General features: G+C 40.4%; 1 protein-coding gene across 7 annotated transcripts; it reads right to left on the reverse strand.

Moving 5' to 3' along the window:
• Window positions 1-53,092: 53,092 nt before the first annotated feature.
• Window positions 53,093-107,735, reverse strand: LOC132406257 (ELAV-like protein 1). Of its 7 annotated transcripts, none has more exons than XR_009516119.1 (7): window positions 107,542-107,735; window positions 97,370-97,596; window positions 82,042-82,145; window positions 73,694-73,847; window positions 72,685-72,910; window positions 57,130-70,256; window positions 53,093-53,404 (listed from the first exon to the last, which is right to left on the reverse strand). XR_009516119.1 is itself a non-coding variant. In XM_059991648.1 (6 exons), exons 2-6 carry the CDS (start codon window positions 97,578-97,580, stop codon window positions 69,929-69,931), a joined length of 1,023 nt encoding a protein of 340 aa, XP_059847631.1. In that variant the 5' UTR covers window positions 97,581-97,596; window positions 107,542-107,735; the 3' UTR covers window positions 53,093-69,928. The 7 variants fall into 7 exon arrangements, 1 of the variants encoding a protein (XP_059847631.1); XR_009516117.1 differs by having other exon boundaries at window positions 53,093-55,195; XR_009516118.1 differs by having other exon boundaries at window positions 56,723-70,256.
• Window positions 107,736-144,179: the final 36,444 nt, after the last annotated feature.

The following is a 144,179-nucleotide window of genomic DNA, read 5'->3' on the forward strand; positions in this document are numbered from 1 at the left end:
TAGAAACTACGTTACTTTTGACTGTGAGCTTCTTAGTCTCGTGTCTGGCTGTCCGCAATTTTCATTTCCTTCCAAAGGGTTCGCAGAGTTCATTGACCACAAACTCCTCGTGCACGTGATGGCCAAAATATCAGACCCTTGGTCTGCACGGCAGCAACATCACCCAGCCTACATATCAGAGTTCACAACTGATATACGACATATCAAGGGGAAAAATAATTCCGTGATTGATTGCCTCTCATGGCCAGCCGTTGAAGCCATACATATAGGAGTTGACTGCCAGCATGGCAGCCAATCAAGCTACTAACCCAAAGGTCCAGGCTAAACAGCCAGCAGTCACGGGCCTCGGGTTATTTGACATTAATTCAGGGAAGCTGGGATTTCTCTCCTGCGCAATGTCTCAACCAGTCGCCCTCACCCCAAAGTGCCCACAATCTGGAGGCGGCCGTTTTTTAACTCCATAGGTGGCCTCTTGCATCCGAGCCAGAAGGACACAAAAATAAGTGTGGCAAGTCCTCAGAAAGGATGTACATGATTGGAGTTCAGCCTGTGTGGAGTGCCAGTGGGCAAAAATTAAATGTAATAAAGAGGTACCATTGTTACCTTTTGAGAGCCATGTCAATGTGGACCTTGTTGGCCCTCTTCCTCCCATCACCCCACCCCTCCCCACTGCGGTTTCACACACATCCTTACCATGGTAGACATTACCACCAGGTAGCCAGAGGTCACCACCTAGCATCGATGATGGCTACAGATGTGGTCTGGGCGTTGATCAGCACCTGGTTTGCTTAATTTGGCATCCTATCTGATAATTCCTCTGACCGCTGTCCCCAATCCATATCACACCTCTGGACTGCAATGGGTACATCATACCACGGCGTATCAATGGCTGATGTGAGTGGTTTCACCGGTTAAAGGCTGCTCTGAAGGCTTCCTGACTGCTGGGTGTTGGCATGACCGTCTCCCATGGGTCCAGCTGAGGCTCAGAAGAGCTCCAAAGAGGACTTACAGTCGTCTGTGGCTAAGCTGATATGTGGGAAGCCGTTACGAGTGCCAAGTGATTTCATTCCTGATGCCACAACAGCCTGGTCAACTTCTCAACAGCCATCCACCCTCCTCAGAAAATTCAATTCCTCTTCACCCTACCTCCCATCAGCTGGCTAGGGTTCCTGTTGACCTTCATTTGTCCTCGTTTGTTTTCATGACCAGGATGCATATCAGCAGCCCCTTAAGCTCCCTTACTAAGGCCTGTTCCGACATTTGGAATGGGGAGAAAGATTCATATCATAGAGAAGAGGGGCAAAGCTGAATGTATTTTCAAACCTCACTTTAAACTAGCCCACCAAGATTTGGAAGATACCGCATATTTGGCATCACACCATGACTATGAGCGTGTCACCACACCCCTGGACAAGCCAGACGCACCTGCTGTTCCTCCACCCATGGAGCATAGGACCTGAGCCAGGCTACTGATCCGAGCTCCGGATGAGCTCACAATGTCAGTTTCAATGAACTCTTGGGAAGCCTAAGTAGGGTAACCTAATTAGTGCTAATGTGCATAATTTTCATAACCACTGACGTTCAGTTTTGGTTTCACTTTAAGAGGCTGGTCTGATGTGATGATGTAATTACATTAAGGACTATTAGTATGCTTTGTGTTCTGTTTTTGGTGTTGAATAAATGAGTTGCTATGTTTTTCTCTTAAGCATAAGACATCCCACTGTTTTATTTGTGAAAAACTACAATAGTATTGACTGAAATCAGATCTTCCACAAAGGAAGATACATGGTTGTTGTGTATAGATCATTTAGTCTCAGGGTGACATTGCAAGTGTCCATCTCAGCAGGGCATGTTCAGCTGCTTCATCAAAGACCTTTTCCATTGTAAGGTCTTGAACCACAGCTGAGGTCACAGAGCACTGGCTAGGAGCTAATGTTACTCCACTGTTCAAGAAATGAAATGGGGATAATCCTGGAAATCTATGTGTTTATTTATCTAGTGATGCAGTAGGCCTTTTCGGTCCTTTGTGTCACACCACCCCAGCAACACCCCGACAACCCGACTTAATCCTAACCTAATCACGGGACAACTTACAATGACAAGGTAACCTACCCGGTACATCTTTGGACAGTGGGAGGAAACCAACGCATTTGGGAAAACCCACTTATTTCATGGGGAGGACATACCGTTTCCATACAGATAGAAATACAGAAACATAGAAACTCTACAGCACAATATGGGCCCTTCAGCCCTCAAAGTTGTGCCGAACATGTCCTTACCTTAGAAATTACCAAGGGTTACCCATAGCCCTCTATTTTTCTGAGCTCCATGTACCCATCCAGGAGTCTCTTAAAAGACCCTACTGTATCTGCCTCCACCACCAACGCCAGCAGCCCATTCCACGCACTCAGCACTCTGCATAAAAAAACTTACCCCAGACATCTCCTCTGTACCTATTTCCAAGCACTTTAAAATGGTACCCTCTCATGTCAGCCATTTCAGCCCTGGGAAAAAGCCTCCGACTATCCACACAATCAATGCCTCTCATCATCTTATACACCTCTATCATGTCACCTCTCATCCTCCATCACTTCAAGGAGAAAAGGCCGAGTACACTCAACCCATTCTCCTAAGGGATGCTCCCAAATCCAGGCAATAGCCTTGTAAGTCTCCTCTGCACCCTTTCTATAGTTTCCACATCCTTCCCATAGCGAGGCAACCAGAACTGAGCACAGTACTCCAAGTGGAGTCTAACCAGGTTCCTATATATCTGTAACATTACCTATCAGCTCTTAAACTCTATCCCAAGGCCAATACACCGTATGCCTTCTGAAACAGAGAGTCAACCTGCGCAACGGCTTTGAGGTCCTATGGACTCAGACTCCAAGATCCCTCTGATCCTTCACACTGCCAAGTGTCTTACCATTCAGTGCGTGGAATGGGTGGCCGGCAATAGTGGTGGAGGCAGACACTATAGGATCTTTTAAGAGACTTCTGGATAGATACATGGAGCTTAGAAAAATAGAGGGCTATGGGTAACCGTAGGTAATGTCTAAAGTAAGTACATGTTTGGCACAGCATTGTGAGCCGAAGGGCCTCTATTGTGATGTAGGTTTTCTATGATGTAGAAGAGGTTTACTATCTCTGTTGACTTGTTTAGGGGGCATGTCCTATAAGGAGAGATTGGATAAACTTCAGTTGTTTTCACAAGAGCACGGAGGTTGAAGGGAGACCTAATCATTTATAAGATTATAAGAGGAATAGAGAGAGTAGGCAGTTGTTATATGTTTCCCAAGATCAAAATATCCTATACTGGAGGGCATATATTTAGGTGAAGGGGATAAGTTTAAAGGGGATGTATGGGGCAAGTATTTTACACAGAGAGTGATGGGTGCCTGAAATGAGTGGTTACCTATACGGAAAATAAGATAGAAACAAGTAAGAGGCTCTTAAGGAGCAAAGAATATAAATGAGGCATCAATGTGCAACGAATGGAGGGATATAGACATACACAATCTTGTCTTGGAAATATATTGATGTAACTTCATTTTCACTGGTTCTGATTCCTGGATCTCTACATCCAATAGCACTGTCGGAATATCTTCACCAGAAGTCCTACAGAAGTTCAAGCGGGCAGGTCATCATCACTTTCTCAAGGTCAATTGGGACAACTAAGCTTTGACACAGAAATAAATACTCAACTAAAAGTGAGTACAGTAATTACGGTGTGTGGATTTACAGGAGAAGCTAGGTTTGTTCTCTTCAGGGTAGAGCAGGTTTCAAGGAGATCTGATAGTATTTTTTTCATTACCAGGAGAGAAGAAAGGGAGAGAGATTGGACATGATTCAAGAATCAGGAAACCTGATATGAAAGGGAATGGCAAAAGTCACATAAAAAAACTTCCATAATCAATAAGTAGTGTTAAATTAGAATGCACTGCCAGAGTTATAAGCACAGGAAGATTTAAGGATATGTACCTGAATCTGCAAGGTTCTGAAGAGAGGCTAAGGGGATGGGACTTGCTGTTTTTATGACGTCAATGAGCTGAATATCATCCTTCCCCAAGGTAACCATTCACTCTATGTGATGTTGTGTTAGTTAGCTTCTCAAGTTGATCTATGATTCCGAGATGGTGACTTCCCGCAACAGCAGTTAATAAGAATGATTATTGTCTGATATTTTCCACTGCCCCAATTGTTTCTGTTCTGTCTGCTCACTGAGATTAAATGTCAGCTCCCAGCTCCAATAAGCAAGTCCACTAGATTCAGTACTATTTCTTTTTGACTGTCAAGTTTCGGTAGTATCTTTCTTAAACCTGAAAACATTGGATTCCACCTACTGTCTATGAAGTGACACACATTTTGTGTGACTGCAATTAATTCTTCCTTTTCCCCAGTTTAAACTTTGACTTATTAACTTTTATTTATCGGATCTTAGAGGGGAATAGTTGTTATTATGTCACAATCCTTAAGAAGTGGAAAGCAGCTTCCTGAATCCAGCAATGGAAACGGGAATACTTTGAAGGAAAAATCAGAAGATATGCCTGTCTGGGCTGAGCGTTTAGAACATTCACTGATGGTTCTCAACAGGAAAATAGATAACAACACGGTAAAACTTGATCCTACCTCTCCTGATATGAAGTCGTCATAGGAGAGTTTTCAATTTGTGCAGGAAAATATTATTTCCCTGAATTCTGAACTTAAAGAGATGAAGCGTCAGATAGCGGATATTTCAGCTCACTTGGAAAAGTCTCGACATAAGATTATCAATTTGGAAGCAAGATCTCGTCAGAATAATATTTGAATTGTTGGACTGAAGGAAGGATCTGAGAGTGGGGATTTATTGGACTATTTTGTTAAACTTTTCAATCTCTGTTTCCAGATATTTTACCTCAACCTCCCGATATCGAATGAGCGCATAGAATTTTCTCTTCAAAATCTCAAGATCCGAATAAGCCAAGGTCAGTTTAGGTCTGCTTTCTTCGTTTCAAAGTTAAGGACCAAATCATGAAATATGCAAGGAAATACAGAGATATTAAATTAATGTGTTCTGATATTTGAATGAGGTTTGAATGGGTTTAGGTCTGCTGAATATTTGTTATTTCAGAAAGAAAAGAAGCTTTGAAGATTTCTGATTTGCTGAAGATGTCCTTTGATCGATGGACCAGTTAAAGAAGATGTGAACTTCTTGATGTACCTGATGAAAGACTTTTCTGAAATCTGTTTGGTCTATTGAGCGAACTAACACAGCAGACAGATTGTTAACCAGTTTGATTATTTGTTTCTACCCTCCTTTTTTCATTAATTAAGTAATAGTTTTCATAGTTCATAAGAACTTTTTCTTATATATACATAGTTGGGAGGGCTTAATAGATAAATACATAGTTTTTTTTGTGAAACCTGATTTTCATTGGGCATGTAATTTAAATGGAAAATGGCACTGATGTTTCTGCATCAGAGATTACATAGTGTTACATACCCGTGGGTATCTTGTACCTGTCACATGACCATGATGTAGTTGAGGCTCTGTTGGGCAGGATGTAATGGTCTTGTGATGGTGGAATGACATAATTTTCCTGCCCGTGAGAGGTCATGTGATAGTTTTTTCAACAGGGTATAAAACGAGAAGCCCTCCCTGCGACGCAGGGTCAGTTCGTGGTTGAATTTGTCAGTGACTCCGTTCTGCTGCGTATTTGATGTTATGATGCAGTTTCATTTTAAAAGTGGATTTTTAACTTCTACTGTGAGAATCGTTGTGCCAGCAGTTCTGAAATGCACAACCAGTTAAATTCCACTCAATGAGTGAAGAATTATCAAAGGTCAGGAAGCTGAAGGATCAAGGAAAGTTGACATTGCATTGGTAAAACAGGTTCGAACTTATTTAATTTTCGTACAAGGAGGTAGTAACCTGTGTCCAAGATAGCTCCTGTTTTGCTAAAGGAGCAGAAAGAGTTGGATGCTGCGTTTCGGCAAGGGAAGGTCAGTGCCTTTAAGCCATTTTATTTCCTATATCCTAAATCCTTTGGGGCAAGGCATACTTCAGCTGGGATCAGCAGTAACATCACGAAAGGGGATTTATTACTTCAAGGAAAGTCTCTCCTAACTGACTGTGTAAATCATTTTGGACTTTTTGCAATACTACTTTAAAGAACTGAGTTCACATTTCACGCTTTAAGAACTGTTCGAGCTGCCATATAGCAGTCCACTTCCAGTTAAGTTAGTCGTTTTTTCACTTTCGGGTTTTTTTGCAGTGTTTAATAAATGTTTTATTTGTTATAAAAAAAACCTGTCTCAATTATATATCATTGTTGATGGATCATAACAATAGGCATTCTTTTCTTTGTTTAATTTTATTGTGTTGTCGTTTTTGGAGATTGTTTCTGAATTCCCCAGCTTATTTTAAGGATTAAGTATAAACATTTTTTCCTCTGCATGGCTTTCCTATTTTTTTGTAACTGGGGGGAGGAATTAAGGAAAGCTTTTAAAATTACCATTATAAAATGGGCAGCTCCCGGAGCTTTTCAGTTTATCTTACTTCTATGGGACGCATTTCAGCTTTTTCACCAAATTTCGGATCTTTAGGTGTGGTCGGAGAACTGGGGTTAGCTCTGAGTTAAGAAATTCACTGTAGAATTAATTTTAGTTTTCTTTTTTGTAGTTTTTCCCATTATGGAGTTCCGGAGCATACATGCTTTGTATATGGCTATATTTATCACCGCCAGTTTTGATTAGCCCATGCTGGTATGAGTGTATTCATGTGTTAAATAAAATAACAAACTTTTATGGTAACTAAACAGATAAATGTTATACATTGGAACGTACGTGGTTGGAATCATCCTATTAAGTGAAAGAAGACTTTTAAAATCATTAATCGATTCCAACCCAATAAAATTTTTGCTCAAGAAACATATATCAGAACGGGCGATCAAAATACATTTTTTAAAATGTGGAAGAGCCTTCAAGTTCACGCTACTTTTCCAAATTTAAACAAAGGGAGTATCTATTTTAGTTAATCTAATATTTTATTCATTCAAGAAGACTTTGTGTCAGATATTAATAGTAGACTTTTAATTGTTAAAGGAACAATTTGTAATAGAAAAATTGTCCTGGTTAATCTATGTGGACCTAATATACATGATCCTTCCTTTTTTTAAATGTATTTGCTTTATTGCCAGATTTAAATGAATATATGTTGTTAATGGGTGGTGGTTTCAACTGTTGTTTAAATCCTTTGATTGACAAGAGTTCAACCAATCAGCGCCTTCTGAGTAGTTATGCATCACTTTTTTAATTGATTTTAGCCTGGTTGAAATTTGAAGGCATTTACATCCTAATGATAGAGATTATTCTTTTTTTCACATGTTCAGAAAAAATATTCAAGAGTCGATTATTTTATAGCTGGTCCCCGATTTTTGTCTAAAGTCCAGAAATGTGAATATGATGCTCTCGTTCTCTTGGATCATGTGCCTTTGAGCTTAGCTTTTGAATTGAATGATATTATTGCTGCAAATTTGCGTCAGCGTTTTCCAGAAAATTTATTACAAAGCTCGGACTTTGTCAAATTTATTGATACTCAGATAAAAGACTTTTTTCTGTTTAATAATACAGGAGAGGAGTCGAAATTGATTATATGGGATACATTTAAAGCATTTTTGCGCGGTCAGATAATCTGCTATTAGCTAAGCTTAAGAAACAGAAAACAACAGAGTTAGATAAGATTTGCAAACAAATTAAAGACTTAGATAATATTTATGCAATCTCTCCTAACATTGACTTATTCAAACAAAGAGTTGAACTCCAATCACAATGTAATTTATTATTAACTTATCCCATTGAAAAAAATTGCTTAAATTTAAAAGTCAATTATGTGTTTGGGGATAAAAATAATAAGCTATTAACATCTCAATTGAAAGCAGCTAAAGCTAAAAGACAAATTTTAAAAATTCGTAAGGGAGACGGTAGTTTAGCATGTAATTATGAAGATATTAATAAAAAATTTTAAGACTTTTACATTGAACTTTGTAAATCTCAGTTTCCAGTTGATTCTTCTAAAATTAATGCCTTTTTACAAAAGATCAATTTTCCTCGAATTGCTGTTAAAGATCAACAACTCTTGATGCTCCAATTACTGAAAACGAAATTCAGAAAGCTATTTCTTCAATGCAATCTGGTAAAGCTCCTGGACTGGATGGTTATTCTGTAAGATTTTATAAAAGATTTAAAAAATTGCTTTTTCTATATATGTTGGAAATGCTTAAAGTTCCTTTTTTGATAGGAGAGTTACCTCCCACGTTCTACGAAGCTTCTATTCCTTTAATTCTAAAGAAAGATAAAGACCCTACTTACAACACACACAAAATGCTAGTGGAACACAGCAGACCAGGCAGCATCTATGGGAGAAGTACTGTCGACGTTTTGGGCCGAGATTTCCGTTAATGGCTCCCTCCCCTTCTTACCCCATCCCTGACATATTTAGTTGTCTCCCTGTTCTCCATCTCCCTTTGGTGCTTCCCCCCCCCCCCATTTTAGGCCTCCCGTCCCATGATCCTTTCCCTTCTCCAGCTCTGTATCACTTTCGCCAATCACCTTTCCAGCTCTTGGCTTCATCCCATCCTATCCGGTCTTCTCCTATCATTTTGCATTTGCCCCTCCCCCGACTACTTTCAAATCTCTTACTATCTTTCCTTTCAGTTAGTCCTGACAAAGGGTCTTGGCCCGAAATGTCGACAGTACTTCTCCTATAGCTGCTGCCTGGCCTGCTGTGTTTCACTAGCATTTTGTGTGTGTTGTTGTTTGAATTTCCAGCATCTGCAGATTTCATCGTGTTTGCTCTTTAAATACCCTATTAATTGTGCTTCATATAGACCTATTTCATAATTAATTGTGGTTGCTAAAATTATTTCAAAAATAATGGCTAAGTTGCTGGAGAATTTGCTAGCTAAAATTATCTCTCAAGACCAAACAGGTTTTGTAAAGGGCCATTATTTTTCTGTAATGTCAGGAGACTGTTAACTGCAATACATTCATCCTTTTCTAGGACTCCCCAAGGTGTTGCCTCTCTCGATGCTGAAAAGGCATTTGACAGAGTTGAATGCAAATACGTATTCAATGTTTCAGAGAAATTTGGCTTCGGTATTAATTTTATTAAGTGGATCAGAATGATATATAAAAGCCCTGTTGCTACTGTTATTACTAATAATTGCAGATTTCCTTTTTTCAGATTTTGCAGGGTACAAGACAAGGATGTCCATTAAGTCCCTTGTTATTTAATTTGATGTTGGAACCTTGGCTATTACACTTCGTGAAGCTAAAGATATTCAAGGAATTTTCACAAATGGGACTATTCATAATTTCTCCCTTTATGCTGACGATCACTTAGTTTATATTTCAAATCCTGAAGATCCATTCCCAGTTTATTGAAACTATTAAACAAATTTGGAAAGTTTTCAGGATATAAACTAAACCTTCATAAAAGTGAATTATTTCCCCTAAATGATTCTGGTTCTATGTAGGATGACATTCCTTTTAGAGTTACAGACTCATTTAAATATCTAGGTATTATTATTACTAAAAATCATAAAAACCTTTATAAAGCTAATTTGGTTCCTTTAGTGGATTTGATGAAGCAATTATTTTGTAGATTGAATCCACTTACATTTACATTAGCCAGCCGAATTCATGCAGTTAAAATGATGATTTTACCAAAAAGTTATATGTATTTCAAAATATCCCTATTTTTTTAACTAAGAAGTTTTTTGATCAGGTTGACTCTATTATTTCATCTTTTGTTTGAAATAATAAAAGACCAAGAATTGGTAAATATCATTTACAAAAGTTAAAAAAGGATGGTGGTCTTGCTTTGCCTATTTTAAGAATGTAATATTGGGCTGTTAATATATGTTAGATGTGTTTTTGGTTATTTTGGGCTGATAAGAATGAACGACCACCTTGGGCTGATTTGGAATTGAATGCTGTGAAACAGTGTCACTTAACCTCATTATTAGGAGCTTCTCTACTTGTACAACAGGCCAAAGTTACTAATATAAATTTATACCCTGTGATTAAGCAGTATTTACGAATTTGGTACCAGTTTTGTAATTTTGTAAATCTTAAAAAATTTAAACTACTTAGTTTAATTTATCAAAATGTTTTATTTAAACCTTCATTAAGTGATCCTACCTTTCTTCGTTGAAGGAATAAAGGAGTTCATTCCTTCATGGATCTGTTCTAAGATGGTAGATTGATGTCTTTTGAGAAATTAGTAACTAAATACTCTCTCTTGTATTTACAATTCTTGCAATATCTTCAGGTCAGACACTTCTTACAAGAATATTTAAGTAACTTTCCATATATACAGGATTCTGACCTGTTAGATATTATTTTAAAAATGAACCCTTTAGTGAAAGGTTTTATTGGGAAAATATGTATTGTTACAACAGCACAATTACCCTTCACTTAAGATTAAGCAAGATTGGGAGAGAGAGAGCTTAACATGACCTTGATAACAGAGGATTGACTGCTGAATTTGAAGTTGGTTAACTCTTCTTCGATCTGTGCTAGTCACTCTGTAATTCAATTTAAAATTGTACATCGTTACTATTTGACAAAGGAGAGATTGTCTATAATGTTTCCTAATGTTGATAGTCAGTGTGATAGATGCAAAACCGAGACAGCCACATTGACACATATGTTTTGGTCGTGTTTTGTATTAAAACATTTTCGGAAATCTATTTTCTCTACAATTTCTAAAGTTTTAAAAATTAATTTGCAACCTAATAAATTGACAGTTTTGTTTGGCATAATCCCTCAATATAGTCATGGTATTTCTCTATCAGACCAACATGTAATTACAGCAACACACACAAAATGCTGGTGGAACGCAGCAGGCCAGGCAGCATCTATAGGGAGAAGCACTGTCGACGTTTTGGTACCTGTTGCTACTTTGACTATCGATTTACTGTTTAAAGGGACATTATCGCTGGTCCTTTCCTTGAATAGAGACAGTCAGAAAACTAATTGCTTCAGAAATAATGTCATGTTGGTTATCTACAAAACTTACTCCCATAGTTTTACTCACTGAATTCCAAGGAAGGAAACTCTAATTAGTCTAATGGTTTAAATGAATTCATCCCCATTACATTACCAAAGCCTGGTTCCCTTTTGATTGAAATCAAAGAAATAGAGAAACAAAGCAAGATGTAGAATGGGGCTGAAGTTCAATGTCACCAATTTACATCAACCTAAGTTTAACCTAATGTTAGATTTACCCTTTATTTAGTTTTATTCTCATGAACTTGCTTTAATTCTATTTTTTTTGGTCAAATCTTCCCATGGTTTCTGAAACCTGTAGATCAGCATAGTCAGTGCAGCAGTAGTATCAGTCCCACTGGCATAATGACCAGTCTTCTATAATGAAGCATCTGCCCTCCTCAAACATCCAGCCATCAGTCACTGATGGTGAGCAAGAGTGTGGGATTCCGGGCTGAATTTCGGAAAAAGATCTCATTTAATTTCCCAAGAATAGGAATAAGCCTGTCAACCTTCTTAGAGAGCACAAATGAAGATTTATATCCCTAACATATTCAGTAACAGCTTCATTTTTCATGGTACTTCAAGCTCAATGACAATCTACATTTAAATAGTACGTTTAAACATAATCATATCAAGACAATATTCTGGATTTTGATCCTAAGCTAAAACAGCTTCCCCAACAGTCAAATTCACAGAAACTAACCATATAACAACTACAGCATGAAAACAGGCCATCTTGGCCCTTCTAGTCCGTGCAGAATGATTACTCCCACCTAGTCCCACTGGCCTGCACTCAGCCCATACCCCTCCATTCCTTTCCTGTCCTTATACCTATCCAATTTTACTTTAAATGACAATACCGAACATTGCCCCTACCACTTCTACTAGAAGCTCGTTCCACACAGCTATCACTCTCCGAGTAAAGAAATTCCCCCTCGTGTTACCCTTAAACTTTTGCCCTCGAGCTCTCAACTCATGTCCTCTTGTTTCAATCTCCCCTACCCTCAATGGAAAAAGCCTATCCACGTCAACTCTATCTATCCCCCTCATAATTTTAAATACCTCTATCAAGTCCCCCCTCAAGCTTCTACGCTCCAAAGAATAAAGACCTGACTTGTTCAACCTTTGCCTGTAACTTAGGTGTTGAAGGCCAGGTAATTTTGTACTTTTACTTGGGACCTACCATAAGGATATTACCTGGCTTTGGGATAGCCAAAGGGGCGGGTGTGTGAACTGAAGGAGGCAGCAGTAAAGAGCTGCTGGCAAAGGGAATATCCAATTTGGAGTCTCCATAAGCACAGTCCAGTTGTCACTTCTACCAGTGCGATTATTGACATATGCATCTGCCATAAGTGGATTAGTGAGGTTGAAGGCAAATATGTTTCTTCTTGCTGTTGTTCACTCAGTACCTGCTGCAGGCTCAGTCCGGCAGTTCTGTCCTCATGACTTGACCAACCCAGTCTGTGATGGTGCAACCAAACCACCCTTGGTGACAGCCATTGAAGACCCAGAGAACATTCTGTGTCCTTGCACCTCTCAGTTGTTTCTCCAAGTTGATCAACTTGGAAATCTACTGATCCATCATTGGAGGGATGCTAGGAGGCAGTAATCAGGAGGGGATCTCCTGGTCTATGTTTGAGCTGATGATATTAGACTTTGCTGTGTCTGGATTCAAAGCTTAAGAAATGAAGAGTTGTGCCCTCTTGTATGTACACAACTGTGCCCCCAACTCTAGAGAGGCTGTCCTTCTTTTGGGACAGGACATACACAGAATGGTGAAGGAGGAGTTTGGAACAATGTCTGTATGGTATAATTCTGTGAGTATTGTCATGTCAGATTGATACTGAACTAGTTTCTTGTTCATTTTCTCAATTTAGACAACAGTCCTAGATGTGTAAGAGAAGAATTTTGCATTATCAACTGGACGAGGAGCATTGACTGAGCATGAGCCTGGGAGTGACTGCCTTTGATATCAAAGCCACATTGGACTGTGTGTGGCATCAAAGAACAGTAGTGAAAGTGATGCCATTGGGCATCCAAATGAAACGGACAGTAGTTAGTTCCATACTTTGCAGAAAGGGAGTTCAAGCATTCCAGAACCAGGACAACACTGCAAGAGTGCCTCAGGGCAGTATCCTCAGCCCAAACATCTTTGGCTGCTTCATCAATGATTTTTCTCCCATTAAAATCAGAAGTGGGATGTTCACTGATCATCGAAACGTTCAATTCCAATTATAATTCCGCAGTTAATGGTGCACCACATACCTGTGTGTCATCCAGACGTCAACAACATTCAGCAATGAGCTAATAAGCGACAAGTGATTTTTGCACCACCATCGTGTCAGACAATGACCATCTCCAAGATCAGGGAATTTAACTGTCTACCCTTGGTCAGGAAATGTAGCGGACGGTTGATCCAAATACAGAGCAATGGAGACAATTTAACGTTGAGTCATCACTTTAATAATAACCTGCAAAATAACAAGCATTGAGGGATTACAAAACAAGGGAGAACAGATACTAAACACCACAGGCAACAAAGTAACTGAAAGATAGGAGCAACTGGTTGAGGCTGGTTGGTTCCGATGGCTGAACGAAGAGTGTGAGTGAGGTCTGGGTTTAAGTAGGCTGCAGATGATGAGTTGGAAATGAGTGACAACACCTGTCAGCTGGGTGGAGACTGGGAGGTGCCTGCCTCTGCAGGACTAACAGGACACCCCCTTCCCAACAGCCTGCAGCAGATGGCCGACAACAGTCCGGATGGGTCTGGTGAAACTCCTAGATGAACGACGGATGCAAGATGAAACTGCTCGGCGCTAAAGACCTCGTCTCTGGGCAGTACCCTTCCCAGTTATCCAGAATACTGCACAGCCAGTCCAAAAGGGCATAAATCCATCAGTCTTTTTCACAATGCTAATGGGAAGCTACATAGTTTTAAGAGAATCGAGTAGACATCCAGAGGATTTTTCCTAGAGCAGATGATTAAGATGAGTAGAGGAAAATATAAAGGAATATCAGCAGCATTGCACGTTCAAGACAGAGATTTTCTGTTGGAATTCCCATGTTTAAAGTCTGTTTTGCCATCCTCTATATGGGATTCTGTCTTCCTTCCACAATTGGGTTCGGTCATTACCAGCGCACACCACGACACCCAAGTTGAAGATGATGCTCCACGGGATTATGCAAAAAGAATGTGCCATAAGACGCCCCCAACCGTGCCAAATTCTGGGGTTTAGACACTCTAACTTTCCGGAATAGGGATAGTTCGTGTGGCCCCTTTAAGTATTCAGAACCATCTCCCGAATTAGCTGCCATGTTTTGGCGCCGGGATTCAATATTTAAGGAGCACCTGAACGGAGGTTCAGGGCCTGGGAGTAGCGCGCAGTGTGCTCCAGCAATTGTAGTCATGATCGGCGAGAGTTAGGAAGGCTGGCGGTTTTCACAACCTGTAACGTGATTAAATGATGTGCCAATAGTGGGAAACTAAGATGAGGGGTTAAGTTATAGTCTGTATTGGATTCTGTCAAGAAATAAAAGAAAAGTGGGTCGGGGAACGAGTTCAGAAGAGGAGAATCTCCCGTTGATGGGCATTAGGACTGGGGTAGAAGATGCTGTCGATTTCAAAATAATATTCCTTTCATATCCGGCTGTGACAAAAGTCTTCATCTGTTTAGAATGACAAAGGCTATTCAGAAGGCAAACCAGCAATCTGTCTCGGCAAAGGTAAAATGCTGATTACATGTGCTGATTTAAAACCACAGTAGAAAATGCTGAAAATGAGGACTCGGGACGGGAGAAAAGGTCTTCGTATATTGGAAGGGGAAAAAGAAGGTTCGGGGTGTTATTTCAGGTGTGTCTGTGGATACCAATTAGGGACAACCTGAGAGGAGGCAAAGTTGTTTTGACTAAGAGATTGCTGACTTGGAGAGAATGGGCAAATATAACATTTGTACTGATTTTCTGATGAAGTGCTGCCGTCAAAAGTCTATTTAGGCTGCAATAGTTATTCAGTCAATGTATGACACTCCACCCTTGCCGTGTTTTAAATGCCAACGAGTGGAGCGTGTTGCTGCTTCCAACCCGGAGAAATTGCGATGTGCAAAATGTGGAGGTGAAGATGAATATGGGCATTATGCAGATGGTGCTGAGGCAAGATGTTCTGGGGATGCTCATAGTTCTGCGTATTTAGGTTGCCCTGTTTTACAAAAGGCTCGGGAAATTCAGGTGAAGTTGTGCTGAAGCACAACTCTAAACCTGTTGGGGTCGGACTAAATTAGACACTTGCAGGGATTCGGATAAAAGAAGATCATGGAGTGAGGGGGAGTGGGGGAGGTGAACCATCTAGTGAGGTATTGATTCTTAAATTAGATATTCCTGCTTTTCTAGGTGCTGTGGTTAATGGAACAGTACAGGTGAGGGGGAGATCTGATAGACTCGGAATATCAGCAACAAGATATTTAGATTTCGAGGGAATTACTGAAGAACAAGTACACGAAGTATTTCAGAGAAGATTTGGGGAATGATAGTACAAGGAATGGGCTAGTGGTGGAGATTGATTATGCACAGGGTGCTACGGATTGATCTCCGATCAGTTTATAGTTCTTCATTGGAATGGCTGTCAGATTTCTCTCAATGGACAGGAATTTAAAGCACGTTTTGGTGTACCCATGAGTGTTATTTGTGTACAAGAAACTTGGTTGTGATCATATCTATCGTTTTAGATTCCGGGGTTGTGAGATATGATACACGTACATCTATGGCGGGGGGGGGGGTGGTGGGGGTGGAACGAGACTGTACAGTAAACCCTCCTTCACAAAGGTGGCACAATGTGGGCGACCCTGTCCTTCGCGTGCTCAAAACTTCTTCTCCACTTCCCCATTTCTTTGTACTTATCCTCTGGTGCTGCTTAGCATCGAATTATTCCTACCCCCGATATGGTTAATACCGCTACTTCCCTCATGTTACTCCTTTATCGAGTATTTTGTTAATAATCACAGCCACTAAATACATACAACATAAGATAGAAGTTAGATTAGATCTTTTTCAGTCTCTTTATAACTCTTGGTTCTTGGCTCTTTGCGCCGTTCCTTTTTCTCGGCCAAGATGCCATTTTTTCGGCGTTTATTACTACTTCGTCGTGGTGCAACTTGCACCAGGTGGCAAGTAGCCAATCAGGCTTCCAGTTCACTTTAAGAGTTGAACAGGTGGTCAGCAACTCTAGGTACGGTCCTTCCCACCTGGGAGAGAGAAAAATACTTTCTTCATTGATCGCTCATATATTCTATCTCCCGGCTTAAACGGATGCGTGTTGCCTTCACGTAAAGGTGCCTGGGCTTGCCGGACCCTCTCGTAGAAATTTCCTGTCTCCTGACACAACGCTTGTGCATATTGCAGTGTCTTCTCATTATTCCATATTAGCGCTACCTTTTCTTGGGTCATGGGAGGCTTGGTTCCGACTGCCATAGGTCGCCCATCAAAATTTCAGGAGCGGTAAGTCCTGTATTTCTATTCTGATTTCGCAGAGTGTATATTACTAAGGGCAGAGTCTCTGGGCATCTGAGGCCGTTTTATCAAAGCTGCTTTTGTTTCCCCGTTTTCTCAGGCGAACAGGGGATAGGCAATTTCCACTGGAACCCCAATGCTTTCCTTAATCCCTGCACTAAGTTATTTGTAAAATGAGTTCCCCTGTCGCTCTTTATACCTTGGGGAATTCCAAACCTGGCTATAATTTCTTTCATCTGTGTGTTCACCACAGTTCGTACACTTTCCCTCCGAATTGGATAAGTCTCCACCCATCTGGAAAGTGTGTCTACTATTATCAATGTATATCTAAATCCCCTTCCAGCAGGCACATGTACAAAGTCAGCTTGCAAGTTTTCAAAAGCCATTTCCGGTTGGGGCAGGTGGTCAAATCTAGAGGGCGTTTTTCCTCTATTGTGTTGCTGGCAAACGAAACAAATCCATGCTACCTTCTCGATAGTTACTGTTATTCCTGGGGCATGAGTGATGGTATGCTGCATCCCTTCTTTGCCCATGTGAGCTTGGCGATGTGCCAGGCGAGCCAGAGGCAAAATAAACTATGCGGGCACACTACTCGGCCGTCTGGATGACACCACAACCTGGAATCCTGATCGCATGCAAATTTGCTCCAGATACATTTCTCATGCTGTGAAGCAAGAATTTGGACTTCCTGCAACTGCTGGACATCATATTAGTCACAAAGTTAAACCAATCAACACAACATATACCATGAACGGAAAGATTCTTGAACCAGTCACCCACCACCCATATCTTGGTGTTGAAATTAGCGAGGATCTTAACTGGGCATGCTACATCAATCAGATTACAGCCAAAGCAAACAAAGTGCTGGGTATCCTGCGAAGAAACCTCGACTCATGTAGTAAATCCGTCAAGGTCATGGCATACAACACTCTTCCATCCAAAGCTTGAATATTGCGCGGCCATATGGGATCCCCATCTAGTTAACAATATGAACGCCATCGAAAAAAAATACAACGCCATGCTACTCGCTTTGTGTTAAACGATTACAGCAGGAAAACCAGTGTCACCAATATGCTCTCTAACCTTCAGCGGGAACCACTTGAAAACCGACGTGCAAACTACGGTTAATCTCCATTTTCAAATAAATTCACAACATCACTCCATCAAACATCCAAATTCGTCACAGGGTCAGTTCAACTCGACAGCAAACTGGACCTTGCATAATGAAAACCCATTCATTCTATAAGATTTGGTACCAGTACTCCCTCAACCCAAGATCAACAAGAGAGTGGAATCTACTGCCGCCAGACCTGCGCAGTATTTCTGACATTACTATTTTTAAAATAGACTCAATCAAATCAATTTAGGGAATCTAGTCAAGAAAAGTTCGCTTTACAATTTAACTCTCACTCCGTTCACTACGCGTTGGAACAGCCGTCCGGCAGTGCTTGCGCAGTACCAAGCAGATTAAGAAGAATTCACACAGGGAGCTTCTTCCCTCCCGATTCAGCCCGAGGGGCTTGTGATACAGGTCATTGCTGAAAAACCATCCGTTTTGCTACTATGTCTGCAAACCGATTTCCCTTGGAGACCTCATCCTCGGCTGAGGTCTGTGCCTCCTGCTGAATTATTGCTGAAGCCTGTGTCTCCTTAGTGGCTTCTAAAAGGTTAAGTATTAGGGAAACGTGTTTAATTGCTTTTCCTGGCGAGGTGATAAATCCTTATTTTTTCCACAATTGTCCAAAGTACGCATAACACGAGTCAGTATAGATATTGACAGATTTTCCTTCAGCCAAAATGCAAGCATGGGTAACTGTATAAAGTTCTGTTGCTTGCGCTGGTGTTCATATTGTCAATTCATAGTCTTCCATTACTTTGTGGTGGGGGGGGGGGGCTTACTATAGCATATCCTGCCAGCAACAGATCATCTCTTGATCTCTTGGGCTGTGCGAAGAGCCGTCCGTTAAAAAAAAAAATCATGGTTATCAATAGGTTCGTTTCTCAGATCTGGTCGGGGAGTCGTACTGGCTTCCACTACGAGCAACATTCATGGCCATCGTCATCCTGCTGTGCAGATGGTAATGGAGCAAAAGTAGCTGGATTAGTAGCCGGAGATCTCCTGTACGTATAGTTGGATCGGGAGAGAAGAATCACCTCGTAGCCTGCTCTTCTGGCCGTGGTAAAATGCTGAGTAGTAGCTGAATTCAACAACAGCATTACGGCATGGGGTTCTGTCACAGTACACGGGTGATCCGATACAATAGCAGCAGAATTTTCTACCATTGCAGCGGTGGCGGATACGGCACGCAAAAAGGCTGGCATTCCCGTAACAACAACAACCGGTAATGCCACGGATTAATAAGCTACTGCTCTTTCCACCCCCAAGTTGGCATAGCAACCAGCCGTGACTTATTTACATATATTAAAGGCTTGCTCTCGCGAGATAATCCTAGCGTGAGAGTCGTGACTAAAGCCTGCTTATGGATGTGGAAGGCATTCTTCCTTTCGGATCTCCATTCCACGATTGGTGCGGGGGGGGAGGGGGGGTTGCTCCGTTTTCGACGTTCAGAACGCAATACTGCATCCCTCTCCCGGTATTCGGGAATCCACTGTCGACAATACCCTACCATGTCCAGAAAAGAAAGGATGTCCCTTTTCGTTTGGGGACTAGTACTTGCTTTATTGTTTTTATTCGATGCCCTCCCAAACCGCCAACATTTACTGAGCTGGAATCCAAGTTACTGGACAGTCTCTTGGCAAAGCTGCATTTTCTCCAAAGGCACACTGTGCCCTCTTCTTGCCAAATCTTCAAGGAGTTTTAGAGAATCTGTCAGGCAATGTGGCCCTGTAGCAGAAGCTATCAGGATGCCATCTGCATACTGAACCAGTGGAATATTCGGATAGCTGTCATCAGTCCAAATCATTTTTTAACTGCTGTAGAATAAACTGCGGAGCTTTCAGTATAGCCCTGGGGCAGACGTGTCCACGTATATGTTGCTGATTCTGATAAGTAAAGACAAACGAATACTGGCTATCCTTGTGCAAAAGTGTAGGGAAAAATGCTGAGCACAGATCGATTACAGTAAGGGTACTCGCAGGTATAGAAGTAAGTGTAATTTTGGTGTCCAGCACCAGCGGAGCGATAGAGATGACTATCTATTAATGGTACTTGGGTCCTGCGCAAAATGCCACTCATTTTTGGCCCGCTTTTGGGATACGTAATATAAGGGTGTTACACGGGCTTTGACTTCACCAGCACCCCTTGCTGTAATAATAAGTCAATTACTAGAGCGAAACCTTCATCAGCTTCAGTAGCTGTACAGTACTGTTTAATACAGGGCAGTGGCACATTCTTTTTTTAGTGTAACTTTATGCTCCGGAGCTGTTTGGATCTCACCCGCATAATTTTTATGCTGGGTCGATATGTTCTCTGGTACCCGCGCTAATGCTCTCAGGGGAGGTAGAGGGTCTTTTGCCGGCGGCTGTTGCCTTTCAAAGGTTGTTTCCCAGATTTAGGACTTTAACGTAATCCTCCCCTCCCTTTCATTTTAAGAATTCTATTAGCATTTCGCCTCCCAATACGAGCAGAGTTATGTACAAACAGCCTTGGTTTCTTTTAGCAATCGCTTTATCGTCATCCCGATATATTTAGGTTTCGCTGGTGGTTTTTACAGCCAGAGTCAAGTGGGGCCTTGAGGAGTCCCCCACTCGGAATCTTTCTTCCTAATCTTGTACTAAGTCTCTCAGGTCCCCCAGTTCCTCGGGACCAAAATACGCATACGGTGTTGCCATTAGTTTTTCTGTATCCTTCAAACAAGGGGGTACAGCTTGATCATAGTGCCAGTCAGTCTGCAAAGGTAACAGACGTGCAATGGAGATCTTTCTTTAATCGGCTGGCATTAATCAGACATTGCAGATATTATAGTAGAGATTGGTTCGTCCTATCAACGTGTCATACGTCTCTGGACTTGCCAAACATAGGGATTGCTATCCTGCTGCCAACAGTAAAGAACGAGCTCTGTTCCTTCCTTTTCTGTCCCGTTCATTAATGTTAATATTTGTGGGACCCTAACTTGAGGAAGCTCCTTGTATGTGCCTTCCGTCGTACAGTGCAATATTGCCCCTAATTTACACTATTCGCCACTCTTTGGAAAAAGCAATTCCTCCTGTTCTTCATCCTAAATTTATTCCCCCAAATCAGTGAGTATATCCCCTAGTTCTAGTCTCACCGACCAGCGTAAAAAACTTTCCTGCCTCTATTTTATCTATCCCTTTCATACTTTTAAATGTTTCTATAAGATCTCCTCTCATCCTTCTGAATTCCCCGGTGAAATGGTGAAACCGAAATCAATCAGACGATCCAAATAACTATTTCGTATTTACAGTGGTCATAGGTTCTTTCATATTTATGGACAATCTGATTACCGTCGCCTGTACCGTTTCTACTCCGCAGGACACCTTGTCTGGGGGGTTAGGGCAGCTGAAAGAAAATGGTGCTGTCCCGTAGCTGGAGCTGGGGACTCTCTGGCTGTCGGGGCCTTCTCTGAAAGTAAGTTTCCCCGTTGGCCCCATTTCCCACAATTCCTGCACTGATCTTGGGACCTATCCCGGGTTGAGAACTGTCCTTTGTCTCTTCCTCTTCCACGGCCGGCTCCACCCCTTTGGGAGAACCCCCGCCCCCGCCTTTCTAGAAGAACTGCCCTGCCAGTTTTTGGTTTAACTTCCCCTGGGAGGTGAATAATCCTCCTCTATCCATATTCATTAAAACGGCGACCACTTCTCCGCAGTTCTGAGTTTGCCAATTAAAATTCACCATTTTGTATGCTTGCGCTTGCTGGGACAACATACAGTTCAGTAAAGTGTGACCAGATAGCGACCCATTCTCAGCCAGGCGTATTCCAGCATGCTCCTCCCACTTCTGTAACGATCTATACAATCTGGGATAGGCTCCCCTCACTTTGGCAGGCAGCGGGTTACTTCCCCTTTATCACCGTGTTTTGCGCACCTTTCATTCTAGCTTCCTTCCGCTATATTTCAGCCTGTGGTCCAGAGGCTCATTTCCATCCCCTGCTTGTTCTCCAATTCCCGTTTTCGCGGGGGGGGGGGGGTACGGCAAATCCCTCCTTCAGGGAGGGCCTCGAGGTTCCATATGCACATTTCAATAGCACTTGCACAACACTGGGCAAGGGCGGTGAATACACATCTGCATGAGCTAATTACGGAACGCTTTGGCTTTCTTTAACGGGTTCGAGGGCTCCCCTACCATATGTTTTGCCTCTGCGGTGTCCATGGTTTCAGAACGGGAACGTCACCTATCATTATGCGTGGAGCCTACAATACATCCACTCCCAGTTCCTCTTCTCCTTCTTCTATTCTCTTACTCCTTTTTTATGTCTGCCTTTTCTGGTGTATTCTCGAGTGGTCCCTAGTACTGTTAACGCTCCCTCAGCTTCAAATCGTCTTTTCTGAGACACTTCTCTTGTTACAGTTATGTCTGCTGCCCTAGAGGTGTCAGGTGCCTGAATTTCTGGCATAGGTGGGGGGAGTTGTATGGCAGGGCTATTGATCGTCCCAATGCAGCCGTCATCGTCTATTTCACTGTTAGGTGCCGATGGGGCATTAGTGGCCGTACGGGGAGTCGAGGACAAAGTCCCATGGCAGGCTTTGTTTCAGCCCCAGACTTTTCTTTTTCAGGCTACGTACTCCCCCCTTTTTATTCCTGGCGTATTTTAGTCAGCTCTTTACATTTTTAAAACATCTTAACCTGTAATCAACATCCCAATTTGGGTCGCCATCCCCGTCTCCATTTTGGATGGCGTCCTCCAGTTTTGGGTTAGTCTGAAATTAAAACGTCCCCATACTGGATGCCTGTGACCCCAGGCAGAACTAGGGTGTCTCCTATTTGTTGTCGGTGCCCTTTTTCCTTTTTAATCTTTTTATCAGTATTTTTCTTACCAGCAGATGAGTGTTCTAACCCTTTCAGCTTAGGCAGTCCCTTGTTTTAATTCGGCCCTCTTAATTTTTCTTTGGATCATGCTTAATGGATCAAATACAATGCAGTTAAAAAATGAGACAACGTTCCTCGAGAATGAAGTCACAAAAGCATATGACAAAACAGACTACACCAGAAAATCCACATTACGTTTGGCAATCCCCAATCCAGAGTCCGGTAAGGCTGCTGCGTATTAATATCGCGCTACCATCTTAGCGCATTTCCCGGAAAGGAGCACCAAAACCACCAGACAAAGCAAGACCAAAAACTAAACCTACAAAACCCGCACAAAACCACATAGTTACAACATATAGTTACAACAGTGCAAACAATAGCATAATTGATAAAGAAAAAACAGACCATGGGCACAGGAAAAATAGTCCAAAGATGTTAAAAGACTATAAGTTCGAAAGAAGCCACCACACAGATTCCACAAGTCCTCGAGGTCCCGATTTAACTCCTTATCCCACGCCAGCAGCAGAAGGGAATTCCCCCCGCTGTGGACTTCCATGGGGCTGCCCGACTCAGCATTGCAGACACAGCACACAGTGAAAGCGACCTGACCGCAGCGGACTCCGAGTCAGTCGAACCTCCGAGCCTCCGACCATCCCCTTCGGCACAGCTTCTCTGAGCACCATCCTCTGCCGAGCGTATTAAGTCGCTCCCGCCAACGGCCATCGGCAACGCGACCCCGAGGACTGGGGGCCTGTTCTTCCCAGCAGAGATCCGGACCTCACAGCAGCTGCAGCAACGAAGAAGGTCTTCCTGGAGATTTCCAGATGTTCCTTCATTATTCTGTTACTCCGTATTCTGTTATCAGGTCTCATAATTTAGCCTCCGACTCATCCCAGGGGCTTAGAACCTTGTTTGTTTGAATTCCTGGCACTACATAAGTAAGTTTAAGGTTATTCTTGACTCGTATCTATGAGTGGTAAAGTATCCCATCGTATGCTAGTTTTAACCATTTCTACCACAAAAATACAGCATAGCAGCAGACCCTTCGGCACATCTAGTCCATGCTGAAACATTTAAACCACCAACTTCCATCTACCTGCACTAACACCATAGCCCTTCTTACCCCTGCCATCCACATACCTAGCTAAACCTCTCTTAAACATTGAAGTCAAGTTTTCATGCACCATTTGCATTAATAGCTGGTTCCACACTTCTACCAACCACTGTGAAGAAATCCCCTTCATGTTCCACTTTAACTTTTCACCTTTAACCCTTAACCTATGAACTCTAGTTGGAGTCCTCCCCAACGTCAGTGGAAAACCCATGCTTGCATTTAACCTCAAGAAGTCTCCCCTCAATCTTCTATGATCCAAGGAATAAAGTCCTAGCCTATTCAATCTTCCTTTATAACTCAGGTCCTCCAGTCTTGGCAACATTCTTGTAAGTTTTCTCCATACTCTTTCAACTTTAATTACATACATCTTTTATGTAGGTAGGTGAACAAAACTGCACAAACTACTCCAAAATAAGCTTCATCAATGCTTTGTACAACTTCAACATAACATCTTATCTCCTGTACTCAATACTTTGGTCTACAAAGGCCAAAAGCTTTCTTTATGACCTTATCTACCTATGATGACACTGTCAATGAATTATGGACCTGTATTCCCAGAATTCTTTGTCCTACTGTGTAAGACCTACCCTGGTTTGTCCTACCAAAGGGCAACACCTCGCACTTACTGGTATTAAGATCCATCTGCCATTTTTTGGCCTACTTTAACAGCTGGTATAGATCGAACTGTAAATCTAATATGCTGTGCATTACAGAGATGATCTTTAACCACATGATCATTCAGATCATTGACATAGATGACAACCCACAATGGGCCCAGCACCGATCCTTACAGCACAGTCACAGTCACAGGCCTCCAGTCAGCAAGGCAACCGGCCACTACCACTCTCTGGCTTCTCCCACAAAACCAATGTCTAATCCAATTTACTACCTCATCTTGAATGCCAGTGACTGAGGATTCTTGACCAACCTCCCATGTGGGACCTTTTCAAATGCCTTGCTAAAGTCCATGTTGACAACATTCACTGCCTTGTCTTCACCAACTTTCCTGGTAACATCCTCATAAAACTCTATAAGATTGGTTAGAAATGACCTTTCACACACAAAGCCATGCTGACAATCCCTAATCGATCCATGTCCATCCAAATATTCATTTATCTTGTTCCTTAGAATACCTTCCAATAACTTTCCCACTACTGATGTCAGGCTCACCGGCATATAATTCCCTGGTTTATTTTTAGAGCCTTTCTTAACAGTGAAACAACATTAGTTATCTTTCTGATCTCAGGTATCTCATCTGTCGCTGAGGATGATTTAAACATCTCTGCTAGTATCCCTGCACATTCTGCACTTGCCTTCCACATGATCTTATGGAGAACCTTGTTAGGCCTTGGGGATTTATCCACCTTAATTTGCCTCAAAACTGCGAACACCTCGACTGTAATCTGTACACATCCATGAAATCACTGCTACCTTGCTCCATTTCAATAGACGCTGCTCCCATCCCCTCTAATCCTTTCACAGTATAGGACTGCCAGTCAATATGCAGGAAGTTAAAATCACATACAATCACAACCTTCTGTTTCTTGCAACAGTTGCAGTCTCTCTACAACTTTGTTCCTTGAAGTCCTGTGGACTGTTGGGTAGTCTGTAATATAGTCCCATTAGTGTGTTAATGCCTTTCTTATTCATCAGTTCCACCCATAAAGCCTCACTAGACAAGTTCTCCAGTCTGTACTGACTGAGCACTGCCGATATATTTTCCCTGACTAGTAATGGCAACCCTCCCTCTTTAATCCTTCCCACTCTGTCACATAGAAAACAACAGAATCCTGAACTATTGAGCATCCAGTCCTGCACCCCCCCCCCGCCTCCCACAGTAACCAGGTCTCACTAATTAGCAACAACATCATAACTCCATGAGTTGTTCCATGTTCTGAGCTCATCTGCCTTTTGTGCATACATTTGCATGAAAATATACACAACTCAGGATACTTGTCGCACCATTTTCAACCTTTTGATTCCTGACCATGTCTGAGGACTTTGTCTGAGACTGGACGACCTGAGTTATAAGGAAAGATGGAATAGATTAAGACTTCATTTCTTGGAATGTGGAAGTGTGGAACAAGCTGCCAGTGCAAGTGGTGCATGCAAGCTTCCTTCAACATTTAAGAGAAGTTTGGATAGGTACATGGAATGCAGGGGTACGGAGGACTGTGGTCCTAGTGCAGATTGATGGGGAGTAAACATTTTAAATAGTTCAGTAAGGACTAGATGGGCCAAGGGACCTGTTTCAATGCTGTACTTGTCAATGACTCTGATTCCGACTCTAGTTTAAACCCCACTGTGCAGCATTAGCAAATCTTCCCATGAGAATATTCATCCGCCTCCAGTTGGTGCAAACTCTCTTCTGTGCAGATCCCACTTTCCTCGGAAGAGAGCCCAATGTTCCGAAAATCATTTGCAATACAACATTTAACAGCACAAAGAATGAACCAAGCACAACACTAACTGACAAGAAAGCAAACAAAGAAAGCACTTTGCTGATAAATAGCAAATTATTATTTGGAATATATTTTCAAATAATTACCATCAGCAGACATTACTTAAAGCACCCAAGTTAAGATTAATAATTTGTTAGTTCACATACACAATGAATAATCAGAGCAATTTCTGAGTAACCTTTTGGGCTTTGATAATGCACAATAAAATGAATATTTTCTGTTATCTGTTCATCCAACATTTTTTCCCCAACAGCCCAATCGAATCAAGAGAGGAGGCTACATGCAGCTTTGAGTGATTGATATGAAAGCATTTCACTTTTTTCGGCAGCCCAATCAAGTCCCAATTTATTAGCAAAGAAAAATAAGACCCACCAATGTTGGAGCGGACCAGTGTTAGAGTGGGGAGGTTTGACTCGGCGGGTTACCACAGCAGCAGTCCTTGGCAGGTAATTTTCTGGTAAGTTTCTTCTTCATTCTTTGTCTGTTGGTGCAGTGAGAATGGCACCAGGGGCTGTGTTGTGTACTTTGTGTGAGATGCAGGAATTCTGAGAGACCTCCAACAACCCCGAATACCACATCTGCACCAGGTGCACCAAGCTGCAGCACCTCAGTGAACATGTCAGGGAACTGGAGCTGCAGCCTGATGAACTTAAGCTTATATGAGAAACTGAGGAAGTGACTGTTAGGCACTACGGGAGGTGGTCAACCCAAAGGTGCAGGAGACAGGTACCTAGGAGACAATCATAAGAGGGAAGGGAAATTGGCAGCCAGTTTAGGACACTGCTCTGGTTGTTCTACTCAATAATAACTATACCACTTTGGATACTGTTGGGGGTTATGACTTACTGGGAGATGACACAGGAACTGGGTCTCTGGCATTGAGTCTGAGATGCTCAGAGGGGCGCAGGGAAGAAGAGAAATGCAGTAGTGATAGGGCATTCTATAGACACGAGATAATGTGAATTTCAAAAAGACACCCGGATGGTATGTTGCCTCCCAGGTGCCAGGGTCAGGGATGTCTCAGATCAGGTCCATGGCATTCTGAAGGGGGAGTGTCAGCAGTCAGAAGTCTTGGTACATATTGGCACCAGTGACATAAGTAGTAAAAGGAAGGAGGTCTTGAGGGTTAACTTTAGGAAATCATTTGAAAGCTGAAAAACTGGTTGCACAGATTGGCTTGTCATCTGAACCAGAGGATGCAAGTTCAGGAGGAGGACTGGGTAAAAGTTGGTGTGAAGCACAACTGAAAGTTTCCTATCTTTGTCTGCTGTTTTGATTTGATCCTCTGAGCACCATGTCGTATTAGAGGACTTGGACCAATGGTCGGTTCTTCAGTCACATCCCTAGAGAGAGGACCACCGCTGTGGAAGTCAGCTACTGCTTCATACTCCTTTGCCTCTGCTAAGGCAGCCTCTTCTCCTTGAGCGTACTCAGTTTCTACACAAACTTTCTCAAGCTTATATGAGATTTCGCCGAGACTAAATGAGTGTTTTTCATTAGCATTTCAATTTCGCCCTCAGCTTGCGTTATTCTCATTCTTGCCTCTTCAGCTCCAGCGGGGCTCGTTCTGTAGCTATGCTCATCGTTGTTTTGCTTGAGCGTCGCGAAGATGCGATCGATATCCTGTCTTCCGGATCTCAGCGATCAACGTGTCTCGGGTCGGAAGTTGACAACGTTGTCAAAGGCGTTCAAACTCTTCTCCAGTCCACAGACATTGCCTTTGAAGACGATTTACCTTTTTCATTCTGTTACTTTCGCACTGGTTCGCGTACAGAGTGTTAAACGACTTCACAAAAATCGCCCAAGACATAGCTTTTTTCAAGGTTTTGAAAGGAGAAAACTTTGTGAAAATGCAGAAAGTTCAGTAAAACACGTGTTAGATTCAGTATAAAATCACCGCGCGTCTGAATATAATAATATCATCAATTATTCTCACAATCAGTGTTAAACAAGGTTAATACACATATCCAACTTTCCTTAGCTATGCTATGAAAATCTTAGCTGAACTCCTGGCGCGACGATAGCTTAATAGCGAGAGCGATAAACCTAATACTTCCACTAAAGTACATAGAAACATAGAAAACCTACAGCACAATACAGACCCCTCGGCCCACAACATTGTGCCGAACTTGTCCCTATCTCAGAAATGACTGGGCTTACATATAGCCCTCTATTTTTCTAAGCTCCATGTCCCTATCCAGAAGGCTCTTAAAATATCCTATCATATCCAACTCCACCACCATTGTCGGCAGCCTGTTCCACGCAGTCACCGCTCTCTGAGTAAAAAAACTTTCCCCTGACATCCCTTCTGCAACCTACTCCCCAGCACCTTAAATCTGTGTCCTCTTGTGCCCTGGGAATAAACCTCTGACTATCCACACGATGAATGCCTCTCTTCATCTTATACACCTCTATCAGGTCACCTCATCCTTCTCATTCCAAAGAGAAAAGGCCGAGTTCATTCAACCTGTTCCCATAAGGCATGCTCCTCAGTCTGGGCAACATCCTTGTAAATCTCCTCTGCACCCTTTCTATGGCTTCCACATTCTTCCTGTAGTGAGGCGACCAGAAGTGAGCACAGCACGCCAAGTGGGGTCTGACCCGAGGCCTATATAACTGCAACATTACCTCTCGGCTCCTAAACTCAATTCCACGATTGAAGGCCAATACACCATACGCCTTCTTAACCACAGAGTCAAACTGCGCAGCTGCTTTGAGCCTCCTATAGACTTGGACCCCAAGGTCCTTCTGATCCTCCACACTCACAAGAGTCTTACCATTAATACTTAACAGATTAATACATTAATCTGCCATCATATTTGACCTACCAAAATGAACCACTTAACACTTATCTGGGTTGAACTTCATCTGCCTCATCTTAGCCCAATTCTGCATCCTATCAATGTCCCGCTGTAACCTCTGACATCCCTCCACACTATCCACAAAACCTCCAATCTTTGTGTCATCAGCAAACTTACTAACTTCATCATCCAGCTTATTTATAAAAATCACGAAGAGTAAGGGTCCCAGAACAAATCCCTGAGGCATTCCATTGGTGACTGACATCCATCTACTAAATGTTTACCAATATTAAGAAAACTTAAGACTAACATATTGTTGTTTTAAGGGTAAATAAAGAGTTGATAGAGATGGATGTCTTTCTACCGTGTTTACTCCAAGTCGAAATCCAAATTAATTCGTGCAGAAAATTATGTAAAAAATCAGCTAACGAACAGGAGAGATTGTGCAGATGCAGACAATCCAAAGCAACACACACAGAATACTGCAGGAACTCAGCAGGCCAGGCAGCCGGATAAATAGTGGACATTTGGGGTTGAGACACTTCTTCAGGACACATGAAGTGATGTTTGTGCAAAACGAGCTGCATGCTAAACGAACAGGCTCTAGAGGCAAAACAATAGCTATACTGTATCAAGAACAAAATAGGATAGCAAGGGACAAAATTGGTCTTCTTGAAGATCAGCATGGTCATCTATACATGGAGATGAAAATGTTGTGGAGATCTCAAGTGATTATTTTGCAACTTTATTTTCTCAGGGGATGGACAGTAAGGCTGCACAAATGAGGCAAAAACGTTGTGAGGAGATGGACCATATCTGGATCACAAAAGAGGTGGAGCTGTTTGCTTTGAAGGGAGTTAGGGTGGATAAATCCCCAGGACCTGACGAGCTGGTCCCTCAGACCTTGTGGGGGTCTGGTGCAAAAAATTGCAAATGGCCCTGACCGATGTATGAGCCATGTATAAGTCCTTCAAAGGACTGAAGGATGGTTTTTGTTATTCAAGAAAGCTTTAAAAGTAAGCCAGAAAATTACAGGGCTGGAGAGCCATTGCTAAATTATTGGAATGTTTTCTAAACGACAGGATATATAAGTATTTACATAGACAGGGACTGTTTGGAGATGGTCAACACAGCTTTGTGTATAGTAGGTCCTGTCTAATAATCTTTCAGTTACTTGAGGAAGTTACCAAAAAGGCTGATAACGGAAAGATTGTAGATGTTATCTACATAGTCTTTAGCAAAGACTTTGACAAACCTTAAATGGGAAGTCGGCCCAGAAGTTTAAGTCACTTGGCATTCAGGATTAAACAATCAAATAGATTCAACATTGGCTTAGAGGGCAAAGCCAGAGAGTGGTAGTAGATGGTTGCAGGTCTGGCTGCAGGCCTAATGACTTGGGGTGTGCCGCCGGGTGTCTTGTTGTTTTTCATCTACAGCATATTAATGACTTTCAATGCCATAACCAGGGATCGTTTTTAAAAGAAGAAGAGATTTTCTCATTTAGGATGAGGTTTATATTTTCTCAGTGTCACCTCACGGGTACGCATTGCTCCTTGGATTGTTTGTCTGTTTATCGCTAAATGTTTGACTTTGGACTGCCTCTGATTTGTCACTTTGTTATCCAGGTGTCCTATTTGCTATCATGAGGATTTTTAAAATTCTCTTTGTATTTATCACTTCTTCTCAATTTGGGATAATTTATTTAGCGCGGTATTTTCAATGTCTTGCTCTCCTACGTGCTTCAGGGTGTATTTCTGGGGTGGGGGTGAGGAGGGTAGTTCATGCCAAAACCTCTTTGTTCGATGATTTTGGTACCTTGTCTGCTGAAACTCAGACCGAGTTCTTCCGTGTATCATGAGTGATATCTGTTCTTCAAGATTCGTTATAGTTTGCAGGCGCTCTTGTTAGTTTTGCTAGTTAATTTTGTAATAAATCTTTAGTTTTGCTTCAATTGCCGAAGTCTCTGATTTCTGAATTTGAGTTTGCTAGTGACCCCTGACAGTACGACTGAGGCAGAAAAATGAACTCACCAGGAAATGACGTGCTAGCACATCTGGCAAAGCGAAGGGCCACGGTCAGCAGATGCAAGGTATGACTCGCTCTCTCTCTCTCTCTCTCTCTCTCTCTCGCTCTCTCTCCCTCCCTCCCTCCCTCTCCCTCTCCCTCTCCCTCTCCCTCTCCCTCCTTCTCCCCCTCTCCCTCTCTCTCTCTTAGCTCAGGAATCAGGTACGCCGCGACCCCTGAAGGAGAGTGCCGATGGCACCCTAAATCTGCCCACTTCGGAACGCTTTGACAGGAGTCCCGAGTTGAGCCGCGGGTTTATAACCGAGTGTTCTCTAGTGTTCGAATTGATACCGCACAAGCTCCCTAATGAACGAAATAAAGTGGCTTAAATTATTTCCCTTCTCTGGAGTAACACTGTGGAACGGACAACAGCGAAGTGGGAGTGAGATGACCCCAAATGCTCCTTTTCTGATCCATTTCTCGGGGTCCTAAAGATAGTGTTTAATCGCCCCATTGGTGTGTAGCAGCCGGCTGCAAGGCTTCTTGACATAAGGCAGGGGACGAGAAGCGTGTCTAAACTTTGGCTCTAGAGATTGGATGGGACAGCGAAGCTCTGGTGGCCATGTTCTACAAAAGGCTCAACAACAATCAAGGATGAACTGGCAACTCGCGATCCTGTAGCGGACCTTAATGGGCTCATCAATTTAGCCATCGTCTCGACATCCGTCTGTCAGAACGGTGCAGTGAGCGGCGCCAGCAGTTCCCCAGCTTCAATCATACCTACCCTCGCCATGCACCAACCTTGTCATTTCCTGCTACAGATCCTTTACCGACCTGCCCGCTGGATGCCGTGGAAGCCATCCTCTCAGCACACACCTCTCAGTAGTTGAACGTGACAGAAGATTTAAAGAGAGATGTTTTTTGTACAGTGGGGGACTGGGGCATTATCCTGGCATGTTCCCAACTCCAGGGAGCAGTCCAATGAGGGAAGATGTGTTTCGATCCCTGGGATTTCTCCCATTAGTACTTCCGCAGTGTTATATTTACCCAGCACATACAATATGCTGCTGGAACACAGCAGGCCAGGCAGCATCTATCGGTAGAAACACTGTCGATGTTTCGGGCCGAGATCCTTCGTCGGGTCTCGGCCCGAAACGTCGACAGTGCTTCTCCCTATAGATGCTGCCTGGCCTGATGCGTTCCACCAGCATTTTGTGTGTGTTGCTTGAATTTCCATCATCTGCAGATTTCCTCGTGTTATGTTTACCCTCTTGATCGATATGGAATCCCTATTCAGGTGTTTGTTGACTCGGGCTCAGCGGGTACCTTCTTAGATATAGGTGTAGCGCAACAAATGAGGGCCCCTATCTCTAAGCTTGATCATTCTCTTACCGCCACTGAACTGGATCGTCTCTTGAGCCAGTGAATGTTTGTTCCATTCCAGGACCATTAAGCATTTTGAATTGGGAATCCCTATGAAACATTAAAATTCCACTTGATTTATTCTACAGAGATCCCTCTTATTCTTGGGTATCCATGGTTGTCTCAGCATGTCCTTGTGATTGACTTGTCCAGGGAAGTTACTCCAGTTTGATCCCCTAAATACAGGAATAATTGTTTTCAATCAGCTTTCCAGAATCACGAGAATGTCTCCTGCGTGCCCGAGGTCAAAACGAAGAACCCGAACCTCTGTCCAACCTTCCTGAGATAGAAATTATTAACACGATTAAGAAGGTCCCTCTTGAATACTCAGATCTCCTAATAGTTTTCAGCAAAAAATAATCCTACTTCGCTGCCACGCAGTAGAATTAAGATTGCGCTGTTGAGTTATTGCCTGGATCCCGCCCCCTCCAAGGAAGGCTGTTCTCCCTATCCGGTCCTGAGAAATGGGCTATGGACGATTGCCTGGAAGATGCGTTGATAGCGAAGTTTATCATACCCTTGACTTCCCCTGCCGGGGCATGATTCTTCTTAATCATAAAGAGGGATCGCGGCCTAAGACCCTGTACTAACTATCGGGACCTTAACAAGATTGCCATTAAAAATCATTACCCCCTTGCCATTAATATCTCTGCCTTTGATTTACTGCAAGGGGCTAAAATTTTCACTAAGTTGAATATCAGGAATATTTAATTCCAATTCATCAGGATGATGAATGAAAGATGGGAATTCAATACCCTCACCGGGCATTATTCATATTTAGTTGTGTCCTCTGGGTTTGTTAACGCCCCAACTGATTTTCAGGCATTCATTAACGATGTCTTGAGAGGAGGTTAAACAGATTTGTCTTTATGTAGTCTATATTTTCTCTAGTTCCTATTAGGAACGTGTTTCCCATGCTCGTCAGGCTTTTCAGTCTTTATTAGCTAACAATTTATTTGTCAAGCTAGAGAAGTGTGAATTTCATGTTCCTATAGTTTCCTTTTTTAGGATTTGTTATTTCCCAGGGAAACAGATTAATGGAGCTGGTTAAAACTCATGCCTTTAGGGCCTGGCCCACTCTCACTTTTGTCAAGCAGATTGAGATTCTTGGGGTTTGCTAACTTGTATAGATTTATTAAGAAGTTTAGCTCTGTGGCTGTTCCCTTGATTAACCTTACCAAGCAAAGGTTGGGTCGCTTCCGTTGGACAGCAGAGGCGGAGTCAGCCTTTAATGATATTAAGAATCGTTTTGTTACCGCTCCTACATTGCGCCCGCCGAACCCCCACCTGTCCCTTGCTGTTGAGGTAGACGCTTCCTCAACAGAGGCAGTGTTGTCCCAAAGCTCCATTGCCAATAAAAGTTGAGTACCTGGGGTTACTTTTCAAAAGGGTTGTCGGCTGTCACCAGCCGAATCCACTTCTGATATTTGTAACCGGATACTCGTTAACTGTTAAACTGCCTTGGAAGAGTGGCTACACTAATTGAAAGGGTCTGAGCATTCATTTATAGTTTGGATGGATCAGAAGAATTTAGCTTATATCCATAATGCCAAGAGGCACAGGAATTTTTTAACCGTTTTAATTTTGTAATTACTTAATTGTCCGGGTTCCAAGAACCTAAGCCTGAAGCCCTATCTAGGCAATTTGAAGCCCCCATCCGATAGATCAGCAGAGTCAATAATTTAGGGAATAAACGTTTGGCACCTGTTACTTGGAATATTGATTCCCAAGTCAGACAAGCACTTGAGTGGAGTGATTTAGTTTCCAGTAATGTTCCCCTAGGTCGCCTTTTTGTGCCACACAAACAAAGGTCAGAGGCCCTCAAACTAGTCCTTGTTGGATAGATTTTCCAAGACTTATAATTTTTCCCCTGACTAATGAAACCCGTTTTATAATGGCCGTGTCTAGAGATGCGGCTCCGCACTGGACTCAGTGGTGACTCACTGGCTCATTCTCAACTCCATACATCTAGCGTTGATATCACTTAGGTCCCATCAAAACCGGGAAGTCGACCAGCCAGTAAATAATTCTTCTTCTTTAGCCCTTATCTCCGCGTGGAGTTTTTTTTAAACGATGGATAGAGCAAGCGTGCAAGCCTTGCTGGATTCGAACCTTTGGGAGCCTTCGCTCCGAAGTCCGGCGCTGATGCCACTACGCCACCAGCTGGCCTGTGTAATTACTGCCCCTGTGCAAGTCGCCGTCGGCAAGAAATAACAGGCCGTTCACCGTATAAACAAAGTATATTTACAAATGTCAGCTTTACCGAACAGTTAGTAGGAAAAAGAAAATAGGGGGGGGGGGGAAGGGGCCCATTACAGTTAACCCAATCCAAATGTACACATGAGTTGGAGCTTATCTTGAAGTTGTCTTTAATTCATGCGCTGGACCCATGGTCTGCGTGAAAGCACACACCACCTACGAATGTCCCTCAAAATCCATCTCGACCAAATACGCTCCCCCACAGGATACTGGTCCTTTCTCCTTGAAGCCATTCATTTACACAGTGACGGCATCCTCGGCCATCTTCTCTCCTGTATTTTCCCAGCTCGCCCCCAGAAAGACCTCGACCCTCAGCAGCGTCCGAAACCAAACCTCTCCACCCAACATTCTCTAGAACCTTCTCCCAATTCCATCATCCTGACAGGCTGACCCAACATTCCTATTGTTAGCTCAAACCGAAACATGCTAAAAGCAGAGCATACTGCTCTTACAGAACTACTAAAATGAAGTACCTACAACATAGCAGTAAAAAAATCATAACCTCGGTGTTATACTAAATTGCCCACAGCCTGTGGAACTGCAGAACTTTAATTGCAGGAGGTGATAGGGTACATTGTTACCGATTCAGCAACAATAAATATACAAGTGAGGCAGGGTTTTTATAACAAATAAAACATTTATTAAACACTGAAAAACAAACCCCCAAAAGTAAACAAACAACTGAAGTAAATGGAAATCAGCTGCTGTGCGGCAGCTTAAACAGTTCTTAAAGGAATAAAGCGAAAACAGTTCTTAAGCGATGTTGCAAAAACAGTTCTTCAAAGTAGTACTGCGAAAGTTCAAAATGCTTACAGTGCATTAAAGGAGAGACATTTTAGACGATTTAAATTCTCTTTCACGTCGTGTTGTTGCGGTTCCCAGTCGAACTATACTTTTCCCGGAGAATTTACGAAGATGAAAATGAAACGACTTAAAGGCACTGACCTTTCCTTTACAAAACTGTACCCAACCCTTTCGGCTATTATTTGCAGGGGTTAACATGGGCACAGCCAACGTATTCCTTCCGAATGAGGATCAAACAAGGTCGAACCTGTTTCACCGTTGAAATCGACTTTCCTCGATCCTTTAGCTCCCGAACTCCAATCTTCACTCTCCACTGATTTCTAACTGGCAGTATTATAAATAAACTGCTGGTAATGACCTTTTAAACTTTAGGCATTAAATAAAACTCCACCTTTCAACCAAACTGCGACATAATATTGGACCACGCAGTGCCATTGAGTCAAAATGGCAAATCCAGCCACGAGCTGCCCCTCCTCACAGGGAGGGGTCCTCCTTTTATACCCTGTAAAAAAAGCCTGTCACATGTCATCTACTGGCGGGAAAATGACATCACTCCACCATCACAAGACCACTACCTTAGGTCCAGCATATCTTCAACACCACTGTCACGTGACAAGTACAGGATACCCATGGGTACGTAACACCCTCCTCCAAAACATAAATTTGGTCTGTCAAGAACCAAAATTTTAACAATTATTCACAAGAAAAAAGCAAATGTATACATTTTATAAAATACACAGTATACATAGTATCATCATATAAAATCTTACAACTTACAATACAGTAGGAGTCTTACAATTGTTAAAAAAATCACTCCATAAAAAAATTACATTGTACATTCAACATCGAGATAGACAATCAGCAACCACATTATCTTTACCTTTAATATGAGTTATCACAATATTATACTCTTGTAACATCAAATTCCAATTTAATAACCTTCTGTTTTTGTTTTTCATCTTATTCAGAAATACTAATGCGTTATGATCAGTGTAAACAATAAGTGGTTTTTGAGTTGTACCAACATATACGTCAAAATATTCTAAAGCTAAAACAAGAGATAACAATTCCTTCTCCATTGTCGAATAGTTGCTTTGATGCTAATTAAATTTCTTAGAAAAGTAATCTACTGGATGATCAACCTCATCACCCTCATTCCTTTGCATTAAAACTGTTCCTGCAGCCTCAACGCTAGCATCTACAGCTAATGAAAAGGGTTTCTCAAAGTCAGGTGCCTTGAGCACAGGTTGTTGACATATCATAGATTTCAATTTCTCAAAAGCTTCTTGAGAAAAGCTCAAAAGCCTCTTGAGGCACTGTCCACATAAACTTCTCATTCTTCTTCAAGAGGTTAGTTAATGGAAGGGTAACATTAGCAATATTCTTACAAAATTTTCTATACTATCCTACCATTCCCAAGAATCACCTGAGAGTTTTGTTTTCCCCGTTGGAGTGGGAATCTCTAAAAATGCCCGAACTTTTGCCTGAACAGGAGCTACCTTACCTTAACCCACAACATAACCAAGGTAAGTCACAGTGGCGTGTCTGAATTCACTCTTAGCTAATTGAATAGTTAATTTAGCTTTTGAAAGCCTTTCAAACAATTTCTCCACCACAATAATGTGTGCTTCCCAAGTACAATTTCCTTCCACTAAATCATCAATATAAGCATCTGTATCTTTCAATCCCAGAATCATAGAGTTAATCATCCTCTGGAAAGTACCTGGGGCATTCTTCATCCCAAATGGAAGAACATTATATTCATATAGCCCAGATGGAGTTACAAATGCAGAAATCTCTCTACCTCTGTCCGTTAGTGGAACACACCAATACCCTTTCAATGAATCAATCTTTGTAAGGAACTTTGCTTTTCCAACTTTATCTACACAATCATCTACTCTTGGAATTGGATATGCATCTGTTTTCGTTACAGCAGTCACCTTCCTATAGTCCGTACAAAACCTAATACTACTGTATTGGGCAGGGTTTCAACATGGATAGAAAACTGGTTGGCAGATAGAAAGCAAAGGGTAGCAGTGAATGGGTGTTTCTCGGACTGGCTGGAGGTGACTAGTGGGGTACCACAGGGCTCTGTATTGGGACCACAGCTCTTTACGATTTATGTCAACGATTTAGATGAGGGCATTGAAAACTATATCAGCAAGTTTGCTGACGATACTAAACTGAGTGGCAGTGTGACATGCGAAGAGGACGTTAGGAGAATACAGGGAGACTTGGATAGGCTGGGTGAGTGGGCAAATACTTGGCAGATGTCATTCAATGTGAATAAATGTGAAGTTATCCACTTTGGAAGCAGGAACAAGAGGGCAGAGTATTGTCTGAACGGTGTAGAGTTAGGTAAGGGAGAAATGCAAAGAGACCTAGGAGTCCTAGTTCACCAGTCAATGAAGGTGAATGAGCAGGTGCAACAGGCCGTGAAGAAGGCAAATGGAATGTTGGCCTTTGTTACAAGGGGAATTGAGTACAAGAGCAAGGATGTCCTTTTGCATTTGTACAGGGCCCTGGTGAGACCACACCTGGGATATTGTGTACAGTTTTGGTCTCCAGGTTTAAGGAAGGACATTATGGCAATTGAGGAAGTGCAGCGTAGATTCACTAGGTTGATTCCTGGGATGGCAGGGCTGTCTTACGCAGAGAGATTGGAGAGATTGGGCTTGTACACGCTGGAATTGAGGAGATTGAGAGGGGATCTGATTGAAACGTTTAAGATAATTAAAGGATTTGATAGGATTGATGCAGGAAATATGTTCCAGATGTTGGGAGAGTCCAGTGCCAGAGGGCATGGATTGAGAATAAGAGGTCAGTTATTTAAAACAGAGTTGAGGAAGAGCTTCTTCTCCCAGAGAGTTGTGGAGGTGTGGAATGCACTGCCTCGGAAGACAGTGGAGGCCAATTCTCTGGATGCTTTCAAGAAGGAGCTAGATAGATATCTGATGGGTAGGGGAATCAAGGGATATGGGGACAAAACAGGGACTGGGTATTGATAGTGAATGATCAGCCATGATTTCAGAATGGTGGTGTAGACTAGAGGGGCCGAATGGTCTACTTCTGCACCTATTGTCTATTGTCTATTGTCTACTGTCTGGTTTTGGCACCATAACACAGGGTGAACTCCAATTCGAGTTAGAAGGTCTAACAATATTATTCTCTAACATATATTTAATTTCTTTCTCAGCAAGTTCAGATTTTTCTATGTTCATCCTGTATGGGTGTTGTTTAATGGGTTTGGCATCTCCAACATCTACATCATGTGAAGCTATAGTAGTCCTTCTTGGAACATCTGGAAACAAATCCTTATATTAAAAAATTAATTTCTTCATCTGCTGTTTCTGCTCTGGCTGTAAATGTGCTAATTTCTCATCAATATTTTTCAGAATGGTTGAGTTTGGTAACCTGACAGAAACAATGTCGGATTTTGAATGAAATTAATGAATCATCTATCATGTTCCTAGTTAAATCAAATTCATTATCATTAACCACAACAGTCACAGTAGCAGATTATTTTTCATAATATGGCTTTATCATATTTATATGGCAAAGTAGTGTTGGCCTTCTACGATCTGGAGTTTTTATCACGTAATCCACATCATTGATTTTAGACACAATTTCATAAGGACCATGAAATCTAGCTTGTAAAGGATTCGTTTGCACTGGGAAAAGAACCAGTACCTTATCTCCAGGTTTAAACATCCTCATCCTAGCTTCTTTATCGTACCAAGTTTTAATTTTCTCCTGAGCCAATTTTAAATTTTCCTTGGCTAAGCAACAAGCTTTATGTAACCTGTCCTTAAATTTCAAAACATAGTCCAACAAATTAGTGTGTACTTCCTTACTAATCCACTGTTCTTTTAATAAAGTTAAAGGTCCTTTAACTCTATGCCCAAATACAAGTTCAAACGGACTGAAACCTAAAGATTCTTGTATTGATTCCCTTACTGCAAATAAAAGTAAGTTTATACCCTCGACTGAATCACTTTCATTTTCCACACAATACGTCCTAATCATATTCTTGAGGGTAGAATGACACCTCTCCAAGGCACCTTGCAATTCCGGATGGTACGCAGACGAAGTGATTTGCTTAGCTCCCAATTTATAAACTATCTGTTGAAACAATCCAGTCATAAAATTACTGCCCTGATCAAATTGTGTTTCCTTAGGTAACCCAAGATAAGTGAAGAATTTTATAAGAGCCTTTATCATAGTTTTAGCTGTTATATTCCTAAGTTGTACTGCCTCTGGAAACCTAGATGAAGTGCACATTAATAGTCAACAAGTACTGATAACCAGCTTTTGTCTTTGGTAATGGACCAACACAGTCTATAATAACTTTAGAAATGGTTCACCAAATGCTGGAATAGGGTGTAATGGAGCCACTGGTGTGACTTGATTTGGTTTACCCACAATTTGACAAGTATGGCATGTTCTATAAAACATCACCACATCTTTCATTGACCAGGCCAGTAAAAAATGTTATAAAATCTTGTCCACAGTTTTCCTTACCCCTTGATGTCCAGCTAAGGGCACACTATGAGCTAAAGTCAAAATCTTATTTCGATAAACTTTAGGGACAACTACCTGGTAAACAATATTCCATTCATCACTTGCAGGAATTGTACGCGATCTCCACTTCCTCATCAAAACTCCTTTTCCAAAATAATATCCTACTGGCACCTTCTCAAACTCACTATCTGGTAGAGCTTGTTCTCTTAATTTTATCATCTCAGGGTCCCTACTCTGCTCTGCTATCATCTCCTTCCGAGACAGAAATAAATCTTCATAGTCAGACTTACTCCAAAAATCATTCAAACAATGAAGGTAAGAAAGTCTCTGACACATCCTCAAAACTCGAATCCTGAGTTGAACAGTCATGAGTAACAACATCATTCTGCGCATCAATCTTTTTAGCCATAGCTCTAGTCACAACAAAGGATGAATCTGTGTTAGAATTCATCCTCTGACTCCATTGTCAAATGCACTTCAGGATAAACTTGTCCACCTGCCAAGTCATTACCTAACAATAAAGAAATATCCTTCACAGGTAAGCTAGGCTGTAATCCTACTTTAACAAGTCCTGTAACAACCCTGACTTTAAATTTACTTTATGCAAATGTACAGGCATAAAGGCACTCCCAACACCTCGTATATAATTTACCTCACCGGTATCAGACTCTTCATTAAACTTCAATACACTGTCTAACATCAGTGATTCAGAAGCTCCAGTATCCCTAAGGATTTTTATTGGCACCGGAGCAGATCCTTCTTTCAAGGATACAAACCCTTCAGTTATAAAATGATCATATCCCTTTTTAACTTGGTCAGACTAACAAAACCTCATTTGTGTTTATCAAACCCTATCATTTTACAGGTGTTTCAGTATGTTGCACACAAGCATCTGGGACTGCTTCCTTCTCTTTCTTTTTCAATTGGAAACTGTTAGCTATTACATGGCCAGGTTTCTTACATTAGTTACAAATGGGACCAAACTGTCTTTCCTTCACAGGTTTTCCTTCCTCCTTACCTTTCTCATTAACTTCTGATTTAATTTCTGATTTACCTTGAGTCTCTGTGTTATTTTTCCTCTTAAAAATTCTGCCCTGAGGAAATTTATTTTTATGGATTAAAACATACTCATCAGCTAATCTAGCAGAGTCCTGCAATGTATCAGTATCCCTCTCATTTAAATAGGTCCTTACTTCAATAGGAATGCTTCTTTTAAATTCCTCCATTAAAATCAGCTCTTTCAATTTATTATAGTCCTTATTTACATTTTTAGAGGAAACCCATCTCTCAAAACACACAGCTTTATAAGAGGCAAATTCCACTTAAGTTTTTTCCAAAGACTTCTTCAAACTTCTGAATCTTTCTCTATACGCTTCTGGAACCAATTCATATGCTTTCAAAACCTGCTGTTTCGCAATATCATAATCAAGTGCTTGCGCAGCAGTTAAAGCTGTATAAACTTGTTGTGCTTTGCCTTTAATTACACTCTGTACAGCAAGATCATTCTCTTGGGAGACTTCAATGCCAGAGTCGGGAAAGATCATAGGCTCTGGACTGGAATAATAAGCAAGCAAGGAGTTGGCAAGGTCAACGCCATTAGAACACTCCTCCTCACCAAATGTGTTGAACACAACCTGGTTATTACAAACACATTATTTTGCCAGAAAAGCAGGCATGAAGTCTCCTGGCAGCATCCACTCTCCAAACACTGGTATCTCATCGACTACACCATCGTACGATCTCGGGACCAACAAGATATACTAATAACAAGAGCTGTTACTGGTGCTGATGAGTGCTAGACAGACCATCGACTCATCCCATCCATCATGAGAATGAAGATTCAGTCCAAAAGGAAACACCAAAATCAGGACACTACTAAGAAATTCAATGTTGATATCCTTCAAAATATCAACCATGTACAGAAGTTCCAACAAAAACTTCAAAAGCAACTGCCTCAACAAATCCCACCATCTGTAGAAGAACACCGGAATCTGTTCAAGAATGCTGTCATCACCTCCTGCAAAGAAACAATTGGGTTCAAGATGAATAAACATCAGTATTGGTCCAATGATAATGACAAACAACTCCAACAACTCTTCGATAAAAAGAGAAAAGCTTTCATTACCTTACAAAATGACCAACAATTGGCTTCCAAAATGAAATGCTATCAGGAATGTAGGGCTGCAATTCAGAACAGCACCCAAAGCCTGAAAAACCAATGGTGGAGAAAGAAAGCTCAGGAAATCCAACAACTAGCAGACGCCAATGACACACGAGGCTTTTTCAATGCAACTGAAGCTATTTTTAGTCCATCCACTCATGGTCAAGCCCCTCTCAAAAGCAAAGATGGTTCAACCATCCTGAAGAGCAATGCTGACATCAATTCTAGATGGAGGGAGCACTTTGAAAATCTTCTAAATCAGACCATCTCATTTGACAGGCATGTGATTAACAATATCATAAAATAGTCTGTTGACAACTCCTTAAGCAAAATACCAACATTTGAAAAAGTCAAGGATGCCATCAAAACCTTGAAAAACAACAAGGCCACTGGACTCGATGGAGTACCAGCCAAGTTCAACAAAATTGGAAGTAACCCGCTTCATTACCAACTGCATCAACTTATCATCAAAATCTGGATAAATTAAGATGTTCCAGCAGACTTTAGAGACTCAGCAATCGTCACCATCTACAAAAGGAAAGACGACCGGTCCGAATGTGGAAATTATCATGGAATTTCCCTGTTAGAAACAGCAGGAAAGATCCACACCCACATCATGAACAACTGGCTCAACTTGAACAACTTGGCCTTTACCCAAGAAAATCCTTCCGGAGACACAAGCCAGTTTTAGACCATCACATGGAGCAATCAACACGATCTGCACAATGCGACAACTACAAGAAAAATGTCATGAACAACTTCAACCTTTGTTCATGGCATTCATCAACCTCACCAAAGCATTTGTCTCGGTATCAAGGGAACTCCTATGGGATGTCCTATCCACCTGTGGATGCTCTGAAAGTTACATTCACATCCTGAGACTCCTCCATGATGTTACATTGTAGACACAGACATGATCAGCAATAGTAACTGAGATTTTTCAAATCAGATCAGGAGTAAAACAGGGATACATGATTGCCCCAGCTTTGTTCACCGTCTTCATTGCGACAATCATCCACATCATCAAGGTCGACCTATCCCCAGGAATTGAAATTGTCTATAGAATAGATGGCAGACTTTTCAATCTTGCCCGTCTCAAGTCAAAAAACAAGATATCCACAAGTTCCCTCGTTGAGTTCCAATATGCAGATGAGAACAGTGTTGCAGCTCACTCAGAAAACCACCTACAAAAGAAACTTGGAATTACCATCAATTCCAAGAAGACTCAGATCATCTACCAACCGTCACCAACTGAGACAAATTGGATAGACCCAACAATTCAACTTGGCAAAACAACTCTGGAAAACGTGGACCACTTTCCATATCTTGGAAGTCACCTCTCCTTTAATGTTGACCTTAATGACGATATCCAACATCATCTTAAATGTGCTGGAACCGCTTTTGGATGTCTCCAAACAAGAAACTTTCAGGATCGTGACATTCGAACAGACACCAAAATGTTAGAGGAAACCAATGCCAAGGACAGCAAACTCTGGCAAGCCATCATCCGAGAAGGAACAACAACTTTCAAGGCCAACAGATGTGTAAAATTAGAAGAAAAGAAAATGGAAAGAGAGGAAGCAAAAACCAAAACCCAATCTGCCATCTGGAACTACCTGTCCAGAATGCGGAAGAACTTTCAAATCCAAGATTGGACTCATAAGCCACTTGAGAACCCATAAGTAGATCAATGAAACAAAGACCATCAGCCTCGATCTCGAGGGATAGCCATGATGACAACAAAATTTTGAGTGGTATATGGATAGGATGAATGCATTCAGGCTTTCTCCTTTTAGGTTGCATGCGTCTTGAACTAGAGATCATTTGTTTAGGGTGAAAGGTGAAATATTTTAGGGAGATCCAAGGGGGATCTTTTCCACTGAGAGTGTGGTGTGAGTGTGGATCAACCTGCCAGTGAAAATAGTAGATATAGGTTCAATTTTAACATTTAGGAGAATTTATGAATAGGTTTATGCATGAGAGGTGTCTGGAGGACTATGACACAGGTGAGGGTAGACGGTACTAGGCAGAAGACCTAGTTGGCACAGTCTAGATGGCTTAAGGGCAAGTTTCCATGCTGTAATGCTGTATGACTATTATCTGGTCATCATTGCCTTCATATTAATGGAAGAATCATGTATGTAGATTTACAACTATGTTTCCTACCTGACAACAGAGTCAGTTTGAAAGTCTTTTATTGACTGTAAAGTCTCTTTGGCACTGATGTCATGAAAGTTGCTAAAGAAATGGGTCTTTTCAATAGAGTCATGTGTTTCAAGATTCCATAGTCTGTCAAAGGGTGTCAAATGCTTTTGTTTCAATTGTCATTGGAGCAGTAGTGTAATGTTTGCATCACTCAATTAGCAACCATGGTTCTTGACTGTTGATTTGGATATATGAGCTGAAATCCCCCAATAGCAGCTGGAGAATTTAAATTCTAGTAACTAAAAAAATGAGGGGGGAAAAAGGAAGAATTGCCATTATCAAAACCAACTTCCAAAAAATGAAACCCATCTTTACCAACAGACACATTTCTATGACAACAAGGATTAGGCTACTAAAATGTTACATCTGGTCAACCTTGCTGCATGCCTCCGAAACATGGACTATACCACCAGAACTCCAAAAAGATGCAACAGAAATGTGGTTTCTCAGAAGAATACTGAAAATATCAGATAGAGATAGGGTAACTAATGAGACAGTACTCTAACATGCCCATACATAAAGATCTTTAATGAGAACATTAAATGAGAGTAGACTTCTGGGCCATATCATCAGAAAGAGAGAGATAGAATGCCTTGCATTACAAGGCTGTATGCCTGGGAAACACGGAAGATGAAGGCAAAGAAGAAAATATATGGACACTGTGAAAGAACTAACAGATCTAAGTGTGCAAGATATCATTGACAGTGCGTGGGATCATTCGATGCGGAAAGCCATGATCACCCAAGTGTGCAACGCACAAGGCACATGAAGAAGAAGAACTAGAATTAATTCCACATTTTACTTAGTTTGATTGGACCTACTGTAAAATCCCACCTGTTTCACTATAACTCACAGGGAATGAAAATTCTCATCCTTACCTGGCTCAGTGATATGATAATATTTGGGACAATAAGTGAGAACTTTGGTAGAGGGAACTGGTTAGTCATTAGTGTGATCCAAGTTGCAAAATGCATAAGTACATATATACAGTGCCTTGAAAAAATATTTTGTCCCCATAGCTGCTTTCAGATTTTACTGTCTCATTTTCTAAATTTGTAAAGTATTGAGGTAGTATTTTTGAGCTAATCGACAAAACATTGTGCATCATGTTAAATCAAAAGAAAAATTCCAAAACCTGCGAACAGTTTACTAAAAATTAAAAACCAAAATTGAGACGCTGAAAAAGTATTCAACCCCTTTGGAATTACTATGCTAACTTCCCTCAGGTGCAATATACAGTGCTACCTTACCAATAACCCAAGATGTGAAAGAAAGCATTTTGGCCAGCTCTTTTTGGCCTCAACCATAAGCAATATGTGTCACATAAATCTAATACTGCGCATCAACCAGGTAAGACCAACCCTACTATAAAGTATGGTAAAGGTGGCATCAAGCTATGGAAATTCATTTCAGCAGCAGGGACTGGAGATATGGTCAGGAATGATGGGAAGATGAACACTGCTGAATACAGAGGTATCTTGGATAAAAACCTGCTCGCCTCTGCCAGAAAGCTTACATTGGGGAGACTGTTCATCTTTCAGCAGGACAATGGCCCAAAGCACACTGCCAGAGCAACCAAGGAGTGGTTTCAAGTGAAGAAAATTTATGTTCTTAGGTGGCCTAGTCATAGTTCTGACCTTAACTCAATTGAACATCTCTGGCAAGACTTGAAGATTACTGTCCACCACCACTCCCCAATTAACCTGGCACAGCCTGAGCAGTTTTGCAAGGAGGAATCGTTCAATCATTAGGTATTAATATTGAAGTAATAAAATGGATTCAATAGTGGCTGGATGGGAGATGCCAGAGAGTAGTGGTGGATAACTGTTTGTCAGGCCGGTGGCTAGTGGTGTGCCTCAGGGATCTGTACTGGGTCAAATGTTGTTTGTCATATACATTAATGATCTGGATGATGGGGTGGTAAATTGGATTACTAAGTATGCAGATGATACTAAGGTAGGTGGTGGTGTGGATAATGAAGTAGGTTTTCAAAGCTTGCAGAGAGATTTAGGCCAGTTAGAAGAATGGGCTGAACGATGGCAGATGGAGTTTAATGCTGATACGTGTGAGGTGCTACATTTTGGTAGGAATAATCCAAATAGGACATACATGGTAAATGGTAGGGCATTGAAGAATGCAGTAGAACAGAGTGATCTAGGAATAAAGGTGCATAGTTCCCTGAAGGTGGAATCTCATGTGGGTAGGGTGGTGAAGAAAGCTTTTGGTATGCTGGCCTTTATAAATCAGAGCATTGAGTATAGGAGTTGGGATGTAATGTTAAAATTGTACAAGGCATTGGTAAGGCCAAATTTGGAGTATTGTGTACAGTTCTGGTCACCAAATTATAGGAAAGATGTCAACAAAATAGAGCGAGTACAGAGAAGATTTACTAGAATGTTGCCTGGGTTTCAGCACGTAAGTTACAGGGAAAGGTTGAATAAGTGAGGTCTTTATTCTTTGGAGCATAGAAGGCTGAGGGGGAACTTGATAAAGGTATTTAAAATTATGAGGGGTATAGATAGAGCTGGCGTGGATAGGCTTTTTCCACTAGAGTAAGGGGGATTCAAACAAGAGGACATGAGTTTTTCTTTTCTTTTTCTTTCCTTTTTTTCTTTCTCTTTTTTTTGTTTCAGTTTAGTTAGTGGGTTTTTCTCTTTATCAATAAAATTTCAAATTTTTTTATGATTGCTATAAGGAGTTGTAGTTTTTTTGACCATTGTACATATAACATAACATTGTACATATTTTACCTATTTGATTTTGACATTATATACTTTCTGTTTTTATTATTGCTGTTTATATGTATTTTATATTATCTATTTGCTAAACTCCTCCTCCAATTTGTATATTCTTTATTTGAAAATCAATGAAAAGATTGAAAAATGAAATGAGGACATGAGTTGAGAGTTGGTGGCAAAACTTTAAGGGTAACAGGAGGGAAAATTTCTTACTCAGAGAGTGGTAGCTGGGTGGAACGCGCTTCCAGTAGAAGTGGTAGAGGCAGGTTCAATATTGTCATTTAAAGTAAAATTGAATACGTATATGGACAGGAAAGGAATGGAGGGTTATAGACTGAGTACAGGCCAGTGGGACTAGGTGAGAGTAAACGCTCAGCATGGACTAGAAGGGCCGAGATGGCCTGTCTCCATGCTGTAATTGTTATATGGTTATATGGAATGACAAATCTTTCTCCACCACATTGTGCAAAGCTAACAGAGACTTACCAAAAAAAAAACACTGGCTGTAGTAACTGTGAAAGGCAGTTCAACTAAGCACTGGCAAAGGGGGAAGAATACTTTTGAACTGCTGACTTTTCAGTTTTTGAATTCTTAGTTTTTAATGCTTTAAAATTTTCCATTTTGGGTCATACTGTGAAAAAGGATCATGTGATTCAGAAATTTAAAAAACTCTCAGTTAAATTGATCAAAATTCGTGGTTATAAAACACATTTATGTGAACAAAAAGTTGGAGATTGAATACCTTATCAAGGGACTGTACGCTGCTACAAAGAAAATATATATTTGCAGTAGCATTACTGGTACTTAGCATAAAGGTTAACAACAGCACTGTGGTACCTCTCCAGACAATATATGTTGGCAGAATTAGCCACATCCCATGGATAACTATATTTAAAAATAAACTGTGGTTGGAAACACATAATTTCCACCTTTGCTGGGCTGTTAGGTGGGATTTCACAGTGAGGAAAACCACTGTCTGACTGAGTAGGACAAAATATTATCCTACTTCCTGTTGCTGGTTGGATGCCTATTAATAGAATTAAATACAGGGATGGAACAAAGATGTACACAATTACATTTTTTTGGCTGTAACATGAAGGGTTAACTTGCTTGCCAGTCTAAAGCCATGTCAGCTGTACTGGTCATTAATTGGCCCATCTGTTAATTGGCTCTTCCCGGCTTCTGGTTCCAGGCACCTAAGTGGTATAATAACAGCACGTACAAAAGACTGTTTCTTTCTTCAAAAGAGTTGGTGGTAAAAGTTTCATTGGTATGTGGATGGACACAAGGTTAACATGAAAGATGCATGTGAATAAAATTCTACAGGAGTGTAGAAAAGGGTCTTAATATGCTCAGGTACTTATTTGGGTGTATCCAGGGTGCAACGAGGAGATCACTTAAACAAATTTATATTGATTTAATCTGATCTGCCTTTCATTACACATATGTTGCTTATGGGTCAGCTTCACCAGCGGTCTTAACACCCCTAGATAAAGTTGAGATTATGTTGTGGTGCTATTAAATCATCCCCAATTTGGGCATTACTGATAGAAATAGGTGCAATACCCTTGCATCTGTGCAGGTTACAGTTAGCAACAGTGTATTGGGTTAGCATAAGGGGACATAAAGTTGGTCTTCCAATATTTGCAACATCAGTGGAGTGTTGGGAGCACTGCATTCATAAGTTCTTCAGCTTTGGGTGGATGGGAAATGAATATGCACAAAATCTTTGCTCAGTGTGGATTATGACCCCAGTGAGCCCCTTTCTGTCAACTGCTGTATTTTTTTTCTATTTGCCTGTGTTTTATGTGGGCTTTCAGGAAAAGATCAAGATAAGTGATTGTTTATCAGTGGCACGGGAAATACAGCAATATACAGTATGCAAGCTAGATATTATGGATTCTTACACATCTGCACTGATGGTTCAGAAGATCCAGTGGTGGGTCATACAGGTGTTTCTGTTTCTGTTCCAAAGTTTCAAATGGCTATTGGGAAAATATTTCAGGATAAGATATCAGTATTCACATCTGAGATGGTTGCTATCATTTTAGCCTTGGAAAATGTTGAAGAAGTACACCCCAAGTATGTCCTTCTGTGCTCTGTTTTGTTATCAGACTTGACATCTATTAAACATGTATTTCAAATTGTAGGCCAAGCATTCTTTTTGAGATTGGACAACAACTGCATGGTCTAGGCCTGTGTATACATTTCATATTGGTTCCTGCCCATGTTGGGGTTGAGGAAACGAGGTGGCTGACATTCTTGTCAAACAATCATTTAAATTAAGGATATAAATGTAGTAGTGTCTTTGCTTAAGGGGGAGATAAAATATATAATTAAACACCTATTTAATCACCGTGGCAACAAAATTTGGGATAAGGAAAGGGGAGGATAAAATTCAGAAGATGGTGGGAACTCAACTGGGAGATGGTATAAAAGGAGACAATACGTTATATGTATTGGACATACTAGGTTGAATATTTCCCTGTTTAGAATTAATACACATGATTCTGATATCTGTAGGGAATGCACTTGTCAAGAAACGGTGCAGCATGCAGTATATTGTTTCAGTGCTGCTCCTGTGAGGTGCAAAGAACGTCTAATTGCTAAATTGAGATCTTTGGGACAGACAGAGTTTGTTAGGATATCACAGCTATCATAATGTATATAAATGTGAATTTGAATTTCTAGAGAGCGTTAGAATTTATGATATCATTTGAGTTTTTATTTGGCGGGGGCGTGGATTTAGTGGAAATACTTCCTGTCTTTTGCTCCACATTCCAACTCAGTAAGTGACGGTAAAGGCGGTATGCCATATATAAACATTCCAAGAAGAAAAAGAAGGAAACTATCTCTTTCGCTAGAAATAGACTTAAGTCGTGACCAGTATTGAAGACCATTTGGAAAAGTGTGCAGCATATGGGAGGGCCCATGTGCAAATTTATGTAAGTACATGTTTGTTGAATGTTTAGTTTGTAGTTGTGTAACCTGGGTAGACTTAACGAAGTACTTGCTGAACTAGATGCGTTACTGAATCTTTCGTGTGGTAGTTTTTGCAGCTTAGGGTGAATTAGATGCGTACTTATTCGACTTGGATGTTTGGTTGAACGTTTCACTGTCTGTACTCGCAACCGGTGTTTTTTGTCCCACTTGCGGAATTCGCGGATCTGTTACACGAGGAAATCTGCAGATGCTGGAAATTCAAGCAACACGTAAAATGCTGGTGGAACGCAGCAGCCAGGCAGCATCTATAGGAAGTAGCACTGTCGACGTTTCGGGCCGAGGCCCTTCGTCAGGGTTCCTATTCATAGGTGTCAAACTCAAGGCCTGCGGACCATATCCAGCCCGGCGTACAATTATATCCGGCCCGCGAGATCATTTTAGATAGATCTATTATTGTAATTATTAATGGCCCGGCGATATGAAGCCTATGATTGTAAGTTAATATCAATCATAAAAATAATGCTTACTCAGCAGTCTTCTTCATAAGAAACGGAATTTGTGAAGTGAAACACTTTGTAGTTATAGCAGAGACTGAGACACATGAGAACAGGCTGAAAAAACGGAGGCAATGAAAGCTGCGTTCGCACGCGTCCGACTGATCCGGCCCGCATGAAGCTGCATTTTGCCCAATCCGGCCCGTGACCTAAAATGAGTTTGACACCCCTGCATAGATGCTGCTTGGCCTGCTGCTTTCCACCAGCATTTTGTGTGTGTTCGCGAGTCTGTTAGTAACATTTGATGTTAGGAACCGGATTCGGTGAGTGTAACGGGATTTAAAAGTAGATGTAAGAAACAGGACCAACCCCCTCCCCGTGTAAGGAATACCACGTCCCGGGGTGCACTGATAACAGTGCGAGATTTGGAATTCTCGACGAGTTGCTGGCGGGCAAGTTGTCAAACAAATTGGTCTCCCGCGGGGTTCAAATGGGCCAACCACCACATTCTGTTTGTGCTGAAACACGTAGCTTTCCCAGTTAGGGAGGGAAGCCCGAGGAAAGCTTCATGGCTGTTGGTGGCCATCCTAAGGCAACAGTGTGAGATTTAAAGGAAACACCAGGAAAAAGCTTTAGAAAGGAGATGGAAGCATTAAGTCAGCGCAGTATCACCACAGGGAAGGCTGTTCTGTTGGCACAGATCCGAGCCACGGAACTGAAGGACAAGGGTACCAAGGTAGCCTGTCGGTTTGTAAAAGTGCAGTAATTAGAGACTGCCAGGGCTAACTGGCAACATGAGATGGAGACATCTGGCTGGATCGTGAGTATGGGGAAGAGAGTCGAGCTGAGTCCTATGATTCTTCCTCGAAGTGATCGCCTTCCCCCCTACGCATCCTAGACAGTTCAGGCCAGACCGGTGACCACGCGGTCCCATACCCGGCGTGGCTCCTCCGACCCTCGGGGGAGAAAAGGACCAGAGTAGTACAATGAGATAGGATGTGCTCCGCCAAGGAACTCGCCGGATTGGGGGATAGGTACAGACAGAAGCCGGGAGAGCCTCTGATCACGAAGTTATTGAGGATATGGTATCCGAGAGATGCTAGGGTAAATTTATATAATAGAGATGGGCGCCCTGGAGAGCTGTCATTCCGTCACGCGATAAATAACGCACTGAGAATGCCGCCCGCTTCGATAAGTCGGGACGATAAGTTATTATGGGATCAGGTGGCTGAGGCAGTCAAGGTCAGGTACCCTCCCCCCCCCCCCACCCCCTTGAGTGGAGTGGAGCACAGTATAGAAAAGGACTAAGGTTCTTCGCCAGTGGACTTTGGAACTTTGAATTAATCCTATTTTTCAGCAGAAAATGAATTATTTTGCTATTTGGTTAAGTGAATCGCAGGAGCTCTTTTCTGTGCTAATGTGTTCTGTGTCAGAGGCCCCCACCCAGCAGTCTTGTTTTTGTTCTTTGAAAATTATGTTAGTTTTGCAGTGGGACTTAACCCTTACTTGCGGAGGTTCTCAGGAATGAAAAAGAGTATCGTGGAGAGCAGAGAACACGCTTGCTCCCTGGCCTATGGCAAAGCGGCTGACCAACCTAAGTGGACTCGACAGCAAGAATCAATTTCAAAAAAATCAGCAATCTTGACATGTACCTCTGTACTTATCATTTAACGGGATTCAAGACCACAACAAAATCGATGTGGAAGTCTTTTTGTTCTCTAATCTTCTCCATTACAAAGCGTCTCCCCTCTGGAAACAGTTTCTCTTTGCTCGAAGGAAATTTATTACTCTAGTACATATATGTCACCCTATACAGGCCAGAGATTCTTTTTCTCTCGGCAATAAATTCATAATTGAATAACAACCACAGCAGAATAAATTAAAGACCACACCAACTTGGGTGGTTCACTCTATCAAAAAAAAATCAAAACATTTATTTTCAAGTCCTTAGTTATATTTTGTAAATTAACTTTTATGTTGTGGAACAAAAAAAAACACCGTGTACTGCCCTGGCTCAAATGTGAAATGTATGCAGTCAGATCAGGCGATACGCGGCTGCTGTTAACCTACGCCGGTTACTTGCTGGTTTCCTCAAAGTTCCCCACTAGAGTCTTTCTGTAATTCTAGCTGTTCATTTGCATTTTACTTCATATGCAGTGGTTATGAATTTTAGTAATTGTTAGACTGTCAGTAGCTATTTTATAGTGGTGTTAGTGCTTGGTCTTCATGATTTTGTTATATTGCGCAGTAGTTCTATTTTGTTACCCGGATGTAGTGTTGTGATGAAGCGATCCATATGAATGGTATGCAGAACAAAGTTTTTCACTGTACCTTGGTTCTTGTAACTATCTTCTGATAACTAATTTCCAAACACTACCAAAGGATGTAGGTTATTTTATGTAAAGATGTGACATACAGATGATGGAAGAAATGGTAGTGAAAATTCTTGGACACACAGCCTATCTATCAGCAATGGAGATGAATGCACAAAGTCTTAAGAAATGTACTCTTACCCGTCACGAGTTGCCCACAATCAAGCCAAACATATTTTTCTGAAATAAGTAGTGTGGTTCACAGCATCAGATTGTTAACACTTTGAATCAGCTCCACTGATAATGCCACCAGCACTAACAATTTAGGCAAGTGTTCAAAAGCAATTGAAATAAATTAAATCATTAATCAGAAACACTGTCAAGTGCTTTAATTATTAAACAGTGTACTGAAATGTCAGATGATCTTTAACTTGAAAATAAGTTATCTATACTTCAGACTTGTCAGCTTCTGTCCTACTCTTTTGCATTAAACTATTGAGCAGGAAGCTTGGTGATGGAAATCTTTTGTAGAGCTCCTCCATCGTCGTGGTTTGAAAATTCCTGTTTTCAGTGCTCCATTATGCACAGAGAAAGTTGAAAGGGTACACTTTTCAGAAGGTATTCATAACTGTACCACACACACCATTTTAAATGAAAAATTAAAAAAATGTAGATGGTGGAAATCTGGAAAAAAAAAGAGAAAATACTAGACTCAGGAGGTTAGGCAGTTTCTGTAGAAAAAAAATTAACATTTCAGGCAAATAAATTATTTAATTTTTCCACAAAGATCATAGTGCTTTTTTTAAACTTTGTATTCCAGATTTTATGAAATTCATAAATCACTACCATAAGAGCAAATTTCCACCAGCAGCACTATTGTAACACATGGTCTGGTTGACCGGGTAGACATAGCTCTGAGCCCGAGGGGCAGAAATTTGCCAAGTCTATTGTGCCAGTTTATTGCTATAGCAGCAGGAGTGTTCTGTAAGCTTGGACTGGGAGCAGAAATGCATTACTCATTTTCTGACAGGCAAACACTGGGATAAAGATGTGCGTCATCAGCTGTACTCCCCTACCACCTAGAGATTAATAATGGCCACATCACTTGGTAAAATCTAATGACCAGTTTCAGCATTGGGCAACAGGTTTAGGAATAAGAGTAGAACTGATGCAAGTAAACTTTAGACTAATTATATATTAAGTACTTAGTGGGTCAACGTCCTCCATACACTGGTAGAGCTGGGGAGGAATTACTTGTACATTGTAACTGTTTCAGATTAGACCATCAATGTTCATTTATTAACTGATTCAGTAGACATGGAATTAGGTTTTGTAATTCATTGTTGGTAAAACCCAGGCTTGAAATACCATTTCATCAGCTTCTATCGCAATGTTATAACTTCCCTAGTACAATAATATAGACTGTTGACTTTACAATCTAACTCATTATGACCATGCACCATATATATCAGCAGAGCAGTTTCTCTGTAACATTGTTTATTGTTAATTTTTGTTTAGGTTGTACTACCTTAATGTACTGTTGTAATGAATTATTTGTACAAACACTATACAAGTTTTTCATTCTACTTCAGGATATATGACAATAATAAACCAATTTACCAATTTCTAATGGTATGCCCCTTCATTAAATGGCATGCAAATTATTAACATTTTTACTAACTTAAAGTGACAAGATTCATGCCATGCTACATATATCTGTTAGGATTTCAGAACAGGAAGAAAGTTAAGGTAGCCTCTGCGTGCATTACCTTATCTTTGCTAATGGAAGGGTAGTGAACACATGTTCATTTGAAATTCCTTCAAAAGTGGAATCCCTGAGCAAGTTACAGAAACAGTGAACAAGCTTACAGTTCTTCCATCATTGATGCTGCCCTCACTTGCATCTCCTCCATTTCTAGGACATCTGCACTCATCCCATCTTCCTGCCACCTGTTAGGGAGAGTACCTCTTGTTCTCACATACCGTCCCATGAGCCTCCACATTCTACGTCATTCTCCACAACTTCCGCCAACATGATCCTATCACTAAACACATCTTTACCTCCCCCTCTTCTCTGCATTCCACAGGGATTTTGTTGTCTATTTGTCCCTCCCCATTAATCTCCCTCCTTGCACATACCTCTGCAAGCAACCGAAATGGCTCATCTGCCCATTTCCCTCCTCCCTTGCCTCCATTCAGGGGCCCAAAGTCCTTCCAGGTGAGGCAACAGTTCATCTGCAAATCTGCTGGAGTCATCTACTCCCAATAGGGCCTCGTCTACGTTGGTAAGATTCGACATCAATCGGAGAACCACTTTGTCAAGCACCTCCGTTCCAGCTGCCAAGAATGGTCAACCACTTTACTCCTATTCCCGTTTCTGTTTTGACATGTCAGTCCATGGCCTTCTCTTTGTCATGATGGTGCCGCTCCCAGGGTGGAGGAGCAACTTCTCATTCTTTCTGGGGAGCCTCCAACCTGATGGCATAAACATTGACTTCAACTTCTGGTTTAAAAAAAACATCCCCTCTTCATCTATTCCCCACTCTGACCTCTCAACTGCCTATTACCTCCCCCAGTGCTCCTCCTCCTTTCCTTTCATCTACAGTCAATCTCAACTCCTATCAAATTCATCCTCTTCTGGTGTCTTGCACCTTCCTTTTCAGTTCCTAAAGCATTTTGTGTGTTGCTTTCTGATATCTCAAGTAACATAGAGAAAGACCCGATTTCACCTCTTGCCCTCCCTTAAATCCCCATTATTTGTTATATTTTAAATTCAATTATGCTGTTTAGATAGCCAAAGTTTCTCTTTGTAATTCAATAGTACTATAGAAAAAACTTTGAATTAACCAAGAGATTCATTCCTTTCCAAATTGTCTAGAGGATGATAGCAATAGGAAACAGACAAAAACAATCCAACGCAATTACATTAATATTAAGAAAACTTAAATCCAGGTCTTGCCTTTGGGAAATTACTCAAGTTTTATTCAAGTGTGGATTTACCAATCTTTCACTTGAACTCTATGTACACTTGCAGGAAGGGCTGGGGGAAGATATTTTTTAATGAGGCAAAATGAACGATGGACTTGGGCTTTCCAAAATGTTACTTAGATAGGTCTAATCTCCTTACCATTTCTCTCAATATACTTCCAGCTAGAAGCTGGGTAGTGACATTGATGATTGCACTCTATCTGAATCTAGTTGCTTTTGTAATATTTTTAACAATGAAGTCACCCAAGCAAAATATTAAGAGTTTCAGAGACTGATGCAAGCCTTTAAGTCAAGGTTCTCTAAAATCTTCAATATGAACTGAGTGGAAATTTGGGGACATATAATAATCTTGGAACAAATTTCATTTATTATAAATTGTCCAGGTCAATATTAATTTTAGGATTTAGAAGGCTCACTAAACAGATTTTTATAATTTAAATTCAGTTGAGCTGTTTATAGATTACAATTTCCATATTTAACTATAAAAGCTAAGACATGTTGTAAACAGGAATTTGTTATTTGCCATTTTCAACGTAGTTAGCAGTGCAGGTAGTTTTTATTTCTTGAGATACAGCATGAAATTGGCCCTTCCTACCCTTCCAGCTGCCCTACCCAACAACTCCCATTTACCCCTAGCCTGATCATGGGACAATTTACAATGACCGATTAGCCTACCAACCAGTACCTCTTTGGACCATGGGAGGAAACCGTAGCACCTGGAGAAAACCCACCCAGTTAATGGGGAGAACATACAAACTCCTTACAGAAAGCAAAGAAGCCAAGGACAGTATGGAAAATAAGGCAACAGCCGAAAGAACCTAACCTTTAGAACTGAAACTTGTAAGCCATGGCCTATAGAAAGGGAAGCAAATCAGTTGTTTGTCTTCCAATAGCTAGTTATAAATATGGGAATGGTGTAGGTTTGAGAGTGCAGGAGTTAAGGAGTTAATTCACCTAAGTTTAACACCTAAAATCTCTGCTGCAAGTTACAAACATGCAAGAATCAGAACTTACCACAATGCAACTGTCATGGCTCATGAGGGATACCCACTTGAGTGAAAATGGAATGCACCTGGTCCCACAATAGAAGAGAATCTTAGCAGAAGCAGAGAAACTGGTGAAATCAGTGCAATGGCTACTTAAGGGGCTGCACTTGCTTTTCTTCTACAATTACTGTTGCATTAAATCCTCATAGTTGCAGGGATTTAATGGCAATGATCATTTGCAGACCAAGGAACAGTTTGTAGTTTTTATGATTAAATATAGCTCTGAGCTCTATTGCCAATCTGGTGGACTAGAAACTGGAAACACGCAAACTAGGTTGTAGTCAGGACACAAGTATTAAGGAGAACAAACATCAAATAGGTTGAAGGAAGGATAGAGGTCAGGTTAAAGAGATATTAAATAAATTTCTACTTAACTGATACGAGTCTGTATTCAATGTAGGTCAAAAGGAGCTAATAGTTATTTCAAAAAAATGTTCAAAATTCAGAATCAAGCCCCATAGTCATACATCCCCCATCCCAACATCCTTGTGCCAGGTACACACACACTAAATTCTGATACGAATACTAGTCTCTCTCATTTATTTTGTGTTAAGTTAAACATTAATCAAGGTTTGTGCTGTAGTTAGCTTTAGCTAGCAGTTCACAACTTAAGTACAACTTCCTTGGTTAAATTTTATTCTCTCCCCCCCCCCCCCCCCCCCACCCACCGGTCATAATTATCTAGCCCTTAGGAACCAATGTACAGTTAATTTGGCAGTGTAATAACCCAGGCTGTGATCTGACCCCAGAACCCATTTATAGGTGAGAACACAATCCCTCTTCTGGGTGGTATCATTCCACATTAGATTGAAGCTATGAGCTGTGTAGGACCTCAGTGTGCCATTAAAAGTTTCCAAATGAATAGGTTAATTATCAAGCTTGGATGCAAAATAAAGATAATCAAAATGGAAAATAGACTAGATAAAAAGGTTATCAAAAAGGAGCCTGGTGTTATTTCAAAGAGCATTTATTCCAGTCTACATACTTCAGGCCTGCTGCTTTTTCACTGGACACTATAACAATTATGCATTTTAGTGAAAATTGCTCATAAAAACAGTAACTTCTTATAAAAAAAACTGTACAGCAAGATTCCTAATAACCCCAATACAAAGTACTCCTGTGCAGATGACATACAATTCAGAGTGAAGATTTAAAAATCATTCACCTACTATGAATTTCATTTCATTACTGAAATATAGAATATAGTGTTATGCCTAAAATATAGTGTTACGCCTGAATCAGGCAGACCTTTTTTGGGCACTTTGTTCATCATAAGTAAATTCTGGACAGAATTATATAACTAGTAAGCACAAGTGCCACGTTGATTTTTTGACATGGTTTAACACAACATTTTTAGAAATTGATTATTCATTTTGACCCAGATTGTAGGAATTGCACATTACTTCTGTAGTTAAAGTTCAAAATTGCAGACCAATTAGATCTGTGTGTCAGTCTCAGCAATAAATATTTTAAAAAAAGGTTAATTGGATTGTACAGTAGTTCACAATTTAGTGGAATGCGAATGATTCTCTGCTTAAAATATGAGCAAAAGAATGTGACATCAGTTCTTAATGACCGTTTTCCTCTGACTTGAACATTCATACTTGGCCTCTTGGGTTGAAAAGAGATCCATCTATTTGGCCACAATTAGTGCTTCATTTTTAAAACACATTTATTCAATATGAGACAAGTTAATAAATGCCCTTTACAATCCTGTAGTTAATTATTCAAACCACTGCAACTGAAAAGTATTGCATGGCTGAATATATGAAATTAAAATCTCAGCCATTCATTCTCCATCATTTCTGCTGTGGTTCTTTGCTTCCACTATTAGTTTCAGTTGGTATATATTTGTCAAGACAGCATGAACTGATTTTCAGCTATAGTCTACTTCTGACCTCGAAGTAGAACCAGTCTGGTTGCCATCAATCCTTTATCTACTGCTAACCATTAGTAATGCAAACTCAATAAAATATCTAATTTGTAGCTTGGAAATATGTGGCTCTTGTCTCATAAATTCAACATACAATGGACAGTGTTATTTAATTTAAAGGGCATGTATTTTAAGAAAAAGCACCCCTTCCTCAACTACAGAAAAAAACACATAAACGAAATTTAATGTCACATATGCACATGGGACAAATAATTTCAATTCTATATTTTGTCCCTAAAAAAATCTAAGGTGATATTAATGTAGATTTTTGTAACTGAAATGCTCAAGATGATTTTAAAATACTGTTTCAGTTCATTACAGCATCACTTCTACCACAAGATTCGTTCATTAAAATGTCAGTAAGATTGAGAGTACAGAAAACATTTACAAGGATGTTACTGGGACATGAGTTATCGGGAGGGTTAAGTTAGGATTTCATTCCCTGGTGTGCAAAATAATGAGGGGAGATTTAATGAGGTTTTGAAGGTAAATGCAGATTTTTCCCACAGAGGTTGGGTGAATCTAAAAGTAGAGGTTATAGTTTAAGGGTGAAAGGTGAAATATTTAAGAAGAACCATTTCCCTTGGAGAGTAGAAAGTGTGGAATGAGTTGCCAGCGCAAGTGGTGGAAATGGATTGAGGTGCAATAGTTAAAGAAAGCTTGGATAAGTATACGGCAGCGAAGGGCATGGAGTTGCACATTGATGGGACTAAGAATAATCCTTTGGCATGGAATAAATGGGCCAAAGAACCCGTTTGTGCTGTAGTAATGTTCTATGACATTATCCCAATATACTTGTGTGTGTTTGGTGGAGGCAGAAGTTGGTTAATCTTGTTTTATATTCCTTCAACTTTGTATACAAAGTACATGGCCAAAATTACGGAGATCAAGCTGTGATATGGACCAATTTTGTTCTGGAACAGCTTGCATTCACGCTAACAGTTAGAATTCTGCATGCTTTGAATGCTGATTCCAGGCTTTTGGAGGTTTGTGGCTCACTTTGTTAGGTACAGAGATAACAAGTGACTCCATCTGACTATAACTACTAACTGTAAATTAGAGGTGTTCCTTCCCAATTAATAGATTGCCTGCCTGGTTCACATCGCCCTCATGCCCGTGTCAGAAGAATCCAGTGCACTGCATGCGAAGCAAAGGCACCTCAATCCTACCCATCCCATCTATTTGTGGACATCAAAAGGCACCATGGCATTACCTGAAGAATAAGGAATATTTTTTTTCAGAATCCTCATCACAAAGAGATTGGGTCATATATTAATTGTGAAACCTTCTTTGGCACTACCAAATTGCCAAGTTTACCTCTAACATGAGTAAGAACACTTCAGAAATGATCTTCACAATCACTTGAGTACAATAATAAGTTCAAGATCTTCCAGGAAAGTAGATAAGGGATGGACTTCAACTCACAAGTGCTGCATTTTGAGAAGTTAAACCACGCCAGGACCATGCACAGTGAATGACAGAATCAGGGGAGTGTTGGCATACAAATGTTCCATGGAACCGAGTGGTGAAGGAGCCATATGGTATACCAAGGCATGGAGTATAGGAGTAGAATGTCAAATCACAATTGTACAGATAGTAAACCACACTTGGGAGTATTGTGTACAGCTTTAGTTGTCATGCTAAAGGATGTGATTAAACTACAGATGCAGAAAAGATTCACTTTGACAAGAGGGTTTGAGTTACAAGACTGCATAGGCTGTGACAGTTTTCTCCTGAGCAAGGAGACTGAAGTGACCTTACAAAAGTCTATAGAATTGAGTGGCACAGGCAATGTGGTTAGTCAGTTTTTAGGATGGGTAGATAAGATGTTTTCCCAAGGTAGGGGAGTCAAAAATTGGAGGGCACATGTTTAAGGTGAGAAGGTAGATTTAAAGGGAATATGCAGGCCAAGTACATCCACACCCCACAAAAAATATCGGTTGGCGGCGATATTGAATTAGCTATTAAAGGATGTGACAGATGTGCTTCAAAGATATTCAGAGGGGTAGATAGAAAAGATCTATTTTCTGCTGTATAATTGCATAAATTGCTATACATCTGTGAATCCACATTTGTGTTTCTGGGATGAATAATCATCAATAAAATATTTAATACCAACAGTAGTATATATCAGACCACAAGATCTTGGTAACAGTTCAATGTTTTGAAATTTAATTTTCATATGAATGGTAATTCTTAATGTAAATTATATAATTCTTTAATTACCACAGCTGCCAATAAGTAAAAGAGCCTTGCATGTTATACAAATCTACATGAATAATTAATGCCTATTTCCACATACTTCCTCAAATCCCATTTAATAATCTGATTTTTGCAGTGAGTGAGTGATGGCCTAAAATCTAAATCTAGGTCTTGACTCAGCTGCTCAAATTCAAGGGAGCAAAAAAGACCTGGCTCCCAGATGAACTAATCATAAAAATTTCCAACTATGATACAACTTTTATAATTGTGATCCTTTGAAGATTATTGATGTTTCACAACTCAAGATGGTGATATTCATTGTAGAAACATGATCACCATACAATAACATCCAATCTCTGACACTTTCCCAATGACTCCTAGTGGTCTTGTACAACCAGTTTTTTTTTAATTAGATGTTGCAAGAACAGTAGAGCACTTGCTCGCAGATGAACTTTGACAGTAATTCAACAGTACAAGAACTTTGGAACAGGTATAGGAACTTTGGTAACTATTCCAAAAACAACCACACCACCAGTTATCAATGGAGATTTATCCTCATTCTTAAAGCTCTCTAAGTCTTCTATTTGCTAATACCTGTCTTAGAGGCATAAGCATAGACTACTTCAAGAGCACTCCTTAGTTGTAAAATAAGCAGCAAATTACATGCTTGAAGTTATTTTGTGACTTTCAATTTCTGAGCCACATTAATATTTGCAGCTTCTGGTCTGTACAATCTTCTCACCTCATCAATTTTTTTTTAAAGAGTTGATGAAGATATGCTCAAGTGCACTGTTAATGACATCACAAAGTATAACTTCCATTTTCACAAGGTAAAGAGCTAAAGGCCAAATGTGAGCTTTTAAAGTAAGTGTGGTAACCATATTAACATAAATCACAAGTAGCTTGTTGGAAGCTTGTTGCTATTTCTCTTCAAATCCAAGAAATTTCTGCAGAGTGTTCTGATCACCAGAGGTTGAGGCACCGATTGGTGAATTAAAGCTGACCTATACAGACATTTCACATTTCCTACAAATAGAACTTAGACAAAAAGCAAAACCATTCACAGAAATCAATTGGTAAAAACTGAAAAACAGAAGACTAAGTTCAACCAAATACACAAGAGATCAGTTTGATCCGGCCAAGTAATATCAAACTTTCTACTACAAATTTATAAAAGCGTAAGTGCATATATTCACCCAGCCAGTGTACTATTTTACTGTAGACTCACTGATTCTTGGCACGTTAGAAATGGATGTCGCCTTTTTTAACAGTTGAAAATTACATCAGATATGGAGTTAGATAAGTTTGCCAAAATCCAAAGTTACACAATTGTCAATGAATCCACAGCCCAACTGGATTGCTTAAAAACAAAATTACTACCCCAGTTAGATCTGTTCCTGGTTATCTCAATCAACTGACTAATTACTTCACAGGTTAAAGATGACGTATATGTTAATATAAAGTATATCACAATTTAATAGCCAAAATGCAACTCAATTCTATTTTAATGGGTTAATTTTGAGAACTAAAATACACATCAGGAAGTAGTGTGTTAGGTCAACTGCAGTTTAGAATTTTCATTGTTAATTAGGGACCAGTCAATTCACCACACAATACAAATCTAATCCCTATTTTAAATTTAATAATGTCCTTAGATTATAATGCTTTTAACTGAACAAATTAGCAGAAAAACACAAATGTTTAAATAGTATTTAGATACAAGTGCATTATGGGCCAAAACTGATCCAATAAAATTTGAGTGAAACATCGGAAAAACAATGACAACAGCGCAAACATCAATAGGTGACACTGCCATCATTTGCTACATCAATGTACTACTCATACTGATTTCACATCTGTGAGGGTGGGGAGAAGATAAGTCAAAGCATTTTGAAATGCTAATTCAAACAATTTAAATTTTTTAGGCAAATCAAGATGATCATGGATACCCAATTTATCTTTAAAATCTGAATATGAAACCTATGACCACTACTTTTCCCTTCAGAAACTGTAAAAAAAAAAGCAAATCAAGAGTTCAGTCAGACTTTTCTTTTAAAACAGAATCAAACATAATTTAATATTGGTGAGAAAATAAATTAAGTACAAAATGTTTAATAACTTAAAACAGCCTTCGTCTGGCTTTTGTCTGATAGCAAACTAAAATAAAGCAACAGTATTTAAACATTTACATCCATGAACTTACAGTACACATTAAGCCCAGGCACATCCATCTTGCCAGGAACTATATATTGTACTGCATTAGTAAAAATAACCCCGACTAGCTGCCATGCATTACTTAATGTCTTGAAAAAAAAACATACAACTTTAAAATATATTACACCCGCCCATTCATTTTGACTAGATCTCAAAACTACTAAGGGTACTTCAGACAAACATCCAATCTGGTTCGTAATATTTTTCCAATCCTGGAATATTCCCAGCTCTGTTGTGCTTCTTGCTGTCCACTTTTTAGTAGTTGCAGTGCTGAATATTGAAGTTAGTGGCATTATTAGATACAATGTATTTTCATTTCAAACAGCTACAGCCTTGTCTTATGTTTATTCTGGCACTATATTATAACAACATCTAACCAGCTATATGAGTATTTATTAAACCTCAACATTTCTTAAAATTCAAAATTTTTGTTCACCCAGACTTTAGCCTTATTTGGATTACAGAACTAGAGTCAGTTTGCAATTGGCTCAAGTGAAAGGGAAAAAGACATCTGAAAGAACAACCATGTACACAGGCTATAAAACACTTGCAGCCAAAGTGAAAACTATTTTGGGTATACATGCATCTGAACCTGGTTACAACCTGCAAGATTCAAATCCCCATGTCATCTTTCTCATGGCACATGCCAATGCATGCATTAGAACTTGTGATCCTGTATCACACATAAGGCAATACATAAATTAGCCTTAATTTTAATAAGACCAAAAATTGATTGAATTTTGAATTCAATCAAAATTATAAAAATGGGCTGGGCAAATTACTTTGCAATTTATTGTTCAAATTACTCCATCATACCTCTTATTAAAAAATTAATTTAAGCACTTATGCTTCTACCAAAAATCTTCTCAGCACAGCTACCAGCTAGAATGGAGATTAGTACAAATCAATGGCTAATCTGTGACCATCATATTCATTTTACAGAAATGTGACACTTTGCCAAAATTCAAACTTTTGCTAATTAATTTTCACTGTTTGAAGTCCAGGTCATGTTCATTTTCTTCTGATTAAGCTGGAAAATCCACTCTCTTATCCACGTACTTACAACTACACCATGTTCATTATTCTCTAGTGTTGATTTCATTAAATTGCAAATTGAAAATGGTTATCCCCAACTGAACATAATACCTAAATAAGACCACTGTGCTACAAATGTCAAGTGAGGCTTTGAATCATTTAGGATATGGTCATTATATTAAGTTTGACAACTGCAACTATTCATGGCTGAACATCTGTGCACAACTGTATAATTTTGAAGGATAATAAAAGCTGTTAAAGGCTACACTTGCTGTTAAAGTGCTGCTTGTTGCCTCTATATATAATAAAAGTACAGTTGAAATTTGTGAGATCACTACAAAGGCTGTTCAAAATTAAGCCATAAAGTAAAACAGGATGACTTTAACAATGAATATAAACCATTTCCTCTGTTTGGAGAGAGAAGGATCATAAAATCTTTTTTTTTTTGCAGCATTTATTTTCCTGCATTTTCAGCAAGTCATGGGGCTTGAATTTATGGTGTGCATAAATTATATATATACACACACACACAAAGGGAAAAAAAAGCATTAAACAGATTGCTACATTTTTTGTTAATACCTGGGTGCTGGATTGAAGTGCAAGATGCCTTCAGCATTCTACACTATAAATTAACCTGAAGTTTTTAATAACAAGCACAATGCAAAAAACAAAAACATCATAAGTATTCTATATGTAATACTATGACTGAAGATATAAAATTAAAAAATGAGGCAACTAAAATAAAGGAGATGCCCTGTACAGCTGTCAATCTACTTTAATGGTCAACTAACTTCACCATAGCAGTATCAGAAGGTGCATTCTTTTCTCAAGTAGAGCTAATTAACCCTTGGTCCTACTTGTACTCCCAATATCATTGTGGTAGACACATAATGCCCTTTTTTGCCTTTTGTTTAAACATAAAATAAAATACCGCCTATTTGTTTGGGAATGAGGAAGAATTTAAAGGTCCACTGGCATGGCCTGCACTTCAACTATTAGAGACGTTTAATATCCACTGGTCCTGTCTCAATTTCAGCTGTTTAATTTCAGATGCAGGATCCAACATACACTAGCATTGAACCTTTCAAATAGAAAACCTTTCAGCTGACAAGCCTGGCCAGATACTTGAAGCTGTCTTTATTCCTCTTGAAACTATTATTTACAATAAAGTACATAACAAAGTAAATCTCTTAGAAAGGCTAACATGCACTCAATATATGTCAAGGATATCCTTTTGCGCATAAGTGAATCTGCATGCTCCCTCTTCCCTCCTCCCCAATCTCACTCACTCATTCTCAAGTGTTGAAATTAACTGTGAATAGGTTACAATTATAACAAATACAGCAAAATGGGGAAAAATAATTAACATTGTTACTAAATGAATTCAATATTGCTTGGATATAAATTTATTTACTAAGAATGTTAAAGATGTACATTTTCAGTTGGGAGGCTAGATTCTTAATGAGGTAATAGCTTATACTGCAAGTGCAAAATGCAATAAAACTTGCCTAATAACAGGGTCAAATCATTTCCCTTATTCATTTGGAATCCTCCGACCCAACACTTCCCCAAAAGTTAAAGATCTGTGATGGCATCGAGCTCTTCACTCACATGCCTACCAACCATCACTCACATGTGCCACATCAGCACAGAATTTTAAACCAATGGGGTAGAGTGACAAAAATATTAAAAGATCATACCCATGTACATTCTATCTTCATCAAAAATCACTTCCTACAAGTGTTTATTATGGAATCAGTGACAGATTTCTTCCCCCAACTTAAGTACATCAAGGTGAATTGCTTCACTTCACTCAAGACCTGGAGGGCATTAACTCTGGACTTTTCTGATTCACAGCCCATTATTTAAAAATGAATTGTTGGCTGCTTTGCACAAAAATGACCTTCAAAACTACCTTAAGATTTTATTAATAATGAGGCAATTTTAAAATGTCATAGCCCGAATGTGAAATGGGATGGAATTTAGAGATTAACATGGTCACAATTATGTCATCCAAGCAAGCAACAGTTAACCAATAAAAGATGCATTTACAATATTTGCAGTGATTTAACTCTAGAATCTGAATCAACCTTAGCTCTTTTCTTACTAAAAGAAAAGATTGATGTAATGGAAATAATATCTTACCCAAAATAAATTATTCTGAAAGTAAACACTTTCAGTAAAAGTAAAAAAAATTCTGGAAGTGTGTGGAAGCGGGTGCTGTAGAGTCTGAATATTAAATACATACCTTAGGGTATATGCTACCTATTCTTCAATAGACCAAATCACAAGGAATGGATTCCAGCATACTGTATATGATTAGTTTTTCTTTAACCTCGATGAATTATTTTATACCAGATTACAAATTAGGAATAACTATATGAAACCCAATTATCTGAGCTATGATTGCATGCTTTATCAAGATAGCCGGCTTGGCACTATCAATCTGTAAGCTTAGATCGTAATGATCAACTGTCACTGAAAATTTTACTGGTAATTTACTGTTCCATTTCATTATCATTCCAGTCCAAGCATTACATGCAAGTAACTCACATCGACAACAGAACTGTAAATAAAATGGGGGGGGGGGGGGGGTTTAACTATCATATAGATTCAGTGACTGAACTGTGGCTATTCAGTGTACTGAACAGCCTTCTTTAAAGAATGTTCAGAAACACATTAAAAAATAACACTAAATATATCTAAACTTCAGGAAAATACTTTATAGCTACACTTACATTCTGCAATCAAAGTGTTATTGACAACTGAGAACTTGCAATATTAGAAAACTAGTACAACTTCTGCTAATTGATATTCAGGAATTGGAAGCAAAGCAATGGATCATACTTTGAAAGACAGACTGATCTGTCACAGACCTATCAGTAGATGCTATCCCATGGTTGGTCTCTTTTACTTTGTTTCTGCTTTGGATAAAGCAAATACTTTTGGATATATGGATATATAATTTTGAATATATAATCAATACCCCTCCATCCACAAAAGCAGAGTAAGCTAGGCCAGAGGCTGCCAACTCTAATATTCAATTATGATAGATGCTGCATCTAACTCATTTAGACTTTTTAAGAAGTGCCATGAGATTATTTATCCTACATCATACCATAAACACTAAAGGTATTAGGTAGAAACCTATCCTTACTAACTTGATACTATTCAGTAAATAAACAAAAGAAAAATGTGAATTATAAAAAATGGATGCAGGTTTTAAATTAACCTACAGGCTCTAAAGTGATGTTCTAAAATGTGTCAGATGGAAGGTTAAGAACAATGGCCATCATATGTCCAACCTAATTGCACAATGGCCTTCAACTGGAAAGCACCAATCCAATTTCCTTAAATTGTTGACAATTCACTTAGTGTGGAATAATCAACTTGTCATTCATGAAAAATTGGTCCAGAATTCCACTTGGAGATATCGTAGGTATCAAAAACTTTGTCAGTTTAATCATTTACAAAATACCCAAAGGAATATGTCACTTTTAGTTCTTATGGCAAAGTAGTATATTACTGAATATTACGAAGACCTAACTAAATCATACTTCTATGTAAACTTGATCTCACCATTAATTACCCAAACTGTCAGACAGATTCTCATTTCACCAGAAGACTGTCTTACAAGTGCTGAATGTAGTTGAGTAAACTGAATAATATTTAACTGGTTGAATAATAAATCAGTTTGCACTGATGAATAATGAGCCTCAAATTAGAGATGACTATTGTGGTGATAGTCAACACAAATAAGTGTTCTGTTATTTTTCTTCAACAGACTTCAGTAACTAGTTCAGGTACATTTTACTTTAAGTACTATTCATATTTTGGAAAAAGTCCTTCCATTTTCTACCAAATGTATTTGATTTTCAAGTAAAAACTTTCAAGTAAATTCTAAAAGATTTCTGTAAGCATTTTGTTATCTAAATAAAAGTAAATTAGATCAGATACTCAAAGCAGCAACATTAGCAGGAAAGTGTCCTGTAATGAGAAGCAAGAAACCCTTCAATCTCCCCTAATTGGATGGTCTTGATCCCCTCAGATGCCCGAAATTGTAATAACTTTCCTACAATTTCTTACAATCCAATATTTACTGATGAAAAGTGAACTGCATGTTTCCACAGCTGTTTCTTCTAGGTGAATTTAAAAAATTTAAAAGACACTCAAAATCTTGCTTTGTATTTAAATGCAGTCGGGTATTTGGCACAAAGAAAGACTTAAAGTATTGCTACAACATTTAATGTCAGCTCTTTATACCACAAATTTAAGATCAAGCTCATTTGTACCATACTTTTAGCTTCTCTAAATCACGTAGCACTATCCCGAATCATATAAGCCAACAATTCTACTTTCCTATCATTCCAGCCTGCCCTTGTTCAAACAGGACCAGTGGATTTGTGTCTGCATTTAATTCTGACAAGATTTAAAAGCCAGCTACAGCAATCCATCTGCTGAAGCTTATTTAAAATTTACTGGTTGGCATACAAAACTTTCCATTCAAAATCCCCTGCTAGCTCTCCTGTAAAAAGTTTGTTTATAAAAATAGATGCTCTGTGAAGCCCACTTCAGTATAAGGTGTAAAACTCTTTGGCAGGATACCTAAAGATCAGGTGCCTCATGGCACACTGGTCCCTTGATACCTACCATGAATTGTAAAATTATAAAATAAAATTTAAGCATTAAACAGCAAATGAACTTTAAAACAGAAAAAAACCCAAAAACAAAACAAAATTGGAGCAAAACAAAACAAATTTAATGATCATAAATGCAAAAGTAAAATCAATTGTCAAACAAAACAAAGGAAACAAAATGAAAAGAAATTATATAACAGAACATTAATGAAGTTCAAAGGCAGTTTGAAAAAACTTTTAGATTAGTCTTTAAATCTATTTTAACAAAGCTCTGTTTTGACAGCTAACCTGCATGGAAAAACATTTATTTTCTAATCTGACACATTATCCCAATTTAGCATGTCAATTATATAAAAACAAAAAAGGTTAATTAAGAAATGCAATGGAGTTCACTAGATGGGGTGCAACAAACCTAAAAATGTTCAAAGGTTTGAATCTCCAGGAACTTGCAGGTAAATTTAATTTTCTCAAACATTACAAATTCCCATCCACATTCTTCCACCTTAAAGTTTGGCAAAATATGTTGATGCTTCCACACTCCATTCTTGCACTATATAAGGTAAATGTAATCAAATACAATTGGCCTTTTTTTCATTCTTAGCACAGTTTTTCAAGACATATTGGAGGACAAAGATGCCATTTATATAAAGTACAGAAAATTTTAGCTACGAACATGACTCAAGAGTGTAAATGAACCAATTCTCAGCAGATTAACTTCAAGGGAACAAAACAAGCATATTTAATGTTCATGAATGTATGAATGCTTTGCTAAAAGGGTGTGGGTTTATGAAACTGCTTACAACCAAGAGATTCTGCCAAGAGTTCCCAGTTTAAAAACTAGTAACAGAGAGGGTACTGCATTTAAACTGATATTTTTCAAAATCCACAGAACTGTAGCATTGGTTCGGTATTTCCCTTCCTTTTTTGGATGGGTGGATAAAGTATGGAATGAAAAGTATCAAACATTTGAACATTTCATGTTAATTGCATCCCAAAGTAATAGTAATATAAAAAAAATCCTTTTCACTTATTCTAGAATGGTAGACAAAACACTTCTGTCACAACAATAAGAGTTGCTTTACACTAGTGGACTTATTCACCTTTCAGCAGTGTATTTCTAATCAAATGCTTACAAATGCGCATAAGCTTTAAATTACGCCTTGTGAGATTTGCTGGTTTTGAAGGAGACCTGGAGGATTTTGTCTCCGAGGCGATAGCCATTCAAGCTAGCAATGGCCATGGCAGCCTCCTCATAGTTTGTCATGGTTACAAAACCGAACCCTTTACACTTGTTGGTGTTGAAGTCGCGTATAACTTTGACATTGGTCACAGCTCCAAATGGGCCAAACATCTGCCACAGGATTCCCTCATCTGCGTCTTGGCCTAGGTTGTAGATGAAGATGCACCAGCCAGAAGGATTATGACCACCAACGTTCACACCCGACAAACTACTCATATTGTCAACACTCATCGGCGAAAACCTAACAAGCAAACAAAGAAAATTAACTCAAGAAGTTGGTGTCAAAAAGCTTCAAAGTAATAAAAGAAACAAAAATTAGTAAAAATTCACACCACCTCCAAAAATCAAAAAGATAATAAAAAACAGATCAAAAGGCTATTGGGAAGCTAATAATTGTAAAATGCTAGATCAAAGCAGGTTGTATGCTGAAAGCTAACACATTTCAACCAACAAACAAGAGAAAATCTGCAGGTGCTGGAAATCCAAACATAACACAAAATGCCGGAGGAACTCAGCAGGCCAGGCAGCATGTATGGAAAAAAGTACAGTTGGCGTTTTGGGCTGAAACCCTTCAAAAGGACTGGAGAAAAATAACAGAAGTAGATTTGAAAGATGGGGTGCGGGGGAAGAAGAGAAACCCCAGGTGATAAGATTAAACTTGGGAGAGGGAAGGATGCAGCAAAGAGCTAGGAAGTTGATTGGTGAGAGACAGAAGGCCATGAAAGAAAGAGGAAGGGGGTCAGGGAGGTGGGGGTGCACCAGCAGGAGGTGATGGACAGGCAAGGAGATAGCATGAGAGAGGGACATTGGGAAGGGAAGTGGTGAAGGCGGGTTGGAGGTATTACTGGAAGTTTGAGAAATCGATGCTCCTGCTATCAGATTGGAGGCTACCCAAACAAAATATAATGTGTTGTTCCTCTAACCTAAGTGTGGCTTTATCCCGACAGCAGAGGAGGCCATGGATGGACATTCAACCGTACTTATTATGGTATTATTCAGTCCTATCTGTAATCAACACAACTCTTCTATTGTGCACCTTTACTACAGTCAAACAATGTATCAAGTAATCCCTCTTGTCTACTACATTCTACAAATACTGCTCCTTAGACTCAGACTTGAGAGCATCATCACTGCAAACTGAACTAACTCAAGTACTTTGATTTAAATTGGTTCTGCAGCATTAACCAGATATGCCAACTGTGCAAAGTTAAATGTCTCAAAGTTAAATTTCAACCACAAAAACCAAGCTTCACAACATCAGTTAGCGTCTCAGAATAAATACCATTTTTTGCAGACTTCATCACAAAAGTAACATCCAAATAAATATAAAATAATGGTCAGGCATTTTGATACAACTATGAAAAATTTTTAGACGTGGAACGCAACCCAAAAAGGCAACATGAATTCTGAAGTAAGCAATACAACTGTGAACATTTTAAAATCTGTTCCTTATGCAACACTGTTCAATCCCCAGGCTCCTTTTAATTTTAGGCCACCTCCAAACTGCAAATATTGCTGGGATAAGATGAAATATTTGTATATTTCATCTGAAAATTAATAGTTTATGTAATTGTTTCTCCCCAACCCCATTCTCTCTCATAAACGAAACCTTAATGACTGGGGCTGTAACTATTTATTTATTTACTTACTTACTTACTTGGCTATACAGCGTGGAACAAGCCCTTCTGGCACAATGAGGTGCAATGCCCAGCAACCCACCTATTTAACTCCAGCTTAATTATGGGATAATTTACTATGACCAATTAACCTACTAACCAGTACATCTTTGGAACGTGGAAGAGAATTGGTGCATCTGGAGGAAACCCATATGCTCACGAGTAAGATGTACAAGCTTCTTATAGGCAGCATCAGAATTGAACTTTGAACTCTCGATACCCTGCAATAATGAGCTGTAACAGTGTGCCCTAACCGCTGTGCTACTGTGGCACCCTAAGTTAACCAAACTATTCAACATTACCTAAAACAATTAGATGATCTACGAGATCAGGGAAGAAAAAAAGACCTATATCTTTTAATAACTTCCGAATTACCAATGTAAAATTAAACTCATAAAAATTTCACTATAACACATTCCTCCAAATTTTCAGGAAGTCCCAGACACAGTAGCAAATTAAATAATTTCTTTCCTCCATGGTTGCAGAGACAATTTAAAAAAAAGAAAAATAAAGTGGGGTAAAAAGGAAAACAGTGGATGTGGCATGACCTCCAAACTGCAAAGCTGCAATGGCCCCATTTAAACCAAATTCAATAATCTATATGATTGTGGGGAACAAAGAATTTAGCCTTTTTAGTCCACTTAATTGGATAACCTTTCCTCAAAGGACACTGCACTACTAACTCATCAGAAATTAATCAACCTTACCAATTACAGCTATCTTGTTTCTATCACTTATTTTCAATAAGAATCAAAGAGTTCATGAGAAATATTACTGTAAAATCAATTAAAATCCAATAAGTTAATCAAGTTCTAAATTGGTACCAAATGAAAAGGAAATAAGTAAATGGCCAAATACATTAACCATCAGAGTTGCACAAAGAAATCTTAAAGGACATTTGAAATCTATAAGAGGACATATATAGTCATCCATGGTACTCTGCTTCTTTCCAAAAATACAGAATTGGCATCTGCTTGAATGAAAGTAATATACCTGAATCTCTGTGCCTGATGGTGCAATGGTCCTGGAAACCGCCTTGCTGGTGAATGATACAGCTGTGCCAGCAGAGATGCATTTGTTTTCTGATTAGGATTGGCTGCAAGTTTTACCGTAATTGGCTCAACAGCACCTGGTGGTTTATGCCCATTCAAATTGTTAATAGCTTCATCTGCTTCAGATTTCCTGTCAAAACGAATAAAAGCCACTCCTCTGGACATACCTGAAAGAGACAAGCATATTAAATTAAATACTGAATTATTTAGGTTGCCAGTAATCCATTCAACTTCAATTTATAAATGCAGTTGATGTGTTCCGGTATACAAATATCATTGTTGTGTTGGTTTTACAAAAACATTCAAAGTGGCATTACTGAAAAGCCTCCCGGCAAATTATTGGAATCCGATTAGCAAGCATATAGAATCTATCATAAAAAGTTTACAGACCATTTCAACTGTTTTAAAGTCAAAGATACAAATTATTAATTCAATTTAGTAATGAAACATAGGACTTAACCAGTGACTCCTTTCCCAGCGGAATTACGGTACCATATCTCTACAAACATGATGATTGAAGCTTGATGGTTTATTCAATACCTTGTTGGGCTTGTGTAGCCACACCTGCTTTTCTTGACTCAGAAGCAGGGTTATAAGGTAATTTAATCAGGTACAGCCCTTTCACCACCTTGCAGCTATTCTTGGGATATCAAGACCAAAAAAATCCAGATTACGATGACCTTAAGTGAAGATAGGCACCTAACTGTTAAATAACCAAACTATTTTCTTCAAACAGATTATACTGTCACCCCCTCCCAGGCCCTTCTTCTGCAAAACCTGAACAAGGTTGGATTCAAGTTGTGCTCTAATTTCATATTTTGAAAATCTTAACAAACCATCTGTTTATAGAGTCTACAGTTTAACCCAATACCATTAATTTACAAACATGACCAACACACAAGTTTGGAAATATTCCTTTTATCATTGAAGAAAATGTAAATATCACCCACCCGTGACTTGGTCAACAAGGACACGAGATGTAATGATGCGACCATAACGTCCAAATAACTGCTCCAAATCCTTCTGGGTCATTGTCTTTGGTAGCCCACTCACATAAAGGTTTGCATCTTTGATGCTGTCAGAGCTTGGTCGGGCATATGAAACCTTTCAAATAGATAAAAGAAAAATCATATCAATTGCCTATATGGGCAGTTAACCATGGTAACTATAGTATAATACAAGTACCTATTTGAACTTGTCCTCACAAATCTTCTTGTTATAGATGCATCTTCTCATGACAGTTCTAGTTGGAGTGAACAGCACACAATTCTTCAACAGTGAAATCCTGTCTTCACAGTGAAAGCACAGTTAATTGTATTGTGTGATAGTACCACCATGCTTAATGGGGCATCCTACAAACAGATTAGCATCAAGGACTAGGCACCTAGGCAGCATAGCTGGCTGGTGGTGTAGTGGCATCCACACTGGACTTCAGGGTGAGTGGTCTCACGTTTGAATCCGGCCGGCTCTTTGCACACTTTCCATCTGTGCTGGATTGAGCATTGAGCTAGCAACTCGATCCCGTAATAAAGACAAATGCTAAAAAAAAACAACAAGGTTGCCGCCCGATGCACCACAAGGCGTGGAGAGGAACTTGCAGCCAATTCTAATCAAAGGAATTACTATGTAGTGTAGCAGGTCATCAGCCACATCAGAATGGCACTAACCACAATCTGCAACCTCATTGGCCAGCAAACCTTATACCCTATAATCACCATCAAGCTAGGCTATCACCCCGACTCCTTGAAGAAGCACAGGAGGGCATGCCAGGAAAAGCAGCAGACATATCTCAAAATGAAGAAGCAACCTGGTAAACCGAAGAACTGTAAGTTTGCCCAACAACAAACACTGCGCAATAGATCAGCAGTTCCCGACCCTTTTTATGCCATGGACCACTACCACTAACCAAGGGGTCCATGGACCCCAGGTCTGGACTCCGACCCCACCCCTGGACATAAGAGAAAGCATTTGCAAGAATCTTCAGACAGAAGTGCCAAGTGATAATGCATATCAGCCTCAATCAGTGTTCCCCCACAGGATAGATGCCAATCTTCAGCCAATTTGATTCACTACATGTGAGATCAAGAAATGGCAAAAGGTAATGGATAGAAACATAGCCTATGGGCCTTGAAAACATTCCCACTATGGTACTAAAGACACTCCATAACTTGCTGTGCCCTTAGTCAAGCTGTTGTATTGCAGCTATATTAGCATATAGCCAATGTAGAGAATTGCATAGCTCTGCCCTGTCCTCAAGAGACATGTCAGATTCAGTTTATTGTCATTTAGAAACCACAAATGCAATGCAGTTAAAAAATGAGACAACGTTCCTCCAGAATGATATCACAAAAGCATATGACAAAACAGACTACACCAGAAAATCCACATAACATTTGGCAATCCCCAATCCAGAGTCCGGACAGGCTGCTGCATATTAATATCGCGCTACCGTCTTAGCACGTTCCCTGGACAGGAGCTCCAAAGCCACCAGACAAACAAGACCAAAAACTACAAAACCATATAGTTACAACAGTGCAAACAATAGCATAATTGATAAAAAAACAGACTATGGGCACAGTAAAAGTAGTCCAAAGATGTTAAAGGACTATAAGTTCAAAAGAAATCACCACACAGTTTCCACAAGTCCCCAGGGTCCCGCCAGACTCGCCATCCCACAACGGCGGCAGAAGGGAATACCCCGGCTATGGACTTCCACGGCGCCGCCCAACTCAGCCTCGCAGACACAGCACACACAGAAAGCGACCTGATCACAGCGGACTCCGAGTTCGTCAAACCGAGCCGACTACCATCCCCTCCGGCACAGCTTCTCCGAGCGTATTAAGACAGCCCCACCAACGGCTATCGGCAACTCGACCCCGAGGACTGGGGGCCTGTTCTTCCCAGCAGAGTTCCAAACCTCATAGAAGCAGCAGCAACGAAGAAGGTCTTCCTGGAGATTTCCCGATGTTCCTCCGTGCTCCCGCGTCCGTTTTCAATCGATTATGATTGCGCACGGCACCCCACTTCACAAATAACAGATAATCAGCTCCGAAATGGCCGCTGCAAGCTCTGTTGCGCCGCCATCTTGGAATCAATAATAATCATGTCAAATCCAACCTGGCCAATTCCCAACCCATCTGTCTACTCTAGGTCATCAGCAAGGTAACGGAAGAAATAACTGATAAAGGAATTCACTCAGATAAGACTAGTTTGAGTTCACCAATATCACTAAGCTCCTGACCTCATTACAGCTGTTGTCAAAGCATGGACAAAGTTGTTGAACTCCACAAATGAAACAAGATTAATATCCCTTAATTTCAAGGCAGCATTTGATTGAGTATGACATCAAGAAGACCTAGCTAAACTGAAGTCAACCGGAATCAGGGAAAAACCACATTGGAAAGAACGGGAAGATTGTTGTGGTGGGGTATGTCATTCATCTCAGTCACAGGACATCTCAGCAATTCCCTCTTCGGGTAGTGTCTTAAGTGCAACATTCTGAGCTGCATCAATTACTTCCCTTTAAGATTTGAAGAACGTTTAGTGATGATTGCACAACATTTAGTATCATTCCCAGGTCCTGAAATAATGAAGCAGCCTACAGCAAATACAGCATGACACAGAGATTATTGAGGCAGGCTGACAGTGGCAAGTAAAATTTATGTCACACAAGTGTCAAGGAAAGATAATAGCTAACAGAAAATCCAGCTATTATTCCCTTTCATTAAATCAAATTACATCACTGAATACCCTCTGTCAATATCCTGGGGGATACCACTGAGCCGAAACTGAACTAGTATAGCCATATACAAAATGCGACTGCAAAAGATGGCTTTAGACTAGGAATCGAGGTGAGTAACTCACCGAACTTCTCAAAGCCTGTCCACACATCTACAAGGCTGGTCAGGAGTATGATGGAATACTTACCACTTGCCTAGATGAGTAGACCTTCAGCAAAAAGCAAGCTCAAACCTTTGAGGACAGAGAATCCTGTTTGATAAAACATCCATTCCACAATCATTCAATCACTCCAGCACCACCAGTTTGTACCATCTACAGGATGCACCGTAGTAACAATCAAGACTCCTTAGACAGCACCTTCTAAACCACTATTTCTACAAACTAGAAGGACAAAAGTCAGTAAAAGTACTATCAAGATGTTGCCCTCCAAGACACACAGCATTATTACTATAGCTATTCCTTCACTGTCTCTGAGTTAAGATACTGGACGTTCCTCCCTAATAGCATCATAGGGACACCCACATACCAAGGAAAGCAGAGGTTCAAGAAAATAGCTCACCACCACTATTTCAAGGATAGGCAAATAAATACCAGTTCAGTCTGCACAGCCCATCGCCCTTATATGAATAAAAACTAAGAAACACTGACACAGTCATATAACTAGTTGAAAAATAGTTATCCCGAGCTTGGGATCTGCTGGGAGACCATATTCTTAACTGCAAAGCATTTATTTCTACCATTATTACGAACACAAACCTATGAGGCATCATTAAAATACATTAAAACAACATGTTAGTTTCACATGCAAGTTTTCCTATTGATTACAACAATACTTTAAATAAACCTTAGTAATGTAATGAATATTAAACAAACAAAAAAAAACTATAGAAGCTCAAAGCCTAAAATAGTGGTGTCAGTGGTTTAAGAAAACAGTTCACCACCAACTTCACAAGTGCAGCTAAGGCCAGACAATTAAATGCTAGGTCAAACTGTGAAGCCTGGGTTCTTCAAATGAATGTGTTACTAAAACTGGCCAGTTCTACTATTTATCTAAAGCTGGAAATCTCAACAATATTCCAGAAGGATGTTCAATATTCAGGATTTCCAATATTCCAACAACATTTGGAGACAAATAATGAGGTGTTGTTCTTCAAGCTTGTGTTGGGGCACATTATAGTAGTACAAGAAGCCACAGACAAAATAGGTTAAAGGAGTGGGATGGAAGATTAAAGTGGTAGACAGTTGAAAGCTCAGTTACTCCTGAAGACTGAAGGTAGATACTCCACCTAGTGATCAGCCAATCTGTATTTTACTTCTCCAAGTGAATCACTACTTCACTTGAAGACTATTTGGGTTTATGGATAGTAAGAAAGGAAGAAATTAAAGGGCAAAGGTTACATCTCTTGCAAGTTCACAAGTGTGGGCAATAAAATAAGGAGTGAGTGGTGAGAGCAGGAGAATCAAGAATGATCTCATTGCAATGTGAAAAGGGGAGGAGATGGGGAAGGTGTGTCTTGAAATGTAATACAGTTACAGCTGGCCAAAATTGCAGATAATTGAATACAAAGATATTTACTAACACACTTAATGATATAATTGCCACTGTGGCTATATTTACAGGAGAATATCTTTTTGAAAAATTTGGATAATTCAATCAGCATTTCATTTGGTTTTACCATATGCGCACTAGTGCAGTTAGCATCTCCCAATCCCACATCCTATTTTCTCCACCTATTACAAAGAAGGATTTTGCTACTGATCAAGGCTTTAACTCACTTTCACCAAGAATCCTGGCTACGTGGTTGTGCTTGAACTTCAACTATTTTATTTATTAAGGGCCACACAAAAAATAAAACATGGAAGTGTAAACTTTTACACCTATCTAGTCATCAACAAGGAATTCAGCTGAACAGATCAAAGTTTTTTAAAAAAAAAAGTTATTTTATCTCTGTGAGGGCAACAACGCATTGTGATTTTGGCAACTTATCTACAATAAGAGGATAAACCATCCACAGAATAATACCACAATTACAAAGAGGAAACGGGGGGGGGGGGGGGGGGGGGGTAGGTGGTGGAGCTGAGGAAGAGCAGGATTTAAAGCTCATCATCATGAGGTTGAGAATTAATTTATTCCCCTCCAGTCCTGTAGCTTCTGATGTGGCAGCTCAGGCATGTGCACAGCCCAGACTCTACAACATGTAGGTCAGGTTAGTGGAGTGGAGGATAGTTGAGCGATTTCCATCATTTTTTTAAAATTCGTATGTACCACTGAAGAGGCTCCAGATATTTGGTATCTCCTTATTCATAACACTGTCATAGGTTAGGAGTTCTCACAGTCAATAAAGAAATCGACTCCTTTCCCACTCGTCTCCAATAGTGACACCCTTAAAGTATTTTCTTATCCTAGAAATGTTTAGTTTGGAGTTTGGTGTGCTTGTTTTGGGTGCCTTGTATCTGCTGAATAGATGATGCCTGCCATTTGCAGATAGATGAGCACAAACAGATTTGCAGTAAAAGGCATATTCATCTGGGGAAATGCAAGCTTCTGAAGGTTTTTGCACAGAAAGATCTTCTTAGCTAGAGATGACAAACAACATGAAGACTCCCAATCAACAGAAGCCACATGTTGCCCACCGTTCAGATTTCTCCAAAATTCACCATTAGCACTTGTGAAGGAGACTCTTGCTTTCTCCACCAGAACGTGTTTTGATGAGAATGAACATGTTGCCCAGGAGCTAATGTTCAAGCCTTTTATGGATTAGAAACTTCACATGACTCAATGGCACCTTTGCAAAGAGGCCCAACAAAAAAAACTTGCAACCTCAGAAAAGATGGTGGATGCAAGAATGCATCTAGCAATAAGCTATAACAATCTGTATGGATTCCTACATGTTACGAAGACCAGAATTAATTCAAACACACAAGGGCCTGTCCTGCTGAACCAAGATAAAAGAGCTTATCAAGGAGAGTGAAACAATCAGCAACCACTGGCAAAAATATCCCCAAATGCACCAGATAAAATATTTGCCAATAAACTCTCACTACTATAAAATGACCAATGAGTTAGAAAATAATAGTATTTTTCAGCAAGTAGTATAATTTCTATAATATGGCAGAAGAAATAATTATACAATTATATAACCTTATCTGCATCACCAAAGAAGTCAGAGAATCTTAGTAATGCCATTGTCATGGCCATATTCAGGACAGAATCCAAACTGATTATGAAAAGTACAGGAGGGCCCTTGCTATCTGTCACAGGAAAAGTCACTGCAACAACATTGCTCTGCCTAGTGGTCAAATAGCTATTGAGTGGCAGTGCGAATTCTTCAAGAGGTACAAAGAAGCCACTTCTGAGACAATCTGAATAAAATGCAGGGAACAGCATCAAATACTAGAGAGCCTTTCTTAACCTTACAAAAGATTTTTGTGACACCGCCCAAAGGGGAGTTCCCAATTTGACAGTACACAATTCACTACCTTTCTGCATCTATTCTACAATGACAGGCAAGCTCTGATTTTATCCAGCAGGAATACCACGTAGAATGAGATCAAGCAACACGTCAGTACTCCAACCCTCTCCTCAATCTTCCATATCATAATTTTCCACTTCACTTCCAAAAACTGTTCAATAGTATGCAACTAATCCACAGGATGAATGGAAAACTACCAATTTCATCAGGTCCTCTTTTAAACTGTTAGACCATAATACATAGGAACAGAATTAGGTTATTCAGCCCATAGAGTCTGCTCCGCCATTCCATCATGGCTGCTCCTGACTCCCACTCAACCCCATCCACCTGCCTTGCCTCCATATCCTGTGATGGTCTGGCCGATCAGGAAACAATCAATATTCGTCTTAAATATATGCAGGTACTTAGCCTCCAGCACAGTCTGTGGCAGAGCATTCCACAGATTTACTACTTTCTGGCTAAAAAAATCCCTCCTTACCTCTGTTCTAAAGGTTCACTCCTGAATTTTGAGGCTGTGTCCTCTAGACCTGGACATCTCCACCACAGGAAGCACCCTATGCACATCCACCAAGTGGATTCCCCCCAACTCCCACATTCGTCTAAATTCCAGTGAGTACAGGCCCAAACCTGCCAAGTGCTCAAATGTTAACCCCTTCATTCCTGGAATCAACCTCGTGAACCTCCTCTGAACTCTCTCCATTGAGAACACATCCTTTCTGAGATATGGGGCCCAAAACTGTTGAAAGTACTCAACAAAGTGTGGCTCAGCATTATCTCGAACAAAGGTCACTCTCATTTCAGCTATCCAGCTGTAGTATGCAGGTGACTTCTGCCTGTATACACATTTGGAGGCTGCCACTGTAGGCTTTTTATTGAATGCTTCACTGAACACCCATAAGGCAAAGAGTGTGTACCAATCTTACTCACTGCACTCTACTACTGCTTAGCAACTGTAGTTTTCACCAAGCTCTGGCATCTCAGGCTGTCTGTTCCTTAAGGACTGTCTGTATAGAGTGCATATTCTCCCAGTGACCACAGAAGTTTCCTCTAGGACAGGGGTCGGCAACCCGCGGCTCCGGAGCCGCATGCGACCCTTTCATCTGTGCTGCGGCTCCCCTTGGTTGGTTAGTTTTTGAAATGTAATTCGGAATTTGAAGATTATGGTGATCTTGTACAATCTAAATAAAACGTTGTGGCGACCTCATTTCCTGGCACATCTGAACCGGCTCACAATTAACCACCGTTCCAGCTGAGGGAGATAGCCTACGGGGTTTGTGAGTACGTGTCTTTTGGAGCATCCGCGCCCACGGGGGGGGGGGGGGGGGGGTGGGTTGAGGGAAGCTTTAAAGCAAGGCTGTTCAGTTCAAATAAAATTATCTTTGACTGCAGTGTCATTATTTTAGCGCTGCGTGTTGCACACCGCTACAACGTGTTTTTTATCGCTATTAATATACGTCACCACTGCACGATTTCTTTTAATTTTTCGACCCAAAGTAGGCTAACTATGGAGTAACCTTCAACCCAACGTCTTTTTTTCGGAGTTCAAAATGTTTTTGTTGCATGCAGAAATGTAATTTCATTTTCTCTGCAGGAGATCATCAATTTCATAAATGCAACACATTATAGTTTGTTTATACATAGCATAAAGGCAAAAAAAAAACCGTTGTATGCAGTGTTATTTCATTTTAAATGTCAAACGGATTTTGTGGCTCCCAGTGTTTTCTTTTCGGTGGGAAATGGGTCCATATGGCTCTTTCAGTGGTAAAGGTTGCCGACCCCTGCTCTAGGAGCTCCTGCTTCCTTCATAGATGTGCTGGTTGCCAAGTGTAAATTACCTCAAATGTGAGAGGGAGAACCAGAAGGGATGTCAATAGGGACACAAAGAAAAATTATAGGGAAACACTTAAGGTAATAAAATTACCTTGAGAGCTGGCAAAAATTCAATGACTGGAATGGCCTTTTATATCATTAGGAAATATGAAAACAATAAAAGTACACAATGAGTCCCTGGGAAATACAGATCATTTCCCAAACTTTGCGGGTCAATACCTCAACATATAAATAATGTTGCTTTGAGATCTTACCTTTATAGTTTTTGATTGCAGCCTCAGACCATTAAGTGTATTAATAGCTCTCTCTGCATCTTTAGCATCCACATAATTCACAAACCCATATCCGAGGCTGTGACCTATTTCAAACAAAGTGTTGTCAGCAACATCCCAGTTAATATTTCTTTAGCATTATCTTTCATACTTCCAGTTTTCATTTAAATTTGCCAACTGTTTTATGTGAAAATAACTGCTTACATAAACAGGTGTACTACCAACTATAATTTTCACAAAATCCGCTGTCCATTTTGTTAATAATTCCTAAGCATGCATTGCATAAAAAATCCACTGATGAAAATACAACATCTAAATAAAACTCAGGAGTTGAGGAATAAGAGACTGGTAGAGTGATGCAGCTTTCTCATTCAACACTAATTTTTTTAATAAAAAGCCTGCCTAGAGCAGGAGTCAAAAGACTACGCATTATATGTTTCCTTGGGGGTTTTCTTTTCTTTTCCAAGCAACTACAGATAAAAATTTTAAGCAAAATCAGCAGTATGGTAAAACTGAAAAAAAAATTGCACTAAATTTCAAATATAGATCTATATTAAGTGTAACTCATAATCCATCCTCAGACCGAATTGAAACTGCAATATAAACACATTGTTAGATCTATCTTCAGCAGTATATTACTAATTTCTACACTTTGCTCCGCATTTTTTGTTCAAGTAGCTGATTGTCACATCGGATACAATAGACTGACCCTTCTGAACATCAGAAAGATGGTATTTACCCACAATGTGCCGCCTTTCCTATACTGGGAACCCCTGCTTGCATGATCCATGGGAGACTCATCTCTTACACTGCCACTACCTCGGAAGTGCCGGAGGCAAGGAAGAAGAGCCGGCATCCTGGTGAGGCTGAGACGGCATGTAAATCTGCTGCCCCTCCCAAGTATGCTCCTGGCTAACTTTCAGTCCCTCAACAACAAGCTGTGCGAACTGAGAGCCAGAATCTCCTATCAGCGGGAAATAAAGGAATGCAATGTTTTGTGCTTCATGGAGACCTGACTGATGGAGGAGATACTGGACCATACTATTGAGCACTCTGGGTTCTCCCTGTTCCGGGTGGACAGGTCAAATAACCTCTCTGGAAGGAGGAGGGGTATGCTTCATGGTCAATAATGCTTGGTGTGACCCCCAGGATGTACATGCTCTCAAATCGTTTAGTTCCCCAGACAGAGAATACCTGGCGCTGCAGTGCAGACCCTACTGGCTGCCAAGAGAGTTCACAGCTGTTATCATTACAGCGGTGTACATTCCGCCACAGGCTGATACTTACCTGGTTCTCAAGAAACAGTATGATGGAGAGTGCACACCCAAAGGCTGCCTTCATTGTCGCCAGTAACTTTGATCAAGTGTTGCGATCAAATGTCTCTCTGAAGTTTTATCAGCACATGCAGGTGAGCACTCGTGGGGATAAGACACTTGATCACTGCTATGCTCGTTCCGTAATGTTTACAAAGCTCTCCTTTGCCCAGCTTTTGGAAAATCTGACCAACCTTCGATTCTGCTTTTGCCAACGTACAAGCAGAAGCTGAAACAAGAGGCGGTCATAGTTAAAACCGTCCACTGATGGTCCAACCAATTGGCCTCCATGCTGCAGAACTGCTTCGATGACGTCGACTGGAATGTCTTCCATGATGAGGATGCTCCCGAGTTCACGGATGGAGTCACGTCCTCCACCTGGAAGTGCATCAACGATGCTGTCCACCAGAAGTTGCTCAGGAGCTTCCCGAACCAGAAACCCTGGATCAATAGTTCAGTGCAAGCAGCACTTAGCATGCGACATAGAGCTTACAATGCCAGCAATCAGTTGGAGTTCAAGAAAAGCAGCTACGATCTGCGCAAAGCTATCAAGGCTGCGAAACAACAATACAGAGACAAGATTGATCAAGATTCATAATGAATAGCACTCATGCCTTGTGGTGAGATTTACATACCATTGCAAACTTCAATGCCAAACGTAGTGGTGCCACCAACATTCCGGCCTCTCTCCCAGATGAGCTCAATCACTTTTACGCTCAATCCAATGTCACTCTGAACCTCCAGGGAAAGCCACGGCTTCAACCTACAACCCGGCCGTCTCTGGTACACAGATGTTTCCAATGAGTGGATGGTCGCAAGGCTGCGGGACCGGGCAGCATCTCAGGGCAATTACTCAGTATGTACGCAGTACAACTGGCAGGTGTGTTTACAGATATTTTTAATCTCTCTCTCTCCCAGCGTAGAGTACCCTCCTGCTTCAAATTATGCACCATTGTCCCTCTACCAAGAAAGAGCAAAGTATCATGTCTGAATGACTAGTGTCCCATTGCACTCACCTCAATAAAAAGCAAATGCTTTGAGAAGCTGTTCAAGGATTACATCTGCAGCTTGCTACAACACAAACTGGATCCCTTACAATTTGCCTACTAACACAACTGACCGACAGATGACGCAATAGCCACTGCCCTACATACTGTCCTTACACATCTGGAGAAGGAGGATGTTTATGTGAGAATGCTGTTCTTGGGACTACAGTTCAGCATTCAACACCATAATTCCATCCAGCCCAACAGGAAGCTCAGAGACCACGGCCTTGAACATGTCTTGTGCAGCTGGATCCTGGACTGCCTGTCGGACAGCCAGCAGGTGGTCAGAGTGGGCACCCTCACCTCCACCCCTCTGACTCTCAACACAGCAGCCCCTCAGGACTGTATGCTCTAATCTGCTAATTAAATTTGCTGACAACACTACATTGATTGGCCCAATCTCCAACAATAACAAGGAGGCCTACAGGGAAGAAGTTATCTCTCTGACAGAGGTGTCAAGAAAATAAACTCTCCCTCAATGTCACAAAAACAAAGGAGCTGGTTATGGATTACAAGAGGAATGGAGACCGGCTAACACCTATTGACATCAATGGATCTGAGATTGAGAGGGTAAACAGCTTTAAATTCTTCGGCATCCACATCACCAAGGACCTCACGTGGTCTGCACACACCAGCCGTGTGGTAAAAAAGGCACAACCGCACCTCTTTCACCTCAGACAGTTGAGGAAGTTTGGTATGGGCCTTCAAATCGTAAGAACTTTCAACAGGGGCACAATTGAAAGCATCCTGATCCACTGCATCACTGCCTGGTATGGGAACTGTGCCTCCCCAATTGCAGGATCCTGCAAAGAGTGGTCCGGACAGCCCAACACATCTGTAGTTGTGAACTTCCCATGTTTCAGGACATTTACAAAGACAGGTGTGAAAAAAGGGCCCGTAGGATCATTGGGGACCTGAGTCACCCTAACCACAAACTGTTCCAGCTGCTACCATCTGGGAAACAGTACCACAGCATAAAAGCCAGAACCAACAGGTTTCAGAACAGCTTCTTCCACCAGGCCATCAGACTGATTAACTCACTCTGATTTGAGTGTATTTCTATGTTACATTGCCTGTTCTATTTACTATAAATTACTATGATTTCACATTTAGACAGAGACATTAACGTGAAGATTTTTTGTTCATCTATGTTAAGGATGTAAGAAATAAAATCAATTCAAATCAGTGTACATTTACTAGAAAAATGACAACACTGGGAAAACACAAAAATACATTGGTTGAAATTTCAACATTTATATCATTAAGTTAGATCTTCATACACATATTTGCTTGCAACTCCTATGGACTAGAATACAGACTGTAAAAAAAATGAACAAACTGACCGCAGCAATGTTGTATATGGGATCATTCATGCTCAGGAAGTGAAAAGGAATGGAATTGTGAAAGGGCACAATATTGAGGGATATTATGATGTAGCATAGGTTCTGAAGGCTGAGCTTCATGCTTTAAGCTGGAGAGGAATTAAGGAAGGAAAGACATAGCTGTCATAGTTCAGATCATAACTAATGACATAGATAGGTCAATAAAAAGGAGGTGCTTCTGTGGTGTCATTAAAAGTTAGCATCCAAATTAAAAAACAGACCTACAAAGATAATAACCTCTGTATTATAACCCAAACCACAAGTAACAATGAGGCAATAAATTCAGAGAGCTGAAGGTATGGCTCAAAGATTGGCACAGGTGAAAGGGACTTCAATGTGGGGTTCTGGCACCTGGTCTGAGGCAGAAGGTGCTGTTCTTTTGGAATGGGTTTCACCTGCATCCTGATGAATCAAATTATAAGAGTGAGTGGGAGTGTGAATGTGATGCTTTCACAGAAGATGCTTTCTTTCTTAGATCAGTAATTTATGATAATGAACCAACAAGTGAACTGTTCAGTTTAAATTAAGTACAGGTGATTCTCAATTTTCACTAATCCTACTGTCTTCAACTTACAAATCAATTTTCTACTATAATAAATAGCATGTCGCATTCCATTCACTGGAATAGTGCACCAGAGCATACATAAGCTTAATTACAAATTATGAAATTTTAATTATAAAGTTTCAGTTAACATTTTTCAGGAACTCGTCCTTTTCATACATTGGATAATGACTATACTGTGCAATGAGAAAGGGTTAATTAATAATTTAATAGTTTTCAGGAGTCTTGCGGTAAGATGTGTTTTTTTTTGGAATTTCTTATTAAGATTAAATCCAACAGTTTGAGGCATGAGGTGTGGCATGGCTAATTGAAAAACTACATTACAAGGAATAGTATACATGCAATGGATAAGATTTAAGTTTATAATTTAAGGGACAAATACCTACTAAAGCTCAGGACTGTGAAAATACTCCAGGGAGAAAAACCCTAGGTTGCTCAACCTTTCCACATTGATAGGTAAAAGGAAAGAATAAGGGTATAAAGTGTTGCGAGAAATACAAGTTTCTAAAGATATGTAAAAAAGGAATATTTAGCAAAAATTAAAACAGGTCTCTTGTAGCAACGTGGGGAATTTATTCTGAGTAAGGAAGTGACTTTATGGAAGTCAGGAAAAATTCCCGGCTGAAGAGAACAGGTTTACATTGAATCAATTGGAACATATTTAACACCAGTAAAACCAGCGTTGAGAAATTTATGAGAATGGAAGTCAATAAATTCCCAATATGTGTCTTAAAATTCGCACAACTTTGAAAGGAGTATAGAGATAGTGGAAGCTTTGGCTACTGTTGCTTTGTAACTCCAAAAACTAATCAAAAGAAAAACACAGTTGCCTGGAAAATAAGTCATTTACTTTTCTCTCTAATGAGGCACGTACATATAAAATGTATGTATGTTGTGGAGTGTGCTGCATTGTGATGTGCAAGGAGAAAACTGGCAAGCTTTTGATTCAGTGTCAGTGTAGTATGTTCTGCTGACAATACTCAGTGTATTCTAAAGACTCTGGACGAACCTTTCTGTCAAGCCAGCTGTAGCTGGGTGGTACAGTGCAGATGCAATGTCTTATTCCGTTTATTTTCAGGAATGACTGAAACTTTTCTGCAACAAACTTTGGACCATTGTCACTAAGAGTTCTGGAACACCAGTCCTGGAGAAGAGGCTTCTCAACATAAAATGTGCGATGCTAGAGTGGAGGCCATTGGGAACACTTCTGACCACTTTGTAGTTGCATCCGCTACTGCCAAGAAATTTGTGCCCATGAATGGTCTAGCAAAATCCAAATGAATTGTCTGCCAGGGCAATGCATACCATTCCCAGGAATGGAGAGGCACTGCTCTTGACCTCTTCTGGATGTGCTGACATCGCAAACATTGCATAGCAAGTTGCTCACAAACAAGAGAAAATCTGCAGTTGCTAGAAATCTAAGCAACACACAAAATGCTGGAGGAACTCAGCAGACCAGGTAGCATCAATGGCAAAGGGTACAATCAACATTTCAGGCCGAGACCCTTCAGCAGAACTGGAGGAAAAAAACACTGAGTACAGTAAAGGGGGGGGGGGGGGGGAAGAGGGAGAAACACAAGGTGATAAGTGAAGCTGGGAAGCTGAATGATGAAAGAGATAGAGGGCTTGAGGAGGGGGAATCTAATAGAAGACAGAAGGCCACGGAAGAAAGAAAAGGGGGGAGGAGTACAAGGCAAGCAAGGAGATAAAATGAAAGAAGGAAAAGGGCATGGGGAATGTTGGGGGGGAGGGGGCATCGAGAAACCGATATTCATGCCAATCAGGTTGGAGGCTAGCCACATGGAATACAAGGTGGTGTTCTCCAACCTGAGTGTGGTCTCACTACAACAGTAAAGGAGGCCATGATAGACACCTCAGAATGGAAATGGAAAGTGGAATTAAAACGGGTGACCTCTGGAAGATCCCACTTCTTTTGGCAGATAGAGCATAGGCGATTAGCGAAGCAGACTCACCGATATACAGGAGGCCACACAAGGAGCACTGGACACAGAATATGACCCCGACACACTCACAGGTGAAATGTGGCCTCACCTGGAAAGATAGGTGGGGGGGGGGTGGAAGATGTGCTCGGTGGTGGGACCCCATAAGTTCTGGAGAATTATGTGCTGGACCTGGAGGCTGGTGGGGTGGTAAGTCAGGACATGAGGAATCGAGAAATCCTATCCCTAAGTAAGGTGGCGGGAGGATGGGCTGAGAGCAGATGCCCGTGAAATAGAAGAGATGCGGTTGAGGACAGCGTTGATGGTGGAAGTAGTAAAGACCTTTTCTTTGAAGGAGGAGACATTTCCATCGTACTGGAATGAAAAGCATCATCCTGAGAGCAGATGCAGCAGAGATGGAGGAAGTAAGAGAAGGGGATGGCGTTTTTACAAGTACCAGGGTGGGAAGAGGTATAGTTCAGGTAGAGTCTGTGGGTTTATACTAGACATCAGTAGATGAGCTTTCTCCATAGATAGTCAGAGAGATTGAAGGGGAGGAAGGTGCTGGAACAGGACCAGGTAAAGTTGAGGGCAGGGTGGAGGTTGGAGGCCAAATCGATGAAGTTGACAAGTTCCAAATGGGTGCAGGAAGCACCGCCAACGCAGTGGTCAATGTACAGTAGGAAAAATGGGGGATGGCCACCAGTGTAGGCTTGGAACACAGTCTGTTCTACGTAGCTGACAAAAAGGCAGGCATAGCTGGGATGTATGCGAGTGCCCATGGCTGCACCTTTTGTTTGAAGGAGAAATTATTGAGAGAGGACAGGTTCTGCTAGATGGAAGACAGTGGTGGTAGAGGGGAACTGGACATCCATTGTAAAGATAAACTGATAGGGGCCAGGGAACCTGATAGCATGTGGGAACTATGAGGTTGGTGACAGTGGATGGGAGATCCCCAGAGCTATTAAGGTTGGTGATGGTGTGGGAGACAATGGTCTGGTGCTCCTTAGTGGGGTCCTGGTCATGAGGCAAGTAAGCAGAAGTGTCTGAGAGGTCAGGTCAGCATGTCAGACTACTACAGCATTCCCCTTATCTGCAAGTTTGATGGTGAGGTTAGGGTTAGTGGGAAGGGAGTGGGGAGCAGAGTTTGTAAGGAGTGAGGCTGGAATTGGAGTGAGGTGTATTGAAGTCAAATTGGTTGCTGTCCTGTCAGCAGATGGCAAAAGTAGGCAGAAGACCAGGGCAGGGTGTCCAGGAAAAGGGGGGTTGAAGACTGAAAAGGGATCATGGGTGCGGGATGGAGAGTCCTTGCCAAAGAGTAAGCTCGGAGATGAAGGCAGCGGAAGGAAAGGTCAGCATCATGGCGAAGGCAGAACTCACTGAGGTGTGGGCACAGGGGGACAAAGGCTGAGTACAGATCGCTCTGCCTGAGAGAGAGAAAGGTATCTTACGGACATCTTTGTGAATTTTACAAGGCCTTCATGACACTACACCTGGAATACACAGGTCAAATCTGCTTCTAAATTCAAAGGTTATTCTTATGAAAGAGAAAATGCATTAGATTCCTCAGAATGATATCTAGGATGATGTTTGTCATAGAAAAGTAAGAGATTAAGTAGATGAAGGTATGTTCTCAAGTCTTGAAGAATAATCACATAAAACATACAAAATTCTTTTGAGGCTTGCTGTGGTTGATGCAAGCATATTATTTCACCTTGTTGGGGTGTTTAAACAAATGACTGACAAAGTTGGTGAAGGAAGTACCTCCCAATGGGATAGTAAAGTTTAGCTGACTATATTCAAGACAAAGATCAAAACAATATTTGATTATATTTTATGAATATAGGGTACTTGCAGGAAAGTGATCTTACTGAATGGCAAAATAGGTATGAAGGACTGAATGGCTTCCTACTGTTCTAATGTTTGAGAAATCCATTGGGAATGACAGTAACAGTGTATGTAAGTGGAACCCTGTGGGACGCAGCTTCAATTAAATCACATCAATTCAGGAACAAAGCATTGTACCTGATTTTGATAGTTCTGTTTATGCATTTGTATAAACTTGAGTCTTTCTAGTAGGTTCTTGCTTTATTTCAGACTTCCAAGAATGCAGTACTTTGCTGTATTTAGCCATACAATTAGAATGTGCTTAACGGTTAAACGTTTTTGTTAATTTCTAATGAAATAAAGTAAGTGTCTTCTTCAAATGATCATTAAGGATTCAATTTGATTCTGTTAATTGAGTGATGGATGGATATTTACCAGCAGTCCAATGCTAACCAAAACCTGAAACCAAATATTATACTACAAGTGATCTTAACTCAGCTTAAGGCACAGTCAAATGGAGTCACAGCATAAAGGATAAATGACCACCGGACAGGGAAAATATTACAGAACACAGAAGTGTTTGTGATGTTCTAGGGGCAATATATACCTTTATAAATCCCTCCCTTAACTTAGAAATCTTTTGTAGAGCAGTATAACATTTGATCACTGAACATGTGCAGAAATCAAAGTTGAATAACCAAACACAAGTAGGGTTCTGTAAACCTGTCCATCTCAAACCAAATTAACGTACCCCTGGAATAGGGAATCAACCTTTGTTTGCAATTTGCACAAAAGACTATCTCGGTTTGCTTACAATAGCAAAATGGCTGAAATTCTTCATATAGTTTGCCCTTGATTCCTAATTATTTCATGTCTAGACTTTATCTTGAAATAGTTAGAAAATTAGGTTTTATATTGCATTGTTTTCTTCAAAAGGTAAATATCTTCATACAACCACGTTTACATTTAAACTAAAATTTTGAGTTTAAGGTGGCAAAGCCATATTGCAATACAGGCAGTCCCCGGGTTACGTACAAGTTCCGTTCCTGAGTCCGTCTTTAAGTCGGATTTGTACATTAGTCAGAACAAGTATATCCAGTATTATTTAGCGTCAGTTAGTCAAACGTTTGTCTTAGTATGGAGTATACATTTTACCTTTCTATGCATGTAAAACACTTAAGAAACGTATGTATTCCAATAATTAAACCAATGCGTTGCTTAGTAATAATTGTAACTTTCATCGGGGCAGGGTCTTTCACGTGCTCCATTATTCTCACTTTATCCGTTATCCTTTAAAATTGTTCCAATCGTTGACCACTGTAGCCTAACGCTTTTCCAATGACCGATAGCGTTTCACCTCTTTCCAAACGTTTTATTATTTCCACTTTATTTTCAATCACGATCGCTTTCCGTCAATGGAACAGAAACACTGCAGGCGGTGAGTCCTGAGCTCTGCCAGCTCCCAAGGTCCGCTGGGTCCTAAGGACCACCGCACTGAATTCCCCGGGTCCTAAACTCCACCGCACTGAGACAGGTTAAATGGGACCAGTGGGGGCTGTGCTGGGTTTGGGTATTTGATCCTCCACAATAATCCGCGTGGGAATTTAAACTGGAGATGGCAGTGTTTTTTTTTTACGAGGTCACATTGCGGGCTCGACATCAACCCAGCACAGGAGCAGGTCTGTCACTAAATCGAACTCGGGAACCTCCGTTCTCCAGCCTGGCGCTGATCTCATTGCGCCACCAGCCGACTGGAACGGGGGGGGGTCAAGGTGAATCGTACTAAGAAAAATTAAATCAAATACAAAATTAAACACTCAACACAGTGTCAATGGCAACGACAACGACTTAAAATGGCAGACAGCATCACAATCTGACTTTAAATGGCGGATGATGTTCGTAAGTATGAGCTGTCTGTAACTCAGACGTTCGTAACTTGGGGACTACCTGTACACGGCAAATGTTGGTCATTTTAAATATAAGCACAGGTGTCTATAAATTAGTTTATTGCTGTTCTTTATTGACACACAGGGAATAAAAGCTTAGCCTCTTTTTTTTGGTTAAGTGATATTGTTAAGACTGGATTAGAAACAGCACTTCAAAATGATGAAATTTCTTAGTCAAAAAAAAAGTGCAACAGATGTTGAATGGCTCCTGCCACTGACCCAGTAGGTAAATAAGTATGGAAAGTTGCAACAGGCCAACTTCAGATCCTTTCAGATGATCAGCTGACATGGTTTGGATGCTGGGGATATGGAACCAAGGAAGAAGGTAGGTTACATAGCTCAACATTCTATTCTGATTCTTAACACAGTTTTTACTGTATAAATTTTGGGTTACAGCATTGGTAACTTTCCTCTTCTCTAGGCAAGGAAACTAGAAACCCAAGTTTAGTTTTTCATTTGAGATTGGCAAATTGGTAATTATCACACTAGATTTACCACTAAAAATGTGGACAGTATAGAGTCCTTCCCAAAGTTCTCATTCTCCTGTCTACATGCTAATGCTATTGCAGCTCTAACCTTTCCTCAAAACATACTGAACACCAAAGTGGGAGATAGTTTATTATCGGGAATAGAACGAAAATAATTAAAGGCATAATTACTGATTCTACCCACCCCCTCCCACCCAGAATTTCAGCAAGGATGGGGGGGGGGGGGGGCGATGTTGGAAAGCAGGGTGGTGACATTGGGCAGCAAGTAAAATAACCCTTCCTTCACATACCAGAGTGGTGGTCAAATAAATTACACTCTTTGAGAGTTAACACAAATGCTAATAGAAGAGTGATAACAAAATAGATCAAAATATGTAACTCTGACTGAAACAAAATCCTACATATAAACACACTTCATAAAATAATTAACCACATTAGAAATTAATAGTTAAAACGCTATATTTATTTAAGCGCTTTTCTAATCTGTTCACAAAGCATGCATGTACTGGATAATTTCATGACTGTACAACATTCTGCACAGTCAACACTTCTTTTTGTTGGGACAAAATATAAAATTTAGCTCCTGCACTACCCATCATTTCATAATCTTTTTACTTAGGAATTATTACATGGAACAGTCTTGGCTTTGTGGAAACCAAAATTGGTTACTCTCACTACATTCGGAGGCAATGCATCTATTACAGATACCATTTAGCACAGGTTATTGAGAAATGAGGTTGGAGAGGCATTTTTACAACTTGTTTAAATACAATTGTCCAAGGGATTTATGATGCAGTTGCATAAGTTATATATGCAAAAGATTTCATAATTAGTAGCACAACATTAAAGACAAGCAAATTCCAAACCCAGCCTGCAAATGTTGGAATAACAAACACAAGAAATTCTACAGATGTTGGAAATCCAAAGCAACACACACAAAATGCTGGAGGAACTCAGCAGGCAAGACAGCATCTATGGAAATGAACAAGTAGTTGATGTTTCAGTCAGAGACCTTTCATCAGGTCTGGAAAGGAAGGGAAAAGAGACTAAATAAAAAGGTGGAGGGAGAGGAAGGAGAATAGCTAGAAGGTGATAGGTGAGGCCAGGTGGGTAGGAAAGGTAAAAGGCTGGAGAGAAAGTAATCTGATAGGAAAGGAGAGTGAACACGGGTTTACTGAACAGTATCCTTACTGAGATTTGCTAATACCATCACTGAACAAAATCAGTATAGCTCCCAAATGATACAAAATGGGAATTGTATTGTCCAAAAGATGCAAATAAATTAAAAAGGAGGCATTTAATATTCTTTCCTACTTAGTCTTATCTATACATTTAAAATACATTGTCTTCTTAGGTAAAAAAATCTGAAAAAATATCAAAAAGCATTTTTTGATTTATAATAATAAACATGTTACCAAACAAGAAGAAATATACTTAGTTAAGTACAGGTTTCCTCCGCTATCCGAAGGTAGAGTGTTCCTATAAGCCGAAATGTCGTAAAGCGAAGAAGCAATTACCATTAATTTATATGGGAACATTTTTTGAGCTTTCCCAGACCCAAAAAATAACCTACCAAATAACACATAAAACCGAAAATAACACGAACATATAGTAAAAGCAGGAATGATATGCTATTCAACAGGGGTTGTACTGAGAGCATCCTGAGCAGCTGCATCACTGCCTGGTTCGGAAATTGCACCATCTCGGATCGCAAGACCCTGCAGCGGATAGTGAGGTCAGCTGAGATCTTCATTGGGGTCTCTCTTCCTGCCATCACAGACATTTACACTACACGCTGCATCCGCAAAGGAAAAAACATTATGAAGGATCCTATGCACCCCTATACAATCTCTTCTCCCTCCTGCCGTCTGGGAAAAGGCTCCAAAGCATTCGGGCTCTCACGACCAGACTATGTAACACTTTCTTCCCCCACGCTATCAGACTCCTCAATACCCGAAGCCTGGATTGACACCTTGCCCTACCATCCTGTTTATTATTTACTGTACTGCCTGCACTGTATTTGTGCACTTTATGCAGTCCAGTGTAGGTCTGTAGTCTAGTGTAACTTTCTCTGTGTTGTTTTTTTTATTACGTAGTTCAGTCTAGTTTTTTGTACTGTGTCATGTAACAAACCATGGTCCTGAAAAACGTTCTCATTTTTACTATGCACTGTACCAGCAGTTATGGTCGAAATGACAATAAATGTTCACTTGACTTGATATACAGCCTATAAAAAGTGGAAATATTGTATGTACGGTGTAGTTTCACTTATCAGAATCAGGAAGACAGTGAGCCAAAACCGACTTGGAGGGGAAAACAAAATCGGCACGTACACGCAACTACCCACACAAGGCTTCGTGGTCATGGTAGTCTTTCTTGGGGTAAACATACGTATAAAGCGAGCGTCTTTTTCATAAAAGCGAAAATCTTCTTTGGTCAGCAAAAACAGGTACTAATGTAGGTCTTTCATAACAGCGAGCTGTTGTAAAGCAAACGCTCGAAAAATGGAGGCCACCTGTACTCAATACCTTAAATGTACAATACAAACAGCTTGGTATCATCTGAATGATATTATTTGCACACTCAATTTTAATTCAGTTAATTTCAATTTTATAGCCTATTTTTAGTACTCTATGGACAGTACAGCTATCTCTTTATATCCTCTTCCTGTTTAAATACTGAAACAAGTCTCACAAAATTAATAACGGGGAATAAAGAAATACACAAAAAATTGCTTGAAATACTAGAGAACCAAGATTCTATCGAGCATTAGCAAGAAACCAAAGGAAGTCAGTATCAGCCAATAAAAAGCTTTGAAAAGTAGGGGAGACAAAGCAATTAAATCTTAATTACCTACATTCCAGAGTTTTGGGAAGTGGCTAGTTTTAGTGAATGCATTAATTATCAGGTTGTAATATTCCACAGAACCTGGAGGGTTTGCTGCATATTGGAGGGAAGTAAATATGACTCCAATATTTAAGAAAGGAAAGAAAAAGAAAGTGAATCAGCCTAACATCAAAGGTAGGGGAAACTGGACCTATAACATATTGGGTAATTAACTGCAGACTAGGAATAGTCAAAAAATTAAAATCCTGTCTAGCTAATCAATTTGAGTTTTTTGAGGATTTCGCTGGTAGAACAGATAGTGACAAGAACCAATGCAAATCACGTATTTATATTTAGAGGTAGTTTTGGATAAGGCCACATACAGGCATTCTGTAAGTAAGGTTAAAGCATGGGAAACTGTGGGAAATCTGTTTATTTACCAATTTTAATCTATGCCAAAAAGAGCTTAGTGGGAACAAACTAAATTTTCTCAAGAGTGTGATGAGTAAAGTACCACGGATCGACGATTAGATGTGATTTTTATGAAATTTGGCCAAGAAACCAAATGTAATACATCCAAGTTTGCTGAAATACAAAACTTGAAGTAAAGAGGAGAACATAAATGGATTTTAATGAGACAAGGACAATCTAATTAAGTCAGCAAGAATATGTGGAAAAATGTGAGGTTGGCAATTTAATGCACATAACACTAAGAATTAATAAAATGAACAGATTATGAAATGTTGACATTCAAGCACTGAACATCCATGTAAATTCAGATGGAATGAAGGGAGTTCAAAGGGATATGGATGGAAAGTGAATGGGTGAGGACAAAATATGGAAAGGAGCGATCATCCACTTTGAGTGGAAAAGTAGAAAAGCCGTGTTTTTATTAATTGTTATCAGATTGAAAAAAGAGCACACAAGAACCTAGGTGCCTTTGTAAATGAACAAGTGAAAGATGATTTAATTAGAGGCAAACATGTTTAGTATTACAAGAGGGTCTGAAATGAAGGTAAGAGCAAATTAAATGCCTTACTGCAAATATATAGGGATTTGGTGAGAAACACACCTAGTACACTTTTGGTCTTGCCAAGAATTTGCCATAAAAATGTACAATGACAAATCAGTTGCTAAGACGGGAGGTCAGCCATATGAGGAGAGATTTAGCCATTTATGGTTCTGTGTTTAAAATAATTAGAAGTGATCTTACTGACACTTATAAAATTTTTACAGGCTCCAATAGATCGGACACAGGAAAGATATTTCCCTTGTCTGAGAAATTTAAAGCTGGGGTCACCCTCGGAGTACAAGGTAGGCTGCTTACAACGGAGACAAAGAGAAAATACCTCTAGTCAGTAGATGACAAAACTTCGTAATTCTGTACCTTGGAAGTGGTGCCTCGGTCACTGAGACAATTCTAAATCGGGGTTGGACTTCTTAACTAATCAAATTTTTTTTGAATATTAAGCAGATGGGGACGATGCAAGACAATGGAGCTGACATAAAAGACAAACCATGACCCTAATGAATATTAGAGCAGGCTGCTACTCAGTAAGGTGGTAAATGTTTTAAAGAACATAGAATTGTACATCACACTTCAAGCCTTTCAGCCCACTCTGTTGTTCCAACCTTTAAACTTACTACATGATCTAATACTTCCCTCCCACACAGCCATCCTTATTCCATGCAAATATAATCAATATCTCTCTCCTCAATTTGAATTATATGACTAGACCCTTTAAGGAATAATAGACAAATACAGTTGCGTTTGCTTACCTGATGCACTCTGGCACTCTTTGGTAGCTTATTCAAGCCTTCTAAACGTTCCAAATTTGAATATACTAAATGCAGTACTCCAGAAACAAACACCAAGTTCAAAGGATTTCATAAATATAACCTCACTGGCTACTAAACTTTTAAGTACAATCTAAAAATAAAAATATTCCATTGGCCAAAGCTTTACCAAAATGCCCTTACCTGCAACCTTGTCACGAATGAGTTTGGCTGACTCCACGTCACCAATGCTACCGAAAAGACTCCGTAGCTCATCCTGTGTCATGTTCTGTGGCAGGTAGTTGACAATTAAGTTAGTTCTTGCATTGTCATCCCCATGATCTTTGCAATCTTCAGCCATGAGATCAAGACCTGCTTTGCAACCGTTACTATAGCAGGAGTGGCCGTTTGACATTTCATAAAAAGCTTACCTGTGAAAATAAAACATATACATACAAATCTGTGAAAGAGGCAAGTCAGACAAGTGGCATACGAAATTTAATATAGAAGTGTGACGTGAACAAAAAGGTTCACAAAAGACATCATGAATAAAATAGGTGCTAACGAATTTGCAGAAACAACTCTGTAAAAGAGCCTACAAGTGCAGGGATATGCTATTTAGTTAGCAAAGAATCCGGGATCCATAAATAAGAGACAAAATTATACTGAACCTGTACAGAACAGTTGTCACAACAGGAGTAATGCATTCAATTCCAGTGACAGATTTGATATATAAGATCATAACTCATTTAGATAAACTATAAACTGTCCCATAAGCACAGATGGTTCAAGAGCCACGGAAATGGATCAAAATTCTGAGCATGAGGCCAATATGACCTACAAGCTTTTTTTGTTATGATCTAGAATTTATCGCTGGTAGGAGCGATAGAAACTAAAGATAACCAGATAAAACTTGGAGGACACTGAAAGTGAGGAAATTAAACAGATGGGATGTCTCTCAATTCTCAATGCATGATGTGAATGTTCTGTTTATCCTAAAAATAAAATGAATGTCAATTGCACTGATGTTTTAAAAAATACAGTAAATAAATAGCAAAATATCGACAGCATCAGCAAACGCAGCTTGAAAACTCTTCCAAATTGGAAAAAAATCTAGTGAATGCACCTGACTGGACTTATACATGGAAACACAGCAGCAATTTTGTTTTACTCAACTGTATTTCAGTTTTCAATCACAATAGTGACATACAGTGATCTATGCAATCTTTTTTTTAAAATAAATGAGGGTGTCATTCTTTTGGTATTAGAAGTATAGTGAAATTTTGATTGTTGTACATGAGGAAAAGTTAATTCTGAATACTAGATCAAATTAAACCACAACTTCAGAACTGAGATAAGATGTAGAATAAGTTTTGAATTGTTGACAAGTTCCCGACATACAACTAAAAAGTAAGCCATTATCAAAGCAGCAGCAAAATAGTCAGTATTTTCCAGAGAAGAATAAACTAAATGGAGCTTCCATATCCATTTTACCGATTTTATTGCAGACTGGTCTGTTGGAGAGGTTTAAACTAATTTGGCAGGGGTTAGGAAACAGAGTAATAGGGCAGTTGATACACAAATAAATGCAGTGTGTAATGAGACTGTGAGAAAAGATAGGCAGATGACATGGCAAAATTGCAGTCACTGGGATGTGTTAAAAGTGTGTCTCGACATCAACCCGGCACGGATGGAGAGCATGCTCGGGAGCAGTCTGTCACAGGATTGAACTCGGGAACCTCCATTCTCAAGCCCGGTGCTGATCTCACTGCACCACCAGCCAACTGGAAAAGGGGGCGGGGGGGGAGGTCCAGGGTGAACCTTGCTAAGAAAAATTTAAGCCAAATACAAAGTTACACACTCAACACAGTGTCAACGGCAATGACTTAAAATGGCGGATGGCATTCTCCTTCCTCGGTTCATAAGTTGAACGTTCGTAACTCAGGTACTACCTGTAGTAGGTTGAACAGTTTGAAAAAGTTATAGCAAAAATTAGTTGGAAGCTGGAGGATTGGGAAGCTCTTGAAACCCAACAAAAGGGAACTTAAAAGCAATAAGGAGAGCAAAGATCAAATACGAAAATAAGCTCGCCGATAATATAGAAGAGAATATATATATATATATTAAATAAAAGAGAAACGAGACAGGAAGAGTGGCTAACAGACCATTGGAAAATGATATAGGGAAAAAGCAATGGGAGGGACAAAAATGGTGGACATCCTAATATTTTGTGTCAGTGTTCTCTGTGGTAGATACCAGCAGTATGCAAGAAATTCAAGTGTCAGGAGGCAGAAGTCAGTGTAGCTGTTATTACTAAGGAGAAGGTGCTTGGGAAGCTGGAAGGTCTGAAGGTACATAGATAACCTGGACTAGCCTTGCACCCCAGGATTGTGAAAGAGGTAGCTGAAAGGATTGTAGATGCACTAGTAGTAATGATCTTTCAAGAATCACTATATACTGGAATAGTTCCAGAAGAACAGAAAATTGCTAATGCCACTCCTTTAAGGGAGGGAGGCTGAAAATATGAAATTATAGGCTCATTTGCCTGTCTTCAGTGGTTGGAAAGATGATGGGAGTCCATCAAGGATGAGTTTTTGAGGTACTTGGAGGCACATGATAAAATAGACCGAAGTCAGTATTGTTTCCTTAAGGGGACATTTTGCCTGAGAAACCAGTAAAAAAAATTCTTTGAGGAAACAACAAGCAGGATAGATAAAGGAGTTGGTGGATGTTGTTTACTTAGATTTTTAGAAGGCCTTTGATAAAGCAATGCACATGGCTGCTAAACAAGGCTCATGGTATTATACGAAAGATACTAGCATGGACAGAGATTGACTGGCAAGAGGCAGAGTGGGAATAAAGTGCGCCTTTTCTGGCTGCTGCCTGTGAATTGCGGCATTCTGCACGGGTCGATGTTGGAATCACTTCTTTCCACATTACAATTGCAAGAGAAAGCTTGTAAATCCTTTGCAATTACCTGGCTTTCTGCTTTAATTACTCATAAAATATGGTCTGATCTTCATCTAAGTCACAATAATAGATAAATACAATCTGCCTAAACTAGTAACACACAATTGTACTTTTCATGTCTATTGAACACATTGTTTTATCATTCAGAGTCCATTCTGAAAAAAGTTCATGAATCCTTGAATTTAGTATCTGGTAGAATCTGCTTCAGCAGCAATAACCTCCACCAGACATTTCCTGTAGCTGCTGATCAGACTTGCATAACAGCAAGGAGGAATTTTAGACCATTCCTCTATACAAAACTCCTTCAGTTCATCAATATTTCTGGGATACCTTGCATGAACAGCCATCTTCAGGTCATGCCACAGCATCTCATTAGGGTTTCAGTTTTCACTTGGCCATACCAAAACACAAATTTTCTTCTTTTTAAACCATTCTGTTGTTGATTCTCTTTTGTTTTGGATCATTCTTTTGTTTATCGTCACACAACTTCTATTAAGCTTCAGGTGATGGACTGCTACCCTGATATTCTCCTGTAAAATATCTCGATACAGTTCTGAATTAAGAGTACCCTCACCGAATTAAAGTTGTCCAGGCCGAGGTAGCAAAGCAGCCCCAAATCATGATGCTCCTTCACAGTTGGGATGAGGTTTTGGTGTTGGTGTGCAATGCCCTTGGCCCTCCAAACATAGTGGTAAGCATTTCTGCCTAAGAGTTTAACATTTGTCTCAACTGTCCACACATTGTCCCAGAAGCACTTTGGAACATCTGGGTGGTCCTTTGCAAACTTGAGACGTGCAACAATTTTTTTTTCTAGAGAGCAGTAGTTTCCTCTGTGGTGTCCTTCCATAAACACCATGCTTGTTTGATGCTTTTCTTAACAGTAGCAGACACATGACCAGAGACTTCAGCACGTTATAGAGATATCTGCAGGTCTTTTGCTGATACTTGGGTTCTTTTTTACCTCCTTCAGTATTGCACAGTGCTGTTGGTGTGATCTTTGCACTCGTAGGGAGAGTAGCAACAGTACTGTATTCTTCCATTTGTAAATAACTTCTCTTACTGATGAACACAGGTCTTTAGAAATGCTTCTTTAGACTTTTTTAGCTCATGCATCTGTACAATTCTTCTAAGGTCCTCAAAGTTGTTTTGATCAAGGAATGGTGCATATAAGCAGTTCTTTCTTCAGAAGCAACACACACAAAACTCAGCAGGCCAGGCAGCATCTATGGAAAAAGAGTACAGTCTACATTTCGGGCCGAGACCCTTCAACAGGATTGGAGAAAAAAAGATGAGAAGTTAGAGTAAGACGATGGGGGGACCGGAGGAAGAAACACAAAGTGATAGATGAAGCTGGAGAGGGGAGGAGTGAAGTAAAGAGCTAGAAAGTTGATTGGTGAAAGAGATGCAGGGCTGGAGAAGGGGGAATCTGATAGGAGAGGTCAGAAGGCCATGAAAAAAATAAAATGGGGAGGAACACCAGGGGGAGGTGGTGGGCATGGAAGGAGATATGGTGAGAGAGAAATTTGAATATGGTATGGTGATGTGGGGGGGGGGGGGGGAGGAGGCTATAAATAAGTTTGAGAAATTGATGTTCATGCCATCAGTTGGAGGCTGCCCTGACGGAATATAAAATACAAGGTGTTGCTTCATCAAGAAAGAAGGGGAGGCCAGGGACTAATATGTCGAAATGGGAATAGGAAATGGAATTAAAATGAGTGGCCACTGGGAGATTCCACTTTCTCCGGCGGAAGGAGTGCAGTGCTCAGCAAAGCAGTCTCCCAATCTACGTCAGGTCTCACCAATATACAGGAGGCTACATCAGGTATACTAGAAACAGTAGATGATCCCAACAACTCACAGATTAAGCCTCACCTGGAAGGACTGCTTGGGGCACTGAATGGTGATGAGGGAGATGGTGTAGGGGCAGGTGTAGCACTCAATCAACTCACAAGGCTAAGTATCAGGAGGGAGGGATAAATGGACAAGGGAGTCGCATAGGGAGTGATCGCTGTGGAAAGCAGAAAATGGGGGGTAGGGAAAGATGTGCTTGGTGGCATGATCCCATTGGAGATGGTGGAAATTATGGATAATTATGTGCTGGACATGGAGGCTGGTGGGGTGGTAGGTGAGGACAAGAGGAACTCTATCCCTGATGGGGTGGTAGAGGACGGGGTGAAGGCAGACGTGAATGAAATAGAAGAGTTGCAGTTGAGGGCAGCATTGATGGTGGAGGAAAGGAAGCCCTTTCTTTGAAGAAGGACACCTCCTTAGTTCCGGAATGAAAAGCCTCATCCCGAGAGCAGATGTGGCACAGACAAACGAAATAAGAGAAGGGGATGGCATTTTTACAAGTAACAGGATGGGAAGGGGTATAGTCCAGGTAGCTGTGAGAGTCAGTGGGTTTATAGAAACATAAGAGATCAAGAATGGGGAGGGAGGTGTTGGAAATGGACCAAGTTCAAGAGCAGGGTGGAAGTTGGAGACAACATTGATGAAGTTGATGAGCTCTGCATGGGTGCAGGGAACACTTCCTTCCCATTCTGATAGATTAGTCCATGAGGCCAAGCTCAGGTTGGAGGAGCAACACCTTATTCCTTCTGGATAGCCTCCAACCTGATGGCATGAACTCGGACTTCTGGTAATCCACCTCCTCCCACCCCCCTTTACCATTCCCTATTCCTTGCTCTCACCTTATCTCTTTACCTGCCCATCATCTCCCTCTGGTGCTCCTCCCTTTTCTTTCTTCCATGACCTTCTATCCTCTCAGATTTCCCCCTCTCCAGCCCTGTATCTCTCTAACTAATCAACTTCCCAGCTCTTTACTACACCCCTTCTCCCCTCACAGTTTCACCTATCATGTTGTGTTACTCATTGTTTTCTCCAGTCCCGATGAAGGGGCTCAGCCTGAAACATCAACTTTTTCCATAGATGGATCTTGGACTGCTGAGTTCCTTCAGCATTTTGTGGGCGTTGCTTAGATTTCCAGCATCTGTAGATTTTCTCTTCTTTTTTGAGAACAGCAGGCTCTGTCAGTGACCTGAGTTTGTATATTTTTTTAATAGGGCTGGGCACCTCTACAACCCACACCTCTAATCTCATCGCACTGATCAGAACACCTAACTCCACCATTACCCCAGAGGTTCACATACTTTTTTAAACTATGATTGTTTAAAAGGTGTACTCCATATTGATGTGTAGTATAGCTATGTGTTATTAGTTTAGGCAGATTGTGTTTGCTTATTATTGTGACTTAGATGAAGATCAGTCTACATTTTATGAGTAATGCAGAAATCAAGTAATTGCAAAGGGTTAACACATTTTTTCTTGCCATTGTACATGTCAATGATTTGGATCATGGAACTGATGGCTTTTTTGGCCAAGTTTGTGGATGAGACAAAGATATGTGGAGGGCAGGTGGTGTTGAGAAAGTTTGTAGAAGGACTTAAACAGATTAGGAGTGTGGACAAAGTACAAGATGGAATATAGTGTCGGGAGTGTATGGCCATGCACTTTGACAGAAGGAATAAAATCACAGACTATTTTCAGTGCATGGAGCAAATTCTGAAAAGAGATGCAAACGGACTTGGAAATCCTGTGAGGATTCCCTAAAGGTTGCAAATTGAGTTGGTGGCAAAGATGGCAAATGCAATGTTGCCATTCATTTTGTAGAAATTAGAATACAAAAGCAAGGATGTAATGTAAGAAAGGACGTGCTAGCATTGGAGAGGGTCCAGAGGAACTGTACAAGAATAATCCCTGGAATAAAAGGATTAAACATATGAGTAGCATTTGATGGTTCTGGCCTGTACTTGCTGGGCTTTAGAAGGGGGGGGGGGTCTCTTTGAATATTGAAAAGCCTCGAGAGCGCGGAGATGGAGAGGTTGTTTCCAATCATGGGGAAGAGTCTAAGATCAGTGGGCACAGCCTCAGAATAGGACATCCCTTTAGAACAGAGATGAGGAAGAATTTCTTTAGTCAGAGGGTGGTGAATCTGTGGAATTCATAGCCACAGACAAGGTTGTGAAAGGCAAGTCAGGCGGTTTACTTAAAGCAGAGGTCGATAGATTTTTGTATAGCAAGGGTGTCAAAAATTACAGAAGAAGGCAGGAGAATAGATCTCCACAACTTCCACCATCTCCAAAGGGATCTTACCACTTCATTACCTCCCCCCCCCCCCCCCCACCACCTCTGTTTTCTACAGAATTCACTTCCTCTGTGATTCCCTTCTCCATGCTAATCTCCCTCCTGGCACACATCCCTGCAAGCAAAGTGCTACATCAGCCCATTCATGTCCTCCCTCACTTCCATTCAGGGCCCCAAACAGTCCTTCCAGGTGAAGCAATCCTGCAGATCTGCTAGGGTCATCTATTGTGCTTGGTGCTCTCGATGTGGCCTCCTTTACAATGGTGAGACCTGATGTAAACTGGGGGACCATTTCATCAAGCACCTCTGCTCCATCTGCCAAAAGCAGAGGTTCCCAGTGGCCAAGTATTTTAATTCCGATTCCCATTTCTGTTCTGACATGTCTGTCCATGGCATCTTCTTGTGCCACAATGAGGCCACCTTCAGGGTAAACAAGCAACACCTTTATATTCCATCTGGGTAACCTCCAACCTGATGGCATGAATATTGATTTCTCCTTCTGGTTATAAAAAAAATGCTCCCCCTCCCCTCTTCTATTTCCCATTCTGGTCTCATAACTCTTCTCACCTGGCTATCAACTCCTTCTGGGGACCCTTCCTCCTCTCAAATTCCTTCCTCTTCAGTCCTTCTATCTTTCCTACCCACCTGGCTTCACCTATCATCTTCCAACTATCCTCCTTCCCCTCTCACCACCTTTGTATACTGTCATCTACCCCGTTCCTTTCCGGTCCTGAAGAAGGGTCTCAGCCTGAAACGTCCACTGTTCATTCACTTGATGCTGCCTAACCTGCTGAGCTCCTCCTGCAGTTTCTGTGTTGCTGAGGAGAATAGAGTTCAGAAGAATAATAAATCAGCCATGGTGGAATGGTGGAGCAGACTTGATGGGCTGAATGACCAAATTCATATCATATGATTTTAAGACATACATTTTATCACTACTAATTATCAGCTAAAGGTCATGTGAAACAAATATGAATAGTCAATATATTTTTACAAACCAGCTGTCATAAGCAATACTTTAGAAGAACACTGTATTTAAAATTAATTGTACTGATCAAAAGTTAAATCAGTTTTGATGGATATAAGGATAATCATAGACAAACAATGTCTTGCATAAGGTGTCATGCTGGTGAATTCAACAGTTTTTGAACACACATAGAATTCAAGTTTAATGTTACTATTTAATGTTGACATATCTGTTGTTTCTATCTTTGTATTTGGTCTCCTGCAACAAAATGTTGTACCATATTTCTTCTAAGATTAAAAAATACTTACGCCAAGCATGTTCAAGAGCATATTTCAAGTGATCAGTACCACTAAAATACTTTTTTGTAAGTTCCTTTTCATATGACAAGCACAGTGGCAGCAAGCAGGCAAAGATGATTTTATGATTGGAATTTGACAGGACCAGCAAGCTTTGTTTTATAGACCTACTGTAGCAATTTTAACTTTCCATTATCTCAGTATCTAGATCCAAGAGGGAGAAAAACAATTATATTCTCCCTGATGTAGTTGGAGAGCTCTCCGTAACCCATTGTTTAATGATTAACTTTGATTTACAAAGAAGAGTTTCCTGCTTGGATCAGTGCTCAGCATTTTGTTAAATTCTTAAATTAGACATCAGAAACTACATAACTGTACTTCAAATAATTCCACATCCAGGCAATTCCATTAATGGAAAATTAATTCCCAGACTTAACTGACATACATCCCCATGAAAAAAATTCTCCTAGGTGAGTGATAAAATCTTTCCAAATACCAATCCTAAATGCTTTCTTATATTCAAATAATCATTAAGTGCAAACTTTAGTTAACAGCACAATGGCTTTCCCTGAAATACAGGATGTCCAGAGTGTTCCTCGGGTTCAATTAATTTAAATCCTATAGCCAGCAGTTATACACATAACCTCAACACCCAGAAATATACAATCTTCAAAATGCCATGTTTCTAAGCCTTGGCTTAAATCTAATGGTTCAGACTAATACAACCACCGAGGTACTTTCCAGCATCCAGTGTTCACCTGCTGTTTAAATGAACGAGAGCTTCACTCACACCTGGCCAACATTTCACACTCAACCACTTCCAAAAATGTTCAAGAATCATTTATCACATGAAACTCTCATCAGTTATCACATTTGATCTGCCATGCCTCCACTCTACTGCACTTTCCCTCAATTTCCTTTAATCCTTATAAATCTACTGACTTTGAATGCATTTTAATGACATCATCCACAGGCATCTGGGGCAAAGAACAAAGATTAACAGTCCTGAATAAAGAAATCCCCCATGATCTCCATTCTCCATGACTATGCCTACAGCAGAAAGGCATAATTCTGGAGAAGGAAGAAACTGCCCATTAGGATTTAACTGATCTTATGTACTAAGTGGAGAACTGCAGAAAATTAAAACCTAAAAGAAAATGCACAGTATATGTTCTGTCTTTACTTGGAAAACGTGTGCGTATATTCTAATCATGCAAAACCTCTGCATGTTGTACCTTACAGAATGGGACATCACCAATTCCAGGAAAATATTAAAAGGGTTTAAGTGACAAGCTGTTGAAAGGGTAGAACAAAATCATTCGCTGGGAAATGTAGATTTTTTTTTTCCACAGGATCTCGAACAGCTTAGAATTCCCAACAAATAATTAGTTAAGAATTACAATATAATTTTCATTAGCCTTTAAAAAACATATTTCATGTATTACGTTATTTTCTTCTTAGTTTTAAGTGCATTTCTTTTGATCCCTCCGCTAATTTAAAGCCTTTGTGCTATAAAATGCAGATAGTCGGTTATTAAAACAGCTAACCCGGGTGTGAGCGCATTGTTCTGCCGGGTGCTGTGCCCGTTCCGCCATTTACGTTTCCTGCTTACTGAAAACAAGCGGTTAAGATGAGGCAGCCAAAGCCTAACATCCCGCAGACGGAGACCTCCACATCTTTCTTCCCACTCCAGCATTTGATGGAGGGCCTATTCCCACCGAGTATATCCTCGCCCTAGATTTAAGATCTATTGAACAGTTTCTCTTACACTACTCATACAGCCTGGGCTCTACCGTTGTTTCTCACGTTCAAATCTCGGCCTTTGCTCACTACTATCCTTTTGTACTGGCTTCTACTGTAGCAATCTCTCGTTATTAGGGTTTTCTAGTTCAATCCAAGCAGAGGCCTAGTTGATGCCAGCGAAGGCCCGATGCCGCATGGCCGCGGCCTGGTTCACAGCTCTTGCCGGTTATATTTTCTCAAGACAAAGGCACACTTACTCTCTCTGAGCCCCGTAATCGTACGGGGTGAGGGTGTCGGACGGCTCTAACGTCTCTCCGGGACACGAGCTGACGAAGAGGATAATGAAAAAAAATCCCCAGCAGGAAAAAGCTGCGGAAAAAAATCCGTTAAAATCAAACAAAGTCAACCCCGCGCTCAGCCGCCTACGCGCGCACCGCCGGCGATTCTGAGACCGCCCCATGCCCTGCAATTGGACCAACCCAACATCAATCTCACAGCTGTCCCTTGTATGGCTGCGAACAATTGGACACTCCTCACGTCAATCATCTTCCGCCATGATGGAGGCGATGTCGGATCGTACGCCATCACTGATAGTGTGTAGAGGCTCTGTGTGGGAATATGGGGAGGGGCGAGCCGACAGAATGAAGAATGAGTTTGTGATCAAGTTTCCTAGAATGAGTTTCGATATCTTGGGATCTGCTTGCAGATGATTGTGAGCTTGATGTTGAGGACTGATTGAAAAATTAATTTTATAATTATGTAAAGCTGGCCATGACGTATGGGCGACTTAAAGTCTCACAGAGATAAACCTTTTCTCAAGCGGTGTAATAACCACTTTCAGTAAAACACTTGATGTATCTTAGCTCGGGCATCAGGAAAAAGTCGATTGCCTCAAAAAACTGTGCCTTGGGATCGTTTATGCTCTCCGGGGAGACTAGGTTTCTGTTTGTCACCTTGTGTTACCGGCTGCACCTCCAATGGGCAATCCAAACTGGATTTTTGTGTGCCGAATATATTTATTTATTATGTTCTCAATGAGCTTTCTTTTAAAAATTGATGTACCAGTTAAAAACCATAAAAGTAGGTTTTTTAAAAACTGTCTCCCTTGTATGTTTTCTCTTTTATGAGTGTGTAGTGTCCCTGATGTGTTGGACATAAGTTCTTGTTTTTTTAAGATAGCCAGCTGTGCATATCTCGAGTTGAAATTGGGTACTCTATCTCGGTGATAATGCCCAACTTTAAGACCATTGCAGCTAATTGAACAGAAGGTTATTAAGTTATTTCAAGAACTGCAACATAACAATTATACAGGTAGAGCATTGTATCATCAACATTCTGCCAGAAATTACCTGTAGTTGTGTACAGTTTATAATTAGGTTCCCTGTTTATTGTTTTGATTATACCCTTGGTCAATTGGGACATTAAAAATTTTCCACCAGTTAATTCTTCTTGTATTTTATTGCATATTTATAATGCAATTTGCTTTTATAAGTTTGTAATAAATTCACCTTTAGAGATCAAAGACAATCTGTCAACCTCTGTATTGAAAAGAATACAGACTCTTTGATAACTTCTCAAGTAAAAGAACCCTCTGAGAAGAAATACCTCATTTTATAAAGATTGTAAATTGCTAAATTAGTTTATTGTCACATATATTAAGATACCGTGAACAAGTAACTATTGAATGCCATTCATACAGATCATTTTATCGCATCAATACACTGAGATAGTACAAGGGGTATAAACAATTTTTAAAATATATAAAATATTACAGTTACAGCAAGAGTGCAATGCAGGCCTACAATAAGGTGCAGGACCATGATGCAATAGGTTGTGAGGTTAAAAGTTCATCTTATATAAGGGACCCTTTAATATTCTTCAAAATAACAGGATAGAAGCTGTCCTTGTGCCTGGTCGTATGTCCTTTCAAGCTTTTGTTCTGCTTGATGGGAGGGATGAGAAGAGAGAATATCAGGGCTGGGTGATTTCTTTGGTTATGTTGCCTGCCTTCCTGAGGCAGCAGGAAGTATAGAGAAAGCCCATGGGTTGGGGTAGTTTTGGAAGGGTTGGGAAAACTACCGGTAGTTTCTTGACATCTTGGGGTGAGTAGTTGCCTTACCAAGTCACGAAGCATCTATATAGGATTGTTTTCTATGATGCATCTATAAATGTTGATGAGGGTCAGTTAGGGCATGCTGAATTTCTTTAGCTTCATGAGGAAGTAGAAGTACTGGTATACTTTCTTGGCTCTGGCTTCTACATGATTCGTCTAGGACAGGCTATTGATGATGTTTATTCTCAGGAACTTGAAGCTCTCAGCCCTCTTGATTTCAGCATTACTGATGTACATTACCCTGCCCTCGCCCCTTCCAGAAGTCAATGACATTGAAAGAAAGGTTGTTATGATGATACCTTGCCACTAGACTCTAACTGAGTAAGACCAAAGAATTGATTGTGGACTTCAGGAATGGGAAGTTGGGAGAACACACTGCAATCCTCATTGAGGGGTCAGAAGTGGAAAGGGTGAGCAGTTTAAGGTTTCTGAATATCAACATCTCTAAAGATGCAACATATTGATGTAAATACAAAGAACACCTGCCAGTGGCTATATTTCCTTTGAGTTTGAGGAGATTTGGTCTGTCAGCAAAGACTAGCAAATCTTTACAGATATACTGATGCATTCTGACTGCTTACCATGGATGGAGGTGCCAATGCACAGGATCAGAAAATCCTGTAAACTCAGCTAGTCCATCATAAGCACTGGCTCCCTCCCCTGGAGAATATATTCAAAAGGTGATTTATCAAGAAGGTAACATCCATCTTCAAGGACCCTCATCATCTGGAAAATGCCCTCTTTTCATCACGAACATCACAGGGAAAGTACATCAGCCTGAAGATCTACAGTTAACTTTTTAGATAGCTTCTTCCCCTCTGCTATCAGATTTCTGAATGGTCAATGAACATTACCTCACTATTTTGCTTTCTTTTTACTCTGTTTGTTTTCGTACTTATTATTTTAACTTAGAGTATTTTTAAGTATTGTACCGTACAGTTCCTGTCAAACAACAGAATTCATGACATGTCCATAATAATAATCCTGATTCTTTTTCTGACATTTTATAGCTTGAAGATTAGCTTACCACTGCATACAGAATATTCGGGATGATACTAAATATTTCTTCTACTGTACTTCAATGAAAACCAAAATAAAACTGCAAATGCTGGAAATTTGAAACAAAACAAAATGCTGACAGAAAAGCTCAACAAATCAGGCAACATATCTGGCAAGAGAAACAGACATCTGTCAGAATTTGTAGTTTAGTTTTTGATATTAGAAATGTGTCTAAAGCAAGATTGTTACCATTCATAACAGAATGGCTAATGGCTTAACAGTTCACACAGCTGTGATGTCCCATATGACAGTTATCAATATTTATGAAGATCTTCCTCCCCTGACAAGCCAATTGGACATGAAATTATTAAACATGTTTAGTTAATAGCATAGTTTGGATACTATCATTAAAAAATAACTTGCAGCAATAATTGACAAACTCAAGGAATACTAAAGTGCATCTGCCTTCTCTGGAGTCAGATCTGGATATGCAACCAACATATTGTGGATTTTTATCTTCAGCAAACATGATGAGGATAGCATACCAGATATTACAAATAAACAATATTGAATCAGGCACAGCAATTCACTAAAATTAGTGTCTACAAAAGTAACAGTAAAGAATAATTTATACAGGTATCATTAGGGGATATGGCAGCACTGGTAAAACCAGGATTTATTATCCATCCATAATTGCCCTTCAAAGAAATTGTGGTGAGACATTTCCAAGAATTACTGTATTTTTGGCTGCTGAGTAGAATTCTGAGATTCAGTTGCAGGAACAATTCAGTATTTCCAAGTGAGGATGGTGTGGAACTTTGAAGGAACCCAAGAAGAGGTAATGATTACATATACTTGTTGTGAATTGGAGGAGGAGGGAGATGGCGCAACTTAAGGATATATTACACATGGTGTACACAGCAGCCATATTGAGGAAATGAATCCTTAAAATGACTAATAATAAAGGAAGGGGAACTAGCAATATTTAAACAATTGTATCTGTAAAAGGGGTTAGAATATCGGAAAGATCATCAGAAAAAGCTTAATACAAGAGTAGTGGTCAATCAGACTTTTGAAATTGTATCTCTCATCTACCATAGACCAGCAAACTGTTTGAAAAGCAAACTATCACAACCACGGTCTCTATGACAATGTCTACACACCCGCACAAGCAGGCTGAGAAACAAGTTTGGCAATCTTGATAATGAGCATGGACATTTCAGCTAATTGCTGTTTCATTATGGTGGCATTTGACTCCCTTCTCTCTGTTCTAGTCTTGTCAATCTTTGATCGAAAGCACAGCAACATTTATGCTCCCTGCTTACCCTCATCCTTGTCCAGGAAAGAGGACTACTGCTTCGACTGATGTTGTAAAGGAGCAGTATTTAGTATTGTTACTGCTTCCAGCCGCAGTGTTGGCTTTCAATTTTCAGCTTGAGAGTTTTAGTTAATGGCTCTGTGGCCTAGCATGTATTGTTTTCCTTTTCCTTTACATTCTACAATAGTTTTCATTGAAGTCAGTGAATTGTTGTCCCGCTTCAGTGTCTCTCTCCCTCTCCACACCTGGGCTGTACCTGAATATTTTTTGACAGCAAGTCTCAACCATCAAAATAGATCCAGGTAAGAGAGAACAGCTGACTTGGCCCTGAGATTCATTGACTAGGTAGGGGAGAATTACATCCCGTCTCCACTGCGAGCATGTGGAATTTAACTGCACACTCTCATTATTGCCCTCCAGTGCAGACTGAATTCAGTGGTCCAGCACAAAGTCACTGTCCTCGATGAGCAGGAACGTCTGGATGACCTCATTAATCTGGCTATTTGAGTTGATGGATGGATAGCTGAGTGGTGAGGGAAAGAATGTCTTGAGCCTCCTACTCCAGGTTCAAGTGGGGGACCTCCCAACTGACCGTTTGTCCCTGCTATGGTGCTATCCAAAGTGTTGGAATGGGGTCAGTCCACCCATCAGGTTGGCCATCTGGAAATTCAACAGACCCAGGAGTTTATCAAGAAATGATTTTGGTGGCCATTTATGTCCCAGGTTGTCCACAATTTCATATCTGCCTGTTCTATGTGCTCAGAACAAGATGTTACACCAGTGCCCTGATTTGTCCACTCCCTGTGCCCCACTGCCCTTGGTCCCACTTCTCAGTGGATTTCATCACTGGTCTGCACCGCCTAATGGAAACACTACCATTCTGATCATTGTGGATCAATTCTCCAAGACTCCCTAAGCTCCCGTTGACTTGTGAGACTGCCACCCTCATGGTTCAACATGTGTTCAGGCTGCACGGCTTTCCTCAGGATGTATGTCTGATCAAGGACCACAGTTCACATCCATTTTTGGAAGGGTTTATATTCTCTTGTAGGAGTCACGGCTAGCCACTCATCTTGTTTCCAAACCCAATCTAATGGCCAGACTGAGAGAATGAATCAGGAGTTGGAGACAACCTTGTGCTGCCTTGCCTCTTGCAACCCCACATTCTGGAGCTACCAATTAGTTTGAGCAGAGATTGCCTGCAATAACCCTTAGTCATCTTCCAGTGGCTTATCCCCCCCTTGAGTGCCAGAAGAGATTCCAGCCATCGCTTTTCCCTGACCAGGAGACTGTCATGGCAGTTTCTCCTGCTGTACAGTTAATCCAACTCTATAAGTGCATGTGGAGATGAGGCAGGGCTTCTCTATTGCCACTCAGAAACAACATGCCTGGCAGGTGAGGACTCTAAAGCCCGGAGAGAGAGTTTGTTTGGCATCAAGGGATTTTGCCCTGAAAATTTAGAACCATTGGTGTTCATTGGTGTTCCATGTTTTCCAGCTCAATCCAATTACCCCCAGCCCCTTGCTCCAATATCCCCATCTCCCCCTCCTGCCTGTTTAGTGGATGGTTCCCTGATCTATACTGTGCAGCAACTCCAGGCTTCTTGCCAGCTGTAAAGCAAGGTACAGTATCTCATGCATTGGGAGGAGTATGGTCCTAAGGAACATTCTTGGATCACAGCTTGACATCCTGGACAAATCTCTTGTCTGGGACTTCCAGCGGGAACAGGTCTATAATGCCTAGGGAGCTGCGTTTAGGGAGGATGGGTCCTATCGCAAGCACAGATTCTGCTGTGGGTTCTATACACCCACACATGCAGGCTTCACAACAGGTTAAACAATCACGCTTGTGATTATGCATGTTCCAGCTAATTACTGTTTCATTGTGGTGGTATTTAATTCCCTTCTTTTCATTCTTGTCTTGTCAAGACTTGACCAAACGCACATCAACATTTATACTCCCTGCTTATCCTCATCCTTGTCCAGGAAAGAGGACTATCATTTCAACTGATGTTGTAAAGGAGTGGTATTTCTTTAGTATCTAGTTATTGCTTCCAGCTGCAGTATTGGCATTTAACTTTTGGTTTGAGAGTTTTAATTAAAGGCCTAGCATTTAGTGTTTTCCTTTTCCTTTAAATTCTGGAGTAGTTCTCATTAATGTCAGTGAACTGTTATCCTGTTTCAGTCTCAGTCTCTCTCTCTCTCTCTCTCTCTCTCTCTCTCTCTCTCTCTCTCTCTCTCTCTCTCTCTCTCTCTCTCTCTCTCTCTCTCTCTCTCTCTCTCTCTCTCTCTCTCTCCCCTCTCTCTCTCTCTCTCTCTCTCTCTCTCTCTCTCTCTCTCTCTCTCTCTCTCTCTCTCTCTCTCTCCCTCCCTCCCTCTCTCTCTCTCTCTCTCCCTCCCTCCCTCTCCCTCTCCCTCTCCCTCTCCCTCTCTCCACACTTTGGCCATACCCAAAATTTTTCACACAAGCAGAGGCAAATTTCTGATAAGTTATAAAGCATTTCAGTGGCTCTAATATTAACTTGGATACAGTCACCATAAAAGGGTTAGAGGGCACAGATTTCCTAAAATGCATTTACAAGTTTTATTCATAGCAATAATACATAGTAATGCATAGCAAGGTCAACAAAAAGAATATGAAGAGCAAATTTGTTTTCAGGAAACCTGATGGTCCTGATGGAATGCATTCCAGGATACTGAAAAAGAGGATGGAAATTATTATTTGTGATGCAGTCGACTCAGGTGTTCTCTTCAGCTGAATGTCCACATGACATTTGATGTCCAACATCACTATGTACATCAATGGTACAGTTCTTGTCGCTATCCTACCAGATGTCCACTTGTCTTCTTGGTAATTGTGCACTAGGACTTCCTGTCCAATCTCAAAGCTCCTTGCTGCTTCACTTGGCAACTGGCTGAACTGCTTATTCTGTACTTCCCTCTGGTGGTCTTGTTTCAGGAGGTCAATGTGAGATCTCAGATTCCTGCTCATGAACAGCATTACAGGTGTTTAATTTGTTGTTTCATGAATAAGTCCCAATAGACAAAAAGTAAGTTGTCCACCTTGTGCTGTAGAGAAATGTCTTCTTGTCCAACACTTTAATGGACTTCCTGAAAGTTCAGCTAAACCTTTCAGCTGACCCATTCTTTGCTCAGTGGTGAGGAGCTGACTTAAAATGTTTGATGCCATTTTTCTTCATGAGTAGTCTGAACTCTTCTGACATGTATTTTGGTCCATTGTCACTCACAATTTGTTTTGGTAAGATATTTCTGGTGAAGATAATCCTCAGAGTGGAAACAGTCTTTTCTGATGTGGTTGAATGCATCGAAATGACTTCAGGCCACTTCGAATGAACATCCACAGCAATCAGAAATGTGGAGTTCATGAATAACCCAGTGAAGTCAATATGCCCCCTTTGCCATGGTAAAGACGACCACTTCCATGGGTGTAAAGGTGTCCGTGGGGTGCATTTTGAACTTTGTGGCATCCTAAACAGCTTTTAGTCAAGTCTTCAATCTTTCTATCTATTTCTGGCGACCAAACATAGCTCTGGGTGAGACTCTTCACATTGTCTGTACCCAGGTGTTTTTCATGCAGATTTTCTAATACTTCCGTGCACAGTTTAGTGGAAACACAGGATCCACAGGGTTCTTTGACATACAGACAGTTGTTCTCGTCCCACTGAGAAATATGGGATTGCCATGAGCTGGCCGTCCTTGCATGGTGATGTCATAGACATTTGCAATGTCGGGTCATACCTTGCTTCTCTTTCTATTTTAGAACTTGTTACTGGCAGTTGGTCCGCCAGTGCTGTGGAACACTTCTGTTGGGTCACAGTAGGAAGACATTTCTTCTTCAGTTGCCAATAGTGGAAGACGTGACAAGCCTTCAGCATTGCTGTGTTTTTTGGTACTCTTGAACTCTATGTCATAAGAGTTGGGTCCTACGAAAGTGTCTAACATTGTAACTGGGTAGCAAACATCACAAATTCCTGGGATTGAAAATGGACAAAAGGGGCTGATGATCTGTCACTAGCATAAACTTTTGTCCATAGAGATAGTGGTGGAACTTCTTTATTTCCCATATTAGACTAAGGGCTTCTCAATTGATCTGTGCATAGTTGCTTTCTGTGCTCATCAGTGATCTTGAAGCAACTGCAATGGGGTGATCAGATCCATTTTTCATAATGTGTTACAGAACAGCTCCAATATCATATGGGGATGCATTACATGCCAGTCTGAAGGGCAGGGATGGGTCATAATTGATGAGCAGTTCATCAGATGTTATTATTCTCTTTGTTTCATTGAAAGCTTTTTCACATCTTTCTGCCCATTCCTACTTTTCTCCTGTCATTAATAGTGTGTTCAAAGGATGCAGCACTGTAGCAATGTTGGGGAGAAACTGGTGGTACTAGTTTACAAGGCCCAAGTATGACCTGAGTTGTGACACTTTTTCCGGTTTGGGTGCCCGTAGCACTGCTTCAATCTTCTCTTGTGACTTATGTAAGCCATGCTTGACAATGATGTGTCATCAATATGAGATTTCATTCTTGAAAAGCTCACATTTCTCTCTCTTTATGTGCAGACCATACTCACTCAGACTGATAAGGACTTTACCAAGGTTCTGGAGGTGCTCTTCATCATTTCTGTCAGTCATAATGATGTCATCATTGTGTTCATGGGATATCTTGGAGTACTTGGTCCATTGCTACTAGACTCCTCAATCTCCATTTGCAGATAGGCTTGTGAGACGTCAATCTTTGAAAATCTCTGCCCACCTTCCAAAAAAGCAAAAATGTCTTCTATTCATGGCAGGGGTTACTGCACAGCACACAGCACTGTGTTGATACTCACCTTGAAATCCCCAGATATGTGAATGGCTCCGCCTTCCCCTTCTTGATCACTGGGACAATGGGCATGGCCTGATTTCTCCACTCAACCTTGGAGAGAATTCTAGATCCCTCCAAGCTCTACAGTTCAGCATCTACTTTAGAATGTAAAGCATAAGGCACTGGATGTGCTTTGTGGAATCTTGATGTTACTGGTTCATCCAGTTCAATTCTGGCCTTCATGCTTTTGAGTTTACCAATCCCCTTCTCAAACATCTTTTCATTTGCATTAAGCAGCTCTGCCAGTCTCTGGTTAGTGCTATCATTTGGGCTGCCATTGCCCTCTTGATGCCATACTGAGAACCTTGATTGAGTCCCAGTCTAGTTGGATTTTTCTCATCCATTCACGGTTGAAAAGTGCAGGTCCTCCACTTTTCAATACACAACTGTTGTGTTCGGCCTCCATATATCACCTTCACTTCCAGTTTGCCTTTGGGGTAGACTTTTTCACCTGTGTAGGTCTTTAGTATCACTGAGGTCTTCTCTAGCTGTATCTTAGAAAATCGTCTGTTGTAGTCAGCCTCTGGAATTATAGACAAAGTTGATCCTGTATCCAGCTCCATTTTCAGTTTTACACCAGACACATCTATTGTGATCCATATTGTACTGCAATCTGCTTCAGTAATACTATGCTGTTCTAGGTATGACAGTTCACGTTTGTCAGACTGTATGATGTCCATTTCTCTTTTACATTCAATAACTTTATGCATTTGCTTAGTTTGAGATTTTTCACTTGGTTGTGCTTTTTGTCTGCCTTACACATTCTCTCTATGTGACCTTGTCTATGACACTTTCTGCAGACTTTTTCTTTGAACCAATATTCATTTGCATCATTGGAGGATTTGCCACTTTAATAGCATCTTTGGCTTTTTGCACCATTCAGGAACATTTTGTGTATTTCACATTCTAACCTCCTTTTCTGTAGTTCTGCTGCATCCTTTCCTGAAGTCTCTAACAATATTGCAATGGTCAATGCCCGTTCTAAGATTAGGTCTCTTTCGGCTAGTAGCCTCATTTGTGTGCTTTGACTATTCATGCCACATAAAAGCCTGTCCCCTAATGCATCAGAAAGTTCAACTCTAAAGTCACAATATTAGGTAAGTTTGCGCAGTTCTGCAATGAATTCAGAAAGGCTTTCATCTTTTGACTGGTTCCTTTCGTAAAATCTAAATTTTTCAGCTATTACCAGCAGTTTAGGGCTCAAATGATTTTGTAAAATTGTAACAATTTAATCGAATGTCTTACTTGCTGGCTTTGCAGGGGTTACTAAGTTGCATAAGAGACTGTATGTTCTTGAGTCCATTAAGCTAGGAAGTGTAGGGAGTTTCTTTTGCTCCTCCATGTTGTTTGTGTCACAATACAGTTCAACTCTCTCGATATAGGACTCCCAGCCTTCATTAGCACTATCAAATTCATCAACTTTCCCAACAGCATCCATCGCTATATTATTTTCACTTTAAATTCAGTGCGTCTTTTGTTGTTACTGTCCACTGTACTCAAGTGTTTGTTAGAGTCTGTGACAACCTCATGCTGTTTTATCCAGTAACTGTCAGTGCAGTTCGTGATATTTTCTGACATTCAGGTTCACACTTGTCACCAATTAATTGTGTCTGTGCACAACTACGTATCAATTAAACAAGAGCACGCATGTGAGAAATGAATAAATGGTACATTCATTTTGCAGCGTGAGACTGAGAACAATGCACATGCATAGACAGCAGCACGTGCGCAGAAGACGGATCAATATACAGTGCTATGTGGGGGGGGGGGGTTATTGCTCTAAAAGAAATGGATCCATACATGGCAGTAAATGTGATATACTTAGGTTTCCTGAAGGCACTTGTAAAGTGCTGTATAAAAGACTTACCCATAAGATGGGGTAATGTATGAGCATGGATTAAGTATTGGTTAACCAATAGAAGGCAGATAGTCCACCAGTGGTACTCAGAATGCCACATGGGTTGGTGCTGGGTCCACAATTGTTCGCTTTATGATTAACGATTTAGAAGACGGGACCAAGTATGATCAATCTAAGTTTGTTCATGACACTAAATTGAGTGGAAAAGCAAATACTGCAGAGGATGAAGAGAGTCTCCAAAGAAATATAGATAGGTTAAGTGAGTGAGCAAGGATCAGGCAGATGGATACAATGTTGGTAAAGTCATCCACTTTAGAAGGAAAATAGATTATTATTCAAATGGTGAAAGATTGCAGTTGTGCAGATAGGTTTGGAGGTGCATATGAATGAATCACAAAGGTTGTTTTGCAGGTGCAACAGGTTATCAAGAATGCAAATAGAATGTTGGCCTTCATTGCCAAAGAGACTGAATTTAAAAGCAGAGAGGTTAATTTGCAACTATACAGGATACTGGTGAGGCCTCACCTAGAGTATTGAATGCATTTCTGGTTCCCTTATTATCTGAATCATCTGCAGCTCAACATCAGTAAGACAAAGGAGATGGTAATGGACTTTAGGAAGATCAAGCCTGCACTGCTCCCTGATACTATTGGTGGTGAGGATGTGGATGTGGTGAGGATCTACAAGTACCTGGGAGTGCACCTGGATGACAGACTTGAGTGGAGCATCAACAAAGAGACTGTTACAAGAAGGGCCAGAGTTGCTTCTACACCTGGGACTATATTTGGAACTCAGAAGGATGAGAGGGAATCTTGAAGAAACCTAAAATGATGAAATGGGATAAATAAGACTTCAGGGGAATAGATTTAGTATGGCGATGAGGAGGAATCGGTTTTCCCAGAAAGTAGTGAAGCTGTGGTATTCTTGGCCCAGGGAATATATCTAAATATATTAAATTAAGTTAAATACATCTAAAACATAGTTTAAAAGATTTTTGCATATCAGGGGAATTAAAAATTATAGAGAAAAGGCAGGGCATGTAATTGAGTCAATGGCCTGATAAGCCATGATCTTATTGAATGGTGGAGCAGGCTTGATGTGCTAGATGGCCTACTCCTGCTTCTATTTCTTATGTTGTTATCAAGTTGTGCAGGTGGAAAAGTACCAGTATGAAAGCACTTTATAGCAGTGATCGTGGGTTAATATAACAATAGATTGTAAAAACAAATAGGTTGTAAATTGGAGAATGGCCAAGACTGAGATGTGATTTAGTTTGAGTGGATTGGAAACAGTCACTTGAAATACTTTTGTATCAGAACAATGGTTTATATTTTATAAAGTAAAATTGATTTGAAGTTTATAAAACTATGAGAGACACACAATGGGGTAGACAGTCAGAATCTTTTTCCAGATAGAACTATCAATTATGATAGGACATGTATTTAAAGTGAGAGAGAGGGGGTGTTTTTTATAAAGAAAGTGGGAACTGGATGGAACAGACTGCCAGGGCTAATGGTGGAAGTAGACACAATAATGGTATTTAAGAGGCTTTTAGAGTATATGAGTATGCAGGGAATATGAGTATGCAGGGAATGCAGGGGTATGGATCATATACAAGCAGGAGAGATTTATATAATTTGGCATCTTGTTGTTTGCAGACATTGTGGGCTGAAGAGCCCATATATGTGCTGTTTTTTTTTAATGCAGAGTCTCCCAACCTTTTTTAGCACCTTCCTACTTGGCAACGCCCCTCTTAGGCACAATATGTTCTTGGAGAACATCATTTGTGACCAACTACAAGAACAAGGGAGACAAGCGAGACGGCAACAATTACCGTGGCATCTCTCTTCTGTTAGTTGCAGGAAAATGCCTCATCCTTATATCATCCTTAGACGCTTGATGTGCAACATCAGTGACAACATACTTCCAAAAAGCCAGTGTGGTTTCAAAAAGGCCTTAGTGAGGTGGACATGATCTTCTCACTGAGGCAGCTCCAAGGGAAATGTGTTGAGCAGCAGAGTAGTCTCTATGTCACATTTGTTGATCTAACCAAAGCATTTGACACTGTTGGTAGAGATGGTCTGTGGAAGCTCCTATCAAAATTTGGTTGCCCCCCTCCCCCGTGCCCAACCAACATTATCCGTCAGTTCCGTTAAGGCATGGAAAGCCACATCAACATGTGTGGTGAACTGTCAGACCTATTTCCCATCAGCAACGGCGTAAAACAGGGTTGTGTTTTGGTTCCTACTCTGTTTGGACTATTGTTCACTGCTGTCCTTCAGGATGCCACATCAGACCTTAAGTCAGGGGTCTTCCTACAAATGAGAGTTGATGGCGGGCTCCTCAACCTCGCAAGACTGAGAACAAAAACAAAACTCAGGGACATTGTGGCGCGTGAGCTGCAGTTTGCTGATGACTGTGCACTGGTTGCCCACTCTCTCGAAGACTTACAGGAGATCACCAGTCATTTTGCCAGTGCAGCCAAGAGCTTCGGACTGACAATCAGCCTGAAAAAGACGAAAGTTTTGTACCAACCGGCTCCTGGCTGAAGCTATGAAGAACCAACTGTCCTCATCGATGACACCTGTCTCAATGCTGTCAACAAGGTTAACTACCTGGGCAGCATAATAACATCCTCAGTTTCTATGGATGTAGGGATTGAGTCAAGAACCAGAAAAGTTTGCTTTGCCTTTGGTCAGCTGAAAGAGCGAGTTTGCTCATAGAACATCAGGTTGGCCACCAAATTCAAGGTATTCTGGGCCATTGTCATATCAACCTTGCCATATCAGAGTTACTTACGCCAGCTTGACCAACTGCAGCAGTGTCACCTACGTTCTCTGATGAAGATCACCTGGTGAGACGAGGTCTCCAATACCGAGGTCCTTTCACAAGCCAGACTGCCAGCAGCTTCAACCTTGGTGATGTCAGCCCAACTGCGTGGGCAGTACATGTTGTCAGAATGCCCAAGGACATCTTGTATGGCTAACTGTCCAGTGGTACCCGAAAATGAGGAGGCCAGCAACTACGGTACAAGGATTTTCTGCACAGGAGCCTCAAGAAAGCTGATATTGCCCCATCAACATGGGAGGATCTGGCTCAAGATCGCTCACAGTGGAAGGACACCATCAGAAAAGGTGTGGATGCTGCTGAGAACAAGTTCATAGAGGCAACAGAGCAAAGGCACAGGAAGCGCCACAGAAGAGCTTCTGCCCCTGCTGCCCATCCAGGCTTCACCTGCCAACTATGTGGCAAGCAGTGCCTGTCAAGGATCAGCCTGTACAGCCACTCCAGGATGCACATAGCAAACCCTACTAACTGACAGAAAGGAACCATCATCATCCTATGGGGTGGATAGCCAGAGAGAGGCACAATATACTTTCTGGCAACCCCATAGTGTAAAAACATGTCTACCATATGCTAACATGAGAAAAATGATTCTGCTTTAAAATTTTATTTATCTTTAAACCTCACTTACATAGTAATTGTGTATTGTACAACAGCTTTAATATCAATATGATCCTTGAGTTTGATCATTTTTAAGCAAGATTATGGGGTGTATTGGGTGTCAGGGATGGGTAGCACCTCTTGTAGAGGAACATGTAGCATCCTTTTCAGGCGGTTCATCCACCTTTTGGTCCCCACCCGGCACTAAGCTCTCACCTGTGGCTCCCCATAGCTGTTTGCATGCGACAGTGGCCACACCCTGGGCAATGGCTTTGACAAGCCAGCTAAACCAGGTGAGAGTAGCCGATGGGTCTCAAACCCTCGGTGAGATAGGAAATTGTCTATCCCAGCACGTGAAGACAGACTCCGGTGGATTGAGCAGACGAGACTAATGGAAGGTCCAACGGCCAAGAATGTGGTCTCTGCAAGTGTTGTGGAACACGTAGAGCACGACAAGATACAGAATATGTCCTGGTTATCCACTGCACCTAGTCCCATCTCCAGCTGTCTCGACTCTTGTCTTGCCACTGGATCCAGATGAGAATTGGGAAGAGAAAGTGAGGCTGACGCTGTGCAACTCTCCCTCACTTAAATCCAAATCAAGTGCTAGTCTTGACACCATCATCATCATCAGTGATTAATGGTGTTGAGGTCTTTGTCGACAATGATAGATTAACAGGCAGACAAGCAAAATTTGAAATATCTGGTTCAAATTGTGACTGCAAAAGCCTTAATTCCCCAATGCTTAACAATGTACAAGCGGTTTCTGTTTTTAGTGAATATGTGCTTCACTGCACTGAAGCTTCTTTCAACAAGATAGGAGGATGGAAATGCAATGAAGAGCAGTTTGGCTCTTCTCCAGTGATCAGGAAACTTCATATGACACCGTAGCCACATACAACAAAAGCCAACATTTTTGAAAAGTACTTTTGCTTCTTCATCATTCATCATGCAAATCCTTGAATTGATTCTGAAAACTCTTCTTCAGTGGCTACAGGTGTAAGCAGTACTCTTGCAAATCACCGTTTGAGAAAGATAGCACCACACTTTTCATGCAGGGAAACTGTGAGAACATTCTTATTCCAATGTTTTGCTTATATATTTCCAATTTACCAATACAAGTGGACAGTGCACTTTTTGGCTGGATTCAATTGAATTTCTCACCCTGCAGTTTATACTTAGATTGTTCATTTTGTCATACAGACATACAGATCGGCTAGGTATGCCATATCTCCACATCAAAGTTCAATCTTGTTTCCCAAGCTCTTGTAGACTTTGAGCAAAAATTCAACCACAGCGTCAAAGAGATCAAAGAAACATTTTAAGCTACAACCTTTTTTTTTCTTTTTCCATCTTTTTATTATCATTATTAATAACAGCAAAATAAAATTGGTACATAGATAATGGGATTACAAACGTACATATTTCAACTAACTATAAAAGAATACAAAAACAATGATTACAGTATAAATGAGTATTCCCACATCATAAATGATACAATATACAAATAAACAAGGCAAACCTAGATGTCTCATAATATAGAATAAAAAAAGAAAAAAGAAAAAGGAAACAAAAAAAATTATCATGCAAAAAACTAATCTAAAATCTAATAGAGGAAAAAAAACTAAAAAAGAGGGAAAAAAGGGCTCTTTATAATATCTCACAAAAATACAAAATCATCACTGTTGTCAACTCCGATCCTCTCGACATATATGAAAACAAAACTGGAAAATCAAATAGGCTTGGAACAGGGTCATATTACATCATTTGAAAATATTGAATAAATGGTCTCCATATCTTTTCAAATTTAGCAGAAGTGTCAAATACATCACTTCTAATTTTTTCTAAATTCAAACATAACATAGTTTGAGAAAACCAATGAAATACAGTGGGAGGATTAATTTCCTTCCAATTCAACAAAATAGATCTTCTAGCCATTAGTGTAAGAAATGCAATCATTCGACAAGCGGAAGAAGATAAATGAAGTGAGTCCATCATTGGTAAACCAAAGATTGCGGTAATAGGCTGGGGTTGTAAATCAGTGTTCAATACTACAGAGATAATATCAAAAATATCTTTCCAATATTTTTTCAAAAGCGGACACGACCAGAACATATGAGTTAAAGATGCTATTTCAGATTGACATCTATCACAAATAGGATTTATATAGGAATAAAAATGAGCCAATTTATCCTTGGACATATGTGCCCTGTGCACAACCTTAAACTGTATTAGTGAATGTTTGGCACATATAGATGATGTATTAACTAATTGAAGAATTTTATCCCAATTCTCAATAGGAATAATAAGGTTAAGCTCTCTTTCCCAATCATTTTTTGTCTTATAAAGGGGCTCTGAACGTATCTTCATAATTATATTATAAAGTTTTGATATAAGCCCTTTCTGAAAAGGGTTTAGTTCAAACAAATTCTCCAAAATGCCTGAAGACACAAAATTTGGAAAAGTAGGAAGTACAGTATTTAAAAAATTCTTAATCTGTAAATATCTAAAAAAATGAAATCTAGGCAAATTATATTTATTAGATAATTGCTCAAAAGACATAAAACAGTTACCCAAAAATAAATCAGAAAATCATAGTAATCCTTTAGTCTTCCAAGCCAAATAAGCTTGGTCTATAATTGAAGGGTGGAAAAAACAATTGGATACAATAGGAATATTTAAAACAAACTGAGTCAACCCTAAAAATTTCCGAAATTGAAACCATATACGTAAAGTATGTTTAACTATCGGGTTGTCAATTCATTTTGGCAATTTAGAAAGAGCAAAAGGAAGAGAAGTCCCTGAAATAGAACCCAGTGCAAATCCTGGTACCGATTTAATTTTCAGGTTCACCCAATGAGGGCTAAAAGATCCATCCCAATCTTTCAACCAACATATCAAAGATCTGATATTAACTGCCCAATAATAAAATCTAAAATTAGGCAATGCTAATCCACCTTCCTTCTTTGCCTTCTGTAAGTAGATTTTACCTAACCTGGGATTTTTATTCTGCCATATATATGAGGAAATTTTTGAATCAACATTAGTAAAAAAAGAGTTTGGAATAAAAATTGGTACCGCTTGAAAAATATATAAAACTTGGGTAAAATAACCATCTTAATAGTGTTAATCCAACCTATCAGAGATAAAGATAATGGTGACCACTTAGTAAACAAACATTTAATCTGATCAATTAAGGGTACAAAATTAACCTTAAATAAGTCTTTATAGTTTTTTGTGATTTTAATCCCTAAGTAAATAAAAGAGTCATTAGCTAATTTAAAAGGTAAATTTCCATAAATTGGGACCTGTCTATTTAAAGGAAACAATTCACTCTTATTAAGATTTAATTTATACCCAGAAAAGTCACTAAATTGAGCCAACAATGATAAAACTACAGGAATGGATTTCTCAGGATTAGAAATAAATAATAATAAATCATCTGCATAAAAAGATAACTTATGAGTATCTGTCCCACGATTAATACCAAGAATATCCTGTGATTCTCTGATAGCAATTGCCAAGGGTTCTAAAGCAATATCAAATAATAGTGGACTAAGAGGACAACCTTGTCTAGTGCCCCGAAATAAACGAAAAAAGGGAGATCTTTGATTGTTAGTAAACACCGAGGCTACTGGGGTATGATATATCAGTTTAATTCAGGAAATAAATGTCGGACTAAAACTAAACTTCTCCAACACATTAAATAAGTATGGCCATTCAACTCTGTCAAATGCTTTCTCTGCATCTAATGAAATAACACATTCTGAAATGTTATGTGAAGGAGTATACACAATATTCAATAACCTCCTGACATTGAAAAAAGAATAGCGATTTTTAATAAAACCAGTTTGATCTTCCGAGATAATTTGTGGTAATACCTTCTCCAACCTGGATGCAAGTAACTTGGAAAAAATCTTGGAATCTACATTCAATAAGGATATTGTTCTATAGGATGCACAGTCAGTAGGGTCTTTATCTTTCTTCAATATTAAAGAAATGGATGCTCTATAAAAAGATTGTGGCAAATTGCCCAATCTAATTGCTTCTTCAAAAACCCTATATAACCAAGGACAAAGAGTAGCAGAAAAACATTTGAAAAATTCTGCTATATACTCATCTGGACCAGGTGCTTTCCCAGAATTCATGGAGGAAATAACCCCTTTGATTTCTGCATCAGTCATAGGAGTTTCCAATACTGAAAGATCATCCGGTGATAATCTTGGGAAATTCAATTTCCCAAGAAAATCACACATGGTGCCACAATCCTGAGGAAATTCAGAATGATACAGGGAGGTATAAAAATCTTGAAATGATTTATTTATCTCATCATGGTTAACTGTCAGATCCCCATTTTGCTGATGGATCTTAGTAATTTGACGTTTAACCAAAGCATTCTTCAATTGACTAGCTAGCAGTTTACCCGATTTATCACTATGTATATAAAAATCAGATCTGGATTTCATTAGTTGATTTTCAATCAAAGATGTAAGTAATAAACTATATTCTGTTTGAAGTTCAACCCTTTGCTTGTAAAGCTCCTTACTAGGAGTAATCAAATATTCCTTGTCAATCTCTTTAATCTTATCAACCAATAAAAGAGCTTCCTTCTTTATGCATTTTCTCAGACCAACAGAGTAAGAGATAATCTGTCCACGTATATATGCTTTAAAAGTATCCCAATGTGTTCCGTAAGAAATATCTTCCATGGAATTGGTTGAAAAGAAGAAATCGATCTGTTCATTCATAAATTTAATAAAGTCTAGATCTTGCAATAGGGTAGAATCAAATCGCCATTGTCTAGCATTAGGAACTGTATCTGTAAATTTAATAGAAAGTTTTAATGGAGCATGGTCAGAAATAGCTATAATATCATAATAACAACCATCTACCGAAGGAATCAAACAAGAGTCAATAAAAAATAATCAATTCTCGAATAAGAATGATAAACATGTGAAAAAAAAGAAAACTCTTTGTCCTTAGGATGCTGAAATCTCCAAATATCAAAAACTCCATTGTCAGTCAAGAAAGAGTTAATACAAGTGGCCGACTTATTGGGTAAAGTCTGAGTAGATATAGATTTATCCATCAGAGGGTTTAAACAACAATTAAAATCACCACCCATTATTAACTTATATTCATTTAGATTAGGTAGAGAAGTAAATAAGGACTTAAAAATCAGGACAATCCACATTTGGAGCATAAACATTAATCATAGCAACCTTTTTATTAAAAAGTAAGCCCGTAATTAACAAAAATCTACCATTCGGATCCGAAAAGATATCATGTTGAACAAATGCAATAGAGGAGTCAATAAAAATTGAAACTCCCTTTACTTTAGCATCCGAATTTGAATGTACTGTTGATCCCTCCAAAACATAAAAAAGCGATTATTATCCTCCTTCCTCACATGAGTTTCTTGTACAAAAATAATATGAGCATTAAGTCTTTGGAATACTTTGAAAATCTTCTTTCGTTTAATCGGATGGTTTAACCCATTAGTATTCCAAGAAACAAAATTAATGGTCTGAGTCAAATTTCTAAAATTAACCCTTTGGTATAAAAAGTGTTAACCAAATTATAAACTCATGCACCCGGAAGAGGAACAAAAATAAAGAGCGTACCCGGAAGTGATGACATCGCGGACTTATTTGTAGTTCAAAATCAACCCATATGAAAAAACTAAAAAAAACTGGTAAAAGAAACATAGAATTAGAAAAAAGACCATTCACCTCCCACCCAAGAAGAGAGAGAGAACAAACCACAGCCAAAAATAGGCTTGGAAAAGGGAAAGATGAAACTAACTCTACCTCCATATCAGCAGAAGACCACTCCGTATATAAAGGATACATTAAAAAAATTCACCCAAACTCTAAAAAAATTATAATCACTATGCTAAAACCAAACTTCTTAATATAATTGGTAGTAAAAAAAAAGAGAATATAATCACTAGAAACTTATAAATCGGGTTAAAACCCAAACAAACCAAAAAATATTTAAACTGTGATAAACGATGCATTATAGGAAGACAAAAGAAAAAAAATAGCGCCATCTGAAAAATCCACCAAAAATGTTTTAAAAAAACCTCCATCTTAGTAAAAAAAAATTCACCTTCGAAGGAATAATAATAATAGCCAGCAATATAGTATACTGGTTAAAGTAAGTAAAACAAAAAGATTGATATGTCGAAAGAAAACTTTAACTAGAGTATAAAGTATAGAGTAAACCTACAGCAATAGCCAGAAACAAAATCTGGTTTTGGGAATAAAAAACCATCTTATACAATCAAAATCACTCATTTATTAGACATGAATGTACATAGCAATAGGGAAGTTCTCCTTCAGAAAGCTTCTCGCATCAGAAGTAGAAGTGAAAACCCGACGTGGAGCATTCGGCGGCAAGATTCTGAGCTTCGCAGGGTATAAGAGCGCAGGTTTTAGATTTTCCTCTTAACATTCAGACATCAGCGGTTTAAAAAGAAGCCTTGCCTTCATTACTTCAGGACTAAAATCTTCTACTAAACGAAAATTGTGATCCTGAAATTTGACCACTCCTGCACGCCAAGCCACACGAATAAGTTGCTCCTTAACATGTACGTAATGAAATCGGACAATTACAACTGAGGGTTTAGCTGAAGCACTCGGTGATCGACGTATAATTCTATGAGCGCGATCGAGTAACGGAGGACTATCTGGAAATACAGATGGGAACGCATCCTTCAAAAGTTGAGCAAAGTACTTCATGGGGTCGCCTTGTTCAATACCTTCCGGAAGACCAAGTATATGTAAGTTCTGTCTTCTGGACCTATTCTCAAAGTCGACACTCTTGGCTTTAAGTGTTTCCACCTGTTTAATGGTCGAAAATAAGTCCTGTTGCAATTTTTCAATTATCAAATCTCGTTTCCGAGCATCTTCTTGCAGAGATGTGATAAGGACTTGCTGCTGGTTAATTACTGAATCCGTCTTATCCATATAATCTTGAAAAGTCTTTATATCTTGTTTAAAAATTTGTCGTTGTTCTTCAAATTTTTGATCTAAAACCTCCAATAACAATTCATAAGTTAATTCAGTGCGTTGCGGATGAGCTTGCTTCTTTCCATTACCATTCGGGTTCCGCCCAGGTTCTTGTCCTTTAGATCTAAGAGCCATTTCTGAGTACATATCTTCAAAAATTCACAATAAGCTCTTAACGATAAGTCCAAGAAAATAGCAAGAATCTTTTGGTGTAGATAAAAATAAGTTGAATAAGGGTGATCAAAGGTTAAAAAAAGTAAAGTTTATGGAGCAAATCTAAAACAGTACTCACTCCATGAGCGTCTCCTGCTGACCGCTACAACCTTTTGACAGCCAACACAGCATGGTGACCTGTCATTTATGGTGATCCTTCTGTTATGCAAGAAATCATGTTCCTAATCAGAATACTTTTATCCTCAATATACATTTTGAGCTCATTATAAATTGATTCTCTGAAGATATTTGTTTACAATTTTTTACAAAAGAGTATCTCTTTGAACACCTCTAGAGGAATCCTTGGGGTCAGCAGGTTCACTGATTGGCTTTACTTTACCGTTTGACTGCTCCTGTGGCTCCTCCCACAGACCCCGGTATAAAGGCGATTGGAGGCACAGCCCTAGCCTCAGTCTCCAGGATGTTGTGTGGTGGTCACTTGCTGCTTGTTCTTTCTTCCAGCCAATAAAAGCCTATATCTTGCCTCATGTCTCTGACAGTTATTGATGGTCCATCACCCCATTAATATACTGTATGCTTGGATGGTAAGGTTGGATGAAATTGCCGAGTTTCAGATGCACTGTGACAACGAGTGCTCACCACCTCCAGAGCTATGGTTCTTCATATGTTCCAGTGCCTCAAATTAGGGTGCCACTTACCCCCCCCCCCCAAATCTTGAATGCCCTCAACAACTTCTATTTCCCCTAACACCCCATTAGGACACATAACCACCTCTGCTGGAAATCACTGTTCTAATGGGATGGACAATTCAAAAAGGATAATCAAGGGGTTTAGAATGTTCCCACAAAAAAGAATGGGTACAGCTATCAAATCTATGGCCCCTAGATGCCAAGGAGCAATGAGGGTAAAGATAAGGCAAAAAAACCCCCACCAAGTTTGAGGTGGACACCAGGAGATGTAAACTGCAGAAAGCCAAGAATAGGATAGTAAGTATAGGTGAGAAATTAGGGATAGGCCCAGATGAACTATCCCCCAGGTTGTTGGGGAAGCTTTCAGAAGTTCTGACAATCATTTTGAAATAACCAGTTTTCTGTGGTGCAAGAGGATTGGAGGACTGTATCAGATTTACACTGTTATTTACAGAAGAAAAACAAGGGATAAGTGGATAATTATAATTAACTTTGGTAACAGTCAAATTATTGGAATCAATTCCAAGGGGCACTGTAATTTTTATTACAGATTAATCCAAAACAATGACAATCAGGATAATTAAGGGATTCAGATTAGTTTATTGTCATATGCACTGGGCTGCAATGAAATTCCATGCTTACATGAAGCTCACAGAGTAAGCAGTACACATGATAATAATAAATGCAACAGTATATAGAGCAAGGAGCGCAAAACAACAGGATAATGCAAATATAGCATTGCAGTCTGAAGTACCATAAAAAGAAATGCTGAAGTGGCAATAATGGAATTATAGAGAGAGGTAGAATTAAGAGTTGGAGAACATAACAATACCACCAGGAAGAGAATGTGAAAGAAATAACTGCTTCAGAAGTATGATAGCCGCAGGGAAGAAACTGATCTTAAGTCTTGTCATCTGGCTTTCAAGCCCTTGTACCTTCACCCAGAAGGCAGCAGAAGAAAATGACCAGGGTGGCAGGTATCCTTGATACTATTAGCTTTCCTGAAGCACTGTGTTATGAAGATGGAAAGAAATGACAAACCTATGATGTAGTGAACAATGCTTACCACGCTGTATTATTCCTGTCAGTCCAGAGGGGAGAAGTTACAAACCATGCTGAGATGCAACCTGCCAGGTTACTTTCAGTAGCACATCTGAAGAAGTTTTGGAGAATCCTCGTGGGCAAGCCAAATCTTCTCAGACAGCTGAGAAAGTATGTATGCTAATGTACTTTCTTGATCACTGAATCAATATGGAGGGCCTTAGTGTGGTTGTTGGTGATATGGGTGGCCAGGAAAATAAAGCTGTCCAATGTCAAGCGACTGCACACCTGCCAGAATAACGGATGACGTAAACTTTGAAGTGTCAAAGCCACAGTCCTGGAAGAAAAGCAAAACATCCATGAGTATATCAGGAAGATGGTCCCTAAGGATGACCTGCTAGAGTACCTCAGACAGCAGGCATGGGACAAAGAAATGGAAGTGGGTGAAGCAGAGCCAGAGGACCAGAGACCATGGCAGGACAAGCCACTGTACAGGATGTACCATCTCCAGGTATCAGAGCTGGCTGACATAAGAAAGTCCTACCACTCATAAGGGGTGATGAAAAATATATATATTTGACTAAGATTTAACTATAAGGGTCATAATAACAGAACAATAGAAAATACAAATGATAAAAATATTGACCATGCATTTGGCAGAAAAGAGGAACGCTTCAGAATTCAGGACGATATAGGAAATGGGTTGGCCAGTTGCTGAATGAACTAGTAATGACATTTAAACTAGAAAACTGTGACAAAGCATTTCGAGAGTGGAGGCAAGGGAGTATACAATAAGGAGATGGATATTGAAAGAAGTGGAAAAACAATGGGGCCTTGGTGTCACACATCCTTCAAAGGTTGATCAATAGTTTAAAACAGCATGCTTTTTTTTTATTAGCTGTGGAATGGACTATAGGACTGGAGTGGTATGCCAGACCTGTCTACGATATCAGTTAGGCCACAGCTTGCATACCATGTATAATTCTGATTCCTACATTATCAGCAAAGTGTATTGCATATGCAAGTATGCAGAGATTTGCAAGGATGTTGGTGGGATGGGGAGGTTGCAACAGATATATAAATAGGAAGGACTTATTCCTTTAGCAGAGGTGTTAAAAACCAGGAGACATGGTAAGTAACTGGTAGAAGGATTAGAGGAGAGAAAGTAATTTTGTTTAACCTAGATAATAATGGGATTCTGTACATCTCTGCCTGGAAGTATGGTAGAGGTAGAAACCCTTTTTACATTTAGAAGTATTTGGATATGACCAGTATGGCTGTGGACCAAATGCTGGATGATGGGGTCTTTATAGCCTGCCTCTGGACCTGGGTGGATCAGGAGCAGAGATAAAGGAACAGAGGAAGTATAGATTACATCAATGGGAGAATTCAATGTTCATACTGTTGGGCTGTAGACCAAAGAGGAGAAATATGAGATGCTGTTCTCCAATTGGTGTTTGGCCTCATCCCAGCCGTGGAGAAGGCTGGGACAGATGAGTTGGTGTAGAAGTGGGAGGGAGCGAAAGAGGGCAATGGCTAAAATGAATTATAAAGCAGCTAGCTTAATTTCTATTGTCTGAAAATTATTTGAATCTACAATTAAAGACAGAAAAATCAAGCAACTTTAAAATAATATAATTAATCAAAAAGTTTACATGGATATGTAAATTGAAGTTGTTACGTATCCCGTAACTGGATAACTCACCATCAAAGATAGAGAGGTCCGTTGGAGTCTGATGGCACTATTTTCAAACGTTTTATTCAAAAGGGGAGCACAAAAAGCAGGGTTAATACAAACATTCAAATCGTATATGTCAGTAAAACTCAATCTAAAACGCGGGTATAGCAATAATCATCATTATGAAATGATCTCGACTGTTGTCTAGGGGATAATATATTGTCCGTTGGAAATATAAAAGTCACTCAGAAGTCTGCAGACTTTTGCCCTCCGGCTGGGTTTCACGTGTTTTAGAGGGATCGGTGGAAACGAAAAGAGAACTTGCCCGGGTCTTTACGCAGTCACTCCGTTAAATCAGGGGAGCATTGTTTTCCCCTTTGTTAGTGTGATGTCTTTCTCGGTGTCATCAGTCACCCACTCCCGAGGCCAAAGGAGTTAGGAGCGCACGTGGCATTGCGCGGCTTCCAGCTCTCTCGGGAGCGTTGAGCGATCGACTTCTTCGGGAGCGTCTCTCTCTCTGGGGGTACCGCCTCCTGCAGCCCCCTTTTATCTTTACCTGCCGAGTTGTGGCTGTCCATCAGAGTAGGGTGATGCAATCTCCACCCCCACATTGCTCGAGGGTATTCATGCCCATGATAGTTGTCACGTAGCCGGGACATGCACGTGACACAGGTGCCCCTACGAACAATGGTCAAAACCTTTGCTTTGTCTCTCGCTTCCGAGTCCTGAATTAATAGCAATCTTGCGATTCTCCGGATGGAGGGGGCTGCTCCCGCTCCTTCGGCCCCTCAGAGCTGTGGTACCTTCATAACACCTCCCCTCTAAACAGCATTTGTTTTACCAGCGGTTAAAAAAAACGAAGTTGTACAGTGTCTTACAGAGTTTTTTTTTACAATACCCAAGCTTGCTTTTTTTTTACAGAGCCATACAGTTACCCCTTTTGTTCAGCATCTAGATAAACAATCCGCTAGCACATTATCACTCCCCTTAATGTGTTATATCGGAATATCGAATTCCTGCAGCATCAGACTCCAGCTCAATAACCTCCGGTTTTTATTTTTCATATTGGCCAGGAATACCAACGGGTTGTGATCGGTATAGACCACTAGGGGTTTTTGCGCGGGACAAATGTACACTTCGAAATGTTGTATCGCCAACACAAGTGCTAACAATTCCTTTTCTACGGTAGAGTAATTCCTCTGGTGTACATTGAACTTCCGAGAGAAATATGCTACCGGGTGCTCCACTCCATCTCCTGCTTGCTGTAAGAGGACCGTTCCTGCAGCCTCATCACTGGCGTCCGTTGCCAAGGAGAAGGGTGCTAACAAATCGGTTGCTTTTAACACCGGGTGATGGCACAATACGGCTTTTAACTTTTCAAAAGCACTCTGACAAGAGGGACCCCACTCAAATCTTTCCTCCTTCCGCAGGAGTTTTGTAAGGGGGAGCGCAATGTCCGTGAAATTTCTACAGAATTTCCGATAGTATCCCACCATGCCCAAAAACCTCCTCAGAGCCCTTTTATTGTAGGGTACAGGAACCTCAGAAATAGCCTGTACCTTCGCCTGCACAGGAGCCAACTGTCCCTCTCCCACCACATACCCCAAATAGGTGACAGTGGCATGACCAAATTCACTCTTGGCGAGGTTTACTGTAAGGTGGGCTATCGACATTTGGGTAAACAGATTTTCCATGGCCTCCAGGTGCTCCCCCCAGGTGTCACTCCACACTATCACATCGTCAAGATAAGCCTTGGTGTGGGTTAACCCCTTTATCACAGCGTCTTATCATCTGCTGAAATGTCCCTGGTGCATTTTTCATCCCAAATGGCATAACGTTGTACTCGTACAACCCGGACGGGGTGACAAAGGCGGAAATCTCTCGAGCCCTGTCCGTTAAAGGAACACACCAGTACCCCTTTAGCAAGTCAACTTTTGTGATGTACCTCGCCTTCCCCACTTGGTCAATGCAGTCATCCACCCGGGGAATAGGGTAAGCATCTGACTGGGTGACCGCGTTGACCTTCCGGTAATCGGTATAGAATCTTATGGTACCGTCCGGTTTTGGGACAACCACGCAAGGAGAAGCCCATGCGGAAGAGGATTCGCGGATTATCCCAGCAGCTAGCATATGTTCAATCTCCTTCCTTACTAGCTGGCTCTTTTCGGAATTCATACGATAAGGTGCCTGTTTTATGGGCTGGGTTGAGGTCACTATCACATCATGTTGCGTCCCACTACACTCTTCGGGGAACATCTGGGTATAAGTCTGCATGCCGGTGAATGAGCTGTATTATCTGCTCCCTCTGTTCAGGCTGTAAGTGTATAACTTTATCCGCAAGGCTTGCCAATACCATAGAGTTCTCCAATCTGGTGGGGACTATACCTATCTTTTCAACCTGCCTGACCATCCCCCCCTGCCTCATCGGTTTTCATGGCCACCCCGACCACCGCGGAGGGGGTGTCATGGTACCTTTTCATCATGTTCACGTGAACTAACTGGGTCGGCTTTCACCGATCGGGGGTTTCAATCACGTAATTCAGCGAGTCTATTTTCTTACGCACTGTATATGGTCCTTGAAACCTCGCCTGAAGGGGGTTGGTAACTACCTGAAATAAGACCAAAACCTTGTCGCCTACGTAAAGCTCTCGTTCTCTCGCTTTCGGGTTATACCACTGGCTCATTTTTTTCTGGGATTCTTTAAGGTTTTCCTTTGCCAAGGCGCATACTTTATGCAGCCTCTCCCGGAATTTCAGAACATAGTTGATCACACTGACTTGAATGGTCGGGCTAGACCACTTTTCTCTCAGGAGGGCCTGTGACTGAAAACAAGCTCAAACGGGCTGAACCCCAGTGAGCACTGGACTGTATCCCTGACGGCAAATAACAGAAGGGGTAAAGCCTCATCCCAGTCTCGAACGTTCTCCTGACAATAAGTTTTAAGCATGGTCTTTAGTGTAGCGTGGAACCTTTCCAATGCCCTTTGGGATTCCGGGTGGTGCGTGGAGGCTTGAATTTGTTCTACCCCTAGCTGGGTCTTCATCTGCTGAAATACGGTAGATGTGAAGGTACTCCCCTGATCCGATTGTATCTCCTTAGGCAGCCCCACTGTGGTAAAGAATTTAATGAGGGCCCCTACCACCACAGCAGTTCTAATATTGCCCAGAGGCACAGCCTCCGGAAATCGTGTAGCGGCACACATCATGGTCATGATATACTGCCACCCCCACGCAGTTTTAGGTAGGGGTCCCACAAAATCCACAATGATTCGGGAGAAGGGCTCCTCGCACGTGGGGATGGGTCGTAGGGGTGCCTTAGGGATAACTTGATTTGGCTTACCCACCATTTGGCAGGTATGACACCTTTTACAATATTCAATAATCTCCTTTCGCAGGTTTGGCCAATAGAACTCTCTTTGAACCCGATCCACTGTCTTCATTATTCCCAAATGCCCACCTAACGGTCCCTTATGAGCTAAATTCAAAATTTCTTCCCGATACGCTTTCGGGACTACTATCTGATGTACCACCGCCCAGTCCTCATCGACCGACACCTTGGGGGGCCTCCACTTCCTCATCAACACACCCTCCTTCAGGTAGTAACCTTCGGGCTCGGTTTCAACCTCGGTCTCCGAAAGAACCAACTCTCTCAGGGCTATCAGCTCCTTGTCACTTTCCTGTTCCCGTACAAACTCTCGCCTGGCTAGTGGCAGGTCTACCTCCTCCTGTTTACTCCCCCCCCCCCCTTACTCTCTGGTTCCTCTTCCTTGAACCCTCGCTGGTATAGAGTCGGTAAAAATGTGTCGGCCAAATCAAAACCGGCCGGATTTAATCTGCTCTCTCTCTCAGCTGTCTTTTTCGACATGCTGCGAGTGACTGCGCAGGCGGGGTATACCTTCAGATCTGAGGGAGGGGCCTCAATCCTCGCAGGCTGGGTTGTTAGCTTCACTGCTGCTCCCATTTTTCCTCCCGCTAGGTCGTTCCCCAGAAGGACATCCATGCCTTCCCCCGGCAACTCCGGCAGGACCCCCGGCTCCACTGGTCCCAACACCAACCCACAATCTAGAATGACCCTATGCAAGGGTACCACTTCGGTCCCTTTTCCTATGCCTTTCAGGGCTACCTCTCCCGTCGGAGGTCCAAACTCTAGCACTTTATGGCTAATCAATGATAGCTCAGCCCCACTGTCTCTCCAGATCCGTACTGGAATTTGTGGGCCATCCTCCTCCAGGGACACGGTTCCTTCGGAACTAAACGTCTCACGCCCCTCCTGTACTCCATCTACCAGGGGCCCTCTCGCCGATTTTCCGATCGACGCCATACATCCTATAGGGATAGCTGCTTTCCCTTTTTCTGGCTCCCTCCTAGGAGCGGAGCACTTTGATGCAATATGCCCCACCTTCCCACAATTAAAACAGGTCAAACCAGGAAATCTCCAGGTTTCTGGCCTGGTATCCTCACTTTTCCGGCTAGCTCCCGGCTGAGTTTCCACCTTAGCCAGCGGGCTTTCCCTACCGTTCCCACGGTCTCTCGGGTAACTTTTTGTCGAGGAAAACCTTGTCTTGTGAGTTAGGGCATATTCATCTGCGAACCTAGCAGCTGCTGAGACGGACTTAGTCAGCCTCTCGGTCAAATATATCCGGATCTCCTCCGGAACACAACTTTTAAATTCCTCAATCAAAAGTAACTCCCTGAGACGCCCATAATCCTCGTCCACTCCTTCCGCGGTGCACCAACGGTCCAAGAGCACCCCCTTCTCATGGGCTAGCTCAGTATACGTTTGATTCCACCCTTTCCTTAAATTTCTAAACTTTTGTCTATAGGCCACAGGTACCAATTCGTAAGTCCAGAGAATGACCCTTTTTACCTCATCATAATTCTCCGCTCCTCCCTCCTCCAGGGACAACGCCGCATATGCATGTTGGGCTTTCCCCTTTAACACACTTTGTAACAACGCCACCCACTGCTCTTTTGGCCACTTCTGATTTACTGCCACCTTTTCAAAAAGCAAGAAATAGCTATCGACATCTGTCTCCTCGAACGGGGGGGGTACCAATCTCAACTCCCTACTAACATTAAACCGCTCCGCTTGGTCTAACCCTTGATCTCTTCGCTCGTTTCTCATCTTCTCAATTTCCCGGTCATGTTGCCTCTGCTTCTCTTCTGCTTCTAGCTTCTTTAGGTGAATTTCATGCTGCCTTTCCCTCTCTCTCTCTTGCCTTTCCCTTTCTCTCTCTCTCTCAGCTGCTTCCAGCTCTTTTAACTTAATTTCACGTTCCAACTTCAATTTCTCCACCTCTAACTGAACCGTCCCACTTGATGGTACCTCTTCAGGGATATCTCCCAATACCTCAGCTTCAAACACCTTCTTCCCAATGTAATACTGGGTTATGGCCCTTCGTACCTCTCACTTTTTCATGGACAACCTCACTTCTGTGAGGTTCAACCCCTTCGCTAAATTTAACAAATCTGATTTGTTGGCCGCCTCTAGCCACCGTCGGGTTTTCCATAAATTCACCCACGTCCATCTTTGCTGGTTTCCCGTCTGGCTACCCGCGTAACCAGATTCAAGTTTTGGACTACAAGCCCGATTCACTGGCCTCCCAATTTGGTGTCAAATCCCGAGACGAGAAACCCCAAGTTGTTACGTATCCCGTAACTGGATAACTCACCAGCAAAGATAGAGAGGGCCGTTGGAGTCTGTTGGCACTATTTTCAAACGTTTTATTCAAAAGGGGAGCACAAAAAGCAGGGTTAATACAAACATTCAAATCGTATATGTCAGTAAAACTCAATCTAAAACGCGGGTATAGCAATAATCATCATTATGAAATGATCTCGACTGTTGTCTAGGGGATAATATATTGTCCGTTGGAAATATAAAAGTCACTCAGAAGTCTGCAGACTTTTGCCCTCCGGCTGGGTTTCACGTGTTTTAGAGGGATCGGTGGAAACGAAAAGAGAACTTGCCCGGGTCTTTACGCAGTCACTCCGTTAAATCAGGGGAGCATTGTTTTCCCCTTTGTTAGTGTGATGTCTTTCTCGGTGTCATCAGTCACCCACTCCCGAGGCCAAAGGAGTTAGGAGCGCACGTGGCATTGCGCGGCTTCCAGCTCTCTCGGGAGCGTTGAGCGATCAAGTTCTTCGGGAGCGTCTCTCTCTCTGGGGGTACCGCCTCCTGCAGCCCCCTTTTATCTTTACCTGCCGAGTTGTGGCTGTCCATCAGAGTAGGGTGATGCAATCTCCACCCCCACATTGCTCGAGGGTATTCATGCCCATGATAGTTGTCACGTAGCCGGGACATGCACATGACACAGGTGCCCCTACGAACAATGGTCAAAACCTTTGCTTTGTCTCTCGCTTCCGAGTCCCGAATTAATAGCGATTTTACGATTCTCCGGAAGGAGGGGGCTGCTCCCGCTCCTTCGGCCCCTCAGAGCTGTGGTACCTTCATAACAAAGGTAAATTTTTAAACAAACATGATGAAAGTTTATGGACAGACAGTTTTAGAACTGTTCACAGATGTTATTAATTTGGATATTAGAACACATTTTACAAAGACTCTTGTATGGCTGTAATATATAGTTCTGGAACTGAAGTAAAATTAATTCATCTGATTAAGAAATGGTTGAATGACAGAGGACTGAGACTTGAGATGAAAATGAAACCCTCAAATTGGCAGTATGGCTTCAGTGTTTCGCAAATATCTAGGTTTATAAGTCCATGAGACATAGGAATAGAATTAGGCTGTTCCATCCTGGCTGATTCATTTTCCTTCTGAACTCCATTCTCTTGCCTTTTCCCCATACCCTTTAACACCCTGACTGATCAAGAAACTATCAACCTCTGCTTTAAATAAATCTAATGACTTGGCCACCATAGCTACCTGTAAGACTATGAATTTCACAGATTTACCACACTCTAGCTAAAGAAATTTCCCCTCATCTCTATTCTAAAGGGACATCCCTCTATTATGAGGCTATGCTCTCAGGTCCTAGGCTCCCCCATCATCCACTCCACATCCACTCTATCTAGCCATTTTAATATTTGATAAGTTTCAATGAGCTCCCCACCTCATTCTTCTAAACTCCAGCAACAATAGGCCCAGAGCTATTAAATGCTCCCCACACATTAACTCTTTCATTTCCAGAATCATTCTCATGAACCTCCTCTGGATCCTCTGCAATACCAGCGCATCTTTTCTTAGATAAGGGACTAAAACTGCTCAGAATATTCAAGTGCAGTCTGAGCAATGCCTTAAAAAGCCTCAGTATTACATCCTTGCTTCTGTATGCTGGTCCTCTCAAAATGATTGCCAACATTGCATTTGCCTTCCTTATCACAAAATCATTACAGGTTAACCATTAGGGAATCCTGCACAAGGACTCCAAAGTCACTTTGCAACTCTAATTTCTGAATTTTCTCTTCATTTAGAAAATTGTCTATGCCTTTATTCCGTCTACCAACGTACATGACAATGCACTTCCTTACACTATATTCCATAAGCCACATCTTTGCTCCTTTCCTAATCTAAGTCCTTTTGCATACACCTCAACCTTTGCATGCTCCCTCAGTCCGATCTGCCCCTTCACCTATATTTGTTACATCCACAACTTGGCCAGAAAGCCATCCAAGTCTTTGATATATAATGTGAAAATATATGGAAAACAAGCCACACTTCTACTTAGCCTTGACAGAAAGATAAATGGAATTGTAACCAGTGAAGAAGGAAGCATAAAATTACAAAAAATATTTACAGGTTAAGTAAATGCACAAAATTGTAACAAAGAGTTTTTAATGTAGCCAAGTGTGAGGTCATTCAGCTTGGACTGCAAAAGATGGAACAGAATACTTCCTAAATTATAAGCAACTAGAAGGGACATAAGGTCCATGAATAAAGATGATTAAAATACAAAAGAAGGCTCTTTGGTTTAATATTTGGATACAGAAGACTGGAATGCAAGTGGGTAGAGATCATGCCACAATTATTCAAACTTTTGGTTCAATCACTCCTGGAATTATGTAAGCTATTCTGAGCACAATAGTTCATTGACCTTTAAGGAAATGAAGCATTTATATTCTAAAATTATATTTCTGTTGTCATAGGGAGAGAAGACAGAAACTGTGAATGTTTACACCCAGGAATGTTGGACGGCAAAGTTATTTGGTTATGAATTACACAGTTCCCAGATTTTGACAGGGTTCCATTCCTGAGAACTATCTTAACCTGAATTGTTCGTAATTTGGAAATGAACAGATAATGAAAAATAATCCACAGAGAATCCTAGAAGCAGGTGTGGGGAAAAATGGGCACCATCCAGTCTCGCTGACTCATTGAGTGAGCAAATGAGTCTGTTTAGTGCTCCTGAATATTACAGCTTGACAGTGGGGAGGTAGGGAGAGGAGGCACGTGGAAATGCTCCTTTTCTCCTAGCAGAAGATGCCTGCAGCACTATAATAGCCAGCAAATTCACCCCATCCATTCTGCTGGTCTCCCAAACACACATTTCTATATACTGAGTGTCAATAGGTTTGGGCATTTCAACCTGGTGATAACCTACATTGGGACAAGACGGACAAAAGCTTTTACTGCTCTCTGGGTGGGGACTTAAGACCAGGGCATAGACTGAAAATAAAATCTGGAATAAGAATGTAGGAAACAATAAAAGGACATTTGGAACTAATTTATACAAGTGTTAATTTTGTTTCTGAAACTGTTAACCTTGTATTGTGATTGTTACAGTTTTTTGTCAACCAAAGATATTATGAGAAATGGGATAATGACAGGGATACGGAAATAGCTCATGGGTTAGCCATAATCTATGGAGTGGCGTTACAGACTGAAGTATTTAAATTGTAAACCAAGACTTCTTTTTACTAAAATTAGTATCTTAGAAAGGAACTAATTAAGAGTTATGCTGAATAAAGTGTTCAGATGATCTCGCTGATAACCAATCCTGTCGGGCATTTATGCTTTTCAGGCTTTGAATAAATTTGCATTTTAAATTATTTGCTTTATCAGGTTAGATGAATAAATTTGCATTTTAAATTATTTTGCTTTATCAGGTTAGATTCTGGGAGCTCTGTACAGCTAGATCAGACTTTCTTAACAAGTCAGTTTATTCAGAAACTAGAGAAGCTAAAAATGAATTTAAACTTGTGTAGGTGCAGTTTAAAATTACTGCAGATATAATCCTCGAGAGAATAAAGTGATCAGTGTTAAGACTATTTAACATCCAGATTTCTTAATGTCAACCATACTGCTACGCATAGAAACAAAGCAGAAGGAAGTAAAATCAGTCAGCAGGTCAGCCAGCAGCTGTCTAGAGAACAAACAAGTTATTGTTTGTGGGTCCATTTTCAAAATACAAAAATAGTAGTCTAAAAACAAAATTCTGACAAACCAAAGAGAAACTGTGATTATTACAGATAATCTCAGACAAATAATGGAAAATTGTATTAAAACTTTAGAGACATTGAGCATATCATTAGTGAGCAAACAGGAAAGGCATAAATATGTACAAATGTAAGCAGAATGAATTTCACATGACAAAAAGTGTGAAAATACAGATATGAGATACAGAAAATTTAAGTAGTGAAATGCTGGACAGTTAAATTTTCATGCAGGAGAACACACTCCAACTAGCAAGCTACAATGACACAAAAACATTAATTCAGATCAAGGATTCATATCTCATCAACACCAGGGTGTTCAGTTGGATCATTTGCAACTGAGTGCCAACACAGAAATAGCTATCTCAAATCACTCATTCAAAATTACAGGCTATTATTGTTACTAAAAGGGTACTCTCTAAACTAATTTTTAAAAATCAGATGCTGGCAACATGCCTCAGACAGGTTCCCTATTTGTAATGCATTGTTGCAGCAGTTCTCACTTGAGCCCTTTGCACTCCCTCCTGTTTGATACCTCACCCTAATCAGTACACATCACACATTTTGTACACCATAATCTCCCATCTTAATTCTCACTCCCATTCCCTCTTCTAAATTCCTAGCAAAATCCTTGTCTGGATACTCCTTACCAATTTTATATTAAGAACATCCCAAATCAGTTTCCAAATATTAAACAGGTCCACTTTAATGGCATCCAGATGTTAATTTTCCTCCCTCATCTCTTCTGATTTCTCAACATTCTTCCCATCCAAAAACCCTACATAACATCATGCTTGAACATGTGTCTTCAGCTCCCGTGTTACTTGTAACCTGATTTACATCCACAACGGTGAAGTGCATAGACAAATAAGCTTTCAACCTATATGTCTTACTGAGTGTCAGCCTATTCACATGCACACAATGACTTGGCCCTTGTGGTTTACTGAACAATTCCTTCAACCAAGCCTTTGTGGCTCAGTAGTCAACATTCTAATGTAGAAAAAAAGGTCAGTCATTAAGGCAATCTAGATTGGAGAAACATATACATGAATGTTATCTCATTTGGAAGAAGGTTTTATGGTGAGCCAAAGGATTCACTTAGAAGTGGTTTCATTCCTATGCAGGCAGTGGGGATAATAGTAATTTACAAAAAAAAAGAACCAGAAGGAGCACATTGGAAATTATGGTAGGATCAAGATACAAATGGTGGACAAGCGGAAAGTTGGTAAAAGTGAAACTATATTATTGCTGTGATGGACTGATGCAGGAGAAATAAGAATACATCTTCCTCAACAAGTAGAATATCATCATGTCCCCAAGCTATCCATAGCTTCTAAAGTGTAGCCACTGTTACAATAGAGGGAAATATAACAAGCACTTTATAAACAAATATTTTCAGATGGAACAATGAGATAATTAAGTGTTTAGTAATTGTGGCTGAGAGATTAATATTGGCCAAAATAGTTGGTACCACAAACAAATGAAACATAGTTGATAATGATATTATCAAAATGGCTAATTCAGCAGTGACTGTGAATCACACCTAAAAGTGTGGGAAGTATGTCAAGAATAAATGAAGTGTTATAAACATTACATTTTCAGAGTACAGTGCAATTTTCACCAACCACTTACATGCTGTCTGAATATTACTAAAATCAAACCTTGTGTAACACACCTTGAGAATGTTATTTTTGGAAATTAGGTCACACCTGTTGATGGGTGTCACAACCTAAACATGCAGTCATCCAGATTTTTACAATGTTGCTTGCCATATGATCTAAAGTGTCATTCACACTGAAAGTTCTAACATCTGCAGTTTGCTATAGAGTATACTAAAGGCTGATTATCTATTCTGAAAACTGATGCTATTGGTCACAAACGTCTACTGAATACACCGTCACTGCAGTGCTTCTGATAGATATTCTGTTTTATGTGTTCATTCATCGGATATGTATGCCATTAACAACATTGGAACTTGTCATCTATCCCAATCTCCCTCAAAAGCAAAGAAGGCAGTTAAGAGTGTGTGATGGATCTGGAGTTACTTATTGGTTAAACCAGACAAATCAGCTGATTTTCTTCCTCAGCAACCAGATGGATTTTATGCCAGTACAGTAGTTTCACTGTTACTGTTAATAAACCTTTCACATTTATTTAATTACTTGAGTTTAAATTCACCAGCTGGATTTAAACTTATGCCTATGGCTCAGTGACCTGGAATTCAAAGTTCAAAGTAAATTCATTATCAAAATACATAAATGTCACTATATACAACCCTGAGATTCATT

The sequence above is a fragment of the Hypanus sabinus genome, chromosome 16 (genome assembly GCF_030144855.1).
Source record: "Hypanus sabinus isolate sHypSab1 chromosome 16, sHypSab1.hap1, whole genome shotgun sequence".
Lineage (NCBI taxonomy): Eukaryota > Metazoa > Chordata > Chondrichthyes > Myliobatiformes > Dasyatidae > Hypanus > Hypanus sabinus.

Coding starts and splice junctions, on each gene's coding strand:
- LOC132406257 (XM_059991648.1), bottom strand. CDS start 97,580: ATGTCAAACGGCCACTCCTGCTATAGTAACGGTTGCAAAGCAGGTCTT. Junction 73,848..82,041: donor TGCAATCAAAAACTATAAAG/GTAAGATCTCAA, acceptor TCTATTTGAAAG/GTTTCATATGCCCGACCAAG. Junction 70,257..72,684: donor CATCAGGCACAGAGATTCAG/GTATATTACTTT, acceptor TTTGCTTGTTAG/GTTTTCGCCGATGAGTGTTG.